General features: G+C 42.7%; 2 protein-coding genes and 1 long non-coding RNA gene across 3 annotated transcripts; all 3 read left to right on the forward strand.

The window, feature by feature from the left end:
- The first annotated feature begins 12,935 nt into the window (after nucleotides 1-12,935).
- LOC112229299 lies at nucleotides 12,936-15,804 on the forward strand. The gene is made up of 3 exons (XR_002950164.2): nucleotides 12,936-14,414; nucleotides 14,762-14,882; nucleotides 15,042-15,804. It is a non-coding gene; the product is annotated as an uncharacterized LOC112229299 (long non-coding RNA).
- A 2,507-nt stretch (nucleotides 15,805-18,311) lies between these two features.
- LOC112230013 (zinc finger protein 436) lies at nucleotides 18,312-27,192 on the forward strand. Its single transcript, XM_024396230.2, has 5 exons — nucleotides 18,312-18,931; nucleotides 19,490-19,653; nucleotides 22,249-22,364; nucleotides 23,051-23,194; nucleotides 25,876-27,192. The coding sequence occupies exons 2-5, from the start codon at nucleotides 19,539-19,541 to the stop codon at nucleotides 26,563-26,565; spliced, it is 1,065 nt and encodes a 354-aa protein (XP_024251998.1). The 5' UTR covers nucleotides 18,312-18,931; nucleotides 19,490-19,538; the 3' UTR covers nucleotides 26,566-27,192.
- Nucleotides 27,193-28,962: 1,770 nt separating this feature from the next.
- On the forward strand, nucleotides 28,963-114,927 carry LOC112230014 (histone-lysine N-methyltransferase 2B). The gene is made up of 37 exons (XM_024396231.2): nucleotides 28,963-29,355; nucleotides 39,838-39,904; nucleotides 40,099-41,658; nucleotides 42,616-42,845; nucleotides 47,901-47,975; nucleotides 51,917-52,073; nucleotides 52,220-52,454; nucleotides 52,633-52,694; nucleotides 53,369-53,623; nucleotides 53,995-54,086; nucleotides 54,843-54,950; nucleotides 55,136-55,249; nucleotides 55,497-55,643; nucleotides 55,725-55,817; nucleotides 56,101-56,218; nucleotides 71,380-71,493; nucleotides 71,962-72,146; nucleotides 72,362-72,466; nucleotides 72,766-72,876; nucleotides 74,920-74,996; nucleotides 77,406-77,590; nucleotides 77,827-77,924; nucleotides 81,612-81,746; nucleotides 82,119-82,277; nucleotides 82,418-82,535; nucleotides 96,413-96,491; nucleotides 96,748-96,905; nucleotides 97,155-97,313; nucleotides 97,558-100,000; nucleotides 100,156-100,263; nucleotides 109,427-109,584; nucleotides 109,757-109,888; nucleotides 111,099-111,351; nucleotides 111,576-111,689; nucleotides 111,786-111,869; nucleotides 112,000-112,129; nucleotides 112,489-114,927. The coding sequence occupies exons 1-37, from the start codon at nucleotides 29,056-29,058 to the stop codon at nucleotides 112,762-112,764; spliced, it is 8,994 nt and encodes a 2,997-aa protein (XP_024251999.1). The 5' UTR covers nucleotides 28,963-29,055; the 3' UTR covers nucleotides 112,765-114,927.
- Nucleotides 114,928-144,179: the final 29,252 nt, after the last annotated feature.

The following is a 144,179-nucleotide window of genomic DNA, read 5'->3' on the forward strand; positions in this document are numbered from 1 at the left end:
CTAAAGCTGGAGACCCATATCTCCCTCACTAGCTTTAAGCACCACCTGTCAGAGCAGCTCACAGATCACTGCACCTCTCCATATCCCATCTGTAAACAGCCCATCCAACTACCTCATCCCCATACTGTATTTATTTATTTATCTTGCTCCTTTGCACCCCAGTATCGCTACTTGCACATTCATCTTCTGCACATCTAACCATTCCAGTGTTTAATTGTAATTACTTCGCCACCATGGCCTATTTATTGCCATAACTCCCTTATCTTACCACATTTGCACTCACTGTATACAGAGATTTTGTTTTCTTTTTTCTTATTATTGACTATGTTTTGTTTATTCCATGTGTAACTCTGTGTTCTTGTATGTGTCGAATTGCTATGCTTTATCTTGGCCAGGTCGCAGTTGCAAATGAGAACTTGTTCTCAACTAGCCTACCTGGTTAAATAAAGGTGAAATTTATATATATTTTTAAACATCAGTCACTAGCTTCATCAATAAGTGCATCGATGACGTTGTCCCCACAGTGACTATACGTACATACCAACCAGAAGTCATGGATTACAGGCAACATGCTGAGCTAAAGGGTAGAGCTGCCGCTTTCAAGGAGCGAGCCTCTAACCTGGAAGCTTATAAGAAATCCCGCTATGCCCTCCGACGAACCATCAAACAGGCAAAGCATCAATACAGGACTAAGATCCAATCATACTACACTGGCTCCGAGACTTGTCGCATATGGCAGGGCTTGCAAACTATTACAGACTACAAAAGGGAAGCACAGCTGAGAGTAGCCCAGTGACAGGCGCCTACCAGACAAGCTAAATTATTTATATGCTTGCTTCGAGGCAAGTAACACTGAAACATGCATGAGAGCACCAGCTGTTCCAGACGACTGTGTGATCGCGTTCTCCGCAGCCGATGTGAGTAAGACTGTTAAGGGAATTTTTATCAATAATGACTATGTATACATTTCAATCAGGACTGACTAATCAGAATACTATTATGTTACTGTATATGTACTAATCAGAATACTATTATGTTACTGTATATGTATGAATTTTCTTTTAATCCTAGTACTGAATATAATGTGTGTAAATATAATCAAGAATTAGAACAATGACTGTCTGTTCCTTGGTAGAAATGAATGAACTCTATTACCCGACTGGCTAGAATGCTTATCTACACAGGCTGGCCTTGCCTCTAGACTGATGTGGGAAGGCTTGAGAACTATACAGCCTTTCTACCAGTGTCAAGAAGAGATGGAACATTTAGAACACGCAGTTTATAATCTGTGGTAAAATGTATCATGAGCAGTACTCTTGTGAATAAACGCTGCTGATTGACTTTAAGACTGGGCTCTGTCCAATTGATACAAATAGGAGTCATACAAATTCTTATGAATTGACAGAGTGTTTAATTTTAATTGGGTATTAAAACAGAGGAATTTAATTCCTGCAACAAAGACCTTTAAACAGGTCAACATTCACAAGGCCACAGGGCCAGACGGATTACCAGGATGTGTACCCGAGCACGCGCTGACCAACTGGCAAGCGTCTTCACTGACAGGGACAACCTCTCCCTGTCTGAGTCTGCAATACCAACTAGTTTCAAGCATTGCACCATAGTCCTTTTGCCAAAGTAAACTAAGGTAACCTGCCTAAATGACTACCGACCCGTAGCACTCATGTCTGTGTTTTTGAAAGGCTGGTCATGGCTTACATCATCACCATTATCCTAAACTCTAAACCCACTCCAATTTGCATACCACCACAACAGATCCACAGATGATGCAATCTCTATTGCACTCCACACTGCCCTCTCACACCTGGACAAAAGGAACACCTATGTGAGAATACTATTCATTGACTACAGCTCAGCGTTTCAACACCATAGTTCCCTCAAAGCTCATCACTATCAATCAATCAATCAAATGTATGTTTTAAAGCCCTTCTTACATCAGCTGATGTCACAAAGTGCTGTACAGAAACCCAGCCTAAAACCCCAAACAGCAAGCAATGCAGGTGTAGAAGCACGGTGGCCAGGAAAAACTCCCTAGAAAGGCCAAAACCTAGGAAGAAACCTAGAGAGGAACCAGGCTATGAGGGGTGGCCAGTCCTCTCCTGGCTGTGCTGGGTAGAGATTTTAACAGAACATGGGCAAGATGTTCAAATGTTCATAGATGACCAGCAGGGTCAGATAATAGTAATAATCACAGGGGTTGTATAGGGTGCAACAGGTCAGCACCTCAGGAGTAAATGTCAGTTGGCTTTTCATAGCCGATTATTCAGAGTATCTCTACCACACCTTCTGTCTCTAGAGAGTTGAAAACAGCAGGTCTGGGACAAGGTACTATGTCCGGTGAACAGGTCAGGGTTCCATAACCGCAGGCAGAAACTGGAGCAGCAGCACAACCAGGTGGACTGAGGACAGCAAGGAGTCATCAGGCCAGGTAGTCCTGAGGCATGGTCCTAGGGCTCAGGTCCTGAGAGAGAGAGAGAGAGAGAGAGCTTAAATTCACACAGGACACCGGAAAGAAAAAAACTCCAGATATAACAGACTGACCATAGCCCCCCGACACAAACTATTGCAGCAGAAATACTGGAGGCTGAGACAGGAGGGGTCGAGACTGTGGCCCCATCCGACGATACCCCTGGACAGGGCCCAACAGGCAGGATATAACCCCACCCACTTTACCAAAGCACAGCCCCCACACCACTAGAGGGATATCTTCAACCACCAACTTACTATCCTGAGACAAGGCCGAGTATAGCCCACAAAGATCTCCGCCACGGCACGAACCCGGACAGGAAGATCCCGTCAGTGACTCAACCCACTCAAGTGACGCACCCCTCCTAGGGACGGCATGGAAGAGCACCAGTAAGCCAGTGACTCATCCCCCGTAATAGGGTTTGAGGCAGAGAATCCCAGATGAGAGAGGGGAACCAGCCAGGCAGAGACAGCAAGGGCGGTTCTTTGCTACAGTGCCTTTCCGTTCACCTTCACACTCCTGGGCCAAATTACACTCAATCATAGGACCTACTGAAGAGATGAGTCTTCAATAAATACTTAAAGGTCGAGACCGAGTCTGCTTCTCTCACGTAGATAGGCAGACCATTTCATAAAAATGGAGCTCTATAGGAAAAAGCCCTGCCTCCAGCTGTTTGCTTAGAAGTTCTAGGGACAGTAAGGAGGCCTGCATCTTGTGACCGTAGCGTACGTGTAGGTACAGTTGAAGTCGGAGGTTTACATAAACTGAGTATAAATGTATTTGGCTAAGGTGTTTCACAATTCCTGACATTTAATCCAAGTAAAAATTCCCTGTCTTTTAGGTCAGTTAGGATCAGTAGAGAGAATTATTTTTTTCAGATTTTATTTATTTCATCACATTCCCATTGGGTTACAAAATACACTCAATTAGTATTTGGTAGCATTGCCTTTAAATTGTTTAACCTGGGTCAAATGTTTTGGGTAGCCTTCCACAACAAATTGGGTGAATTCCTCCTGACAGAGCTGGTGTAACTGAGTCAGGTTTGTAGGCCTCCTTGCTTGCACACACATTTTCAGTTCTGCCCACAAGTTTTCTATAGGATTGAGGTCAGGGCTTTATGAAGGCCACTCCAATACATTGACTTTGTTGTCCTTAAACCATTTTGCCACAACTTTGGAAGTATGCTTGGGGTCATTGTAGTCTGGCTTTTTTTAATGGCGGTTTTGGAGCAGTGGCTTCTTCCTTGCTGAGTGGTTTTCAGGTTATTTCAATATAGAACTTGTTTTACTGTGGATATAGATACTTTTGTACCTGTTTCCTCCAGCATCTTCACAAGGTCCTTTGCTGATGTTCTGGGATTGATTTGCACTTTTCGCACCAAAGTACGTTCATCTCTAGGAGACAGAACGCGTCTCCTTCCTGAGCGGTATGATGGCTGTGTGGTCCCGTGGTGTCTATACTTGCGCACTATTGTTTGCACAGATGGACATTGTACCTTCAGGCGTTTGGAAATTGATCCCAAGGATGAACCGGACTTGTTAAGGTCTACAATTTCTTTTCTGAGGTCATGGCTGATTTGTTTTGATTTTCCCATGATTTCAATCAAAGAGTTACTGAGTTTGAAGGTAGGCCTTGAAATACATCAAAATCAAATCACCGGGGGCAAACTACCGGCACTCCAGGACACCTACACCACCCGATGTCACAGGAAGGCCATATTTTTATTTTTTATTTATTTAACCAGGCAAGTCAGTTAAGAACAAATTCTTATTTTCAATGACGGCCTAGGAACAGTGGGTTAACTGCCTGTTCAGAGGCAGAACGACAGATTTGTACCCTGTCAGCTCGGGGGTTTGAACTTGCAACCTTCTGGTTACTAGTCCAACACTCTAACCACTAGGCTACCCTGCCACCCCCATAAAGATCATTAAGGACAACAACCACCCGACCCACTGCCTGTTCACCCCGCTATCATCCAGAAGGCGAGGTCAGTACAGGTGCATCGAAGCAGGGACCGAGAGACTGAAAAACAGCTTCTATCTCAAGGCCATCAGACTGTTAAACAGCCACCACTAAAATTGAGTGGCTGCTGCCAACATACTGACTCAACTCCAGCCACTTTAATAAGGGAATTGATGGAAATTTATGTAAAAATGTATCACTAGCCACTTTAAACAATGCCACTTAATATAATGTTTACATACCCTACATTATTTATCTCATATGTATATGTATATACTGTACTCATTTAAACTGCTGCATCTTGCTGCATCTTGCCATCTTTTTATGTAATACATGTATCACTAGCCACTTTAAACTATGCCACTTTATGTTTATATACCCTACATTACTCATCTCATATGTATATACTGTACTCTATACCATCTACTGCATCTTGCCTATGCCGTTCTGTACCATCACTCATTCATATATCTTTTCATATTCTTTATCCCTTTACACTTGTGTGTATAAGGTAGTACTTGTGGAATTGTTAGGTTAGATCACTCGTTGGTTATTACTGCATTGTCGGAACTAGAAGCACAAGCATTTCGCTACACTCGCATTAACATCTGCTAATGTGTATGTGACAAATAAAATTTGATTTGATGTAAACCTTCAATTGACTCAAATGATGTAAATTAGCCTATCAGAAGCTTCTAAAGCCATTACATCATTTTCTGTAATATTCCAAGCTGTTTAAAGGCACAGTCAACTTACTGTATATAAACTGACCCACTGGAATTGTGATACAGTGAGTTAAGTGAAATAATCTGTATGCATACAATTGTTGGAAAAAATACTTGTTTTACTTAGATGTCATAACTGACTTGCCAAAACAATAGCTTGGTAACAAGAAATTTGTGGAGTGGTAGAAAAACAAGTTTTAATGACTCCAACTTAAGTGTATGTAAAGTTCCGACTTCAACTGTATGTACGGCAGGGCCAAATCGGAAAGATAGTTAGGAGCAAGCCCATGTAATGCTTTGTAGGTTAGCAGTAAAACCTTGAAATCAGCCCTAGCCTTAACAGGAAGCCAGTGTAGAGAGCCTAGCACTGGAGAAATATGATCAAATTGTGGGGTTCTTGTCAAGATTTTAGCAGCCGTGTTCAGCACTAACTGAAGCTAAGGACCCAAGGACTTAAACACCTCCCTCTGCAAATGGATCCTGGACATCCTGACGGGCCATCCCCAGGTGGAAAGGGTAGGTAACAACATATCCGCCATGCTGATCCTTAACACACGGGCCCCTCAGGGGTGCGTGCTCAGTCCCCTCCTGTACTCCCTTGTTCACTCATGACTGCACAGCCAGGCTGTGTTTGCCGATGAGACAGCAATTGTCACTCCCTGATCTGTTTCACCTGTCCTTGTGATTGTCTCCACCCCCCTCCAGGTGTCGCCCATCTTCCCCTGTGTATTTATACCTGTGTTTTCTGTTTGCCTGTTGACAGTGCGTCTTGTTTGTTAGAGTCAACTAGGGTTTTGCGTCTCAGCTCCTGCTTTTTCCCAGTCTCTCTCTTCTTGTCCTCCCTGTTTTGACCCTTGCTTGTCCTGACTGAGCCCGCCCGCCTGTCTGACCACTCTGCCTGTCCCTGACCCCGAGCCTTCCTGCCAATCTCTGGATTATCAACCCCTGCCTACCTTGACCTGTCTTTGCCTGCCCCTGTTGCTACAATTGTCACGATCGTCGTTGTAAGCATACTCAACATCTTTTTTTTCGACATCTTTTTTATTTAAGTGAACCGAACAAAAAAACAATAAAGTACACGACACGTGAAGCTCATGCAGTGCTCACAGGCAGCTATACAAAAACAAGATCCCACAAAGCACCGTGGGGAAATGGCTGCCTAAATATGATCCCCAATCAGAGACAATAATAAACAGCTGCTTCTGATTGGGAACCATACCAGGCCAACATAGGAATAAACACCCTAGATAAGAACACCCCCCCGAGTCACACCCGACCTAACCAAAATAGAGAATAAACAAGGCTCTCTCTATGGTCAGGGCATGACAGTACCCCCCAAAGGTGCGGACTCCGGCCGCAAAACCTGAAACCAACTAGGGAGGGTAGGGGGTTGACTAGTGTCAGTGGCGGGTCCGGTGCGGGTCTGGACTGGACATCGTACAGAGGAAGGTTCCTGCCCTGGAGCTGGAGTTTCTGGAACGTGGACTGTCGCAGGAGGTTCCGGAACGTGGACCGTCTCAAGAAGCTCCGGACTGTGGATCGTCGCTGGAAGCTCCGGACTGTGGATCGTCGCTGGAAGCTCCGGACTGTGAACCGTCGCCGGAAGCTCCGTACTGGGGACCTTTGCCGGAAGCCTGGTGCGTGGAGCCGGCACAGGTGGTACCGGACTGGTCTAGGAGCAGGACTGAACACTGTGCCTGGACTGGACATCGGTGCAGAGGAAGGCTCCTGCCCTGGAGCTGGAGGTTCCGGACCGTGGACCGTCGCAGGAGGTTCCGGACCGTGGACCGTCGCAGGAGGTTCTGGACCGTCGCAGGAGGTTCCGGACCGTGGACCGTCGCAGGAGGTTCCGGACCGTGGATCGTCGCCGGAAGCTCTGGACTGGGGACCTTTGCCGGAAGCCTGGTGCGAGGGGGGGCACTGGTGGTACCGGACTGGTGACACACACTTCAGGGCAAGTGCAATGAGCAGGCACAGGAAATACCGGACTGAGCAGACGTACTGGAGACCTGGTGCGTGAAACCGGAACAACTGGTACCGAACAGATGACAACCTTCGCACGGTGAGTGTGGGGAGCTAGCACAGGACGTACTGGGCTGTGATGGCGTACTGGAGACGTGGTGCGTGGAGCTGGCACAGATGTTGCCTGGCTGAGAAGACACTCTTCAGCTCGCCTGCGCTGCAGCATACTCCTTGCCAAAACCTCTCTCCGGTATCTCTCATTACCTTCCTCTATCGACTCCCACACAGGCTCTGGCCCTCTCCGCTGCTCGACCGCTAGCTCCGGCGCCCACCCCGTGTGCTTACCCCCCGGGCTGTCTTTTGGGCTGTCTTTTGGGTCTTCTCTGTGGCCGCGAGCCCCGGTGTCGTCGCTGTCCTCCCTTCTCTCCCTGCGTCTGCTTCCAAGGAAGGCTTGCGTGTCCTGAGATGATTTCCTCCCAAGCCCAGGATACCTTCTCCACCTGGGCACGCTGCTTGGTCCTGTTGTGGTGGGATCTTGTGTCACGATCGTCGTTGTAAGCATACTCAGACCAAAGCGCAGCGTGATATCGGTTCGACATCTTTTTATTTAAGTGAACCGAACAAAAAAACAATAAAGAATACATGACACGTGAAGCTCATGCAGTGCTCACAGGCAGCTACACAAAAACAAGATCCCACAAAGCACCGTGGGGAAATGGCTGCCTAAATATGATCCCCAATCAGAGACAACGATAAACAGCTGCCTCTGATTGGGAACCATACCAGGCCAACATAGAAATGAACACCCTAGATAAGAACACCCCCCAAGTCACACCCCGACCTAACCAAAATAGAGAATAAACAAGGCTCTCTATGGTCAGGGCGTGACAACAATAAACATTATTACTTAGACAGTCTGCATCTGGGTCTTACCTTGGTTCTGATAACAGTGATCACCAACAACGACGAGACAGCATATAGGGAGGAGGTCAGAGACCTGGCCGTGTGAAGCCAGGACAACAACCTCTTCCTCAACTTGATCAAGACAAAAGAGATGATTGTGGACTACAGGAAAAAAAGGACAGAGCACGCCCCCATTCTCATCGACGGGGCTGAAGTGGAGCAGGTTGAGAGCTTCAAGTTCCTTGGTGTCCACATCACCAACAAACTAACATGGTAAAAGCACACCAAGAATGTTGTGAAGGTCCTACAGCTGCACCATCAAGAGCATCCTGACTGGTTGCATCACTGCCTGGTATGGCAACTGCTCGGCCTCCAGCCGCACTTCAGAGGGTAGTGCGTACGACCCAGTACATCACTGGGGCCAAGCTTCCTGCCATCCAGGACCTCTATACCAGGCGGTGTCAGAGGAAGTCCCTAAAAATTGTCAAAGACTCCAGCCACCCTAGTCACAGACTGTTCTCTCTGCTACCGCTCGGCAAGCGGTACCGGAGTGACAAGTCTAGGTCCAAGAGGCTTCTGAACAGCTTCTACCCCCAAGCCTTCTGAACATCAAATCAAATGGCTACCAAGACTACTTGCATTGCCCCCCCCCCCCTTTTTTACCCTGCTGCTGCTCTCTGTTAAAACCTCTCTGGGATATGTGGGACGGTAGCGTCCCACCCCGCCAACAGCCAGTGAAAGTGCAGGGCTCCAAATTCAAAACAACAAAAATCTCATAATTAAAATTCCTCAAGCATACAATTATTTTACACCATTTTAAAGATAAAATTCTTGTTAATCCAGCCACAGTGTCTGATTTCAAAACGGCTTTACAGCGAAAGCACCACAAACGATTATGTTAGGTAAGCACCTAGTCACAGAAAAAAACTGCCATTTTTCCAGCCAAAGAGAGGAGTCACAAAAAGCAGAAATATAGATATAATTAATCACTAACCTTTGATCTTCATCAGATGACACTCATAGGACTTCATGTTACACAATACATGTATGTTTTCTGAGTTAAATCTGAGTTTACATTGGCGTGTTATGTTCAGTAGTTCCAAAACATTCGGTGATTTTGCAGAGAGCCATATCAATTTACAGAAATACTTCAGTACACAATCCAAATTCATGACGCGCGAGCAGACAAAGTCAAAAAGTTACGTTACAGTTTGTAGAAACATGTCAAACAAAGTATAGAATCAATCTTTAGGGTGTTTTTAACATAAATCTTCAATAATGTTCCAACCGGAGAATTCCTTTGTCTGTAGAAATGCAATGGAGAACAGGCTAACTTTCACATGACCATGCATGGTCAGCTCATGGAACTCTGCCAGAGTCCTGACTCATTCCCCTCTCATTCGCCCTCACTTCATAGTAGAAGCATCAAACAAGGTTCTAAAGACTGTTGACATCTAGTGGAAGCCTTAGGAATTGCAATATGACCCCATAGACACTGTATTCTCGATAAGGAATGAGTTGAAAAACTACAAACCTCAGACTTCCCATTTCCTGGTTAGATTTTTACTCAGGTTTTTGCCTGCCAAATGAGTTATACTCACAGACATCATTCAATCAGTTTTAGAAACTTCAGAGTGTTTTCTATCCAAATCTACTAATAATACTTATTTTACACCATAATTTGCAAATAAATTCATTAAAAATCCTACAATGTGATTTTCTGGATTTATTTTTCTCATTTTGTCTGTCATAGTTGAAGTGTACCGATGATGAAAATTACAGGCCTCTCATCTTTTTAAGTGGGAGAACTTGCACAATTGGTGGCTGACTAAATACTGTTTTGCCCCACTGTGTGTGTGTATATATATATATAAATAATATATATAAATATATAAAATAAAAATATATATATAAATAATAAATAAATAAATATAAATATAAATGGTATGGTGTAGAATGCAAACCCATACATCTCAACACAGCCACCATGCTTCCTCCAATCAGTTTACATTAGAGGGAGCACGGTCTACCAGCTGCTGCTCCACCCCACCACCACATGAAATAGCCTATTTGAGGCCAGAGTGAAATTGAGGCCACAACAATGGCTAAAGTGAAATGGAACATCTTGCGTGGAGCCCCAGAACAAGGGAGAGTATCAGTGGTCTTGTATGTCTTCCATTTCCTAATAATTGCTCCCACAGTTGATTTCTTCAAACCAAGCTGCTTACCTATTGCAGATTCAGTCTTCCCAGCCTGGTGCAGGTCTCCAATTTTGTTTCTGGTGTCCTTTGACAGCTCTTTGGTCTTGGCCATAGTGGAGTTTGGAGTGTGACTGTTTGAGGTTGTGGACAGGTGTCTTTTGTACTGATAACAAGTTCAAACAGGTGCCATTAATACAGGTAACGAGTGGAGGACAGAGGAGCCTCTTAAAGAAGAAGTTACAGGTCTGTGAGAGCCAGAAATCTTGCTTGTTTGTAGGTGACCAAATACTGCAATGTGATTTTCTGGATTTTTTTTCTTCTAATTTTGTCTGTCAGAGTTGAAGTGTACCTATGATGAAAATTACAGGCCTCTCTCATCTTTTTAAGTGGGAGATCTTGCACAATTGATGGCTGACTAAATACTTTTTTGCCCCACTGTATATGATACATGGAAGATTATGGCTGTGATGGTTGTCTGGTGGAACCCATCTTAATCAGCCTCTGGCGCTGTATCTTTCTGCCTGTCAGTCTTGTTATTCTTCAGAGCCTTGTGCAGCCATTCTGTAATGTTGGCTGATGGAAGGGTGAGAGTGTAAACTGGTCTATCTGCACAACACAACCTTGTTCATCTTTAATAACTATAATAATAGCTCTGGGTGACCCATCATCTCCAGACTGGAACACATAATCACAGACAGATAAAGTATATAAATGAGAGAACCATGTACAGTATATGCTGTACTGTGGACGTTCACACATATAGCAATGCACGGACGCACGCACACACACAACAATGCCCGAATCTTAATTTTACACACAAATAAACTCACAAACAGTCATGAGCACAGACTATTCATACCCATACTATCAGAGGGTCCCTGGTTAGAGCTCAAGTTGGGGCAGGGAAAGGGGCGAATGCAACACTTTTACAGTACATGCAGAAACGCACACCCATTCACGGAAAATCAAAGAGAATGTTTATCAATTTATCAGTGGTTCCCATATAAACAAACAATACATTTCTGAGACAGAATTTAGACCCCTTCACTTTTTCCACATTTTGTTACATTACCAATTTATTTAAAAAAACATGCAATTATTTTTCCCCTCATCAATCTACACACAATATCCCATAATGACAAAGCAAAAACACTTTTTTTGTAAATGTATTAAAAATAAAAAACTGAAATACCTTGTTTACATAAGTATTCAGACCCTTTGCTATGAGACTCGAAATTGAGAGCAGGTGCATCTTTGTTTCCATTGATCGTCCTTGAGATGTTTCATCTGTGGTAAATTCAATTGATTGAACATGATTTGGAAAGGCACACACCTGTCTGTATAAGGTCCCACAGTGTACAGTACATGTCAGAGCAAAGACCATGCCATGAGGTCGCAGGAATTGTCCATAGTGCTCCGAGACAGGATTGTGTCAAGGCACAGATCTGGGGAAGGGTACCAAAAAATGTCTGCAGCATTGACGGTCCCCAAGAACACAGTGGACACCATCATTCTAAAATGGAAGAAGTTTGGAACCACCAAGACTAGGGGGGAGTACTGTCACGCCTGCTCCGCTCTCCCTCTTTGGCGCTCGAGGGCGCACACCAGTCACCATCATTACGCGCATCAGCGCTCATTGGACTCACCTGGATTCCTTCACGTTTTGATTGCCTACCCTATATCTGTCTGTTTCCTCTGTTTCATCCCCGTGTCAGCATTATTGTTGTTTTTGTTTCCCCTGTCCAGATGTTGTCCGTATTCTGTTCGTATCAGTGGTTATTAAATGTCCACTCCCTGTACCTGCTTCTCGTCTCCAGTGTCGATTCTTACAGGCTTCCTTCTTTTCACTCTGTCATTTATGTTAGTATTGTGGAATAACTACAATGTTGTTGATCCATCCTCACCTATCTCCTATCACTGCCATTAAACTCTGTAACTGTTTTAAAATCACCATTGGCCTCATGGTGAAATCCTTGAGTGGTTTCCTTCTTCTCCGGCAACTGAGTTACGAAGGGTGCCTCTATACTTGTAGTAACAGGATGTATTGATACACCAGCCAAAGTGTAAATAACAATTGCACCATGCTCAAAGGGATTCAATGTCTGTTTATTTTTTATATATTATATGGTCCCCAGTCCAAGGTCGGCGGCGAGAATCGCCGCTCTAAAGAGGCCACGTGGGCGGGCTAAGAGCCGGGGTGGGCAGTCTATGTTGGTTTTTGAGTTCGGCCTAGCATGGTTCTCAATGAGAGGCAGCTGTCAATTGTTGTCCCTGATTGAGAATCATACTTAGGTAGCCTTTTTACACCTGTGTTTTGTGGGTGTTTATTTTCTGTCTTTGTGTTACGTGTGTATGTCACCAGACAGGACTGTTTCGTTTTGTTAATTTTGTTATTTTTGTATTGATTCAGTGGTCAGTGCTTCATTTAATAAAAATTATGAACACTTACCACGCTGCGCTTTGGAAATTTTGTGAGTAATAATTAAATCATTTTTTTCGATTGAATGGTTTTTCCATTGTGAATCCCATTGTGAATTTGTGTAACATACACAGGCTATATAATATAATGTACTTTCACTGGGGACGGGGGCTTATCATGCCAAATAGTGTCCCCCTCAACGTCACAATGGGATTCGATGAGTTCTAGCTTCTGTTGCTAGGGCTGTTGCGAGAACTTGCTACATTCTGACCGGATACGTAATGAACCAAAGCGTCCGTTGCTATGCTGGTTCCTTGGCTCTATTTTACCTCGTATTGGTCGCAAAGGAAGGAGGATGCAGGCAGTTCTAGTTCTATTTCACAACAAAATCGCTCGCTCAGTCCGCGCAAAATTATTACCTCAGAATTTCTCTCCAAGGACGGTGTTTTTAACGATGACAACCTGCTGACTACCTGCTGCTTCAGAGGACCGAAAAGACTGGAAAGAGAACACTTTCTTTACCGTATATTTGTCATTATACAAGTACAAATAGGAATAAATCATTTAAGATGTTTTTAGATTGACGTTACTGTATTTATATACCTCAGCCTGCCTAGTCAGCTAGCCAGCTACAGTAACCAGCTGGCTAGCCTGACAGTTTTATTTAGCTAACGTTAGCTAGCTAGCAAGCAAGCTACTGTAACTGTTAATTGCAGCTTTCTGTTTGTATGTAACGTTAGCTTGCACTTTAATGGCATCCCTCGAGGAGATTTTCTTTTATCTTTCTAACCAGGAGAAGTACTATGATGACACCACTGATCTCGACAAGAGGCGCAACATTCAGAGAAATTCACAATTCAGAGTAACTTTAAACAGTTAACTTCTATTAGATAACTGGACGGATTTAGCTATGTACAACCATTTTTCAACAACCATTTTCAATCTAACGTTCGCTAATTACTAACTATACATTTAGTTCAGTGGAGCAGAGGCTGCTGAGGAGAGGATGGCTCATAATATGGATTAAATGGAATGGTATCAAACGCGTGGTCTCCATGTGGTTGATGCCATACAATTGACTCCATTCCAGACATTATTATGAGCTGCCCTCCACTCAGCAGCCTCCACTGATATAGTTATATGTCTGTCATATTGCGGTATCTAGCTATAAATTAAACCTGATCAATCAAATGGATGGGTGTAAGCAATTATGGTAATTACAACTGTCCTTAACTAGGTGTCTTTGCTAGACAGACACAGGGAGGATGAAAGTGAGAGACAGACAGACAGACACAGAGCAAACAACAGCAGTGCAAATGTACTTAGACTTGAGTATTTCAACAACTCTTCTTCCAACAAAAATCACATCTACCTACGGGGAAAGGATGGCCAGTCACACAAGAGGGTGATTTTTACTAAGGAGGAGAAGGAGGCCATGCTGACTGAGATGCATGCTGGCCATTTCAGAGGGAAGCGCATGATTGCCAAAATCAACCTATGCTTCTTCTGACGAGGAATTGTCAAGGATGAGTACAGCTGGGAAAGTGAAATAACCTTCTGTTTATTAATCACATTCTATTATATATGAAATATTATGATTTCAATGAATGTCATATTAGAGAGCACACAATGTTTCAATTGGTCACTTTTTGCATAAAGTTCAGTACCCTGTCTAGCCTGCCAGAAGTTTGAGAGGGTGAAGACTGTGGCGCCGGAGTTGAAGCTAATCAAAGTTGTTTCACCATGGCACATGATCTGTAAGTGTCCAAATTAAAATTTTGCCCTAATAAGTTGTTTTGTAATGATTGCTTTATTTGATCACAGCAAGTAAAAATTATATTGTGTGTGTGTGTCCTTACAAATATGAAAATCTTCATATGGTATGACACAGATATGGGTAAGAATAAAGTAATCCAGGAATGGCAACAGCTGGTGTCTGACAGCGACCAATCACTTTACCAAGTGGGTGGAGGCAATACCCATTAAGCACGTACTCTTCAGTAAAAGAAGAGTACGTGCTTAACTATTATTTCTCTTCTGTAACCAATTAAAAAAGGTGCTTAGAACCAAAACCAGATTTTTGTTATGTATGATACCCATCAAGGATGAGACTAACAAGGCCGCCTTCAAGACGATGGTGGACATCTTCAACACCTGCCCCCCAGGAGGTATCCCATCCACCAGAACCAGTGAGTTCAGGTCAGTCGGTGGGGGACCAGCTTGAGGTAGGCTATACCTTCCAAAAGTGATGAAAAGTACATATCTCCCATTTATAACTGCACTAATCCATGCAATTTTCTCACAGTAAAGTGTAACCTGTGTGTTTGCTTGTTTACGTCTTTGTCTCCTACCCTGTTCCCTTTAAATCTGCTCCTGTTCTCCAGGAACTAGGGGTTCTGCCCAACACCCAGACGTGGATCCAACTGATGTCATCCATTACCAACCACCCTCCAACTTTTCATTACTTAATCTACATCTACTGTTGTTGTCATTATCTGCTAAGAAAGTTTTCTTGCTCTCATACCAGGCACATAATATGTGAGATTACTAAAAACACTGCACTGCAAACACTCAAAACAAAGAGAGCAGCAGTGCCTGGACTTTGCAGTCTCTCTCTTTAAGCCCCCCTTCTGAGACTGGCTATCAAAGTTCATGTATTACAATCTTAAATATTGCCAGGTTGGTTTTCACAGCTGTTTCACAAGGTGTTCATTATTGTAAGTTATCTTTTGTTTGTATTTATTTGCTCCACATTATTCATTGTTGTATCCAAGGACCTACAATAGATACATATATATTCAACCACAAGTGTGTACTGATGAGCTATGCGAGATAGGAAAAAAAAATTCATAAAAGGACTACTGAAATTAGATTACAATAGATACATATATAAGACAAGGTGACCGGAAACATGACCGAATACAAACAGTGCTATATAGCTATTCCCTCCGCAAGGCAATTAAACAAGCTAAGCGTCAGCATAGAGACAAAGTAGAGTCGCAATTCAACGGCTTAGACACGAGAGGTATGCGGCATGGTCTATAGTCAATCATGGACTACAAAAAGAAAACCAACCCCGTCGCGGACCACGATGTCTTGCTCCCAGACAAACGAAACAACTTCTTTCCTCGCTTTGAGGACAATACAGTGCCACCTACATGGCCCGCTACCAAAACCTGCGGGCTCTCCTTCACTGCAGCCAACATGAGTAAAACATTTAAACGTGTTAACCCTCGCAAGGCTGCCATCCCATACGACATCACTAGCTGCGTCCTCAGAGCATGCTCAGACCAGCTGGCTGGTGTGTTTACGGACATATTCAGTCAATCCTTATCCCAGTCTGCTGTTCCCACATGCTTCAAGAGGGCCACCATTGTTCCTGTTCCCAAGAAAGCTAAGGTAACTGAGCTAAATGAGTATCGCCCCGTAGTACTCACTTATGTCATCATGAAGTGCTTTGAGAGACTAGTCAAGGACCATATCACCTAGACCCTACCTGACACCGCGGAAACCCACTCCAATTTGCTTACCGCCCCAATAGGTCCACAGACGAAGCAATAGCAGTCACACTGCACACTGCCCTAACCCATCCGGACAAGAGGAATACCTATGTAAGAATGCTGTTCATCGACTACAGCTCAGCATTTAACACCATAGTACCCTCCAAACTCGTCATCAAGCTCGAGACCCTGGGTCTCGACCCCGCCCTGTGCAACTGGGTCCTGGACTTCCTGACGGGCTGCCCCCAGGTGGTAAGGGTAGGAAACAACATCTCCACCCCGCTGATCCTCAACAGTGGGGCCCCACAAGGGTGCGTTCTCAGCCCTCTCCTGTACTCCCTGTTCACCCATGACTGCATGGCCATGCACGCCTCCAACTTAATCATCAAGTTTGCCGACAACACTACAATGGTAGGCTTGATTACCAACAACGACGAGGCGGCCTACAGGGAGGAGGTGAGGGCCCTCGGAGTGTGGTGTCAGGAAAATAACTTCACACTCAATGTCAACAAAACAAAGGAGATGATCGTGGACTTCAGGAAACAGCAGAGGGAGCAGCCCCCTATCCACATCGACGGGACAGTAGTGGAGAAGGTGGAAAGTTTTAACTTCCTCGGCGTACACATCGCGGACAAACTGAATTGGTTCACCCACACAGACAGCGTGATGAATAAGGAACAGCAGCGCCTCTTCAACCTCAGGAGGCTGATGAAATTTGAGTGTTTTTGGCTTGTCACCAAAACCACTCATCAAATACAACAACCACCCGAGCCACTGCCTGTTCACCCCGCTATCATCCAGAAGACGAGGTCAGTACAGGTGCATCAAAGCTGGGACCGAGAGACTGAAAAACAGCTTCTGTCTCAAGGCCATTAGACTGTTAAACAACCATCACTAACATTGAGTGGCTGACTGTTGCCAACATACTGACTCAAATCTCTAGCCACTTTAATAATAAAAAATGGGATATAATAAATGTATCACTAGCCACTTTAAACAATGCTACTTTATATAATGTTTACATACCCTACATTACTCATCTCATATGTACATACTTTACTCTACCATCTACTGCATCTTGCCTATGCCGTTCGGCCATCGCTCATCCATATATTTTTATGTACATATTCTTATTCATTCCTTTACACTTGTGTGTATAAGGTAATTGTTGTGAAATTGTTAGACTACTTGTTACATATTACTGTGTGGTTGGAACTAGAAGCACATGCATTTCACTACACTCGCATTAACATCTGCTAACCATGTGTATGTGACAAATAAAATTTGATTTGAGATTATTTCAGTGTAGATAAGGGAAGGGCAGGTTAAACTAAAAACATGACAGCCAGACAAGCCAGTGTATGAATCAAATGGATTTGCATATGAATGAGTTAGAAATTAGCTGACTTCTTGATCTGTAAAGTAAGTAACTTTAATGTGTCGAGCAGATTACACGTTTTCAGTGCCATTTCCCGAAACGTTTAAGACATGGATTTCATGTAATGTTAACAAGGTACCCAAAAGTAGTTCCAATGTTTTCATTTTACTAGCTAAACAAAACTTGTTTAAACAGCGGAAATCAGCCTTGTTTGCATAGCGATGATAAAATAACATAATTTAGGCTGTCATGATTTTCAAAATTCTAATCATTAGGGCGTCACAGCGTTGATATAGCAACGGACGCTAATAGTTTATCGAATCTCATTGTGACGTAGAGGAAAACACTATTTCTCCGGGGGACATTATTTGGCATGACACCCCACATTCTGAAATTGGGTTTTTGTCCCTCCCTTTTTTATCATAGGTTGTGATACAAAACCAGGTAACTGTATGCTTTAGGACCATGCGGACGCCTCCGAGCGGTCAGGTAGGCTGTTTGGAGAGTTTATTAGACTGGATACATTTTTTTGTTATGTCCCCCAATTTCTAAAACCAAGGTTGCACCGGACCTAACCACATCAGTGCATTTGTTACGATAATAATCTATATAAATGTACAGGGGCCTCATTTATCAATATTGTATAGAAAGTATTCTAAAATACTACTTAAACTTAATTTAGAATGCTCCACAATGCATAAAAAAAGTGTGATTTATCAAACAATATAAGCACACCTGTAGGAGATAACCATTGATAAATACCAATTGTTCTCAGCCTCAATACTCGGTGCAAGACCTTGGCTATTTACGTTTCGAAATTCCCCTAATGAACCATATATGGTCAAAATCATTCCTTTAAAGCGCGTGGGGAATTCAAGGTCGCAACTCAAAACTGCTAAGTGGAAAAAAAAGACTGAAATAGAAGTGCCAGTGTCAAGAGATTGAGTACAAACAAAAGCATGTATTTGGCTCAAGCTATAAAAACAACGCCTCAAAGAGAGGACATTAGGTAGTTGCTTTAAGACAAATGAGTAGGCAACAGACACCGATAAACCATCTATCCTCAACAGCTCCCTAATGTAGGCATATATGCCAACATTGCTGTTCTGCAGAATGAACAAATCCTGCGTGTACCACCTGGCTACCACGATACATCTCATTATTTTAATCTTGTTTTGAATATTCGTTGACTTCAACTGCCTGTATTCAATGGAGACGCTATGCTTACTAGCCTCATGTCATGAATATGCATAGACAAATCGAGGCAATTTGGATATTAAGTGTGTTTTCTCCCACCAAGTCTCTCAACTAGCAGTGATTGCCAAATCCGTATAATCCAGTGTCACGTGATGTGGGTCAAGAGTTCACACAAAGACTTCATTTCATTGGACACTGGGTAAGGAACGGTTGAAGCTAACTAGCTAGCTACGTATAAATGTTTACATTGATTTTGCCTTGGATTTGAATGTGCAATCCCAAATTATATAAATAAATCTGCATGAAAACCTAGTGCAACAATATAGCTAATGCTATTTTATCATTTTTTGCGGAAAATCTGCTTTTAGTTCCAGTTTGAAATCCCCCTCCCTGTTGTCTGCATTGCCTGGCTATATAACGTTATTTGCTTTCTTATATTTGTTGTTTTTCTGTGTGGTTATCAATACCTTTTTCTGTTCTGTAAAACATATAGTGGCAAAGGCTAAGCCCGCCAGGCTTCCTTCGTAGCTAGTTAGCATGCTAAATAATCATTCACCAAGTTCCTCAATCATTTTTATCCACGGCGCATTTTGTTGGTTGTTGCTCGCTACGTTACCTAATTAACGTTAGTTATCGAAACATACACACAGGTTCACATTGGCTTGCTATTAGTTGCCAATTAACGTGAGAAAAATAAGACAATGCTGCAAATAGGAATTCATAACCACATCCGATGATGCCTGTATTTGTGTTACAGCCCGATGATGTAAACTTGTGTTTGCATTGCTGGGTGGATTCAGACGTCGATGGAGTTGGGTAATGTTATGTTGGACATAGAGCAGGTCGTTTTGGGGGAAGAGGTGATGACCAGTGCCACAGCGTCCACCATCAAGCCACAGACTGTTCCTGCTATCCAACCCTGTAAGCACACATTTGTGTATATCTTTTATATATTTTTCCCCCTTCGCCTTTATTTAACCAGGTAGGCCAGTTGAGAACAAGTTCTCATTTGCAACTGCGACCTGGCCAAGATAAAGCAAAGCAGTGCGACAAAAAACAACACAGAGAGACTTGGTGGGAGAACACATGGGATAAACAAAAGTACAGTCAATAACACAATAGAAAAATCTATATACAGTGTGTGCAAATGGAGTAAGGCAATAAATAGGCCAATAGTATCAAAGTAATTACAATTTAGAAAATTAACACTGGAGTGATAGATGTGCAGATGATGATGTCCAAGTAGAAATACTGGTGTGCAAAAAAAGTAAATAAATACAATATGGGGATGAGGTAGGTAGTTGGATGGGCTATTTACAGATGGGCTGGTTACAGCTGCAGCGATCGGTAAGCTGCTCGGATAGCTGATGCTTAAAGTAAGTTGGGAGATATGTCTCCACCTTAAGCGATTTTTTTTTCAAATCGTTCCAGGCATTGGCAGCAGAGAACTGGAAGGAAAGGCGGTCAAAGGAGGAATTGGTTTTGGGGGTGACAGTGAAATATACCTGCTGGAGTGCGTGCTACGGGTGGGTGTTGTTATGGTGACCAGTGAGCTGAGATGAGGAGGAGCTTTACCTAGCAAAGACTTATAGATGACCTGGAGCCAGTGGGTCTGGCGACAAATATGTAGCGAGGGCCAGCCGACGAGAGCATACAGGTCGCAGTGGTGGCTAGTATATGGGGCTTTGGTGACAAAACAGATGGCACTGTGATAGACTGCATTCAGTTTGCTGAGTAGAGTGTTGGAGGCTATTTTGTAAATGACAACGCCGAAGTCGAGGATCGGTAGGATAGTCAGTTTTACGAGGGTATATTTGGCAGCATGAGTGAAGGAGGCTTTGTTGTGAAATAGGAAGCCGATTCTAGATTCATTTTTGGATTGGATATGCTTAATATGAGTCTGGAAGGAGAGTTTACAGTCTAGCCAGACACCTAGAATATGTGGACAACTACAAATACCTAAGTCAGAACTGTCCAGAGTAGTGATTCTAATCGGGCGGTCGGGTGCAGGCAGCAATCGGTTGAAGAGCATGCATTTAGTTTTACTAGCGTTTAAGAGCAGTTGGAGGCCACGGAAGGAGTGTTGAATGGCTTTGAAGCTCGTTTGGAGGTTTGTTAACACTGTGTCCAACGAAGGGGCAGATGTGTACAGAATGGTGTCGTCTGCGTAGAAGTGGATCAAGGAATCACCCGCAGCAAGAGCGACATCATTGATGTATACAGAGAAGAGAGTCGGCCCGAGAATTTAACCTTGTGGTACCCCGATAGACTGTCAGAGGTCCGGACAACAGGCCCTCCGATTTGACACACTGAGCTCTATCTGAGAAGTAGTTGGTGAATCAGGCGAGGCAGTCATTTTAGAAACCAAGGCTGTTGAGTCTGTTGATAAGAATACGGTGATTGTCGAAAGCCTTGGCCAGATCGATGAAGATGGCTGCACAGTACTGTCTTTTATCAATGGCGGTTGTGATATCGTTTAGTATCTTGAGCGTCGTTGAGGTGCACCCGTGACCAGCTCGGAAACCGGATTGCACAGCGGAGAAGGTACGGTGGGATTCGAAATGGTCAGTGATCTGTTTGTTAACTTGGCTTTCGAAGACTTTAGAAAGGCAGGGCAGGATGGATATAGGTCTGTAACAGTTTGGGTCTAGAGTGTCACCCCTTTTGAAGATGGGGATGACCGCGGCAGCTTTCCAATCTTTAGGAATCTCGGACAATACGAAAGAGAGGTTGAACAGGCTAGTAATAGGGGTTGCAACAATGGCGGCGGATCATTTTAGAAAGCGAGGGTCCAGATTGTCTAGCCAAGATGATTTGTACGGGTCCAGGTTTTGCAGCTCTTTCAGAACATCTGCTATCTGGATTTGGGTGAAGGAGAAGCTGGGGAAGCTTGGGCAAGTCGCTGCGGGGGGTGCGGAGCTGTTGGCCGGGGTTGGGGTAGCCAGGAGGAAAGCAAGGCCAGCCGTAGAGAGATGCTTCTTGAAATTCTCGATTATTGTGGATTTATCGGTGGTGACAGTGTTTCCTAGCCTCAGCGCAGTGGGCAGCTGGGAGGAGGTGCTCTTGTTCTCCATGGACAATAGAGCTACAGGATGCACATTTCTGTTTTAAAAAGCTAGCCTTTGCTTTCCTAACTGACTGTGTGTATTAGTTCTTGACATGAAAAGTTGCATATCGTGGGGACTATTCAATGCTAGAGCAGTCCGCCACAGGATGTTTTTGTGCTGCTCAAGGGCAGTCAGGTTTGGAGTGAACCAAGGTCTATATCTGTTCTTAGTTCTACATTTTTGAAAGGGGCAGGCTTATTTAAGATGGTGAGGAAATTACTTTTTAAAGAACAACCAGGCTTCCTCTACTGACAGGATGAGGTCAATATCCTTCCAGGATACCCGGGCCAGGTTGATTTAAAGGCCTGCTCACAGAAGTGTTTTAGGGAGCGTTTGATAGTGATTTCAGATAGTTGTTTGTTTATGTGTTTGAATTTCAAGTGCAGTATCTCCTCTCCTTTTATTGCAGATCAGCATGACAGCCTACAGTGTTTTCAATGCTTCATTACGTTTTGTAATGCCAAGGCCAAGGAGAGGCACATGAGGAAGAGCCATCGTGAGGAATACAAGCAGTCGCTCCAACAGGTACGGAATGGATAAAAGAAATGCAAGATGCATTGCAGGAGTAGGGTGAAATTGCCCCTAGATGCTGATCTTGGGTCCCTAGATCTTAATTTAAGATTTTCTTTAGTGATGGTTAAGTTTAGAATTCAATCAAATGTATTTATAAAGCCCTTCTTACAGGTTTTGTCACAAAGTGCTGTACCGAAACCCAGCCTAAAACCCCAAAGAGCAAGCAATGCAGGTGTAGAAACACAGTGGCTAGGATAAGCTCCATAGAAAGGCCAGAACCTAGGAAGAAACCTAGAGAGGACCATGCTGTACAGAAACCCAGCCTAAAACCCCAAACAGCAAACAATGCAGGTGTAGAAACACAGTGGCTAGGATAAGCTCCATAGAAAGGCCAGAACCTAGGAAGAAACCTAGAGCGGAACCAGGCTATGAGGGGTGGCCAGTCCTCTTCTGGCTGTGCCGGGTGGAGATTAACAGAACATGGCCAAGATGGTGGAACATGGTTCATAGATGACCAGCAGGGTCAAATAACAGTTGGGGAGGGCAGGGGGGCTGATTGTACCTATGGGAAACTTCACCCCGGAGCTGCAAAGCGCACAGCTTAGCAGCAGGATGCTGTAGCCCTGTATGCACAGAATATATAATGATGTACATTACTTCTAACACTTAATTATTTGCTGTTTTGTGTTATTTGGCAGACCGATACGCTGTTCACCTGTTATGTGTGCGATCGTACCTACTCCTCCTCTGAGGAGCTGACACAGCACCAGACCTCACACAGCCTGGAAGACAAGCCCTTCCGCTGCCCCCACTGCCAGGGAAGCTTCCGGACCTTCTCTGAGGTGAGACAACGGTCTTTCAATGAAAGTTGTAAGGTCTTTTGTCTCTAATGACTTTTAGTGGTGTGAAAGGACCCCAGTAATCTCGGTTAAACCCAGAACTAAAATCGTTCCAAATTTGGTCAGACGCTCGATTAGGTTTTGGGGGTAAATGTGTAAGAAGTTGAGATTTCCAGTTTGTGACATCACCACCCTCGCAAAAGGACACTCTTAGCCAAAGCCCTACCTTCTGATATTTTCACCTGTGTTTATCATCCGTTGAAGCAAAGTCGTTTAAACCCTTTTTACCCGTACTCAGGTTGAAAATGGCAGATTTGGGCACTGATAAGCTATAAATGACATCAGAGCTCAGGCTCTGCGCTTCATTCACAGTGCTGTATGGCTTTTGACTGACAGCCGTTCTGAACATCAGCACTGCATGCGGCAAGAAGTTGCCCCCGTTCTTCTTGGTAATTGGGTAACTTTTGCAGATTTTTGTTGTTGTTTGAGGGAATTCTGTAAATATGAAGAAGACTCAATGTATTTTGAAAGATGAGACATTGAAGATTAAAATAAATACCACTTTGATGTCATACAAGCAGGCCAAACACCTTTGAGTCCAAAGGTGCATATCACATTTCCATATCACAATACTCATGTCATATACAGTGTCAATGTTTATAATCACTGTTTTATGTACAGTTACAAGATGACATGGTGTCAACTTGAGTTGTTCTGAACAGAATGAGCCTATGTTTGTCTATTGTGAAGAAAATTCACTGCAGAACACGCATCTGAAGGCACTCATGACTCCTTTCTATGCGCACCAAAATTCTGATCTGTTTCGCTGAATTGCCAGACACATATTTTATAACTTAGGGGGCAGGTAGCCTAGTGGTTAGAGCTTTGGGCCAGTAAGCGAAATGTTGCTGGATCGAATCCCCTAGCTGACAAGGTAAAAATCTGTCGTTCTGCCCCTGAATAAGGCAGTTAACCCACTGTTCCCCGTTAGGCCGTCATTGTAAATAAGAATTTGTTCTTAACTGACTTGCTTTTATTTAAATAAAGGTTACATAAAAAATACATGTTGGAAATAAAACAAGCTTTCAAATGATTTCAAATGGGCCATGTTTGGATTGTGTAAACAACAGTAATTGTGCGATGGTGGGGATTCAGGGCTGTTCCCAAACAACTACAAGTGTGCTCAGCTCAATAAAGCACCTTATATTTGAAGACTCTTCTTTAGCCTTGTGCACACTGCAGGCCAAATATGCTCAAATAAGTTTTGTTTTTCAAATTCCGTTTTGGAATACTGACTAGTTCCTCAGCTCAAAAAAGCACCTTATATTTGAAGACTCTTCTTTAGCCTTGTTCACACACAATGCTCCAATAAGTTTGGTTTTTCAAATTCCGTTTTGGAATACTGACTGTCCAAACAGCAAGTTACAAGTGACCAAATCAGACATATGTGTTCAGGCATCAGTCATTTGCTGTCATGGCTTATGCTTGTCATAGTAACAACCGGTGTATGTACAGTGGTGTAGGCTGATTGGTGGTGGTGCTCGTGCTTCCTATCACTCAGAAGTTATGTAGCAATAATGCCTGCCATGGAACTTTTCCCGGTTGCTTTGAATGTTCAAAATCATAGTGTAAGAACACTTTTTAAAGCCTCAAATTATAAGATGATCCAACTTTCAAAAGGAGTAATTTTTGGCTAGTCACAGCAGTCAGCTATAGCTGACATTCACTCATTTTGTTTGTAAATAATTAACAAGCTAGTTAGCTACAACCTCCATGTTCTTGTCAAACTCAACAGAGAGGGCAAATAACAGTTTTAAAAACCACCTGAGGGCAAAAAAATCAGATTTGACCGTTCAGTCACAAGTCGCATGGCCAGGTATCGGATTTGTATCTGACTTCAATGTGGCCTTTGGCTGTTCACACTGCAGGAAAAATAACAGATTTGAATCGGATATGCAAACAAATAGGATTTGAGTCTTCAAACTGCTTGAAATTACTTAGGAACTGTGCACGTGACCACTGCAGTTATTACTCTGTCAAACCATTGTAAAAAAAACACAAAAAAAACATTCATATGTTGCACCTACCCCACGTTTTTCAGGAATATTCTTATGTTACTGAATATATCCGGAGTATTTTCAGATTTTGTTAACAAATGAAGTGAAAAGTTACAGTAAATGTAAACTGCACATAAAATCAAGTGTACTGTTTGGATTCAGTCTTGAACTGTTATCAGCTTTGGTCTAATAATTTCCCCATAACTTTTTATTTCTTCTGTAAGAAACATTTCAATTTAGCCCTGTCCATATAGGCCAATTCCCATGAGTGTCAAAAGTTAAGCACTACCTTTGCCCAATCCTGATGCGTCCAAATTACCAGTGACGAAAGCACAAGACCCAGAATGTATTAATGCTTCTTATTATCTTACGCATACCATAGAATGCAGACAGATCTACGGTACCAGTTATGTTTACATAGTCTGTCCATGAGATATTAGGACCCCAGCAATATTAGCTGTGGTCATGGCATCAGCTAATGGGAATCCCAATAAAGATAAAGAACCGGAGGCTAGGCAGGTGCTCTGTAGTGCATCTGCCTTCTGTTGTCCATTGGTGCCTTGGTCCCCATGTTTGTTTCCTCAAGATGCCCTAAACCTCTTATAATTTTGTTTCTGTCTCTCATAGTTGACAGTCCACCGGCGACAGCTGTGCAAGGAGCGGCAGTGTGTGTGCAAGGAATGTGGCATGGTATTCCGGGGCCCAAACCAGTTACGCACCCACCGCCTCACCCAGCACCCCCAGCCACTGGAAGAGGAAGATGATGACACCAAGACTCACCGTTGTGGCAAGTGTGGCCGCGGGTTTGAGGCGGAGGTGGATCTTGTGCTGCATCAGGAGAACTTTGCGGGGGATCAGCATTGCGATGCAAAGGTCCTGGCCAAAAAACGTGGCCGACCTCCCAAGAAAGTGTCCGAGGCAGCAAACGGAGAGAAGAGTGGTGAAGCTGAGGAGGGGGGAGAGGAGTCTGTGGCAAAAAGAGGGAAAGGACCGGGGCGACCCCCTAAGGAGGAGCTCCAAATTCCCTGTCCTGAAGCTGAGTGTGACCTCACCTTCTCCTCTGTTGCCCTTCTCCGGGCCCACAAGAAGGAGAAGCACGGGCGGCCGCCTCAACCTCGCAAGGCTCACCCCTGCTCTGAGTGTGAAGAGAGCTATGCCCGGCTGGAGCAGCTCAAAGCCCACATGGCCAGGGCTCACAGCTCTGGCCGACACAACTGCCCCACCTGTGGCAAGAGCTTTAGTCGGGAGAGCAACCTAAAGGCACACCAGAAGACACACACTGAGGGAGAAGAGGCAACAGACAAAGAAAAGAGATAATCTCGGGAAAGGGAATATCATCATGAAAAATGTATGTAATGGTTTAGGGTTTTGAAAATATAATTTTGAGTAAAACAGGCCTTGATGTGGGTGGGGTTTTTTATGTTCAAGATGGGGGTTTGGAATATGTGACATACCATACACAAAAGCACTTGGATCATTAGATTGTTCCTGATTGGTCCCACCGTAGTTATTTTAAAGTGCTTTTAGAAAAACAACTAAATGTACTGTGTATAAAACCCTTTATACAGATGTGTACATAATTGTGAATTACAACTGCCCCCCAGAGTGGGAATCTATTTGTTTCCATATTGCCAACACCTTTAAAAAATTATAATTTTGTATTGATATTACGGATGTAGAGCTAGTCTAACGATTTGCCTCAAATGTGAGAAGTTTTTGTAACTTATAGTATTGATTTTAGTAGGTAATCAATGGGTTTTATGGTGTACCATTCCACTCATAATTTAGTTTGTTCCTGTCAAGGCATCTTCTGATCATGTACATTTGTATTGGTCTGGAGAATCCATTGTTCCGTGAAGGATGTCATTGTTGTATTCAGGTGATCTTGTACTTTTTTTCATCCACAATGAAATAGTAATGCATTAAACTAAGGAGTGATTTAAATTGCAGTCTGTAATCAATGTGAATTTAAGGTTATGGGAAATGTCACCCTGAAATGAATGGAAACTATAAGCACTGAATAAGATTGTATTGTGCTTATCTTTTCCATTAATTTGGGGTTGTTGTGGCAGAAGGAGCTAGTGAGGATAGATAGGAAGAATGAGGAGGAAATCCAAAGATTTGTGGCAGAAAAGGGAAAAGATGAGGAGAGGTCAAGGTGGAAGAAAGACAAAGGGATAGAGAATAACAGCCTCAAAGGCAAAAGCTTGTAGTGGAGAAGGGAGTAAGGATGAGAATAACACCTTGAATGAGCTAAAGCGTGAGCTGGAGATGATCCTGGCTAATTGGAGAGGAGATTGGTTAAGGAGGGATGGGTCAAGGCCAGCCTGGAGATGGAGAGGAGCAGTGGAGAAATAGGGATGATGCTGCTGAAGGAGATGGATGCTTTGGAGAAGTCACCATCCAAAAATACTTCCTGAATATTGGCAGGTGGTGTGTCAAATGAAAATGAGCATCATGGAGAAGGAGTGCAGAGAGAGATGGAAAGACATTTTTTGGGGGAGGGTATTTTATATCATTGCTGTGCTCACTGCTTATGGTTGTCATTTCAAATAAGAATCTGTGTGGTTACCTGCACAATTTTATACTGAACAAAAATATAAATGCAACATGCACCAATTTCAAAGATTTTACTGAGTTACAGTTCATATGAGGAAATCAGTCAATTTAAATATATTCATTTGGCCCTAATCTATGGATTTTACATTCCTGGGAATACAGATATGCATCTGTTGGTCACATTTATATATATATATATATATAAAAAATGGGCCTCAGGTTCTTGTCATTGTATTTTTGTGCATTCAAATTGCCATCGATAAAATGCAATTGTGCTTGTTGTTCGTAGCTGATGCCTTGCCATACCATAACCCCACCGCCACCATGGGGCACTGTTCACGATGTTGACATCAGCAAACCGCTTACACAACGCCATACACTTCTGCGGTTGTGAGGCCGGTTGGACGTACTGCCAAATTTTCTAAAACAATGTTTGAGGTGGCTTATGTTAGAGAAATTAACATTACATTCTCTGGCAACAGCTCTGGTGGACATTCCTGCAGTTAGCATGCCAATTGCACGGTCCCCCAAAACTTGAGACATCTGTGTCACTGTGTTGTCTGACAAAACTGCACATTTTATAGTGACCTTTTATTGTCCCCAGCACAAGGTGCACCTGTGTAATGATAATGCTGTTTAATCATCTTGATATTTCATACCCGTCAGGTGGATGGATTATCTTGGCAAAGGAGAAATGGTCACCAACAGGGATGTAAACAAATGTGTGCAAAACATTTGAGAGAAATAAGCATTTTATGCATATGGAACATTTCTGGGATCTTTTATTTTAGCTCATGAAACGAACACCTTACATGTTGCGTTTATATATTTTTTCAGTGTATATACATACATATTATGGTCAAAAGGAGAGGAACAAGTGGGCAGAAGGGGAAGAAGGCTAAAAGTTACAAACATTTACTGTAAGTGGACTGAATAATAACATTTTTAGATATGATTTTACTATAATTTATGTTTATTTGATTTCATTTGAATTATTTTGTATTACTTGAAATATAAAACACGAATAAAACAAGCTGTCTATGTATGTACTCATTCACATTCACTAACACTCGAAAGGACGCTCAGAATGATGAAATACAACAAACTCGTTTTCCCATGATGCAACGGTATTTCCTTCCTATCTCGCGCCTTTCCATCTTGTTTTACCACAAATCAACAGCGTACCACCGTCGTCGTCGTCGTTGTTGTTGTAGTAGTAGCAGCAGCAGCAGCAGCAGCAAGTGAATAATGGCGGAATCGGGGGGGGGATTAACATATCCTGTTAATGTAACTGGCTTTAACACTCCGGTCGTGGCCCGGTCTCGTTTCCCGGGCCGGCCATGGACATCTCGTATTCGGCTACGGTCTGAGAAACGTCCGCAGCGGGGACGATTGGACTCGGAAGGTGGAGAGGTAATCACTGGAGGCCCGAGGCCAATCAATTTTGGACTAACGTTGTGCGAGGACCCGTCACTGCTACGCTTACTCGGGATTGCCGAGAAACATAGGCGCCAGAGCGAGGCGGGTTTCTACTCAAGCAGGAGTGAGGTGAGTTTCCAAGCCATGCACTGTGTACCAGCCCCACACCACAGACCCAATTAAGCATGTTTCACAGCCCTTTCTGTAATATAGGTGATATTGAGAATCAAGTGTTCGCGATAACGTTCATACCTGGGCTAGTAAACGTTAGCTAGCTATGTAGCTTTATATCTAAATGATACAATTGTTAACTTCAACGCTTGCTAACGTTAGCTACCAATCCACTACTCAGTGGCAAGTTGACAAACTAGTAGGTAACATAGTGACAACATATCCAAGGTTGACCATCTCCTAGACCGACTAACTTTACCTTTACCAGAATATTTGACAATCGTTTACGATTGGCGGTGAAATTTGCGGTAGCCAACGTCACCTTAGCTGGATACAAGCTTGTTGTCTGCTTGCCTGGAAACCCGGCGTTGAATTGTGCCTGGCAGAAATGAGAGTTTTAATCTGTAAAGTTTCTTCCCATGACACCTACAAGCCAGAATGTTGAATGCATTTACATTTTAGAGTACTAGTTGTCCGTGCGATTGGTCCTTTTGGTGGTAGGATTGTGAGACTATCCACAGGAAAACCTAATTAAATAAAATTGTTAAAGCGCTGGTAGTGTGTTCAGATTGACAGTGCATTCGTAGTCAGACCCCTTGACTTTTCCACGTTTTGTTACGTTACAGCCTTATTTTAAAATTGATTAAATGTTTTTTGTTACCATCAATCAACACACAATACCACATATTGACAAAGCATTCAGTGTTGAGAGAGACACAGCTGCATGTGAGCGCTCACAGTTTTCAACATGTTTTTTAGAAAAGGATAGATTTGGAGTTAGATCAACTTAATTAACCGGTGAGATTGGTGCTACCAAGGTTTCCTTTTTCCAAGCATTTACAGAGGGTAAACAAACGGCTCTAGTAAACAAACGGCAGAGACCTGAGGACACCATCCAACCTGGAACTGAGTGAGTAGTGTTTGGTCTGATGCTATTTTGAAAGCCAAGAATAAAAATAAAGTACATTACAATTATATATTTTACTTTATGGGGACTGAATGCTGAGTTAAGGCTGCCAGGCTTGCTAGGACAGACCAGATGCAACTTTAATTAGCACTGAAGTGTGAAGTGAAAGGTGTTGAGGCCTTTGGGCCCAACAAGTGGCAGGAGTCTTTCAAGACTCCTTTGAAGCCCCCTCCTGCTCTTAAAAGACCACTGGCATTTAATACAAGAAATCTGCCATCAGAAATAAGAGCTTCTCCCAAGTTGGTGTGACACTTGCTCCCGTTGCCTGCTGCATTGCTGCTTGGATTCCACCTGGTGATCTGTTCACTGTCTGCCCTTGCCTGTCTCCCCCTGTCTGGTACAGGTACCACCACCATACTCCCTCTCCCGAGCTTTCGCTCGCCTCCAGCACACACACACTTTTGTGTGTGTATGTATATATATATATATATAAATATAAATAAAAATCTTGTTCATTTTGACCTCTGCATGCTTGGACTACAAACTTTATTTACCCAACTGTGGGACAGGCTTTTTGTTCCCTCACTCGGGACTCTGACTCTTGGTTACAGACTTTTGGCCTCCCATCCTATTCGAACTACCTCTTGCTGGCTTTGTATTCATGTTACCTGATGAAATTACTGTACAATATGATCTTGTTGCCTTCTGATGCACATTTATATATCATAAATCAGCACTGCAGAGCTCTTCATTTCCTATGCCTTGATTGCATTACTGTTGATGATACATGGAAATATGCATGTTCACCCTGGCCCATCAACTGTTGCTATCTCCAAATCAGAGCAGAAGTCAGAAATCTGCTTCACTGATTTCTGCTCTCATAAAAGCCTGAGTTTTCTGCATTTTAACACCAAGATTATTACCTGAAATGGATCAGTTGAAAGTGTGGTTTCACAGCTCCAATCCAGATGTGTTGGTCATTACCGAGATGTGGTTAAGGAAGAGTGTTTTGAATACTGATGTGAACCTTTCTGATTATAACCTTTTTCGGCAAGACCGATCTTCCAAAGGTGGGGGGAGTGGCAATCTTTTACCAAGGATCACCTGTAGTGCTCGGTTGTCTCCACCAAGTCTGTCCCAAAACAATTTGATTGGCTGGTTTTAAGCATTAAGCTTTCAAATTGCTCTTTGTTGGCTGTGTGCTATCGTCCTCCATCAGGACTGGCCTGTACCTTACCTGCCCTAAGCTCTTTCCTGGCCCCTTACACACAGTCTGAATTTGTCCTGCTAGGTGACCTAAACTGGGACATGCTTAACCACCCGACGAAGTTGTAAAGAAATGGGACTCCCTAAATCTTTCTCAGATATTTACCAATCCCACAAGGTATGACTCCAAACACCCAGAAAAGGCTGCTCTCCTCGATGTTATCCTCACAAATAATCCTGATGGGTATCAGTCTGGTGTTTTCTGTAATGACCTTAGTGATCACTGTTTTACAGCATGTGTTTGTAATGGCTGCTCAGTGAAACAACCTGTCCTGATTTGTCATTGATGCTTGCTGAACATTAATGAGCAAGCCTTCCTTCATGAACAGGAATCGGCTCAATCCCCTCTTTCGAAGACACTTGGACCTTCTTTTTTGATATTTTCAGTGGTATTGTTAACAAACCCACCCCCATAAAGAAAATTAGAATTAAAAACCGGTTCAGTTCTTGGTTTGACTGTGATCTTGCAGAGTTGCTCCACTTCAAGAATTGCATTGGCGAAAGGCTCAGCACATGCATACTCAGGCTGACTGGCTATCGTTCAGGCAAATGAGAAATAAGTGCGCTCAGGCTTTCCGGAAGGCCAAAGTTAGTTACTTTAAGGAGCCGTTCTCTCTCTGTGGGTCTAACCCCAAGAAGTTCTGCGAAACAGTTAAAGACCTGGAGAATAAACCCTCCTCACAGCTGCCCATGTTCCTTAATGTTGATGATGTGGTTGTTACTGACAAGAAGCTCATGGCTGAGCTCTTTAATCTCAATGAAGTGGTATCAGGATTCCTATTTGACTCAGCCATGCCTCATTGCCCGTCCAACATTTCCTCATCTCCCAACCCTTCTAATGCGACTATCCCTGATGCTTCTCTTTTTCCCCTGCCCCGCTACAAAATTTCTCCCTGCAGGCAGTCACTGAGTCCAAGGTGCTAAAGGAGCTCCTGAAACTCCCAAAAAACATCTGGGACAGATGGTTTAGACCCTTTCATCTTTAAGGTTGCTGCCTCTATCATCGCCAAGCCTATCTCTGACCTTTTTAACCTCTCTCTCCTTGCCTGGGAGGTTCCCATTGCTTGGAAGGCAGCCACGGTTTGTCATTTTATTTCAATGGGGACATCAAGTTGATCATAACTGTTATAGGCCTATTTCTATTTTGCCCTGTTTATTAAAAGTGTTGTAAAACTTGTCAATAACCAACTGACTGGCTTTCTTGATGTCTATAGTATTCTCTCTGGTACGAAATCTGCTTTACACTCAGGTTGTGGATGTGTCACTGCTACCTTAACTTCTTGACGCACCCATCCCATTAGCGGGATCATTTTTGTCAATATCCGCTGAATTGCAGAGTGCTAAATTCAAATTAAATGACAAAAAATATTTAATTTTCATGAAATCACTAGTGCAGTATAGCAAAACACAGCTTAGCTTGTTGTTAATCAACCTGGCGTGTCAGATTTCAAAAAAGCTTTTCGGCGAAAGCATACCATGCGTTTCTGTAAGGACATTTCTCTTGGCAGACAACATTACAAACAGCTAGCAGCAACGTAAATTCGTCACGCAAGTCAGAAAAGCAATCAAATGAATCGCTTACCTTTGGTCTTCGGATATTTGCACTCACGAGACTCCCAGTTACACAATAAATGTTCCTTTTGTTCCATAAAGATTATTTTCATATCCAAAATACCTCCATTTGATTGGCGCGTTATATTCAGAAATCCACAGGAAAGAGCGGTCACGACGGGGCAGACAAATTCCAAATAGTATCCGTAAAGTTTGTAGAAACATGTCAAATGTTTTTTTATAATCAAGCCTCAGGTTGTTTTTACAATATAATCAGACTGTAGCTTCTTCAATAGGAGAGAGAGGGAAAATGTCTACTCCACTCTGTTGGCGCATGCAAAACGCTGCTGGCACCCAGCCATACACTGAGGCGATGTGATCTTTCTCGCGCATTTTTCAGAATAAAAGCCTGAAACTATGTCTAAAGACTTCCCATATTTTTATTGACTTGGCCAAAGCTTTTGATATGGTAGACCATTCCATTCTTGTGGGCTGGCTAAGGACCATTGGTGTCTCTGAGGGGTCATTGACCTGGTTTGCTAACTACCTCAGAGTGCAGTGTATAAAGTCAGAAAATCTGCTTTCTCAGCCACTGCCTGTCAACCAGGAAGTACTCCAAGGCTCTATCCTTGGCCCCACGCTCTTCTCAATTTACATCAACAACATAGCTCAGGAAGCTCTCTCGTCCATTTATAAGCAGATGATAGTGTTATACTCAGCTGGCACCTCCCTGGATTTTCTGTTAAAACCTCTTGGAACTACCCATCCCGGATCCGGAAGAATTGTCATGAATTGTCATTGTCATTCATGAAATCACAAGTGAAATATAGTGAAACACAGCTTAGCCTTTTGTTAAAAAGTTGATGTAATTACACTTTCCTGTGGATATATTGTCTCACATTCCTACCGCCAATAGGACCAACTGCATGGACAACCGGTAAATTATATAATTTTATTCAACGTAGAGGTAATGATAGAATCAAGAAAGTTTCCCAACTCTCATTTCTGCCCGACATTGTATTCAATGCAATTCAACATCCGGTTTCCAGGCAAGTTATATGCCAAGTAGCTATAGTAAAACACTTTGTGGAAAGTGATGATACTGTATCTACATTTGCAACACAGTCACATTCACACAAATCCACCATTACACTAGATAGTATCAATGTGGATCTCGCTCAGTCAGATTATTCCCCATATACTGTAGCATCTCTCACCCAGTCCACTCCAGACAGCCCTTAATTCGAGCCAAACGACTGAGCCCGTGAAACAGAAATATTCATGAGACGTTCCTCTGCATTTTTTGAGTGGGCTAAACCAAAAGCTTGGCCTGTGTCATTTTAAACTAAGCAGTTTGTCCTACCTAGTATTTGACTGACTTCTCACACCCTGATACTACTAGTATCAGCTATCTCTTGTATGTGAGCTTGTCATCGCATCATCAATCAAATTGGTGCCCAAGCTCACAACAACTAGGCTAATTGCGGCTTGACATGAGATCTGTGCATGGATATTTGCCCCATTCCGCAAGCAATTTAGAACTAGTCTACTGATAGACCAGCGTTTCCTGAAATCTGTCCTCGGGACCCCAAGGTGATTCAAAATTATCAAAGCTTGATTGGTTGATTTATTTGATTCAGCTGTGTAGTACTAGGGGGACAAAAACAAAACGTGCACCCCTTGGGGTCTTGAGGACCAAGTTTGGGAAACCCTTTTGATAGACCAATGCATCCTAGATGGCTAGTTAATCACCATCCTTTTTTCCCCTCCATTTTTTTTTAACAGTACTATCAGTCTTTCTTTCACCAGGCTTTGTAGTTGACTTATTGAATAGCAATGGGCATAGGCCTGTGTAAGAATATGAGATGTTGTGATAACAAGCTGTTAGAATCATGCTAGATCTCTTGGATCATGGGGTTTTACAGTGTGACATCACGTAGTTCCGAATAAACTGATGCAATCCTTTGGAGGAGACTTTACAGTCACATTGTAAGTTGTCTGCTGCCTGTGGGTACTCCAGACAGCTCTATGCACTCACCAGCTGTGGAGTACAGCAGTAGCATGGTCTTGCTGACAGGGTCCCTCTGATTCTGACTGAGATTTACCATTACCATAGTGTGAAGATGGATCTGAGCATAGTACTACCTTGTGCAAGGTTCACTTCTATCTGTGCTGATTGGTAGATGGTTCACATTTAAGAGAATGGCAAAATGTTCCATTTTTAGTCATGCTTCATATAGCAGAGATTCTGTGTTAGATCTTTACTTTTAAATGGCCTACCAGGATTAATTGGCAAATTGTTATACTGTAACTGTAGAGCAATTCACATGTTCAATTGATTGGTGAGTGCTGACTATATTTAGGTTTGGAATCGTATGCAGGCTATTCATTGATTCAATGCTATAGTTCGAACTCACCTTTTCATTTAATAATGTTATCTTAGGGAAGAGCAAACATATTCATTTGTCGAGTGAATATTAGACTGAACTGTCTTATAGAACCCTTTTAAAATGTGTATTGAAGCAAACTACTACTGATTAACTTGTCAAGGTGTAATAAGGGAGGGTGAATACTTTTTTTTTTTAAACTTTTTTTAATTTTTAGTAATGAACTAGATAAATGCATTTCCATCAAAGGGCCCATGAACACCAACAAGAAGTTCATAGGCGCATATGAAATTGGGTGTCATACAAGATAAGTATCTTTTTGGGAAGGAAAAACAAATGTAACAGATGGAGAAGGGGATCTTAGAAAACATCTACCAGAAAGTCTTAAAAGGTATCAGAAATACATCAAAACACACTGTTGAAGTACTGCCAACTAATATCTACACGTATATTTCATTTTGGAGAAATTATTTAGCTTCCTGTCAATTCCATAGTAAGGTCATCCTGAGTATTAAACTAAATAGCTAATTTCCTAATTAAACTACTTTCATATTTACCTGGAATGTGTGTATTTTGAAGTATAGACTACAGTTTTCCTTTATTTTTTCCAAATGTAATGTTACTGTTGCTATAAGGTAGGATATGAAGTCTCAAAATAAGGCTTTTCAGTCAACCAGATTTCATAGCTTTTGGCAATGTCTCACAGAACTTGTTTTGGTACTCCCCCCGTGTTTCTGACCAATTCAGATGGTTAATGAAACAAATTTTAGTCCATTGAGTGCTAGTATAGGATTGTACAATCTAGAGGTTAACCGATTTTATGATTTTTTTGTTTGATACCGATTATTGGAGGACCAAAAAAAGCTGATACCGATTAATTGGCCAATTTTTTTTTTTTTCTAAGCGGGCCGTGTCGGTGGCACTGTATTGTCCTCAAAGCGAGCAAAGAAGCTGTTTAGTTTGTCTGGGAGCAAGACATCGTGGTCTTGCTCCTACTCCTACCATGTCACAACACAACTAATTGGCTCAAATGCATGAAGAAGGAAAGAAATTCCACAAATGAACTTTTAACAAGGCACACTTGTTAATTGAAATGCATTCCAGGTGACTACCTCATGAAGCTGGTTGATAGAATTGTTTTGCAACACGATTCATGGTTGACCCTATACAGTCAATGGGTGAATCGGCTGCTGTCTTTAACTGAAAAGAAAATCCATAAAATAAAATAAAAACTAAGTATAATGTAAAACAACATTCTATTGGTTGAATGATTAGTGTTTCCATCTGACTCCATTCCTCACTTAAACCTCATGTAAAGTGATATGCTCTACAATACATGTCTTCTTGTTTGTCTCTACAAGCAGACTCTTTCTCTCTACTCTCAGCCCATCTGTCTCCACCTTCCCCCACCGTTCGCCAAATAAATCTGAATGCTGGAACCCTGAGCCTGAGCAGGTGTGGCTGGACAATAAAATGATTCGTTCTTAAAGGGGAAAACTGTTCAAGGGTGTAGACTTTCACTAGGCACTGCATACCCATTGATTCTTGAAGGAAATAAGTTGTAAATGTTTGTTGAGCTTAGTTGAACTTTTTTCCCCCATTAGAACCAAACATAGGCCTGTTCACTGTATAGCATCAGCACATGGTTAAAACGTATAATTTGTATATAATGTTGGGCCAGTCCCTGCAGCCAAAGCTCCTATAGGTTTATGGTCATTGCTATCTGGGAACCTTGATGTCCCTACCCTAAACCATAACCCTTATCCTAAACTTACACACAACCAAATCTCTTACCTATCCTTAACCGTTTTAAATGTCAACTTCTTTGGGTTAGGGACGTCTAAAGGATCCTCAAGGGCATGGACTGTATGTTTATCATCTGAGAGCTGTATCCATGAATCCTGGCAGGGGACACACGATAAGAGACTGGTGTGAGACAGTGTGGCCTGATCTTAAAATTAGGAATTATAATTTTCTTTTGACAGCATGACAAAAGATTGCAGAAAATAGTTAACTCTAGGGAGAGTCTTGGTGTTTCCAAACTTCCATTTAAGAATGACGGAGGCCACTTTGTTCTTGAAGATCTTCAATGCTGCAGAAATGTTTTTGTACCCTTCCCCAGATCTGTGCCTTGACACAATCCTGTCTCTGAGCTCTAGAGACAATTCCTTTGACCTCATGTTTTGGTTTTAGCTCCGACATGTACTGTCAACAGTGGGACCTTATATACAGGTGTGTTCATCTCCAAATCATGTCCAATCAATTGAATTGACCACAGGTGGACTCAATTGTAGAAACATCTCAAGGATGATCAATTTAAACAGGATGCACCTGAGCTCAATTTTGATTCTCATAGCAAATGATCTGAATACTTATTTATACAAGGTATTTTCTCTTTTTATAAATTTATGGGGTATTGTGTTTAGATTGATGGGAAAGCATTTTTAATTTTAGAAGGCTGTAACGTAACAAAGTCAAGAGGTCTGAGTGCACTGTACACATGTATAGTACCAGTCAAAAGTTTGGACACACCTACTCATTCAAGGGTTTTCTTTATTTTTACTGTTTTCATTGTAGAATAATAGTGAAGACATCGAAACTATGAAATAACACACATGGACTCATGTAGTAACCAAAGTGTTAAACAAATCAAAATCTATTTTAGATTCTTCAAAGTAGCCACCCTTTGCCTTGCTGACAGCTTTGCACACTCTTGGCATTCTCTCAACCAGCTTCACCTGGAATGCTTTTCCAATAGTCTTGAAGGAGTTCCCACATGCTGATCACTGCTTTATTTTTTAATTTATATGAGAAACACTTGAATGGACACCTACTCAATCTTATGACTGGTACCGTACATGTAAGGGATAAACACTGACGTACATTAGTTCCAGATAATATATGGAACGGAGACGTTTATTCTGCTTATTCCACGATTGCCAAAGAAAACAAGCGCACATTTACTGTAAATCTCAATTAAAATGTGATTGTTAACATTTTTGATAAGTTAATTCGTAATTATATTTAATCCACCTGAACTTTGTTGTTAGGTTGCTAGAGAAGTTAGGTTGTTGAGAAGTGGACTTGTTATTCATTGTATTTGTTTGTTTGATTGCTATGCAGTCGCATCAACTCTGCAGATGGATGCAACTTCTTCAATGTTATTCTGTGTTTTTTTTAAGCTGCTTTCTAGTGAAATGTATTTGGATGCATCCGTGCTACATCCATACATGGTGCCTGTTGATGGATGACACCCACACAAAGTACATTTCATCGATTTTAAATATGAACTTTTTTTTATGTTGGCCTTTCGTAGTTCAGTTCATAGCTTCTATTACTACAGCACCTACATTAAATTAATATTACTACCTACATTTAATATTTTTTTAGTAGTTGTGGGGGAGGGGGTAGAATTGTGTGAATTTGGGCCATTGCTGGGCTGATTCTAACTTGTGCTACCTTGTTTACAGAGGGAGGGACCTGATCCTAGATCAGCACTCCTCCTCTGAGATGCTTTCTGAATAGTAAAGTAAAAAATAAATGTTTTGTCTTACCTGTGTGTATGGTCTGATATACCACGGCTCTCGTCCAATCAGCATTCAGGGCTTGAACCACCCAGTTTGTAAGTAGCTTTATACACTCTCAGTAAAGCTTCTTGTATATCACCCAGATCTTTGAGATCTGTCTATTTTCCTCTTCTAAATCTTGTCAGTTTTAACTCCCAGCAAAAAAATGTAGTCTGGCCCCGATATCGTTTCTGCAGTTTTTTTGTCACACAGCTTGCCCTCTCGGTTAGTGAGCTGATTGCAGTTTACTGTGTAGAGATTTTGTTTTTGCCTTGCAATTTTTTATAGTTGTCTTTTTCTTACACATCCTCAACTTCTGGTAATGCTGTAGAATAGGATTCAGATCTCTATTTATGAACAGTGTACATTTCATGATTGCCTGTATTTTCTGCTGAAGTGGAGTTTGATCAATGATCACACTTTGCATTTGTACTAGCCTAGACATAATTGAAATTACACATGTCCGTTTGCAGTTATCCCCCACTACATTTTGAATCCTGATCTCTCAAACCAGTTCAGTGTGATGGTTTGTAAACAGATATCACCGGGGCTGCTGTCCATGGATTAATCTGATCCCAACCCTGTGATTTAAGATCGATTCGGGCTAAACATTTTAATTATTAATTGAAAAGACATATACATTGGCTGATTATTAGGTGTTGTGTGGTATACCTGCTAAGTATTCGTGTAGCATATTGTGGTTGTTAGGGTCAGTATTACATTTTTTTGTTCAACACATTCCTACCCTGTTTTCCTGTGTTAGGATGAGGATTTCTCTGGGTTTGGGACGGAATACCGGCCTACACTCTCAGCACGCAATATCTCTAAAAGTAAGTAGGCTAATGAGGAACAGTAATGTGAGATCACCTGTGCTCAGGAATTATCACATTTCCTAGCAGAAATATGCAGTAGCCTTCCTATTTGCTATGTATTGCTTTGGTAGCAAACCTGATAATATGCATGATCAAGTTATTGTCTGACATTAGTCTATTCGTATTAAGACATGTTTCCCTCTTGTTTCTAGGCAGTCCTTTCCAATCATCATTATTAAAGCCAAAAAAGCCTCCCCTAGCTCCAGAACTTACAGCAAAGCTTAAGAAAAGTGGAGGCAAGGTCTCTGAAGAAGAGGTTGGAGAGGGTCAGGAAGAAAATGCTGTGAAACCCAAAATAATTGCCAAACTGGCAGGCCAAAAGAAATCCATCAGTTCGGGGGTTAAGTCTACAGGAAAGCATGCTACTGGGACAAAGGCCTCAAAAAGCAAGGGCAGTGAGAAATCCGATGGCTCTGACTGGAAAAGGGGAAGGAAAGCGGTGGAATCATCTTCAACAGCCAGAAAGAGGAACAGGCAAGAACAAACAACTAAGGTAGGCGGTGGAGGCTCAGGATCCAGCATAGTCCGACCCCAAACCAGCAGAAACAAGCAGGGTAAACTGGTGTGGACCCTGACAGTGGTCAAGGGCAAAGGGAAGACTTCCAAGGTCAAAGAGGCTGGGGAGGTAACAGCAGACGATAGTGAAACAGACATAGTTAAGCCACAGAGGTCTGGGAAGAGAAGAAAAGGATCTCAGCAAGGGGACAAGGGTGAAGCTCAGTCTAGAAATGGACAGAAGACCACGAATCACCACACCGCCTCTCAAGGAGTAGCACTGTCTCCTAAACCTGTGAATAAGCAGCAGAGGGATAGGGTGTCTAGGGGAACTGGGGATTCCCCTGAGGTTGGTGCTGAGCTTTGTCAGGAGCCAGCAATACCCCTGGAAAGAAAGAAACCAGCACCATATAAGCGTAAGTCCATATTTGGCTTCAGGAGGAAGCCCAGTAATGTGCAGAAACTTTGTCCGCCAGATTCTGTCGTGAAACGCTTTCGTCGTAAGGTTGTCTTCGACACCTACGTGCCAGAGTCGCTTCCAACCCCAGTGAAGCAGGCGGGACAGGAGGCGCAGTGGGAGAGAACCGGGACAGAGGGCAAGCCTCTCCTGTCCCCTGGAGAGATCCAACAAGGAGGCAGCAGTAACATCTCCTTGCCTGTGGTGAGCGCCAGGTCTTCACGTGTCATTAAGGCACCCAAGAGGTTCCTCCATGACGAGATCATATCCTTGCCTAGGGGATCCCTGAAAAAAAAGTGCCAATACAAGGTGGAGGAGGATGCCATGAGCCTATCCTTTTATGATTCAGACAATGATGACATTGACAACTTGTCTCAAATTCCAGGTCAAAATGAGTTCAAACCTGAAGTTGACGGCTCAACCTGTAAAAAAACACTTAAGACCAGCCTTTCCTCAAGCCCAGGCTCATCCCACCTCGAGGTCTACGAGAGACTCAAGAAGCTGACACTCAGCCTGGCCCAGAAGAAGAAGAAAGGCCTTAGTGCTGCTGATGGTGAAACCACAGAAGAAGTCCAGGAGTACCTATGTTTGACCTCGCCGGTTAGGAAGAGGGGGAGGTTCAAGCTGAAGATGGAGGACCTCAACTCTCCTGGGGTTGTGAGGAAACTGGCGGTGCTAGTCAGTAACGATGCTGCTGCATCTCAAGCTGCTTCATCTGGGACTCTGGAGGAGGCAGCAAATGACAGAGAAAATGTCCAAGGTAAGGCCTTTTCTGTGCTCTGCTTAATGGATCTATAGGAACTAATAGATTTATCAAACATCTATTTTCTTATTCCAGAAAATTATTTGGACTGATTTTAAAGTAGAATTCTTAGATGTTGTCATGCAAATACAGTGCGTTCGGAAAGTAATTCAGACCCTTTTCCACATTTTGTTACGTTACAGCATTATTCTAAAATGGATTAAATTAAAAAAAAAATCCTCATCAATCTATACGGAATGCCCCACAATGACAAAGTGAAAACAGGTTTTTAGACATTTTAGCAAATTTCTAAAATATAAAAAACAGATACCTTATTTACATAAGTATTCAGACCCTTTATATTCAGACAACGCAGGACTGTCTTCGGGACAAGTCTCAATGTCCTTGAGTGGGCCAGCCAGAGCCCGGACTTGATCCCCATCTAACAAATCTGGAGCGACCTGAAAATAGCTGTGCAGTGACGATCCACATCCAACGTGGCAGAGCTTGAGAGGATCTGCAAAGAAGAATGGGAGAAACTCCCCAAATACAGATGTTCCAAGCTTGTAGCATCATACCCAAAAAGTCTATCTAGGCTGCAATCGCTGCCAAAGGTGCTTCAACAAAGTACAAAGTAAAGGGTCTGATTACTTATGTAAATGGTATATTTCAGTTTTGCAAACATTTAAACTTTATTTGCTTTGTCATTATGAGGAATTGTGTGTAGATTGATGAGGGCGGAAAACATTTTTAATCCATTGTAGAATATAAGGCTCTAATGTAACAGTGGAAAAAGTCAAGGGGTCTGAATTCCACATATTCCCATAGGATGCAGCAGTATAGCTTGCAGTGTTGCTTGCCAGAGGGCTCTGGTAAAAAGTAGTGCACGATATAGGGAATAAGTTGCCATTTGCAGGTTTGATGTCAGCCTTTGCAAATTAGTCAGAGGGACACTTGCCTGATTCTTCTCCCCAGGGTCGGAGGCTGCTGCTGACAAGGATTACGAAGGAGAAAGCCAGGCTGATGATGGGGTGGTGGTGGAACAGGGGGGCACCAGCCATCGGAGCAACCTCACCAGCATCAACAAGAGGATGTTCCATCTGCTGAAGAGGGCCAAGGTCCAACTCATTAAGATCGGCCAGCTGAAGAGAGCCAGACTGCAGCTTGTAAAGATCGACCAAGAAAAAACAATGAAGTCATCACAGGTGAGAATCGGTGACCTTGATTTACCATGTCTGCGTCCCAAATGGCACCCTATTCTCTAAATTGTGGCCTATGGGCTCTGGTCAAAAGTAGTGCACAACTTGGGGAATAGGGTGTCGTTCCAGATGCAGCCATTGATTCACCCTGAATAAGCAGGGCTGTTGCCATAGGAACTACAATCGGGGCCCTAACCAATTACATAGTCAATAGGCATTCAATGGAAAACCACTCATATCAAAATAAATCCCACTTCCTGTATGGATTTTCCTCTGATTTTTGCCCTCCATATCAGTTATGTTATACTCACATATACATTATTTTAACAGTTTTAGAAACTGCAGAGTGTTTTCTAACCAATTCTACCAAGTAATGCATATACTAGCTTATGGCCCTGAGTAACAGGCAGTTTACTTTGGGCACGTCATTCATCCGAATTTCCTAATACTGCCCCCCGGTCACTAAAAAGTTAAGCATCTCCAATCCAAAATTAAATCTAGAATCGGCTTCCTATTTCGCAACAAAGCATCTTTCACTCATGCTGCCAAACACCCTTGTAAAACTGACCATCAGACCAATCCTCGATTTCGGTGATGTTATTTACAAAATAGCCTCTAACACAGTGCCATCCGTTTTGTCACCAGCGCCCCATATACTACCCACCACTGCGACCTGTACGCTCTCATTTGCTGGCCCTCGCTTCATACTCGTCGCCAAACCCGCTGGCTCCAGGTCATCTACAAATCTTTGCTAGGTAAAGCCCTGCCTTATCTCAGCTCACTGGTTACCATAGCAGCACCCACCCGTAGCACGCGCTCCAGCAGGTATATCTCGCTGGTCACCCCCAAAGCCAATTATTCCTTTGGCCGCCTTTCCTTCCGTTTCTCTGCTGCCAATTAGTAGTTGTGGGGGAGGGATGGCCTTGTATTAAAAAAAATATCTTAAAGTAACAGTCAGTATCTGGTGTGGCCACCAGCTGCATTAAGTACTGCAGTGAATCTCTTCCTCATGGACTGCACCAGATTTGCCAGTTCTTGCTGTGAGATGTTACCCCACGCTTCCACCATGGTCCAGGAACTATAGAGTCATGCTATAGTGTACATTTCTTGGGGGAATGGCCCTAGCTCTCACTGTCCGATCCAACAGATCTCGGACATGCTCAATGGGATTGAAATCCTGGCTCTTCACTGGCCATGGCAGAACACTGACATTCCTGTCTTGCAGGAAATCACTCACAGAGCTAGCAGTATGGCTGGTGGCATTGTCATGCTATAGGGTCATGTCAGGATGAGCCTGCAGGAAGGGTACCACATGAGGGAGGAGGATGTCTTCCCTGTAACGCACAGCATTGAGATTGCCTGCAATGACAACAAGCTCAGTTCGATGATGCTGTAACACACAGCCCCAGACCATGACGGACCCTCCACCTCCAAATCGATCCCGCTCCAGAGTACAGGCCTCGGTGTAACGCTCATTCCTTCGACGATAATCGCGATTTTTTTTTTATATATATATTTTTTTACCTTTATTTTACTAGGCAAGTCAGTTAAGAACAAATTCTTATTTTTAATGACTGCCTAGAAACAGTGGGTTAACTGCCTGTTCAAGGGCAGAACGACAGATTTTGTACCTTGTCAGCTTGGGGATTTGAACTTGCAACCTTTCGGTTACTAGTCCAATGCTCTAACCACTAGGCTACAATCCGACCATCATACCTGGTGAGACAAAACCGCGACAGTGAAGAGTGGAGGCAGTGCCCATAGGTGACTTTGTTGTCGGTGGTGTCTGCCTTTACAACAGGCCTTACAAGCCCTCAGTCCAGCCTCTCTCAGCCTATTGCGGACAGTCTGAACACTGATGGAGGGATTGTGCGTTCCTGGTGTAACTTGGGCAGTTGTTGTTGCCGTCCTGTACCTGTCCTGCAGGTGTGATGTTTGGATGTACCGATCCTATGCAGGTGTTGTTACTAGAGGTCGACCGATTATGATTTTTCAACACCGATACCGAATTATTGGAGGACCAAAAAGGCCGATTTAAAAAAATAATATATATATATATATATATATAATTATTTATTTATTATTATTTTTTATTTATTTGTAATAATGACAATTACAACAATACTGAATGAACACTTAACTTAATATAATACATCAATAAAATCAATTTAGCCTCAAGTAAATAATGAAACATGTTCAATTTGGTTTAAATAATGCAAAAACAAAGTGTTGGAGAAGAAAGTAAAAGTGCTATGTAAGACAGCTAACGTTTCAGTTCCTTGCTCAGAACATGAGAACATTTGAAAGCTGGTGGTTCCTTTTAACATGAGTCTTCAATATTCCCAGGCAAGAAGTTTTAGATTGTAGTTATTATAGAACTATTTCCCTCTATACCATTTGTATTTCATTAACCTTTGACTATTAGATGTTCTTATAGACACTTTAGTATTGCCCGTGTAACAGTATAGCTTCCGTCCCTCTCCTCGCTCCTCCCTGGGCTCGAACAGCAACACAATGACAACGGCCACCATCGAAGCAGCGTTACCCATGCAGAGCAAGGGGAACGTCTACTAGAAGGCTCAGAGCGAGTGAAATTTGAAACGCTATTAGCGAGAGCTAACTAGCTAGCCATTTCACTTCGGTTACACCAGCCTCATCTCGGGAGTTGATAGGCTTGAAGTCATAAACAGCGCAACGCTTGAAGCACAACGAAGAGCTGCTGGCAAAACGCACGAAAGTGCTGATTGAATGAATGCTTACGAGCCTGCTTCTGCCTACCACCGCTCAGTCAGATACTTAGATACTTGTATGCTCAGTCAGATTATATGCAACGCAGGACACGCAAGATAATATCTTGTAATATCAACCATGTGTAGTTAACTAGTGATTATGATTGTTTTTTTATAAGATAGGTTTAATGGTAGCTAGCAACTTACCTTGGCTTACTGCATTTGCGTAACAGGCAGTCTCCTTGTGGAGTGCAACGAGAGAGAGGCAGGTCGTTATTGCGTTGGTCTAGTTCACTGTAATGTTGCAAGATTGGATCCCCTGAGCTGACACGGTGAAATTCTGTCGTTCTGCCCCTGAACGAGGCAGTTACACCACCGTTCCTAGGCCGTAATTGAAAATAAGAATGTGTTCTTAACTGACTTGCCTAATTAAATAAAGGTATACCCCCCCCCACCAAAAAACTGTAAATCGTCGCCCAAAAATACCGATTTCCGATTGTTATGAAAACATGAAATCGGCCCTAATTAATCGGCCATTCCGATTGATCGGTCGACCTCTGGTTGTTACACGTGGTCTGACACTGCGAGGACGATCAGCTGTCCGTCTCCCTGTAGCGCTGTCTTAGGATGTTGCAATTTATTGCCCTGGCCACATCTGCAGTTCTCATGCCTCCTTGCAACATGCCTAAGGCACGTTCACGCAGATGAGCAGGGACGCTGGGCATCTTTCTTTTGGTGTTTTTCAGAGTCAGTAGAAATTGCCTACCGTCTGTAAGCTGTTAGTGTCTTAACGACCGTTCCACAGGTGCATGTTCAATAATTGTTTATGGTTCATTGAACAATCATGGGAAACCAGTGTTTAAACACTTTACAATGAAGATCTGTGAAGTTATTTGGATTTTTACGAACTATCTTTTAAAGACCGGGTCCTGAAAATGCCAATAGTGTGCAACGCTGTCATCAAGGCAAAGGTTGGCTACTTTGAAGAATCTCAAATATAAAATATATATTGATTTAACACTTTTTTGGGGGGTGGGGGGTTGCTACATGATTCCATGTGTTATTTCATAGTTTTGATGTCTTCACTAAAGAAAAACCCTTGAATGAGTAGGTGTGTCCAAACCTAAAAAAATAATCTTTCTTATGGCTCTCAGATATGACACTTTGGAACAAAATTCCTTTTGATATTTTGGGGGACTGTCTGTTGTTCCATGTTGTGAACCCCCCCCTCATGTTGTAGTCTTAAAATTCTAAATCAAAATGCTCCCTGGTATGATGTTCTTAAAACAATTCCATATAGCTTAGCAGTACCCCCTCCTCCCCCGGAGTGAGTACATGCAACTTATTACGTGACTTGTTAAGCACATTTTTACTGTTGAACTTATTTAGGTTTGCCAAAACAAAGGGGTTGAATACCTATTGATTCAAGACATGATTCAAGCTTTGATTCAAGCTTTTCCCCCAAAACATTTTTGTAAAGATTGTAAAAAATAACTCCACTTTGACATTATAGGGTTGTGTGTAGGCCAGTGACAAATTTAATTTTAATCAATAAAAAATTCAGCCTGTAACTACAAAGTGGAAAAAGTCTAGGTGTGTGAACTTTCTGAAGGCACTGTAGAATCATGAGAAGCGCTGCGGCTACTCTCTGTTTATCATATATGCCAAGTCACTTTAACTATACATTTGTGTACATACTACCTCAATTGGGCCGACCAACCAGTGCTCCCGCACTTTGGCTAACCCGGGCTATCTGCCTTGTGTCTCACCCACCACCCGCCAACCCCTCTTTTACGCTACTGCTACTCTCTGTTCATCATATATGCATAGTCACTTTAACCATATCTTTTATTTATTTATTTAACTTAAGAACAAATTCTTATTTTCAATGACGGCCTAGGCCTAGGAACAGTGGGTTTACTGCCTGTTCAGGGGCAGAACGACAGATTTGTACCTTGTCAGCTCGGGGATTTGAACTTGCAACCTTTCGGTTACTAGTCCAACAGTAACCACTAGGCTACCCTGCCGCCCCACATTATGTACATCTAAATGTACATACCACCTTAATCAGCCTGACTAACCGGTGTCTGTATGTAGCCTCGCGACTGTATATAGCCTGTCATTTTACTGTTTTATTTCTTTACCTACTTATTGTTTACCTAATACCTTTTTTTGCACTATTGGTTAGAGCCTGTATGTAAGCATTAAACTGGCGCATGTGACAAATAAACTTTAACTTGATTTGACATATCGTATCAGCACCTGCTATGGCACTGAAAAGGTAACTTACTGAAAGGTAAGTTTTTAATTGTTACACCCTTGTCTCTTTCAGCCCCTGTCTGGATCGGTAAAGCTTGGTCCCAGAGATTTAGGAGGGAGGAGGAAGAGGAGGCTCTGCTCTGCTCAGGTGAGCCTATGTTTCCTGACCCTGGCTGTGTTTTTGTGGGGGGTTTTCTAGCCGCCTGTGTCTGTCTCTGTTTGATGCTTATGTATTGTTGATGTTCATAGTACAGTGTTTTATTTTTAATTGAATCCACATTTTATCAGGTAAGTTGACTGAACACATTCTCATTTACAGCAACGACCTGGGTAATAGTTACAGGGGAGATGAATGAGCCAATTTGACGCACACGACTTAAGTATAATGGCGCCGGTGTGGATGGCCGCAGTTTTATTGGTTCTTAACCAACTGCTATTTTGTTAGTTTTTTTCGCTTTGTTTAACTTCTTGGATATAGGGGGCGCTCTTTTAATTTATGGATAAAAAAACGTTCCCGTTTTAAAGAAGATATTTTGTCACGAAAAGATGCTCGACTATGCATATCATTGACAGCTTGGGAAAGAAAACACTGACGTTTCCAAATCTGCAAAGATATTGTCTGTGAGTGCCACAGAACTAATGTTACAGGTGAAACCAAGATGAAATTTCATACAGGAAGTGCCCCAGATTTTGAATGCGCTGTCTTCCAATGTCTCCTTATATGGCTGTCTGTGTATGGATGAAAGTATAGGTCGATGCACAATCGGGCTTCTCCTTTTGAGTTGGACCACAACAAGATCCATTGAACGCAATCCTTGAAATGTAGTTATCTGACAGGTAGAGTTGAAGGATTAGACTTTCTGTCGTTTCCCCAAGGTGTCGACAGCATTGTGACGTATTTGTAGGCAAATCATTGGAAGATTGACCATAAGAGACTACATCTACCAGGTGGCCGCTTGGTGTCCTCCGTTGCAATTATTGCGTAATCTCCAGCTGCGTGTATTTTTCGTTTGCTTCGAGGAGAAACACAGCTGCCACGAATGATTTATTGAATAGATATGTGAAACACCTTGAGGATTGATTCTAAACAACGTTTGCTATGTTTCTGTCGATATTATGGAGTTAATTTGGTAAAAAGTTCGGCGTTGTAGAGACTGCATTTTCTGATTTTTTTTTCTTAGCCAAACGTGATGAACAAAACGGAGCGATTTCTCCTACACAAATAATATTTTTGGAAAAAATGAACATTTGCTATCCGAGTCTCCTCATTGAAAACATCCGAAGTTCTTCAAAGGTAAATTATTTTATTTGAAGGCTTTTCTTGTTTTTGTGAAAATGTTGCCTGCTGAATGCTAGGCTTAATGCTATGCTAGCTATCAATACTCTTACACAAATGCTTGTGTAGCTATGGTTGAAAAGCATATTTTGAAAATCTGAGATGACTGTGTTGTTAACAAAAGGCTAAGCTTGTGAGTGAATATATTTCTTTCATTTCATTTGCGATTTTCATGAATAGTTAACGTTGCGTTATGGTAATGAGCTTGAGGCTATAATTACGCTCCCGAATAAGGGATTGCGTGACGCTAGAGGTTAACTTATTTTGTACATAATGTTGCTGCTACCGTCTCTTATGACCGAAATGAGCTTTTTGGACATCAGGACAACGATTAGTCACCTCGAATCGAACGAATAATTTTTCCTTAATGAGTCGGATGGGAAGGATATACTCCAAACACCCGTACAGCCCCTCATCCCTGTCATTCGCTGGAGAAAGAAAGCGAGATCTCGCAGAAAGAGATCTGGGTGCCAGGTGAGGACCAGGCGACGAGTGGCTTATCTGCCTTTGCCATCCGTACTGTTAGTTATCGTTCAATCGCTGGAAAATAAATGGGACGAACTGAAAGCACGTGTATCCTACCAACGGGACATTAAAAACTGTAATATCTTATGTTTCACCGAGTCGTGTGCTGAAGGACGACATTAATAACTTGCAGCTGGCGGGTTATACACTGCTGTTCTATCGGCAGGATAGAACAGCAGCCTCTGGTAAGACATGGGGCGGGGGCCTGTGCATATTTGTAAACAGCAGCTGTTGCACTATATCTAAGGAAGTCTCAAGGTTTTGCTCACCTGAGGTAGTATCTCATGATAAGCTGTAGACCACACCATCTACCTAGAGTATATCTGTGTTTTTTTGTAGCGGTCTACATACTACCACAGACCGACGCTGGCACTAAGACTGCACTCAATATTCCGCCATAAGCAAACAGGAAAATGCACATCCAGAGGTGGCGCTCCTAGTGGCCGGAGACTTTAATGCAGGGAAACTTAATTCCGTTTTACCTAATTTCTATCAGCATGTTTAATGTGCAACCAGAGGGGGGAAAACTCGAGACCACCTTTACTCCACACACAGATGTGTACAAAGCTCTCCCTCGCCCTCCATTTGGCAAATCTGACCATAATTCTATCCTCCTGATTCCAAGCAAAAATGAAAGCATTACGCACCAGTGACTCGGGTCTATAAAAAAGTGGTCAGATGAAGCAGATGCTAAACTACAGGACTGTTTTGCTAGCACAGACAAGAATATGTCCTGAGATTCTTCCGATGGCATTGAGTACACCACCTCAGTCACTGGCTTCATCAATAAGTGCGATGACGTCGTCCCCACTGACTGTACATACATACCCCAACCAGAAGCCATTGATCTACAGGCAACATTCGCACTGAGCTAAAGGGTAAAGCTGCTGCTTTCAAGGAGCGGGACTCTAACCCGGAAGCTTATAAGAAATCCTGCTATGCCCTCTGTTGAACCATCAAACAGGCAAAGTGTCAATACAGGACTAAGTTCGAATTGTACTACACCGGCTCCGATGCACGTCGGATGTGGCAGGGCTTGCAAACTATTAGACTACAAAGGGAAGCACAGCTGAGAGCTGCCCTGTGACACGAGCCTACCAGACGAGCTAAATAACTTCTATGCTGGCTTCGAGGCAAGTAACAATGAAACATGCATGAGAGCATCAGCTTTTCCGGGAAACAGTGTGATCACTATCTCCACAGTCGATGTGAGTAAGACCTTTAAACACGTCAACATTCACACTATTTGTGCCCTCAAAGCTCATCACTAAGCTAAGGACCCTGGGACTAAACACATCCTGGACTTCCAGATGGGCCGCCCCCAGGTGGTATGGGTAGGTAACAACACATCCGCCACACTGATCCTCAACACTAGGGCCCCTTGGGTGCATGCTCAGTCCCTTCCTGTACTCCCTGTTCACTCATGACTGTAGGGCCAGGCACGACTCCAACACCATCATTAAGTTTGCTGATGACACAGCAGTGGTAGGCCTGATCATCGACAATGATGAGACAGCCTAAAGGGAGGAGGTCAGAGACCTGGCCATGTGGTGCAAGGACAACAACCTCTCCCTCAACGTGATCAAGACGACGGAGATGATTGTGGACTTCAGGAAAAGGAGGACCGAGCACGTCCCCATTCTCATCGACGGGGCTGTAGTGGAGCAGGTTGAGAGCTTCAAGTTCCTTGGTGTCCACATCACCAACAAACTAACATGGCCCAAGCACACCATGACAGTTGTGAAGAGGGCACGACAACATTTGGCATGAGTCCTCAGATCTTCAAATGGTTTTTAGAGCTGCACCATCAAGAGCATCCTGACGGGTTATGTCACTGCCTGGTATGGCAACTGCTCGGCCTCCGACCGCAAGGCACTACAGAGGGTATTGCGCACAGCCCAGTACATCGCCGGTGCCAAGCTTCCTGCCATCCACGACCTCTATACCAGGTGGTGTCAGAGGAAGGTCCTAGTCCAGCCACCCTAGTCAGACTGTTCTCTCTGCTGCCGCACGGCAAGTGGTACCGGAGCGCCAAGGCTTCTAAACAGCTTCTACTCTCAAGCCATAAGGCTCCTAAACACCTAATCAAATGGGTACCCAGACTATTTGCATTGCACCCCTCCCGCTCTTGAATTAGGCTTAGGCCATTTGTGCTGTGGCTGTGTTTAGGGTGGCATTTCATTACAATAGTTTAATTCTAATTTATGAAAATGTTCCTGTTCCCATAGGACCAACTCCCTGGCGGCCCACGCATCAAGCACGTCTGTCGGGCAGCAGCAGTGGCGTTGGGGCAACCCCGTGCCATGGTGCCTGACGATATCCCCAGGCTTAGCGCTCTGCCCCTCCATGAGCGAGAGGGCGTCATCACTTCACCAGCTGTAGAAGGTAACCTTTGTTTATGAAGCAAGCTGATAAGAACGGTCTTTGTTTTCTTGATTTTAGCTTTGTCGATTCAGGTAGGTCACTGCGCTAACGTCACATATGTTTGCAAAGTCATTTAAGATCATTTTTGGATCTCACTCTGATTTTAGACATTGCGGATGACCCCTCTGACTGCACGGTCAAGCACAAGATGACAAGACCGAAGCAAAAGTACAGCAAGCAGCGGAAGTTCAAGAGGAACTATAGCGAGGTTGGTCCTGGGGGCCGCGCCACCCGCTGTGGGACCTGCCAGGGCTGCCTGCATGAGCGTGACTGCAGCACCTGCTTCAACTGCCTGGACAAGCCCAAGTTTGGAGGGCCCAACACCAGACGCCAGTGCTGTGTGTAAGTGACTGTGCCTAGAATTGTGGCCGTTGCTTTCACTTTTCATCCACTCATGAACACACACTCAGGCCCGCACACAGTTTTTAATTTCTATAATCGGCTCTAGTTGTCTTGTGTACAAATTGAACTTGGCACCTATTTTTAGATGGTGATGATAAATATGTCCCTGTGCCACCAGGTTAAAACGATGTGTTCGGATTGAGGCAAGGAAAGTAAAGCGCGGCATCAAGCCATTCACAGGTTTGTTGTGTTCTAATGTTTAATACGTCTATTTATAATATTTTGCATTTGTAATTTAGCAGACTCTCTTATGCAATTATTGCATTCTTCTTAAGATGGCTAGGTGAGACCACAACACAATCGTATCAAGTACGTTCCCCCTCAAAGTATTTATCAGCAATGTCAGTGCTGGTAGGAAAATACAAGTGCCTTTTTCTTGGGAGGGGGGCATGGGGGTGCAGTGAGTTATTTAAGATACTCTTCAAGAGGTAGGGTTTCAGATGTTTTCGGAAGATGGGCAGGGACTCCGCTGTCCTGACTTTAGGGGGAAGCTTGTTCCACCATTGGGGTGCCTGGACAGAGAAGAGCTTTGACTGGGCTGAGCGGGAGCTGCCTTCCCATAGGGGTGGGAGGGCCAAGAGACCAGAGATGGCGGAATGGAGTGCTCGGTTTGAGAGAGCCTAAAGTTGAGGGGCAGTTCCCCTTGCTGCTCTGTAGGCAAGCACCAAGGTCTTGAAGAGGGTGGAATAATTTACTAATGATTAACGCCACTTGTTTGTTTTTGCTGTTACTACCAAAAACATTGACACAGTTAAACGAAAGCCACACTAGACACTGGCCTGCCTCATGGCCCAAATATTCAGGCATTTTTATTTATTTTTAGCTTTACCGCTGTGCTTCTTTTTGTCGTGCAGTCCTCTCGAGGCGGCGGCGCCAGACGTCAGCTAATGGCCTTCAGTCCAACAATGATGAGGCGTTGGCGTCCTGGGGAGATGCAGAGGAGATTTCGGCCCCTGCAACCCTTGGAGACTGCCTGAGGCCTTCCACCAGGAAGCAGCCGAGGCGGAACGTGACGCCACGCTCCTACAGCAGCCTGTTGAAGTCTGACTCGGACGAGGACACAGGCGGAGAAGGCGTGGTAAAGAATCCTGATGCTCCCAGCAGCCAAGGTAACTCCGTACACCGGGATAGGAGCCATAGTGTATGGATGAAAGTATAGGTCGATGCACAATCGGGCTTCTCCTTTTGAGTTGGACCACAACAAGATCCATTGAACGCAATCCTTGAAATGTAGTTATCTGACAGGTAGAGTTGAAGGATGTAAAGCCATTAGCCAAGCAGATAAGAAGATTAGTGGTGGATGTTGAAGTCCATAGTTATTGAGATTAAGGATGACCGTGATTGACAATAGAAGTGCAGGTCAGAAATTCCAAAATACATTTTTTTTTAGTCGTTTCAGGATTTTGGTTTGAGTGGAGACTTTTTTATGCTTTAAAACCCCTTTGTTCTCTGACATATGCTGCACCCTCTGGCCTCCTAGCTCCTGAGGATGGCCCAGTGCCCAGTGAATTTGTAAGGCACCGCAGACCTGGGACACCCAAAGGACTGCTGGGCCGATGCAGAGCCGACAAGGTAATGACTCGTATAACTCTGTTCTTATGTTGGAAAAGCTTACCCCTTTCACATTCATCCCTGATGCATGCATTTGACCTTAAACTGCTCCTCTGGAATCTTCCTTCATGTTTTTCTGGAATTTATTCGAATATTTTATAGTCCATAGATGCCGTGACTCTTTCCATGTTTCTCTTGACTGGCATGACCTATGATTTCTTTCTCGCTCTCTCTAACAACGTTGACTACTGTTGATTGGACCTCCTTCTTTTCCTCTGAGACTTGGCATGCCTTAACTGATCAGGCTTTTCTAACCCTCTCTTAACTCTTCTCCTTCACTTCTCTTAACACTTTATTCTCAAAGCCAAAGGTGGTTTTGGTGGGTCTTCTTCTCCATCTTTCCTCTGCCTTGGCCCGCTGCTTAGCATGTGACCGTGGTCGTGCTGTAACGCTGGTCCCCCACTCAATGGCTTAAGCAGCCCCCCCCCCCTTCACATGCACAGGGGGACGACTCAGAGGAGCTCCGCCCAGGGCTGTTGGTTACAGAGGGCCACCTAACAAGGAGCCCCAGCCAGCCCTGCCCTCCCAGGATCCCACTGCTGCGGTTACGGCGGCGCCTGCAGGTGCAGTGACTGCCCCAGTGTGTGGTGCAGTCGGTCATGCAGAGGGACGATGAGTCGGATGACGAGTCTTCGCAGGAAGAGGAGATGACTGTTGTTAGAGGGAGAGCAACAATACAATCTCAGAATTGATCCCCACTATGTCCTTCATTCCCAGAATGCCGTGGAAAACACGTCAACAAACATCCTCACTGCGCTAACCAACAGACTCCCCCAAAAGGGCCACTTGAAGACCGGGACGCACAGGATCCGCGTGGACTTTAAGGTGTGTATCTCTCTTTCACTCCATCTCCCTCCCATATAAACTTTCTTAAAAATGTGAAATTGTTTATTTTCTTAACTCATTGCCAACTGTCTTTCTCCTTTTCTTAGTCTCTCATATACTCTTAATGAATGACTGCAAAATCAAAGTTTATTAACTCACACTAACTTGTTGTATTTCTCTCCCAGGAGGACTGTGCCATCCAGAACGTGTGGTTGATGGGCGGTCTGAGTATTCTCACCTCTGTCCCCGTCACCCCTCAGCCTGTCTGTCTGCTCTGTGCCAGCAAAGGACACCATGAGGTAATCATGGAAAGGCATCCACAGATTATTCAGTGCCTATGTTTGCAGTATTATTATTCAAATGATCACATTTCATTGTAGATAAGTATTAGTCTGACCGTTTTGAGGAAAACAAATGAACTAGGAAGCACACAGGAGACTTACTTAATAGCTACACTGGGTTGTATGTAAAACAGTAGGTTTAGTGCAATATGTGTTCCCCTGATTTTGAGAGTTGACTGCCTTCTGCTTTTCCACCTTACCTCAGATGATCTACTGCCAGGTGTGCTGCGAACCCTTCCACAGCTTCTGCCTCTGGCCCGAAGAGCGCCCCCAGGAGAAGAACAAGGAGAACTGGTGCTGCCGCCGCTGCAAGTTCTGCCACGTGTGTGGCCGTAAGAGCAAGAACAACAAGGTGTGTATGGTCAGCAGGATCTGAGGTGTGTTTTTTCCCACCCCCACTTTCACATTTTAAGCGTACTATTACTTTCTTTAGCCTGTGTTGCAGTGCAGGAGGTGTCAGAACTGCTACCACCCCTCCTGTCTGGGACCCACCTACCCAAAGCCCATCAACTGTAAGATGCCTTGGGTAAGTACCTGGAATTTAACATCTATTACTGTTTAGCTTCTCTTCTCCCCATTCTGATTTACGACAGTTTTTTACTGTACTGTGGGTCAATACCATACAATGCAAGTGTATTGCCTTGCTCAAGGGCACAACAATAGTGGATTCCAGTAATGATCTGAAACCAGCAACCCTCAGTTCTCAGCCAATTCATTTCCCACCTTTCTTCGCCTGGCCTGGGAGCAACCAGCGTCCTTAAAGTTCTGGTCCATCTCTCTAACTTCTGGGCTACCTGCCCCTGTCCCAGGTGTGTATGACGTGTATCCGGTGTAAGAGCTGTGGCGTGACCCCAGGGAAGACCTGGGACATGGCCTGGAACCACGAGCAGGACCTCTGTCCCGACTGCAGCACCCTCCACAGCAAAGGTAGGACCTCAGTGAGTCACACAGAGACACATCACAAGTCAACCAAGGCAAGGTATACACAAACTCCAGGAACAGGCCAAGAAGAGAGGGATGGGAGTAGTTGCTTAGATGGACTGATACTTTGTCAGGATCTTACCATCATTTAGGACTGACCCCAATCAGTCCACTTGTTGATTGTTAGGTCGATAGGCTGTTGGTTGACCAAGATTTCTTTTCTTTTTCGAGCAGCAGCAAATACATTTATTTTATTTCTATGGCACATCAGACACCAATCTGATTCGCGCCCATCTCAGTGAACTAATCCATTGTGGAGGCCGAGACTAATCCATTGCGGATTGCACAGACCAAGAAGGGGAGCGTGACTAAGATGCACAATCCACATCTCTCCTGAATGCGATCTTTCCCGACAATTTGTGCACATTCATTGTTTCATAACTTAATCGTTTGATTGTTAGTCTATCAATTCCCCATTACATATATCACCAGTAGTAGTACATTTACTGTTAATTCCTATAATTTCTAATCTACAATGTTTATGGTCGTTTCTGTTAATGCATTCAATATATTATTATTCTAGTCTTTTACCGTTCTGATTGTCGTGAACACATTGTTTGCTGACGCACAACCTATGCTTATGAGAAACACGTTTTGGTTTATTTCATACCATTTACGGGTTTTGGGAATTCATTCATCGTCTTTTGTTTGGAGAGCTCCTGTCAATTTTGAGTAAAAACTCAACGTACCAAGTTGCGAACCATTTTATTTCGGCCCTTCACTATATCGTCATCGAACACGTCTCCCTCCTGAGGAGAAAGGGGGTGACCTTGACAATTTTAAATCGAGAGGCTGCCTGGATCTTTAATTTAAAGACCCTTGTCCCCTTCAGTCTCAATGTTGACTTTGATCTGAAGCCATTCTTGTGACTATTGGGTTTTTGCTATCTATTGTAAATAACATTTGTAGGCCTATTTAGCCAAATTGTGTCTGATCATATCTTATCCATTTATACTTTTTATATGTTTTATTTAGATTTCATTAAATTAAGCCACTGCCGGTCATGATTACAGACACCTGTGTGTCCTTTCAACTAGTGACCCGCAGTGTTTGTCATTATACACTGATGAAGACAGTGTGGCTGTTGAAACATTGGTTAATAAATTATTGCATCGGAGCTCCTAGTGTGCGGCGCTCCTTTTCTTTTTAAGAGTAAGGACCCACAACTGATTACACACAGACCCACACACATACTATTCGTAATGTATTTACACACTGCCCTGTATGTGGATTCTTGTGTTCCCGTCAGTGTGTCACTGCCTGTTGAACGCGGAATGTGGGAGAGCATGGTTTGTTTTGAAAGTGTATTAGAACGTTTCTTAGTAGCTAGCTAACTTTTGAGTTTGGCTCACACGAAACAGGATCACTCTGTCTAGTGATCCTGCTGACCAAGGCCGGGTCTGAGGAACTATTTTACGTAGCAGCCAGCTAGCTGCCTATCAAGCGATCAAGGTTTTCTTGACGGCTTGAATGCAACCCGTGATGCCGTTACCCATTGTGCCTGGGACTGCGGATTGTCCCGGGTTTGTGGCTGTCAAGATCCCCGCAGTTTGAAAACAAAGCAATCTTCCCTGTGACCTCCCTTGTCGGGAGCTGCGAGGATAAACAGAGTAACCTAAGTGTTTTTAATACTGGTGGATTCAACTAATAAAATAATGGACGACTTGACCAGAGAGGTCCAGGACCAGAAAAACAGTTTGCAGTTCTCCCATCGTCAGCTCGATAGAAACAGGAGAATGGCAAGATGACAACAATCTAAGTCATTGAGAGAGGACATTAGTTCTGTGTGTGAATCCATAATTACGATGACAATCAAGGCTGAACAACATGGTTGAGGACGGAATAGCAGAATATCCACGAGACCTGGATGGAGTCTGAGAACAAAGTGAGTGAAATGATCTCTGAGAAATTAAAGTAGCAAATAAAATGGTATTTGTCACATACACGTGTTTAGCAGATGTTATTGCGGGTGTAGCGAAAAGCTTGTGTTTCTAGCGCCAACAGTGCAGAAATATCTAACAATTTCACAACAATAAACACAAATCTAAGGAAAGGAATGGAATGAAAAAAATATGGATGAGCAATGTCAGAGCGGCAAAGAACACAGTATATACATAAACTCAGCAAAAAAAGTAACGTCCCTTTTTCAGGACCCTATCTTTCAAGGATAATTTGTAAAAATCCAAATAACTTCACCGTTCTTCATTGCAAAGGGTTTAAACACTGTTTCCCATGCATAATTAATGAACATGCACTTGTGGAACGGGCGTTAAGACACTAACATGAGGCATGAGGACTGCAGATGTGGCCAGGGCAATAAATTGCAATGTCCGTACTGTGAGATGCCTAAGACTGCGCTACAGGGAAACAGGACAGGCAGCGGATCGTCCTCGCAGTGGCAGACCACGTGTAACAATACCTGCGGGACAGGTACAGGATGGCAACAACTGCCCGAGTTACACCAGGAACGCACAATCTTTCCATCAGTGTTCAGACTGTCTGCAATAGGCTGAGAGAGGCTGGACTGAGGGCTTGTAGGCATGTAGTAAAGGCAGGTCCTCACCAGACATGACGGGCAACCACGTCGCCTATGGGCACAAACCCACCGTAGTTAGACCAGACAGGACTGGCAAAAAGTGCTCTTCACTGACAAGTCGCGGTTTTGTCTCAACAGGGATGATGTTCAGATTCATGTTTATGGTCAAAGGAATGAGCGTTACACCGCCTGTACTCTGGAGCGGGATCGATTTGGAGGTGAAGGGTCCGTCATGGTCTGAAGCAGTGTCATCGGAGCATCATCGCACTGAGCTTGTTGTCATTGCAGGTAGTCAACACTGTGCGTTACAGGGAAGACATCCTCCTCCCTCATGTGGTAACCTTCCCTCAGGGCTCATCCTGACATGACCCTATACAATGCCACCAGTGCCATACAATGCCATACAATGCCACCAGCTCCTTCTGTGCGTGATTTCCTTCAAGACAGGAATGTCAGTATTCTGCCATGGCCAGCGAAGAGCCCGGATCTCAATGCCATTGAGCACGTCTGGAGCTGTTGGATTGGAGGGTGGGGGCTAGGGCCATTCCCCCCCAGAAATGTCCAGGAACTTGCAGGTGCCTTGGTGGAAGAGTGGGGTAACATCTCACAGCAAGAACTGGCAAATCTGGTGCAGTCCATGAGGAAGAGATGCACTGCCATACTTAATGCAGCTGGTGGCCACACCAGATACTGACTGTTACTTTTGATTTTGACCCCCCTTTGTTCAGGGACACATTATTCCATTTCTGTTAGTCCCATGTCTGTGGAACTTTTTCAGTTTGTCTCAGTTGTTATTTTCATAACTATTTACACATGTTAAGTTTGCTGAAAATAAACGCAGTTTATGCTGAGTTTATATTTACAATATTCAATTGTTATCATATAATAATAGCCTTAAGATATTTAATCTGCCTTAAAGTGTTTTTAAAAAAATAAAATAAGTTTCACTAATACATTTGAATTAACTTAATCATTGACACACCCCTCACTCTTGTCATTGGTTGAACTAATTGCACTGTTTGTCTATATAACCTGGTTCAAGTATTCATGACATTACCCCTAAGAAGGTACAGTGGTGCCAAAATGTTGTTAAATACCCAATAAATTACTAGGAGTTTATATATGGAGTGTGCGACTCTTTGTTTTTATAGTTTATTCGCTATTAGAAGCACCACCACACAAAATACTTTTTCTGGGAGTCCGCAAGTTTTTTTAAATTCTCCAATCATGGAAGCTCCCGAAGCGCGTGGGAACAGTGCTTACATCCGCTGTGACAGTGTCAATGTCCACCCTCACTCCCAGAAGCCTGGAAGGGATGAGAGAGCCAAGCCTATGGGTTTGTAGCATCAACCTCGAAGCCCGCACACCAATTGATTAAAACCTCTTAAGGATCCACCCCCTTTTTTTCTATTTTCACCTAAAATGACATACCCAAATCTAAATGCCTGTAGCTCAAGGCCTGAAGCAAGGATGTGCATATTCTTGATACCATTTGAAAGGAAACATTTTTAAGTGTTTGGAAATGTTAAATGAATGTAGGAGAATATATATAACACATTTGATCTGGAGAAAGATAATAAACAAACATGTTTTTCTTTGTACAAATCTTTGAAATGCAAGAGAAAGACAATGTATTATTCCTGCCCAGGCGCAATTTGGATTTTGGCCGCTAGATGGCTGCAATGTTTTAGACTGATCCAATGAACCATTGTATTTCTGTTCAAAATATTGAATCAAGACTGTCCAAATGTCCCTAATTTGGTTTATTAATACATGTTCAGGTACACAACTGTGCACTCTCCTCAAACAATAGCATGGTATTTTCACTGTAATAGCTACTGTAAATTGGACAGTGCAGTTAGCTTAAATTCTTATTAATCTTTCAGCCAATATCGGATATGTCTGTCCTTGGACATTTTCTTGTTACTTACAACTTCATGCTAATCACATTAGCCTACGTTAGCTCAACCGTCCCGCGGGGGACCCACCAATCCCTTAGAGGTTTTAATGGACTGCTGAATTTATTAATTTTATGAATTTTTTTCCTCTTGCTTGTTTGCTCTTTTCCATACTAAGTCTATCTCTGATAAGCTACCCAGGAAAGGGCTGAAAATAGCCCATATTAATATATGAAGCCTTGGAAATAAGATTCATATAATCAATAACTTGCTAACATCATAACGTTCATAAATTAGCCATTTCTGAGACGCACTTAGATAATTCATTTGATGATACAGCAGTAGCAATACAAGGATATAACATCTATAGAAGAGACAGAAATGCTTATGGGGCAGGTGCTTAAAACCTCTTGCGTCGACCTGAGACGCAGACGTCCCATCTAGGCATCTGGAAATGCAAATGCGCTACGCCAAATGCTAATAGCACTCGTTAAAACTCAAACGTTCATCAAAACACACATGTAGGGCACTGAATTAAAGCTACACTCGTTGTGAATCTAGCCAACAAGTCAGATTATTAAAATGCTTTTCGGCGAAAGCATGAGAAGCTATTATCTGATAGCATGCAACACCCCGAAATACCTGAAGGCGACGTAAACAAAAGAATTAGCGTAGCCGGCGCTACACAAATAGCAGAAATAAAATAAAAAACTTTCATTACCTTGGATGAGCTTCTTTGTTGGCACTCCGATGTCCCATAAACATCACTATTGGGTCTTTTTTTCGATTAAATCGGTCCATATATACCCAAAATATCCATCTATGGAAACTGTGTGATTCAGAAAAAAACACCATTTCAAAACGCTACGTCATTTTTTAAAATTAAAAAAGTCGACGATAAACTTTCACAAAACATTTCGAAATACTTTTGTAATCCAACTTTAGGTATTAGTAAACGTTAATAATCTATCAAATTGATCACGAGGCGATGTGTATTCAATAGCTCTACGCTTTCAAATCATCTTCCAAAATCTCTCTTCCAAAACTTCCTGTCGGAGACCGGATGGAAAGTGGTCTCTCTTCCTCGTTTGACCAAGAAACACCGAGAAGGCAATTGACAAGAGTGGTGACATCGTGTGGAAGCTGTAGGACTTGCAATCTCGGCCCCATTTAATTTCGTGCCCCTTGAACAATACATGCAAGTGGCGCATGGATATTTTTTTCAGTTTTCAGTGATCAGTTTTTCTTGCGCTTTTCGATGAAACAGACGCTCTGTTATAGTCACAGCGGTGATTTAACCAGTTTTAGAAACGTGAGGTTTTTTTTATCCACACATACTAATCATATGCATATACTATATTCCTGGCATGAGTAGCAGGACGCCGAAATGTTGCACGATTTTTAACAGAATGTTCGAAAAAGTAGAGGGTCGACTCTTGTGTTATTGAGGTGTTGTGGTTGCAGGTTCACTTTTAGCACTTGGTGGCCTATAGCAACACTCTAACAGTATCTAAATAATATGTGGGAAATGCTTGATAGTGTATGTGATGTAAACAGAGGTCTACTTTCTTGGGGACCTGCATATTGACTGGTTTTCTTCAAGGTGTCCGCTCAAGAGGAAGCTTTTGTATTATGTCATGTTTTGTTTGGACCCCAGGAAGAGTAGCTGCTACTTTTGCAACAGCTAATAGGGATCCTAATAAAATACCAATACTGAAGTAGGCCTATGGCTACATGACTTGCCTGCAAATGTAGGCATATAAATGTGCCCATTTGTGGATCTGATAGTATTTCTGATTGGCTTGACAGACCACCACTAATGAGCTGTGGTGCTTCTCAAAGTAATGTTTTCTTCACCTCAAACAGTAAAGCAAGCCGTCTGTTTTTACATCCATTGATTGACAATAGTTTCTCAATGTATTGAAAAAAATCTTTCCTATCTGATGACCTCGTTGATGACCTTGTGTAAATAGCCTACATCTGTGTCTGTCCCAAGAAACTGAAGGCCCAGAATCTTTTTTACAATGTTGCAAGTTTGCGTGGACCCAAGTTGTTAGTTGATACAATGTTTTAAGTTCGTTGCGGACATGTGATTTATAGGATATTCATTTTTAGCAGGATATTTCTACCTGCAGGCTGCAATGTTTTGATTTGTTGGCTTTATGAAGACTATTTTTACATACTGTAATTGGCAATGGTAATAAGTTCGTTTTTAGGTTTATCATTTAGATTTGGATATCATTTTTATTAACTACATGACAATGATTTTGAGATGGGTTAATGTTATAAATTAAATGAAACAGTTCCATGAAAATGTGTTAATGAAAACCATAATTGGGGCCTGCCAAGTGGCACAGCAGTCTAAGGCACTGCAACAGACCCAGGTTCGATCCCAGGCTGTGTCACAACTGGCAGTGACCGGGAGTACCATAGGGCGGCTCACAATTGGCCCAGCGTTCTCTGGTTTAGGGGGCTCATATTTGCAACAATGAGACTAGATCTCAATTGGATTCCATGAAATTGGGGGAAGTAAAAAAAACTTCAGGAGAGTAATTGCAGAATCTGCAAAAGCCAGCAGGAGCGGAAGGAGGATGGTCAGGTTAAGGTTTCTTTCTTCTTATTATTTTGATCTCTGGCTCCCTCGAGTCATTTGTCTTACTTAGAGTGCTTAAAGCATCAGACAAGCGTAATACATACAGTGCATTCAAAGTTTTCAGACCCCTTCCACATTTTGTTACGTTACAACCTTATACGAAAATGTATTTAAATACATGATTTACTCAATCTACACACTACCCCATAATGACAAAGCAAAAACAGTGAAGAGTCAAGAGTTTTTCTTTAATTTGACTATTTTCTAGATTGTAGAGGTATAGTAAAGACTTCATAACAATAACATGACACAAATGGAATCGTGTAGTAACCAAAAAGTTTTTTACATTTTAGATTCTTCAAAGTAGCCACCCTTGATGACATCATTGCACACTCTTGGCATTCTCTCAACCAGCTTCACCTGGAATGCTTTTCCTTCACTCTGCGGTCTAACTCATCCCAAACCATCTCAATTGGGTTGAGGTTAGGTGATTGTGGAGGCCAGGTCATCTGATGCAGCACTCCATCACTCTCCTTGGTAAAATAGCCCTTACACAGTCTGGAGATGTGTTGGTTCATTGACCTTTTGAAAAACAAATGATAGTCCCACTAAGCGCAAATCAGATGGGATGGCGTAATGCTGCAGAATGCTGTGGTAGCCATGCTGGTTAAGTGTGCCTTGAATTCTAAATAAATCACTGACACTGTTGCCAGCAAAGCACCGTCACACTTCCATGCTTCACGGTCGGAACCACACATGCGAAGATCATCCGTTCACATACTCTGCGTCTCACAAAGACATGTCAGTTGGAAGCAAAAATCTCAAATTTGGACTCAGCAGAACAAAGGACAGATTTCCACCGATCTAATGTCCATTGCTCATGTTTCTAGGCCCAAGAAAGTCTCTTCTTATTGGTGTCCTTTAGTGGTTTCTTTGCAGAAATTTGACCATGAAGCCCTGATTTCAGTCTCCTCTGAACAGTTAATATTGAGCTGTGTCTGTTACTTGAACTTTACGAAGCGTTTATTTTGGCTGCAATGTCTGAGGCTGTTAACTCTAATGAACTTATCCTCTGCAGCAGAGAACTCTGGGTCTTCATTTCCTGTGGCGGTCCACATGAGAGCCATAGCACTTGGTTTTTGTTACTGCACTTGAAGGAACCTTAACTTGATGCACCCATCCCGTTAGCGGGATCATTTTCGTCAACCACCGCTGAATTGCAGAGTGCCAAATTCAAATCATGAAATCACAAGTGCAAATATAGCAAAACACAGCTTAGCTTGTTGCTAATCCACCTGGCGTGTCAGATTTCAATAAAGCTTTTCGCCGAAAGCATACCAAGCGCTTATGTAAGGACATCTCAGTAGGAAAAATATTACAAACAGCTAGCATCCAAGTAGATTGGTCAGAAAAGCAATATATTAAATTGCTTACCTTTGATCTTTGGATGTTTGCACGCACGAGACTCCCAGTTACACAAATGTTCCTTTTGTTCCATAAAGATTACGTTTATATTCAAAATACCTCCATTTGTTGGTGCGTTGTGTAGAGTAATCCACAGGCTCGAGCGGTCACGACATCGCAGACAAATTCCAAATAGTATCCATAATGTTCGTAGAAACATTTCAAATGTTTTTTTTATAATCAATCCTCAGGTTGTTTTTACAATATTTAATTGATAATATATCAACTGGGAATGTAGCCTCTTCAATAGGAGAGAGAGAGAAAATGGCTGCTCCAAGCTGTTGAGCCATCCACTGACGTGATGTGACCATTCACGCTCATTTTTTCAGAATAAAAGCCTGAAACTATGTCTAAAGACTGTTCACACCATGTGGAAGCCATAGGAAAAGGAATCTGGTTGATATCCCTTAAAATGGAGAGAAGGCAGGCTATGGAACATGGAGCTTTCAAAATAGAGGCCACTTCCTGGTTGGATTTTCCTCAGGTTTTCGCCTGCAATATCAGTTCTGTTCCACTCACAGACAATATTTTGGAAACTTTAATGTTTTCTATCCTAATCTGACAATTTATATGCATATTCTAGATTCTGAGCCCGAGAAATAGGCAGTTTAATTTGGGTATGTTTTTCATCAAAATACTGGCCCCTACACTCAAGAGGTTAAAGTTCTTGGAATTTTCCGGATTGATTGACCATGTCTTGAAGTAAGGATGCACTGTTTCTCTTTGCTTATTTGAGTGGTTCTTGCCATAAAATGTACTTGGTCTTTTTCCAAATAGGGTTATCTTCTGTATACCACCCCTACCTTGTCCCAACACAACTGATTGGCTAACAAGGCACACCTGTTAATTGAAATGCATTCCAGTTGACTACTTCATGATGCTGGCTGAGAGAATGCCAAGAGTGCAAAGCTGTCATCAAGGCAAAGGGTGGCTACTATGAAGAATCTCATATAAAATATATATTGATTTAACACTTTTTTGGGGTACTACATGATTCAATGTGTTATTTCATAGTTTGATGTCTTCACTATTATTCTTGAGTGCATCCTGTTTCCATTGATCATCCTTGATGTTTCTACAACTTGATTGGAGTCCACCTGTGGTAAATTCAATAGATTTGACATGATTTGGAAAGCAGATGGTATTGAGGGAAAAACCAGATGACAGATAATTCCACAGCATTCAGTAAATCAAAAGCAGATGCAATATCAGAAAACAAATGTTTAATAAAAAATAAAAAAATGTTTTAAAGTAGGTGGAACTTAAGGTCCCATAGTTGACAGTGCATGTCAGAGCAAAAACCAAGCCATGAGGTCGAAATAATTGTCCGTAGAACTCAGAGACTGAAGCCACTCCCCAGTAAAAGGCATATGACAGCCATCTAGGGGCCTTTTTCGCAAACTCCAAAAGGACTCTGACCATGAGAAACCAGATTCTCTGGTCTGATGAAACCCAGATTGAACTCGGTGTGAATTCCAAGCGTCACTTCTGGAGGAAACCTGGCACCACCCCTACGTTAAAGCATGCAGGTGGCAGCATCATGCTGTGGGGATGTTTTTCAGCGGCAGGGACTGGGAGACTAGTCAGGATCGAGGGTAAGATGAGCGGAGCAATGTACAGAGATCCTTGATGAAAATCTGCTCCAGAGCACTTGGGACCTCAGACTGGGGTGAACCTTGTTCCAACAGGACAACGACCCTAAGCACACAGCCAACAACAACGCAGGATTGACTTCGGGACAAGTTTCAATGTCCTTGAGTGGCCCGGCCAGAGCCCGGACTTGAACCCGATCTAACATCCCTGGAGAGACCTGAAAATAGCTGTGCAGAGACGCTCTCCATCGAACTTGAGAGGATCTGAAGAGAAGAATGGGGAAAAACTCTCCAAATACAGTTGTGCCAAGCTTGGAGCGTCATACCCAAGAAGACTTGCAGCTGTAATCGCTGCCAAATGTTCTTAAACAAAGTACAGAGTGAAGGGTCTGAATATGGTTAGGTTCCAAATTAAGAGTAATAAACTCACGGACGCTTAGTAAAGCTTAAACCAAGTTGATTCACCCATTTGTGTCCTACAGTTGCATAAGACAGACATGTTTCCACCAGTGGTAGTATACAGTGGGGCGAAAAATGATTTAGTCAGCCACCAATTGTGCAAGTTCTCCCAATTAAAAAGATGAGAGGTCTGTAATTTTCATCATAGGTACACTTCAACTATGACAGACAAGATGAGAAAAAAAATCCAGAAAATCAAATTGTAGGATTTTTAATGAATTTATTTGCAAATTATGGCGGAAAATAAGTATTTGGTCACCTACAAACAAGCAAGATTTCTGGCTCTCACAGACCTGTAACTTCTTCTTTAAGAGGCTCCTCTGTCCTCCACTCGTTACCTGTATTAATGGCACCTGTGTGAACTTGTTATCAGTATAAAAGACACCTGTCCACAACCTCAAACAGTTACACTCCAAACTCCTAGCTAATACCTACTCACATGGATTCCTAAATCATTGCTAAGAATAATGACAATGACTGCAGGTTCTACTGGTCATTGTTTTCAGGCTGGTTGTATTGGTGCTAGCTAGGTACCAAGCTAAAGCTAGCTACCCCAGAAGTTGTGGTCTAACAAATTATGCTTTATTACCAACACGGTATTGTAAACACATCGTTAGTGGCCGGTGTTTGCTTGTTTGCAGAATTTTTTGTACAGCTTTGACAGTGCTACTGTATCTTTTTTGACACGCAAAGACCCAAACGGCGTTCCATAGTATGTACAGTGGGGCAAAAAAGTATTTAGTCAGCCACCAATTGTGCAAGTTCTCCGACTTAAAAAGATGAGAGAGGCCTGTAATTTTCATCATAGGTACACTTCAACTATGACAGACAAAATGAGAAAGAAAATCACATTGTAGGAATTTTAATGAATTTATTTGCAAATGATGGTGGAAAATAAGTATTTGGTCACCTACAAACAAGCAAGATATCTGGCTCTCACAGACCTGTAACTTCTTCTTTAAGAGGCTCCTCTGTCCTCCACTCGTTACCTGTATTAATGGCACCTGTTTGAACTTGTTATCAGTATAAAAGACACCTGTCCACAACCTCAAACAGTCACACTCCAAACTCCACTATGGCCAAGACCAAAGAGCTGTCAAAGGACACCAGAAACAAAATTGTAGACCTGCACCAGGCTGGGAAGACAAAATCTGCAATAGGTAAGCAGCTTGGTTTGAAGAAATCAACTGTGGGAGCAATTATTAGGAAATGGAAGACATACAAGACCACTGATAATCTCCCTCTCTGGGGCTCCACGCAAGATCTCACCCCACGGTGAGCAAAAATCCCAGAACCACACGGGGGGACCTAGTGAATGACCTGCAGAGAGCTGGGACCAAAGTAACAAAGCCTACCATCAGTAACACACTACGCCGCCAGGGACTCAAATCCTGCAGTGCCAGACGTGTCCTCCTGCTTAAGCCAGTACATGTGCAGGCCCGTCTGAAGTTTGCTAGAGAGCATTTGGGTGATCCAGAAGAAGATTGGGAGAATGTCATATGGTCAGATGAAACCAAAATATAACTTTTTGGTAAAAACTCAGCTCGTCGTGTTTGGAGGACAAAGAATGCTGAGTTGCATCCAAAGAACACCATACCTACTGTGAAGCATGGGGGTGGAAACATCATGCTTTGGGGCTGTTTTTCTGCAAAGGGACCAGGACGACTTATCCGTGTAAAGGAAAGAATGAATGGGGCCATGTATCGTGAGATTTTGAGTGAAAACCTCCTTCCATCAGCAAGTGCATTGAAGATGAAACGTGGCTGGGTCTTTCAGCATGACAATGATCCCAAACACACCGCCATGGCAACGAAGGAGTGGCTTCGTAAGAAGCATTTCAAGGTCCTGGAGTGGCCTAGCCAGTCTCCAGATCTCAACCCCATAGAAAATCTTTGGAGGGAGTTGAAAGTATGTGTTGCCTAGCAACAGCCCCAAAACATCACTGCTCTAGAGGAGATCTGCATGGAGGAATTGGCCAAAATACCAGCAACAGTGTGTGAAAACCTTGTGAAGACTTACAGAAAACGTTTGACCTCTGTCATTGCCAACAAAGGGTATATAACAAAGTATTGAGAAACTTTTGTTATTGACCAAATACTTATTTTCCACCATAATTTGCAAATAAATTCATTAAAAATCTTACAATGTGATTTTCTGGATTTTTTTTCTCATTTTGTCTGTCATAGTTGAAGTGTACATATGATGAAAATTACAGGCCTCTCATCTTTTTAAGTGGGAGAACTTGCACAATTTGGTGGCTGACTAAATACTTTTTTGCCCCACTGTATATACCTGAATTTGGGTGGGGCATCATCCTTCCCTCTGAACATGACATGTTTATTGCTAGGCAGGAAGTTAAGTGATGCGGGCAATAAACTCTACCTTCTCCCTTAATGTGACCTGATCTCCATTCCTCACTAACCCACATCTCTCCACCCTTATCAGTGCCTGCAACCATGTGATTGCCTACCATTTACTCAATACATTCCAAGCTTAATTGCCTCCACCATATACAAATAAATTTAAACTCTGTTTTTCACAATTCCTGACATTTAATCCTAGTAAAAATTCCTTGTCTTAGGTCAGTTAGGATCACCACTTTTTTTTTTAAAGAATGTTAAATGTCAGAATAATAGTAGAGGGATTTATTTCAGCTTTTATTTCTTTCATCACATTCCCAGTTGGTCAGAAGTTTCCATACACTCCATTAGTATTTGGTAGCATTGCCTTTAAATTGTTTAACTTGTTTCGGGTAGTCTTCCACAAGCTTCCCACAATAAGTTGGGTGAAATTTGGCCTATTCCTCCTGACAGAGCTGGTGTAACTGAGTCTGGCTTGTAGATCTCCTTGCTCTCACACACTTTCAGTTCTGCCCACACATTTTCTATAGGATTGAGGTCAGGGCTTTGTGATGGCCACTCCAATACCTTGACTTTGTTGTCCTTAAGCCATTTTGCCACAACTTTGGATGTATTCTTGAGGTCATTGTCCATTTGGAAGACCCATTTGCGACCATGCTTTAAATTCCTGACTGATGTTGCCTCAATATATCCGCATAATGTTCCTTCCTTATGATGCCGTCTATTTTGTGAAGTGCACCAGTCCCTCCTGCAGCAAAGCATCCCCACAACATGTTGCCACACCCATGCTTCACGATTGGGATGGTGTTCTTCGGCTTGCTGGCCTCTCCCTTTTTCCTCAACACAACAATGGTCATTATGGTCAAACAGTTCTATTCTTGTTTCATCAGACCAGAGGACTCCAAAAATTACAATCTTTGTCCCCATGTGCAGTTGCAAACTGTAGTCTGTTTTTTTTATGGCGGTTTTGGAGCAGTGGCTTCTTCCTTGCTTCCATCTCTTGGAGACAGAACGTGTCTCCATCCTGAGCGGTATGACGGCTGCGTGGTCCCATGGTGTTTACCCTTGCGTACTATTGTTTGTACAGATGAATGTGCTACCTTCAAGCGTTGGGAAATTGCTCCCAAGGATGAACCAGACTTGTGGAGGTCTACATATTTTTTTATGAGTTCTTGGCTGACTTTTGATTTTCCCATGATGTCAAGCAAGGAGGCAATGAGTTTGAAGGTAGGCCTTGAAATACATCCACAGGTACACCTACAATTGACTCAAATGATGTCAATTAGCCAATCAGAAGCTTCTAAAGCCATGACATGTTCTGGAATTTTCCAAGCTGTTAAATGGCACTGTCAACTAAGTGTATGTAAACTTCTGATCCACTAGAATTGTGATAAAGTGAATTAGAAGTGAAATCTGCCTGTAAACAATTGTTGGAAAGATCACTTGTGTCATGCACAAAGTAGACGTCCTATCCGACTTGCCAAAACTATAGTTTCTTAACAAGAAATTTGGAGTGGTTGAAAAATGACTTTTAATGACTCCAACCTCAGTGCTTCTAATCTTCCGACTTCAACTGTATATTCCTCCTACAGATAATCATTAACTTCTGGTGTAGAAACCATACCATGGCACTCAATAGGGCTCCCAAATGGCACAAGGCACCGCATCTCAGTGCAAGAGCTGTCATTACAGACCCTGGTTTGATTCCAGGCTGTCACACATCCGGCCTTGATTGGCAGTTCCATAGGGCGGCACACAATTGGCCCAGCGTCATCCGGATTTGGTCAGAGTAGGCCATCATTGGAAATAAGAATTTGTTCTTGCATAGTTAAATAAAGGTTACAATTTCAATAGATTACCTGATAATTAAGACTCGGACATATCAATACTTATGTAAATGTTTTTCATTTTTTTTGTTTCTTTTTATACGTTTGCAAACAACATTTCTAAACTTTTTTTTGCTTTGTCTTTTAAAAAATATGTTTTTTTAAAGGAATTTTAGAAGAATAAGGCTGTAATGTAACAATGTGGATAAAGTCAAGTTGTCTTAATACTATCCGAATGCACTGTATAGGTTGATTTTATTTAAACAGGGTGCCTGTTTTTTTTCTTCTTTTTTTTCTCTTTTTTTCGATTGGTCAAAAGAACCATTTAATCATTGATTACTTTAGTACACCTGATTTAGTTTCTTATTTGTTTTACAAGGGAACTTCTGCACCATATGCTCCAAGTGTTACGAGGAGAACGACCACAACAGCCAGATGATGGAGTGCTCCATGTGTAGCCACTGGGTGCATTCTAAATGTGAAGGACTCTCTGGTGAGTGACACTAATGTTTCAGCTTTAAAACTGTCTTTATCAAGGGGATGTACAACAGGGGTGGTCAACACTCAGTGTTGCTGGGTATGCAGGCTTTTGCTCTAGCCCTATACAAACACACCTAATCCAGATAATCAAGATTCCAAGGAGCATCTCATTGGTAGAATCAGGTGTGTTGGATATAAGGGCTGGAACCAAATCCTGCAAGAGGGTAGTTCTCCAGGCGAAGGGGTGACCACCCCTATTAACAGTATGTGTAGGGGAAGATGCCACCAACTATTTAATTTTATTTAACCTATTCAATTAGGCAAGTCAATTAAAAACAAATTATTATTTACAATGACGGCATATACTGGCCTAACCTGGACGACGCTGGGCCAATTGTTCAGGTAGGCCCTAACTTAAGAGCCTATCCCACTATAAACCCACTCCATTATATTGAAATTCTGCTTCTCTTCTGTCTCCCAGATGACCTGTATGAGATCATGTCTAGCCTGCCAGAGAGCGTAGTATATTCCTGTACACGCTGCAGCCAATCACAGCCCATATTCTGGAAGGAGGCGCTGAAGGAAAGGCTGAGGGCGGGGCTAGCGAATGTGCTGACCAACCTCCTCTCTGACTCCTCCGCCCAGCACCTGATAACCTGCAGAGAGGTAATGTCTGCCGCCATCACAGTAAAGACGTCAAGTAGTCACAAGTCAGATACTCGTAACATGCTCTCTCACTTTCATAACATGGCTCTTCTCTATATCCAAAATCAAGTATAAAAACTATTTAACTTTTACACGTTTAGACTGTCTTATGGATTGTATATCCCTGACATCGGTCTCCATTTTACTGTACCATGCTGTTCTTTTGTTTTCTGCAGTGTGAGGAATCCACGGAACTAAATGCTTTCAGGGACCAACAGCAGCCCATCTGCGACCTACATGCCGTGGGTCAAAAATGTACAGGCGGCCAGTACACTTCACTGGTGAGAGACCCCAGTCCTTTATAAACATTTGAATTATGTCACATGAAAACTATTAAGACCTAGCTAGCGGTTGTTGATTTTGCTATCATGACATCAATGTTCCACTGTGAATCATGTAGCTCTTTTCAGACCACAATCTGATCACTTTAAATACATTTTGGTCATTTAGCAGATGCTCTTATAGATGTTCTAATGGGAGGGAAGACTCCACACAGTAAATTTAATCTCACATATTGTACAACAATATATCCGTTTCCTAAACTTGACACCTGTTTTTCCTGCTCTTGTCTACCAATCAGAAATCATTCCATGAGGATGTTGTCATGGTGATGAGGAAGGGGCTAAAGGAGGAGGAGTCTCTCCCTGAGGACCTGAGGCCCACCTGTTTGGCCCGGTCTCACTACCTGAAGGTTAGTAGAAAGACCTTTCCTCCATTTGTTATGGGCCATACTGTGCCATATCATTATATTGTTTATTTGCATATTTACTCTATTTTAGTATAGTCCGCATAAAAAAAAATATTATATTTGATTAATTGCCTCAATTAATAAAACAGAATAAAATAACTCTAAAATAATATTTTTGTGTATGAACCACTTATTGCGGCAGGGTAGCCGCAATAAGTGGTTCATACAGGGGCGGCAGGGTAGCCTAGTGGTTAGAGCGTTGGACTAGTAACCGAAAGGTTGCAAGTTCAAATCCCTGAGCTGACAAGGTACAAATCTGTCGTTCTGCCCCTGAACAGGCAGTTAACCCACTGTTCCTAGGCCGTCATTGAAAATAAGAATTTGTTCTTAACTGACTTGCCTAGTAAAACAAAGGTAAAATAAAAATAATAAATGTATAAAGATCACACACTGAGTGCATCCAGAAAGTATTCAGACCCCTTCCCCTTTTCAAAATGTTACTTTACAGCCTTATTCTAAAATGTATTATATACATTTACAATACCCCATAATGACAAAGCGAAAACAGATTTTTAGATTTTTTAAAATCTAAGTAAACAGACCCTTTGCTATGAGACTCAAAATTGAGCTCAGCTGCATCCTGTTTCCATTGATTATCCTTGATGTTTCTACAACTTGATTGGTGTCCACCTGTGGTAAATTAAATCGATTGGACATGATTTGGAAAGGCACACCTGTCTATGTAAGGTCCCACAGTTGACAGTGCATGTCAGAGCAAAAAAACAAGCCATGAGGTCGGACAAATTGTCCGTAAAGCTCAGAGACAGGATCGTGTCGCGGTACATATCTGGGGAAGGGTACCAAAAATGTCTGCAGCATTGAAGGTCCCCAAGAATACAGTGGCCTCAATCATTCTTAAATGAAATAAGTTTGGCACCACCAACGCTCTTCCTTGAGCTGGCTACCTGGCCAAACTGAGCAATTGGGGGAGAAGGGCCTACAAGATCAAGATCCCGAGGGTCACACTGACAGAGCTCCAGAGTTCCTCTGTGGAAATGGGAGAACCTTCCAGATGAACAACCATCTCTGCAGCGCTCCACCAATCAGGCCTTTATGGTGGTGTGGGCAGACGGAAGCCACTCCTCAGTAAAAGGCACATGACAGCCCGCATGGAGTTTGCCAAAAGGCACCTAAAGGACTGACCGTGAGAAACAAGATTCTCTGGTCTGATGAAACCAATATTCCACTCTTTGGCCTGAATGCAAAGGGTCACGTCTGGAGGGAACCTGGCGCCATCCCTTCGGTGAAGCATGGTGGTGGCAGCATCATGCTGTGGGGATGTTTATCAGCGGCAGGGACTAGGAGACCAGTTAAGTACAGAGCAATCCTTGATGAAAACCTGCTCCAGAGCGCTCAGGACCTCAGACTGGGGCGAAGGTTCACCCTCCAACAGGATAGCAACCTGAAGTACACAGCCAATACAATGCAGGAGTGGCTTCGGGACAAGTCTCTGAATGTCCTTGAGTGGCGTAGCCAGAGCCCGAACTTGAACCCGATTGAACATCTCTGGAGAGACCTGAAAATGGCTGTGCAGCGATGTTCCCCAGCCAACCTGACATGGCTTGAGAGGATCTGGGATAAATTCCTCAAATACAGGTGTGCCAAGCTTATAGTGTCATACCCCAGAAAGGGGGATACCTAGTCAGTTGTTCAACTGAGTGCATTCAACTGAAATGTTTCTTCCGCATTTAACTCAACCCCTCTCTATCAAAGAAGACTCAAGGCTGTAATCTCCACCAAAGGTGCTTCAACAAAGTACTGAGTAAAGGGTCTGAATACTTATGTAAATGTGATATTTAAGTTTTTTAAATTTTATATATTTGTATTTTTTAAACTGTTTTTGCTTTGTCATTATGGGGTAATTTGTATAGATTGAGGGACAAAATATTTTAATCAATTTTAGAATAATGTTGTAACGTAACAAAATGTGGAAACAGTCAAGGTGTCTGAATACTCTCCGAATGCACTGTATCTATGTCCCTTCAGTTGCTGGAGGAGACTTTCAGTTGGTTTCATAGCCAGGATCAGAAAATGTGGGACCCAATCTCCAAAGATTTCCCAAGGTAAATGGATACACTACATTTACGCCAAGAAGACAAAAGGGAAAATCCCTGAACAAACCAATTATGACAAATAGTTTTGCCTTCAGAAAGATAAAGCAGGCATAGAATACTTATTTTTGAAAAGCTAGCAAATAATACTAAAAAAAAAGTATCTCCTTGGCCTGAATGGAAAGCAAAGGCTAGCTTTTTCAAACAGAAATTTGCATCCTGTAGCACAAGCTCCAAAAAGTTCTGGTCCATTGAGAATAAGAGCACCTCCTCCCACTGCACTGAGGCTAGGAAACACTGTCACGACCGATAAATCTACGATTATCGAGAATTTCAAGAAGCATTTTTCTACTGCTGGCCTTGCTTTCCACCTGGCTACCCCTACCCCTGTCAATAGCTCTGGTCTCCCCACAGCAACTTGCCCAAGCCTCCCCATTTCTCCTTCACCCAAATGCAGATAGCTGATGTTCTGAAAGAGCTGCAAAATCTGCACCCCTACAAATCAGCTGGGCTAGACAATCTGGACCCTCTCCTTCTAAAATGATCCGCCACAATTTTTGCAACCCCTATTACTAGCCTGTTCAACCTCTTTCCTATCGTCTGAGATCCCCAAATATTGGAAAGCTGCCGCGGTAATCCCCATCTTCAAAGGGGAAGACACTCTAGACCCAAACTGTTACAGACCTATATCTATTCTACCCTGCCCTTTCTAAGGTCTTCAAAAGCCAAGTTAACAAACAGATCACCGACCATTTCGAATCCCACCGTACCTTCTCCACTATGCAATCTGGTTTCCGAGCTGGTCATGGGTGCACGTCAGCCACGCTCAAGGTCCTAAACGATATACGAATTGCCATCGACAAAAGACAATACTGTGCAGCCGTATCCATCGAACTGGCCAAGGCTTTCGACCCTGTCGCGATCACTGCGTTCTTATCGGCAGACTAAACAGCCTTGGTTTCTCAAATGACTACCTCGCCTGGTTCACCAACTACTTCTCTGATAGAGTTCAGTGTGTCAAATCGGAGGGCCTGTTGTCCGGACCTCTAGCAGTCTATGGGGGTGCCACAGGGTTCAATTCTCGGGCCGACTCTTTTCTCTGTATACATCAATGATGTCGCACTTGCAGCTGGTGATTCTCTGATCCACCTCTATGCAGACGACATAATTCTGTATACTTCTGGCCCTTCTTTGGACACTGTGTTAACTAACCTGCAGACAAGCGTCAATGCCATACAACTCTCCTTCCGTGGCCTCCAACTGCTCTTGAATGCAAGTAAAACTAAATGCATGCTCTTCAACCGATCGCTGCCCGCCCGCCTTGCAAAAATCACTGAACGGTTCTGACTTAGAATATGTGGACAACTACAAATACCTAGGTGTCTGGTTAGACTGTAAACTCTCCTTCCAGACTCATATTAAGCATCTCCAATACATAATTAAATCTAGCTTCCTATTTCGCAACAAAGCATCCTTCACTCATGCTGCCAAACATACCCTCGTAAAACTGACTCCTACCGATCCTTGACTTCGATGTCATTTACAAAACAGCCTCCAACACTCTACTCAGCAAATGGGATGCAGTCTATCACAGTGCCATCCGTTTCATCACCAAGCCCCATATACGACCCACCACTGCGACCTGTATGCTCTCGTTGGCTGGCTCTCGCTTCATAGTCGTCGCCAAACCAACTGGCTCCAGGTCATCTATAAGTCCTTGCTAGGTAAAGCCCCGCCTTATCTCAGCTCACTGGTCACCACAGCAGCACCCACCCGTAGCATGCGCTCCAGCAGGTATATTTCGCTGGTCACCCCCAAACCAATTCCCCCTTTGGCCGCCTTTCCTTACAGTTCTCTGCTGCCAATGCCTGGAACGAACTGCAAAAATCACTGAAGCTGGAGACTCATATCTCCCTCACTAACTTTAAGCATCAGCTATCAGAGCAGCTTACAGATCATTGCACCTGTACATAGCCCATCTGTAAATAGCCCATCCAACTACCTCATCCCCATATTGTTATTTATTTTATATTTGTTTCTTTTTTTTTGCTCCTTTGCACCCCAGTATCTCTACTTGCACATCTATCACTCCTGTGTTTATTTGCGAAATTGTAATTATTTTGCCACTACGGCCTATTTATTGCCCTACCTCTAATCTTACTTCATTTGCACACACGGTATGTAGAATTTTCTATTGTGTTATTGACTATATGTTTGTTTATTCCATGTGTAACTCTTGTTGTTTGTCACACTGCTTTGCTTTATCTTGGCCAGGTTGCATTTGTAAATGAGAACTTGTTCTCAACTGGCTTACCTGGTTAAATAAAGGTGAAATAAATAAATAAAATATACAAATAAATATATTTTAGTAAGGCTCTGTTGCTGAACAAGTCTCCCCCCTCCCCTTTTCTTCGGTCTCAGTGGTATGCTCCCTGAGGCAGTTCTTCCACCCTCTAAGGAGCACAGCTATGCACAGTGGCTGGAGAGGACATACCAAGTTACCAGGGTCTCAGGGTGCCTCCAGCAGGGGAACAGCATCCCTTCCCTGTACTCAGTCACCACCCATCAGTCCCGGGCTCTGGAGAGCCTCACACTCAAATCCCACGGTATGGAGTCAATAGTAGTGCATTATATAGTGCAGTAATGCATTATATTATGTATCTATCACTCCCTCTGTAAGCCTTTCTCAAAGCAGGCATGTAACCCCATTCACCGGCACAAGATGTTTGTTGTGCGTAAAGTAATTGACTATAAGGACTGATGGTGATCTAGCTTTTTACTTCATCCTAACAATGTGAATCAATTCAATGATTAATGAATGTGTTTGGTCTATCTTGAGTAGGTACACATTGTGCTCTAACCGGGGCTCTGGAACTCGACTGGACCAAAGATGAGAGGCAGTGTGCACTCTGCCAACAATGTGGAGACGCCACACCCAACGTGAGTTTCCCTCCCCCCTCTGTACTGATCCCACACAGTAATTGTATTGATGAGGAGACGGGACACCATTGTGTTAGCTTCAGAAACATCTTTACTAAAATAAAACCATAAATAGAGCATTATTGGTACTGTAGTACAGTGATTCTCAACTTTGGTCCTTGAGTATCTCAAACAGAATGTAACTTGATGACTATAACTACTGTTCCATGAAGAAGGGAACGAGGTACAATACACTATGGGGGAGTCGCACTCTCGTTACTTCGGGTTGAAGGATCTACAATCGCCTGAAATACACACCTTGCTGGAAGCCCCGCCTTCCCCAGGTGATAAGCGTGAGGCTCAGATTAATTCCTTCACTGAGCTCAGAAACGGGCAGTGTGGGGCGAAACAGGAGTTGTATCTCGTTTCCCTCCTTCAGGGAACAGTAGTTATAGTCATAACGTTACGTTCCCTTTCATTCAGTCAACTTCAGTACAACATACTATGGGGATATATAATCACGCCCCAAGCTGAGCCCAACGGATACTAAATTAAACTGCCCGTGGCAGACCATCCAGACCCGACCCCGCCAGATGCGGCAGTCTGGGTATCGTGCACACAGCGCGCTGCCTAGTGAATTTCCCCGTCCCAGCCGTAAGCACACTGGGCTTAACTGGGAGCAGTGACATCCAAGCAATGAAACATCACAAAAGTATGTGGCGATGCCCAACTCACTGCAGCACAAATGTATCCTACACTCAACCATTTAAACCATGCCCAAGATGCTGCCGGACCGCTGGTGGAGTGGGCGCGTACACCACTATTTAACCCTTGCCTGCTGTAATATGCCCGGAGAGATTCCACAATCCAGTGGGAGACATGCTGCTTATGGACTGCCCTGCCACGAGCTGGATTAGCAGAATGGGCATAAAGCTCACACAGGACATTTAAACTCCTGTTCCTGTTCAGAAGGAAAAGGAGGCAAAAATGGAAACCTTTCGGGTGGAAGGTTGCATTTGGACTCAACGTCACCTTAGTTGCCCGGGTGAACTGAGTACAGAAAGTTTGTACTGATAACACCCAACATGTTTAGCCATGACCGAAGTCATGAGCAGGGAGATTTTGAAGTTGAGGATCAGGGCCAAGTCCCATGTGGGAGCAATTGGTTTGGAGACCAGTCTGAGACAACCGCACAACCAGGATCTGACATAGACTTCTCCGGTTACCTGGGTCTGGAGAAGGGAGGTTATTCCCTCCCTCAAAACGGGCTCTGAGGCCTCGTCATCAGGTCGACTGTTTCCGTCGCCGAAGTGTGGGGGATGCGCAAAAGTTGTAGCCTGTACCCCCCCCCCGACGTCACTGTTCGCATGATCCATAGCAACACTGCGCATGCACACCGTTGTTAGGAGCCGACAGCGAGCCTCCCGTCAAGTGCCATCTGAAGGGGCGGGGCGCCACCATATGGACTGGGAGAGATTGGTTCATTGTTCTTTTTCATAGTTACCAGTGCCACAGAATCTTTCAACCAAGCTGGAGAAGGGACAGACCGCACTGAAAAATTGACACCTGTGGTAACAGACGGGGCAATTGGTAATTGAATGTAATTTCCTAGAATGAAACCCATAACCTGTATCACTAAGCACCTCATGTGGACTAGTGAGCTACAGGCAGGAATCTGCAATGAATCCCAGTGATGAGCCTTCTTGTGGACTGAGAGCGAGTCGCCCAACTTATTACTCTCACCTTGGGGAGATTGATATACCACTTGAACCCTGTGAACACAAAGGAACTTGGGGTAACAGAGGAGGCTTTAAACATGGACAAGCTTCCAAGCTAAGTTGTGCTTCTATAGCCTGGATGAAGCCCTGCCCCTTATGGACATGGGGCTCCAGTAAATTCTGACGTAGCACCCTGTTTTGTTATTAACCAAACGTGGGGGCACTGACGTCACAGTAATATTTTTGTTGTGGGGCTCACCGGTCGATCAGACCCGTGCTAAGGCCCCTTGCTCTGGGGGTTACCCGAGCCAAGTGCTCGGCGGCTGCTTCCTCATCTGAGGTGCCTGCATGCCCCGCTTCCTCCACTCCCTCCAACTCCAAGAATTTGAAATAGGAATAGGATTGCCGTATCACTGGCGGAAAGCTAATAAGCTTTATTTGCCAGAAGTTTTGCATGCTAACTGAATTTAGCCATGCTAAGGCTTCTAGTTTAAGCTAGGCTAGCTCGCCTCTGACTGCAACAGTCAGTTTAACCAAGAATAACCAAGCAACTTAATGCTGGCTACATACACTAAACAAGAGGGTTACCCAAGCAATTCCATCATTAGGACGCTGGAATGGCTAAAATCAAATCTAAACTTATTTGTCGCAGACATGGTTAGCAGATGTTAATGCGAGGTAGCGAAATGCTTGTGCTTCTAGTTCCGACAGTGCAGTAGTATCTAACAAGTAATCTAACAATTCCCCAACAACTACCTAATACACACAAATCTAAGGGGGTGAATGATAATATGTACATGTAAGTATATGGATGAGTGATGGCTGAACGGCATAGGCAAGGTGCAATAGATAGTATAAAATACAGTATACACGTGATATGGGTAATGTAAGATATGTGAACATTATTGAAGTGTCATTATTTATAGTGCATTGTATAAAGTGACTAGGGATCCATTTATTAAAGTGGTCAGTCAATGGGTCTCAATGTAGGGAGCAGCCTCTCTGAGTTAGTGATTGCTATTTATGTAGGACCGGATCATTGATGTGGAACCCGGACTCTTTTGAGAAGAGGCAAGTGGTGCTTAACCAAGGCACACAGACAGAACCTGGTCATCCTCTCTCTTCGAGTAGTCTCCTATAACTGGCAAGAGCACACAGGAGCCGGGAGAGGAAGTCATCTAAAACACCAAGCCCCAGCCATCCCCTAGTCTCGTACACAAACTGATTAGAGCGAGGGCGGCCTGACCATGTGCCGAGACATAAGACAACAAACATGGATAGCTATTAATTCATTGGGGGCGTGGTGGTAAACCTGAACCCACCTTGTCGTTTTGGTCTCGTTACCTGTATTATCTATTGCTGAAGCCAGGCCAAGCAATTAGAAGAATAATTCATTGTTTGTACTGTTCTCACAAGTTTCCTAATCATAAACTACAGCACACGTCGTCCAGAGGGTGAGCACGCTCTACAACCTAAGGGACAGTTAAGTTGGCGCGACATAAGACAGTCTCGTGTTCTGATTATTTGTTTAAGTACTGTGAAATGTACCTGTTCACACCAACGTGAAGAGTGGAATAATTGAAAGAATGAATCCGAGTCTCACCCTTATCACATGTGGAAGGAGGGTCTTCCAGCGAGCCCTGTATTTCATTGGCCTTGTCGGGCGTGATTGTAGATCCTTCAACCGAAGTCGTGAGTGTGTGACTCCTCCATAGTGTGTTGTACCGAAGATGACTGACTGAAAGAGAATGCATTTTTGTTGTGGCCATACACCCGATTCAATTAGTGAACTATTCAACAAGTACATGACTAGTTGAGTTTGTTCTTCTATGCGGCTAAAACAAATAATTTATTCTGTTTGGGGTACTCAGGGATCGGAGTTGTGAAACACTTCTGTAGTACATTATACCCACAGTAATGGTGTTAGCAGCTATCCCAGAATGTTGTCTCAGGTCCACTCTAAATCTGAATGTCCTCATTTTTATTGAAGGACGCAGGCAGGCTGCTGTACCTGGGGCAGAACGAGTGGGCCCACGTCAACTGCTGCCTGTGGTCCGCTGAGGTGTACGAAGACAACGGAGCTCTACTCCAAGTACACAGTGCTGTCTCCAGGGGGCGCCACATGGTAAGAATGCATTGAACATAACCATAGGTGCGCCTCAAATGGCACCCTGTTTCCTATAAAGTGCACTACTTTTGACCAGGGCCCATAGTGGGCTATGTAGGGAATAGGGTGACATTTGGGACACATATCAAAGCTGGAGTACATCCTTACCCAATAGACTTTGTATTCAGACATAGGTGTGCAGTTTCCTGTTTTTAACATTGCCATAAAATAATAGGAGCTTTATTGTTCCAAAGAGAGAATTGTTTTGTCAAGTCTGCTATGCCCATTTTTAGTTATAATGAGAATATTTACTCTTCAGGGAGTTTTCTGCTAGTCGTTCTCATTCTGTTTTCTTTTCTCTTCTACTCATTGTACCGTTCTTCCCTACAGCGCTGTGAGCGTTGTGCCCAGGCGGGGGCGACTGTTGGCTGCTGTCTCTCATCCTGTCAAAGTAACTACCACTTCATGTGCGCCCGCACCCGCAACTGTGTCTTCCAGGAGGACAGGAAGGTCTTCTGCTCCAGGCACCGCGACCTCGTCAGTGAGAAGGTGAACTTTTAGAATTGGGCTGAGGCGCACACAAAGAAACAGTCATCTTTCCAACAGTGTGCACCACCACTTTCACTGTGACTTGTCAGCGGCATCCAAAATTATGTCTCAGGATTTGCACTCTCGTTTCCACTCTCCAGATGGTGTCTGGGAATGGGTTTGAAGTTCTCCGGCGGGTCTACGTGGACTTCGAAGGGATCAGCCTCCGTAGGAAGTTTCTGACTGGCCTGGAGCCAGAGTCTATAAATATGACCATTGGTGAGTATGTGCACATCCCCAATGGCACCCTATTCCCTATGTAGTGCACTGCTTTTAACCCTTTACACTCGTGGGAATGAGCCTATATGGAGAGGGCTACATTGACATTTTTTTTTACAGAAGAAATATGGAAAGCATATGCATACCCTTGGAAGCAATTACAAGGGAACCGTTAGGAGATTGTGGGGAAATTATGAGGACACGGCAGTTCACCTGACACAAGACTGAGTCTAAACATTACACTGGTTTTATGAACATTTTACATTTACTGTACTTTCCAATGTATTTGTTGAAATGAAATCTGAAAATACTCTGGATACATTCAGTAACATAAGAATAATATTGGAAAATTTAGGGTAGGTGCATCAATTATTTTTTTAAATGCCAAAGGTTTGAGAGAGGTCCAACTGGTATATACAAGTGGCCACACAGCTCTCCAAAGTATGCACAGTAAGTCCATTCAATGCACTTGTATGACTCAAAGAAGAGTCTCCCAACTGTAGGGTGCTTTTTTGAGCTCTCCTAGCTGTGCCATTGATGAACTAGAGCAAGCACACTTATAGTTGTTTTGTTTGGAACAAAGCCCTTGCAACTCAATATTAGGTAAATGTTCTTAATATGTTGTACACTCAGTGCATGTCACTCTACAATCCAAAATAGTAGAAAACTTGACCTATTGTATTGAGCAACTTGTTGACAAAGACACAGCCTATTCCAAGCAAACTCTGGGACAGTTGTGAGACAATAGATCCCAAATTGATTTGATTTTAAATTCATACAACCAGTAGACTTAGGTTACATAAAAAATAAATATTCAAAAGCAAGGAGTTTGATGCATCAGATCAGACAGTTTAGCCTAAAATGTGGATCAACTATTTAAAATCTAATTCTGTCACATGTGCCCAGAATACAACAGGTGTAGACCTTAGAGAAATGCTTACTTACAATCTCTCAACCAATAATGCTTTAAGAAGTAAAATAAATAAATAAACGTGTTTACTTCTTATGGCTGCAGGGGCAGTATTGAGTAGCTTGGATGAATAAGGTGCCCAGAGTAAACGGCCTGCTCCTCAGTCCCAGTTGCTAATATATGCATATTATTAGTAGTAGTATTGGATAGAAGACACTGAAGTTTCTAAAAACTGTTTGAATGATGTCTGTGAGTATAACAGAACTCATGTGGGAGGCAAAAACCTGAGAGAAAAAAATCCAAACAGGAAGTGGGAGATCTGAGGTTTGTAGTTTTTGAACTCAACCCTATCGAATACACAGTGGGATATGGTTCAAGTTGCACTTCCTACGGCTTCCACTAGATGTCAACCGTCTTTAGAAACTTGAACGAGTCTTCTACTGTGATGTGGGGCCGGATGAGAGCTCTTTGAGTCAGTGGTCTGGCAGAGAGCCAGGTCCTGGTCACGCGCATTTCACATGATAGCAACCTGCGTTCCATGGCTTTTCTACAGACAGTGGAATTCTCCGGTTGGAACGTAATTGAAGATTTATGATAAAAACATCCTAGAGATTGATTCTATACTTGGTTTGAAATGTTTCTACGACCTGAAATAAAACTTTTTGAACTTTTCGTCCGACGTTCGGCTGGACCTGCACGAGCGTTTTTGATTTGCGCCCTAACAAAAGTAGCTACTTGGACATAAATAATGGACATTATCAAACAAATCAAACATTTAATGTGGAACTGGGATTCCTGGGAGTGCATTCTGGTGAAGATCATCAAAGGTAAGGGAATATTTGTTATTTCTGATTTCTGTTGACTCCAACATGGTGGATATTTTTTTTTTTTCTGAGTGCTGTTCTCAGATTATTGCATGGTTTGCATTTTCCAAAATCTGACACAGCGATTGCATTAAGGAGAGGTATATCTATATTTCCCCATGTCTAACAATTGTTTTTTCACCGACATTTATAATGAGTATTTCTGTAAAATGATGTGTTTCTGCAATTATCACCGGATGTTTTTGGAACTAGTGAACGTAACGCGCCAATGTATACAGATTTTTTTAATATAAATATGAACTTTATCAAACAAAACATACATGTATTGTGTAACATGAAGTCCTATAAGTGTCATCTGATGAAGATCATCAAAGGTTAGTGATTAATTTTTATCTCTATTTGTGCTTTTTGTGACTCCTCTCTTTGGCTGGAAAAATGGCTGTGTTTTTCTGTGAGTTGGTGATGACCTAACATAATCGTTTGTGGTGCTTTCGCTGTAAAGCCTATTTGAAATCGGACACTGTGGTGGGATTAACAACAAGATTACCTTTAAAACAGTATAAGATACTGCTATGAGAATTTTGTTCTCAATGTTCATAAACTGAACTTCAATTAAAATCCTCTGTCTGTTACTAAGAATTTAAGGTTCTTATTAAAATGAAAGTCAGAGGCCAGTCTACCGTAGTCGGCAAGGTTTATTTACGAGAGCGCTGCTGTACATATACAAAGACATTCCTTTTATAACTTTCTCTTACCCTACACTCATACATACACATCAACAGGAATTTTCTCATGAGTCTCACCACAGTTTATTACCACTCAGCTGACGGTTCCAGTCTCCCCCAAATACGAGAGCTCTGGAGGGGCTCTCCCTGTTTTATCTAATCTCCCCAGAGTTACAGCCAGGTCGGTTCAAACATAGGTTAATGCACCTCTTCGTTCTCTTTTGACACACACATACATTCCTTTCTTCCTAGGTCTATGCTACATAACCCCTTCCTAATGAACAAACATTATTTATCATTATAGAAATACAGGGTAGAATTATGTTATAATTCTACATTAAATGTAAACATGTATGTTTGAGAAATTTATTGAGATTTCTGTTTCGAATTTGGCGCCCGGCACTTTCACTGACTGTCATATCTATCCCATTAACGGGATTGCAGCCCTAAGTAAAAAAAAAAAAAAAAAAAAAAAAAGAAAGTGTCATGTTTTAATAATAAACAGCAGCAGGAAAATAACAAGAGGCTATATGCAGGTGGTACCGGTACAGACTCTATGTGCGGGGGCACCGGTTAGTTGAGGTAATATGTACATGTAGGTAGAGTTAAAGTGACTATGCATAGATTATAAACAGAGTAGCAGCAGCGTAAAAGAGAGGTCTTGGGTAGCCCTTTGATTAGCTGTTCAGGAGTCCTATGGCTTGGGGGTAGAAGCTGTTAAGAAACCTTTTGGACCTAGACTTGGCGCTCCGGTACTACTTGCCGTGCGGTAGCAGAGAGAAGTCTATGACTAGGGTGGCTGGAGTCTTTGACAATTTTTAGGGCCTTCTTCTGACACAGCCTGGTATAGAGGTTCTGGATGGCTTGACCCCAGTAATGTACTTGGCCGTACGTCCTTTCCTCTGTAATGCCTTACGGTCGGAGGCCGAGCAGTTGCCATACCAGGCAGTGATGCAACCAGTCAGGATGCTCTTGATGGTGCAGCTGTAGAATGTTTTGCGTATCTGGGGACCCATGCCAAATCTTTTCAGTCTCCCGAGGAGGAATAGTCTTTGTCGTGCCCTCTTCACGACTGTCTTAGTGTGTTTGGACCATGATAGTTTGAACTTGAAGCTCTCAACCTATTCCACTACATCCCGTTGATGAGAATGGGGGTGTGGGCCTCCCGAGTGGCGTAGTGGTCGAAGGCCAAACCCTCCCTAACCCGGACGACACTGTGCCACCAGAGACTCTGGGTTCGAGCTCAGGCTCTGTCGCAGCCGGCCGCGACCGGGAGGTCCATGGTGTGACGCACAATTGGCCCAGCGTCGTCCGGGTTAGGGAGGGTTTGGCCGGCAGGGATATCGTTGTCTCATCGCGCACTAGTGACTCCTGTGGAGGGCCGGGTGCAGTGCAAGCTGACCAAGTCACCAGGTGTACAGTGTTTCCTCCGACACATTGGTGCGGCTGGCTTCCGGGTTGAATGTGCATTGTCAAGAAGCAGTGCGGTTGGGTTGTGTTTCGGAGGACGCATGGCTCTCGACCTTCGCCTCCGTGCGGGAGGCCGTGCGGGAGCTGCAGCGATGAGACAAGACTAACTACTACCAATTGGATACCATGAAATTGGGTACAAAAAAGGGGGTACAAAAAAGTGGGGGCGTGCTCGGTCCTCCTTTTCCTGTAGTCCACAATCTTCTCTTTTGTCTTGATCACGTTGAGGGAGAGGTTGTTGTCCTGACACCATCGACCATGCAGTCATGAGTGAACAAGGAGAACGGGAGGGGACGGAGTACAGGATGGGACTGAGCATGCACCCCTTAAGGTGCCCCTGTGTTGAGGATCAGCTTGGCGGATTCTTTTATTTTTTTCATTTTTTTATTTGACCTTTTATTTAACCAGGTAGGCAAGTTGAGAACAAGTTCTCATTTACAATTGCGACCTGGCCAAGATGAAGCAAAGCAGTTTGACAGATACAACGACACAGAGTTACACATGGAGTAAAACAAAGATACAGTCAATAATACAGTATAAACAAGTCTATATACAATGTGAGCAAATGAGGTGAGAAGGGAGGTAAAGGCAAAAAAGGCCATGGTGGCAAAGTAAATACAATATAGCAAGTAAAACACTGGAATGGTAGTTTTGCAATGGAAGAATGTGCAAAGTAGAAATAAAAATAAATGGGGTGCAAAGGAGCAAAATAAATAAATAAATAAAAATTAAATACAGTTGGGAAAGAGGTAGTTGTTTGGGCTAAATTATAGGTGGGCTATGTACAGGTGCAGTAATCTGTGAGCTGCTCTGACAGTTGGTGCTTAAAGCTAGTGAGGGAGATAAGTGTTTCCAGTTTCAGAGATTTTTGTAGTTCGTTCCAGTCGTTGGCAGCAGAGAACTGGAAGGAGAGGCGGCCAAAGAAAGAATTGGTTTTCGGGGTGACTAGAGAGATATACCTGCTGGAGCGTGTGCTACAGGTGGGAGATGCTATGGTGACCAGCGAGCTGAGATAAGGGGGGACTTTACCTAGCAGTGTCTTGTAGATGACATGGAGCCAGTGGGTTTGGCGACGAGTATGAAGCGAGGGCCAGCCAACGAGAGCGTACAGGTCGCAATGGTGGGTAGTATATGGGGCTTTGGTGACAAAACGGATTGCACTGTGATAGACTGCATCCAATTTGTTGAGTAGGGTATTGGAGGCTATTTGTAAATGACATCGCCAAAGTCGAGGATTGGTAGGATGGTCAGTTTTACAAGGGTATGTTTGGCAGCATGAGTGAAGGATGCTTTGTTGCGAAATAGGAAGCCAATTCTAGATTTAACTTTGGATTGGAGATGTTTGATATGGGTCTGGAAGGAGAGTTTACAGTCTAACCAGACACCCAGGTATTTGTAGTTGTCCACGTATTCTAAATCAGAGCCGTCCAGCCGTCCAGAGTAGTGATGTTGGACAGGCGGGTAGGTGCAGGTAGCGATCGGTTGAAGAGAATGCATTTAGTTTTACTTGTATTTAAGAGCAATTGGAGGCCACGGAAGGAGAGTTGTATGGCATTGAAGCTTGCCTGGAGGGTTGTTAACACAGCGTCCAAAGAAGGGCCGGAAGTATACAGAATGGTGTCGTCTGCGTAGAGGTGGATCAGAGACTCACCAGCAGCAAGAGCGACCTCATTGATGTATACAGAGAAGAGAGTCGGTCCAAGAATTGAACCCTGTGGCACCCCCATAGAGACTGCCAAAGGTCCGGACAGCAGACCCTCCGATTTGACACACTGAACTCTATCAGAGAAGTAGTTGGTGAACCAGGCGAGGCAATCATTTGAGAAACCAAGGCTGTCGAGTCTGCCGATGAGGATGTGGTGATTGACAGAGACGAAAGCCTTGGCCAGATCAATGAATACGGCTGCACAGTAATGTTTCTTATCGATGGCGATTAAGATATCGTTTAGGACCTTGAGCGTGGCTGAGGTGCACCCATGACCAGCTCTGAAACCAGATTGCATAGCAGAGAAGGTATGGTGAGATTCGAAATGGTCGGTAATCTGTTGACTTGGCTTTCGAAGACCTTAGAAAGGCACGGTAGGATAGATATAGGTCTGTAGCAGTTTGGGTCAAGAGTGTCACCCCCTTTGAAGAGGGGGATGACCGCAGCTGCTTTCCAATCTTTGGGAATCTCAGATGACACGAAAGAGGTTGAACAGGCTAGTAATAGGGGTGGCAACAATTTCGGCAGATAATTTTAGAAAGAAAGGGTCCAGATTGTCTAGCCCGGCTGATTTGTAGGGGTCCAGATTTTGCAGCTCTTTCAGAACATCAGCTGAATGGATTTGGGAGAAGGAGAAATGGGGAAGGCTTGGGCGAGTTGCTGTTGGGGGTGCAGTGCTGTTGACCGGGGTAGGAGTAGCCAGGTGGAAAGCATGGCTAGCCGTAGAAAAATGCTTATTGAAATTCTCAATTATGGTGGATTTATCAGTGGTGACAGTGTTTCCTATCTGACTGTGATATCTGATATCTGATATCTGATAAGTGACTTATCATCGAATAGATATGTGAAAAACGCCTTGAGGATTGATTCTAAACAACGTTTGCCATGTTTCTGTCGATATAATGGAGTTAATTTGGAAAAAAGTTTGCGTTGTAATGACTGAATTTTCGGGGGTTTTTTCTCAGCCAAACATGATGAACAAAACGGAGCGATTTCTCCTACACAAATAATCTTTTTGGAAAAACTGAACATTTGCTATCTAACTGAGAGTCTCCTCATTGAAAACATCCAAAGTTCTTCAAAGGTAAATGATTTTATTTGAATGCTTTTCTTGTTTTTGTGAAAATGTTGCCTGCTGAATGCTAGGCTTAATGCTATGCTAGCTATCAATACTCTTACACAAATGCTTGTGTAGCTATGGTTGAAAAGCATTTTTTGAAAATCTGAGATGACAGTGTAAGGCTCTCCTGCATTTTTTCAATATTTTGTTAAAAATCGCGCAAAATTTCAACATCCTGCTACTCATGCCAGGAATATAGTATATGCATATGATTAGTATGTGTGGATAGAAAACACTCTGAAGTTTCTAAAACGGGTTAAATCATGTCTGTGACTATAACAGAACGTGAATAGCAGGCAAAATCCCAAGAAAAACCTGTTCACAAAAAATAAATAAAAGTATCCATCCGCCAGTCTCTGTATTGTCTATGGCAAGGGAAAATACATAGCGGCCAGTTTACAGTTCCTACAGCTTCCACACGATGTCGCCAGTACTGGCAATTGGGTTGAAGTTAATCCTTGGTAAAATGACAAATAGGCACTTCCTGTCATCCAGTACACACAGGAAGTCTCTGGAAGAGAGAATTTGGACCATGATTTCAAGAGTAGCTGCTATTGAATACAGATCGCCCCGTGATCAATTTGATCGATTATTAACGTTTACAAATACCTAAAGTTGGGTTACAAAAGTAGTTTGAAGTGTTTTGTCAAAGTTTATCGGCAACTTTTTTAATAAAAAAAAATGACGTTGCGTTTTGAAAAGCTGTTTTTTTCCTGGATCAGACGGGCTATATAAATGGACATTTTGGGTATACATGGACGGATTTAATCGAAAAAAAGACCCAATTGTGATGTTTATGGGACATATTGGAGTGCCAACAAAGAAGCTCGTCAAAGGTAATGAATGTTTTATATTTTATTTCTGCGTTTTGTGTAGCGCCGGCTACGCTAATTCTTTTGTTTACGTCTTTTTCCGGTATTGCGGGGGGGGTGCATGCCATCAGATAATAGCTTCTCATGCTTTCGCTGAAAAGCATTTTAAAAATCTGACATGTTGGCTAGATTCACAACGAGTGTAGCTTTAATTGAGTACCCTGCATGTGTGTTTTAATGAAAGTTTGAGTTTTATCGAGTACGATTAGCATTTGGCATTGCGCATGTCCATTTCCTGTTGGCTAGGTGAGACGCAGACGTCTCACCTTGCCCTAAGAGGTTATGGAGAGGCATGCTTAGTCGAGTGATCAAAAGGGTCCAGTGAGTGGAGAGGTTGGTTGGGGGTCACGGCGATTTAGACAGCTCGCCAGGCCATTGGTAGCAAGCTAGCATAGGATGGAGGTCTGTTGTTAGCCACCTCTTGCGTTCCGTCAGTAGATTAGTGGGGTTCCGTGTGGTAGAGGGGATTAATCCAAATCACACAACAACAACAAAAATAAAAACAATAGATATAGTTATAGAGGCCCAAGAAGAAAACATAATAATAAAAATAAATAAATTGTCCGATTTGTCTAGCAGCCGGTAAGACAGCTAACGGTTAGCAGGCCGCAGATGGGCGTTCAGGTAACGTCGCGACGGAGGAGCCAGCCGGATCTCCTTCGGGTAGATAACGTCGGCAGTCCAGTTGTGAAGGCCCGGTGGGGCTCCGCGTAGGCAGTAAAACAGGTCCGAATAGGTGACTGCAGCCCAGGAGTGATTGATGGAACTCAGGAGTGATTGACGGAGCTGGCTAGCTCCGGGAATAATTGATGTTTGCTCCGGAATCGACGAAGGCCGATAGTCACACGGAAAGCAGCTAGCTAGCTGTGAGATCCGGGTATGAATGTCTAGAGAGCAGTCGAAATCCAGGGACATGGAGAGAAAAATTGGTCCGGTATGTTCCGTTCCGAGCCGCGCTGCGCCGTACAGAACTGGCGATAGATTTTCGAGCTAAAGGATAGCTGATGACCACAAACCGTGGTTAGCTGAACACTAACGATTTGCCAGTAAAGAAACTAACTAGCTTCTGAACTAGCTTCTGGATTAGCTTTTGGCTAGTTTCAGGCTAGCTTCTTGGAGTTTCTGGCTAGCTTCTTGGAGGATTACAGATTTGAGGTAAATAATACTTTTTTATAAATATAAATTGGTGAGGCGGGTTGCAGGAGAGTGTTTTGTAGATGAGTTGATGGAAAATAAAAATAAAATGTATATAAAAAAGTTGTGTGTGTGTATATATATGTATGTGTATATATATGTATGTGTGTATATATATGTATGTGTATATATATGTATATGTATATATATGTATATGTATATGTATATATGTGTGTATATATGTGTGTATATATGTGTGTATATATGTGTGTATATATGTGTGTATATATGTGTATATGTGTATATGTGTATATGTATATACGTATATGTATATACGTATATGTATATGTATATGTATATACGTATATGTATATGTATATGTATATACGTATATACCTATATGTATATATATATGTATATGTATATACAGGACACGACAAGACGAGGACAAAAGACGTCTGAACTGCAGGACAGAACAGAATTGACACAATAATGTTTCAAGTTCTTTGGCTAGGCATGACCTGTCTGCAATGTGGTTTATTGGATATTTTCTACCTGCAGGCTGCAATGTTTTTATTTGTTGGCTTTATGTAGGCTATTTTTTACATGGTTAGCAATCGAAGTTACTTTTAGATTTGCATCATCTTCATTTAGATTTAGAACCACATGACAATGATGATTTTGAAATACAAAGACTATTATAAATGAAGCTGTTCCACAAACATGTGCATATGAAAATCATAGCTGGCACTCAGGTTGTTAGAAATGGTAAGATAAATTGGGACTCCAATTGGAAAAGGTTGCCTACCCTTGGTGTAGCCTATTACCGGCAACTTCAAGAACGAAATGGCAGAATCTGCGAAGGCCAGCAGCGGGAGGAGCAAGGTCTGAAAGTTTTTTTCCCTTCTGATTAGGCTATCTTGATCTCTGGCTCCGTCGAGTCATTTTTGTGTCTTAATTATTTAATAAGAGATCATAATAGATTTTATTTAAACACATAGGTGTCTTTTTTTTAAATAGGCGTTTTAAAAACTTCTCCCAATTGATTGGTCGACTACTTTTGGTCGACCAATATATTTAAAAAAATGTTGGACAGGCCTAATATGTTTTCAAAAGGCATACTGCCTCCAGCTCATTGCAAATGACTGGCAGGTAGCCTAGCGGTTAGTGCGTTGGGCCAGTAACCAAAAGGTTGCTCGAACAAATCCCCGAGCTATCAAGGTAAAAATCTGTTGTTCTGCCCCTGAACAAGGCAGTTAACCCACTGTTCCTAGGCCGTCATTGTAAATAAGAATTTGTTTTTTAACTTGCCTAGTTAAATAAAGGTGTGTGACGCATTGATGAAGCCTACCTTCCTATGCATTTGCTGTTTGAGAAATTTATCACACTTTCTGACAGATGTTCCACTCAAAGGCTCTGTATCTGTATGCTCGAAGCATGTGATAAATATATACAGTGCCTTGCGAAAGTATTCGGCCCCCTTGAACTTTGCGACCTTTTGCCACATTTTCAGGCTTCAAACATAAAGATATAAAACTGTATTTTTTTGTGAAGAATCAACAACAAGTGGGACACAATCATGAAGTGGAACGACATTTATTGGATATTTCAAACTTTTTTAACAAATCAAAAACTGAAAAATTGGGCGTGCAAAATTATTCAGCCCCCTTAAGTTAATACTTTGTAGCGCCACCTTTTGCTGCGATTACAGCTGTAAGTCGCTTGGGGTATGTCTCTATCAGTTTTGCACATCGAGAGACTGACATTTTTTCCCATTCCTCCTTGCAAAACAGCTGGAGCTCAGTGAGGTTGAATGGAGAGCATTTGTGAACAGCAGTTTTCAGTTCTTTCCACAGATTCTCGATTGGATTCAGGTCTGGACTTTGACTTGGCCATTCTAACACCTGGATATGTTTATTTTTGAACCATTCCATTGTAGATTTTGCTTTATGTTTTGGATCATTGTCTTGTTGGAAGACAAATCTCCGTCCCAGTCTCAGGTCTTTTGCAGACTCCATCAGGTTTTCTTCCAGAATGGTCCTGTATTTGGCTCCATCCATCTTCCCATCAATTGTAACCATCTTCCCTGTCCCTGCTGAAGAAAAGCAGGCCCAAACCATGATGCTGCCACCACCATGTTTGACAGTGGGGATGGTGTGTTTAGGGTGATGAGCTGTGTTGCTTTTACGCCAAACATAACGTTTTGCATTGTTGCCAAAAAGTTAAATTTTCTTCTCCTTGTATGAGCTGAAAGTTTAGAGGGACGGCCAGGTCTTGGTAGATTTGCAGTGGTTTGATACTCCTTCCATTTCAATATTATCGCTTGCACAGTGCTCCTTGGGATGTTTAAAGCTTGGGAAATCTTTTTGTATCCAAATCCGGCTTTAAACTTCTTCACAACAGTATCTCGGACCTGCCTGGTGTGTTCCTAGTTCTTCATGATGCTCTCTGCGCTTTTAACGGACCTCTGAGACTATCACAGTGCAGGTGCATTTATACGGAGACTTGATTACACACAGGTGGATTGTATTTATCATCATTATTCATTTAGGTCAACATTGGATCATTCAGAGATCCTCACTGAACTTCTGGAGAGAGTTTGCTGCACTGAAAGTAAAGGGGCTGAATAATTTTGCACGCCCAATTTTTCAGTTTTTGATTTGTTAAAAAAGTTTGAAATATCCAATAAATGTCGTTCCACTTCATGATTGTGTCCCACTTGTTGATTCTTCACAAAAAAATACAGTTTTATATCTTTATGTTTGAAGCCTGAAATGTGGCAAAAGGTCGCAAAGTTCAAGGGGGCCGAATACTTTCGCAAGGCACTGTAAATAAGATACATACTGTACTCATGCCAATTTAATTAGACTAAATCGTGCAAATTAACTAGGGATACACGATATCTGTGAACATATCTGAATCGGCCAATATTAGCTAAAAATGCCATCATCGGTATCGGACCGATGTCTAGTTTAACGCTGATGGTAAAAAACGATGTCAAACCGTGCATACCTATATGACGTAGTTACATGATGTAATGATGCTACAAATTTTGCGCTCCACGTGCAACACAGCATTCCTAACCTAGCCCGCAATGTCTGCTGTGTGGATCGAGCAGTCATTAGAAAGAGTAAGAACATTTCAGTGAGACAACTTAAAGGCTTAATCCATTAATCCATTAAAGGCAAGATAATGGAATTCATTACCCTTGACAATCAACCGTTCTCTGTCGTGGGTGATGTTGGCTTTCGCCGACTGGTCGAGCACCGGTACACACTACCAAGTGCGCTATTTTTCAGATGTTACCCTACCGGAGTTACACAGTAATAGCGTCACTGCTAATAGCTTCACGACATACATACTATGGAATGCCGTTTGGGTCTTTGCATGTTACAGTAGCACTGTCAAAGCTGTACAAAAAAAAGTCTGCAAACACCGGCCACGAACGATGTGTTTGCAATACCGCGTTGGTAATAAAGCATAATTTGTTCGACCACAACTTCTGGGGTAGCTAGCTTTAGCTTGGTACCTAGCTAGCACCTAATATAACCAGCCGGAAAACAATGAGCAGTAGAACCTGCAGTCATTTTCATTATTCTTAGCAATGATTTAAAAATCCTTGTAAGTACTAGCTAGGCAGCAACTTGTTGTTGGCCTAATGAACTGAAGTTCAATTTCAAGAAAATAAATAGCTTGCCAGTTATTTAACCCTGTTGCCCAAAGCTAATGTTTTTAGCAGCCAGCTAGCTTTATCTGGCTAGTGTGCCTCGACCGGACCGGGTTCAGTGTTTTGAAGTTAGCCACAATAAGGATTAGGCACAATAGTGGAATTTGCGGTTTGCCCTCAAAATAAAAGTATGTCATTGACAGTGACTCAAATTAATACAAATAGTAGAATTGTGCCATACTGTTATTTTGAAGGCTAACAGCAAAGTCCACTGTTGGGACTAATCCTTATTGTGGCTAGCTTCACATAGTTGGGTCGGGCCAGCATTAATCAAATAAGAACTGTCTTAAAAATAGGGTTATTTTAGATGACACCTAGATTGTCGTTTTGCTATGTTTTTGGGAAGAACATTTGCATCCATGAGCTAGCTATAATTTTTTTATGACCAGCACTGTAGGTGCGCGAGACAACTTTACCAGCATCATAGCATACGTATCGATGAATCGTTGTGACATGATAGTGTAATCAATGTGTAATAACTATGTAAAAAATGTATGAACTCATTAAATTATTATGTGACATGTAGTCATATTCAGGTCCTGATTGGTCAACAAGCTCATTTGACATGTCAAATAGTGTTATCCATTTTGACTCGCGAAGACCCAAACAGCGTTCCATAGAAATCCTGGTTGAGGATGAAACAAGTGAACAAATGAACCACAAAACAGCACAGCCAGTATGTTGAAAGAAATAGGTTTTGAATATGTTTTACTGGTAATGGGGACATATGCAAATGCCAGCAAAATAACCTTTTGGTTAGTGTGTGTGGGACCTTTATTTAACTAGGCAAGTCAGTTAAGAACAAATTCTTATTTTCAATGCCTAGGAACAGTGGGTTAACTGCCTTGTTCAGGGGTAGAACGACAGATTTATTTTGAAAGAGGATTATAGTTAATCCTAGTTAAATAAAGGTAAATAAATAACATCGAGCCCTCTTAATTTACAGCATCTCCCTCACTCAAACAACAACAAATGCGCAAACCGTCTTGTCGCATTCGGTGCTCAAGTTCAGAACAGCTATCAGTCAAAACAAATACAGAGCTGTGAAGAGGAGACCCTGAGCTCTCATGTCATGTATATCATGTTACTTACTATACAGTCACTGCATTCCAAATTAGGCACTTATCAGTGTCCAAATCTGCAATTTTCAACCCATATACGGGTACGCGTTTAATACTTAACAAAAACCCCAGGTACTGGTCAAAAAGTGCATAACACAGGCTTTGTCCCAAATGGCACCCTATTCCCTGTGTCGAGGGGCTTTTGATTTGGAAGGTGTGACCCATATACTCTAAAAGTTTGGCCAGTAAGGGATTTACAGTATTTTACCACCATCAAGCATTTCCCTTTTTACTCGTGAAACCATCCATCTGTTTCCTTCTATATCCAGGTTCACTTCAGATCAACAGGCTGGGTGTGCTGACAGAACAATCAGCAAATGGTGCAAGGTTGTATCCTGTGGGCTACCAGTAAGTGACCAATAATCCTCTTGTGACCCAGACATCGACAGCATCCATTTAGATTCTTCTTGTTTTGAATAATCAATTTGTGAATAATGTAGTCAGGGTTGTCATTGTATTGTCATTATAAGATTGGCAGTATAAAACTGCAGGTATTTTGTTGGAGAACTTCCCTGGAGTTCGTTTTGAAATTATATTGGGTTGTTTATCTTTTACGTTACTCACCTTTTGTCATTCTCCTCCCTCCCTGTTTTTCTCCGTCCAGGTGCTCTCGGCTGTACTGGAGCACAGTGGACCCTCGGCGGCGCTGTAAGTACACCTGTAATGTGACAGAGGTGTACTCTCCACTCCCAGAGAAGCCAGGGGAACCACATTGGTGGGAGCAGGAGGAGAACCGAACCATAGCCCACAGCTTCTACAAAGGTCAGCAAACCCACCTAACCTGCCCCTATCTGGTAGTAGGGTGGGCACTTCAATGGATAACCTTGATGTCCCATACGTTATATTTGTTTGTTTCTTTTCATTTGAAATAATTAAGAGGGATATGTATAACAACATAATTAAGTACATTGGAATTGTACAATATTTGCTATTCAAAAGGGACAATTTACTAGAATCTACTAATTCTCAGTCTTCAAAATAAATAATGTTCCTTTTTTATTCCTTGACCAGAAATGGAAATTCCAGAGGCTGTGATGAGTCCTCTGCCCATTCAAGTATCTCTCAGCATCACCTCATCCCCCCTGAAACAGGAGCCTGGGGCCAAAACCCCTAGTTACTCACAAACCAGAAGACCAGCAGGAGGAACATCTCGACCTCTTCCCTCTCCAGGTAACATTGACATTGAGTTAGATATCAATACCAGTTTAATATCTAGTGTCAGTTAACAGAGAGATATCTCTGCTTATTTGAGGAACATTTTTAGTTACAATGAGTGATATGTGGTCTTGCCTAGTTCCCTTAAATTTAAAGCACTGACTAAGTCGCTTTGGATAAGAGCGTCTGCTAAACGACATCAAATGTTAATATCACTCTGTTCCATCATGACACTAACTGGTCATCCTCTAATCTCTAGGGAGTGCGATGACCAAATCCCACCACATCCTGACTCTCAGGGATCTGGGCGATACCTGTCAGCTGCGTCGTCTGTCTCGGGGCCGCCACTCCGGGGACTCCTCTTCCCCAACCGATGGCCCCGCTGGACCAATGATGCTCCGTTCAGGGGGCACCCTCCACCCCAGGTCCCGACCCTTCAGCTCCCCTCCCAGAACCAGCGAAAACCTCCTGAATTCCCCTCGGAGAGTACAACCTCGCGCTGGCTCCTCCAGCTGGCGCTCCCCTCTCTTCTCCCCTTCCAGTGTTACCTCCCCTCTCTCTCTGCGGCCTGTCGCCATCGGCAGCCCACCCTCCAACCTCCCTCTGGCCCTCGGCCACTCCTCCAGGATCAGGCAGTCATTCAAAATCACAACTCCAGTGTCCACTGAGGTGCCACAAGACTTCTTAGCATCATCCGAGCCAGGAGTGGTGGTGCCCTCAAACGGAATCACATTGACAGTAAATAATATGGAGGAAGACACCGACGTCGGACCCCTGATGTCGGATCAGGATTTGCCCTTCGCGCCCTTCGACGTGGCGGACGCAGACGTGGCGGTGGCCTCTGTGCTAAACGCCAAGCTTGAGTTTGACGAGGCCTTGCTGAATGAGACTGTGGCGATTCATTGTGGAGTTTCCCAGACAGTTGCAGGCGATGTGGAGGAGGCATTAGAGGCGGAGCCGTTAGAGGAGACCCAGAGCCAGACTCGTGGTGGGGACAACATGGATGCCAACATGGCTCCAGTATTCACCAAAGCAATGGCCACTAAAGAGGTCCTGGAGAACGGTTCCTCAGACGAAGACATGGATCACTACTTAAAGTTATCTCGTATGTTGGTGGTGTGCAAAGTCTCAAAGGACTCAGGGCAGGCAAGTCTCCCTCTCCCCTCACCAGCTCCTACGTCTCAGTCCATCTCCCAGCTTGACGGAGCGGATAACTGCTCTGAGAGTGATTCAAGCGATTCTACCTGCGATGAGGAAGAAACTCAGGAAGAGGGGAAGAGTGGGGAAGATCAGGGGGCTGACAGTCAAGCCTTGTTTGAAACCTGTGACCCAAATAATGACTTGTCTATTGAAGAGGAGGTTCTGATGGAGTCTGAGCAAATGGAATCCCAGAAAGAGGTTCTTCTGGACCCCAGCAGTGGCCATTTTGTTTCGGATGATGACAGCATCAGAGAGTACCTGGCTAATAATAAAAACGTAGTGCTTGAGGATAGTGACAGCTCTGGCTCCTCTACAGATTCTCTCGTTGGAGTGGACGACGAGATGGGAGACCCAGACTTTGAGCCAGAACCCAACCCCAAATCAACTCCTGTGAAAACCATCATGGAACGCCCTCGTCCTGTGAGCATGAAAACTATTCCACGAAAACCCACACCAGCGCAGAGAAAAATCATCAGGGTGTCTATACCCTCTGGACCTGCTCTGCCTCTGAATGTAGCCTTCTCTTCGCCACCCATCGCTGTTCGAACCATTCCCAGGACAGTCACCTCCACCGCCTCCCTGACCCCATTTGTAATGAATGGCATGAACTCTATACCCTTACAGACAAGGGCCACTACGGGGAGAGCTATCGCTATCCGCCTGGCCACACCAAGACAAGCAGCTCAGCAGCAGCTGACTGCCACTATTCAGTCTGCCTCCAACTCAGCCCTGTCTCCACAGGTTCTGCTAGTCAACCGTCAAGGTCAGATTCTGATGAAAGATCCAAACACTAACACCTTCCAGACGGTCAGCACCAGCTCCCCATCCTACAGCCGCATCAGCCAGATAGCCAAGATTATCCACAGCAGTGGTGCACTGCCCCGCGCGATTCCCCAGATGGTGGTCGTACCCGCTACATCTACACCCTCGCCACGGACATCCGTCTTCCATAGTTCAAATCTCATCACCAGTAGCAGAAACAACAACACCACCACACCAACCACCATCTCTAACAGAAACAACACCACACCAGCAACCACCACCAATCTCCTGATCAGGACCCCACAGAGTTTGCATGATGGGCGAGTGCTGGTCCGAGCCATGCCCATGACGCGTGGAGCGAAACAAGTGAGGGTCAAGTGCGTCTCTGTGCCCAGCTCTCCAATGATGACAGGCAACCAGGCCCAAGCTATCTTAGACAGAGCCATGGCTTCTCATCGTGAGCCCTCTCGGATACGGCCTAATATCCTCAGGGTGAGCCCGTCCCAGCTGAGCCCATCCCACTTCCAAGTCCACCCGTTCCTCAACAAGCTTCAGTCCCCTCTAGCCATCTCAGACACACCTGGTCAAATGCTCCGCCACGAGCCGCCCACCGTACCCGAGTCTCAGGTCCGTGTCAAAAGAGTGTCCTTCGTCGCAGAGCGTCCCGGCAAGAAGAAATGTAAAACTGATTTCCTTCCGCAGTCACCCTCTAGTGAACTTGATGACCTAGATGGCAGCAGGTACGGCAGAGTACAACATGAGATGATGGAATTATTACATTTTTAATTTTACTTTTAATGTTGTAACTTTGACTGCACTGCACATTTTCCAATTGGGATAATAAAGAGATTGATTGATTGATTTGAACGACTAAGTAACTCTTTTTCTCATACAGAAATTGTGGCGTTAGAACTAAAGCCCCAACAATGAAAGATGTGCTGGATCTGGACCAGGAGAAAGTTGAGCCCAAAGTCATCCTACCAACAGAACCTGAGAAGATCAGGTTAGTTTCTTCTCAAACATGACCATAGCAAGATGGATGCCAGAATACGCACTGCAAGGTACATTTTTTGTTGTTGTTGATATTTTAGAATGCATAAGTACGGAGCCCTTTAGGGGTCATGGTGGTGAAAAATTGGAACAAAGGCTAATCCATTCCCTTTTCTTTTTTTCAAACATTCCCTCAAATATTTAAAGTAAATTCCCTCGTGGAAAAAATTGTACCCTGACTAGAAAAAGTAGTTCCCTCAATTGTATTATTTCCCTCGGATCTCCCCTGCAGATCTCTTGGCTTACAAGAATGGCATTCTCCTTTTGTAGGCCTACCCTGTCCCATTCCCACTTGGCCGATAACATATTGCAGCCTTATCGTAAGTCTATTTAGTTAATGAAATCTAATTTTATTTGTCACATACATATGGTTAGCAGACGTTAATGCGAGTGTAGTGAAATGCTTGTGCTTCTCGTTCCTACAATGCAGTAATAACCAAAGAGTAGTCTAACCTAACAATTCCAAAACTACTACCTTATATACACACAAGTGTAAAGGGATAAAGAATATATACATAAAGATATACGAATGAGTGATGGTACAGAACGCCATAGGCAAGATGCAGTAGATGGTATCGAGTACAGTATATACATATGAGATGAATAATGTAGGGTCTGTAAACAAAGTGGCATAGTTTAAAGTGGCTAGTGATACATGTATTACATAAAGATGCAGTAGATGATATAGAGTACAGTATATACATATACATATGAGATGAGTAATGTAGGGTATGTTAACATTATATTAAGAGGCATTGTTTAAAGTGGCTAGTGATACATTTTTTACATCAATTTCCAATTATTAAAGTGGCTGGAGTTGAGTCAGTATGTTGGCAGCAGCCACTCAATGTTAGTGATGGCTGTTTAACAGTCTGATGGCCTTGAGATAGAAGCTGTTTTTCAGTCTCTCGGTCCCTGCTTTGATGCACCTGTACTGACCTCGCCTTCTGGATGATAGCGGGATGAACAGGCAGTGGCTCGGGTGGTTGTTGTCCTTGATGATCTTTATGGCCTTCCTGTGGCATCAAATCAAATCAAATTTATTTATATAGCCCTTCGTACATCAGCTGATATCTCAAAGTGCTGTACAGAAACCCAGCCTAAAACCCCAAACAGCAAGCAATGCAGGTGTAGAAGCACGGTGGCTAGGAAAAACTCCCTAGAAAGGCTATGTGGGGTGGCCAGTCCTCTTCTGGCTGTGCCAGGTGGAGATTATAACAGAACATGGCCAAGATGTTCAAATGTTCATAAATGACCAGCATGGTCGAATAATAATAAGGCAGAACAGTTGAAACTGGAGCAGCAGCACAGTCAGGTGGAAGTTGAAACTGGAGCAGCAGCATGGCCAGGTGGACTGGGGACAGCAAGGAGTCATCATGTCAGGTAGTCCTGGAGCTCAGGTCCTAGGGCTCAGGTCCTCCGAGAGAGAGAAAGAAAGAGAGAAGGAGAGAATTAGAGAACGCACACTTAGATTCACACAGGACACCGAATAGGACAGGAGAAGTACTCCAGATATAACAAACTGACCCCAGCCCCCCGACACATAAACTACTGCAGCATAAATACTGGAGGCTGAGACAGGAGGGGTCAGGAGACACTGTGGCCCCATCCGAGGTCACCCCTGGACAGGGCCAAACAGGAAGGATATAACCCCACCCACTTTGCCAAAGCACAGCCCCCACACCACTAGAGGGATATCTTCAACCACCAACCTACCATCCTGAGACAAGGCTGAGTATAGCCCACAAAGATCTCCGCCACGGCACAACCCAAGGGGGGGGTGCCAACCCAGACAGGATGACCACAACAGTGAATCAACCCACTCAGGTGACGCACCCCCTCCAGGGACGGCATGAGAGAGCCCCAGTAAGCCAGTGACCCAGCCCCTGTAATAGGGTTAGAGGCAGAGAATCCCAGTGGAAAGAGGGGAACCGGCCAGGCAGAGACAGCAAGGGTGGTTCGTTGCTCCAGAGCCTTTCCGTTCACCTTCCCACTCCTGGGCCAGACTACACTCAATCATATGACCCACTGAAGAGATGAGTCTTCAGTAAAGACTTAAAGGTTGAGACCGAGTTTGCGTCTCTGACATGGGTAGGCAGACCGTTCCATAAAAATGGAGCTCTATAGGAGAAAGCCCTGCCTCCAGCTGTTTGCTTAGAAATTCTAGGGACAATTAGGAGGCCTGCGTCTTGTGACCGTAGCGTACGTGTAGGTATGTACGGCAGGACCAAATCAGAGAGAGAGGTAGGAGCAAGCCCATGTAATGCTTTGTAGGTTAGCAGTAAAACCTTGAAATCAGCCCTTGCTTTGACAGGAAGCCAGTGTAGAGAGGCTAGCACTGGAGTAATATGATCAAATTTTTTGGTTCTAGTCAGGATTCTAGCAGCCGTATTTAGCACTAACTGAAGTTTATTTAGTGCTTTATCCGGGTAGCCGGAAAATAGAGCATTGCAGTAGTCTAACCTAGAAGTGACAAAAGCATGGATTAATTTTTCTGCATCATTTTTGGACAGAAAGTTTCTGAAGTTTCGATTGTGCATCTGTAGAAGTTTGTGAGTGCTTTTGGTGACAAGCCACATTTCTTCAGCCTCCTTCAGCGCCTTCTTCACAACGCTGTCTGTGTGGGTGGACCAATTCAGTTTGTCTGCATCGGGTGGTGTAGGTGTCCTGGAGGGCAGGTAGTTTGCCCCCGGTGATGCGTTGTGCAGACCTCACTACCCTCTGGAGAGGCTTACGGTTGTGGGCGGAGCAGTTACCATACCAGGTGGTGATACAGCCCGACAGGATGCTCTCGATTGTGCATCTGTAGAAGTTTGTGAGTGCTTTTGGTGACAAGCCACATTTCTTCAGCCTCCTTCAGCGCCTTCTTCACAACGCTGTCTGTGTGGGTGGACCAATTCAGTTTGTCTGTGATGTGTACGCTGTGGAACTTAACTTACTACCCTCTCCACTACTGTCCCATCGATGCGGATAGGGGGCTGCTCCCTCTGCTGTTTCCTGAAGTCCACAATCATCTCCTTTGTTTTGTTGACGTTGGGTGTGAGGTTATTTTCCTGACACCACACTCCCTGTAGGCCGTCTCGTCGTTGTTGGTAATCAAGCCTACCACTAGTGTCGTCCGCAAACTTGATGATTGAGTTGGAGGCTGTTACAGGAATTATATTCCTCTGTTTTAATACCCAATTAAAATTAAACACTGTCAATTCATAAGAATTAGTATGACTCTTATTTGTATAAAATGGACAGAGACCAGTCTTAAAAGTCAACTAGCAGCATTTATTCTCGAGAGTACTGCCCATTATACATTTTACCACAGGTTATAAACTGAAAATGGCGTCATTAGTTGTAGTACTAGCCCGTCTCATCTCCTCTCCAGTACAATGGCTGTATGGTTCTCAAGCTTTCTCACCAGCGTCTCTCCCTATTAAGATAATTTATGAACAGAGCCAAGGTCTGCCTGTGTAGATAAGCATTCTAGCCAGTCTGGCTATAAGTTCATTCATTTCTACCAAGGAACAGACAGTCATTGTTCTAATTCTTGATTATATTTACACACATTATATTCATACATATACAGTAATATAATAGTATTCTGATTAGTCAGTCCTGATTTGAAATGTATACATAATTAGTCATTATTGATAAAAATTCCCTTTAACAGAGGCGTGCATGGCCACGCAGTCGTGGGTGAACAGGAAGTACAGGAGAGGGCTGAGCACGCACCCTTGTGGGGCCCCAGTGTTGAGGATCAGCAGGGTGGAGATGTTGTTACCTACCCTCACCACCTGGGGGGGCGGCCCGTCAGGAAGTCCAGGACCCAGTTGCACAGGGCGGGGTCGAGACCCAGGGTCTCGAGCTTGATGACGAGCTTGGAGGGTACTATGGTGTTAAATGCTGAGCTGTAGTCGATGAACAGCATTCTCACATAGGTATTCCTCTTGTCCAGATGGGTTAGGGCAGAATGCAGTGTGGTTGCGATTGGTGTGGTAAGCAAATTGGAGTGGGTCTTGGGTGTCAGGTAGGGTGGAGGTGATATGGTCCTTGACTAGTCTTTCAAAGCACTTCATGATGACGGAAGTGAGTGCTACCGGGCGGTAGTCGTTTAGCTCAGTTACCTTAGCTTTTTTGGGAACAGGAACAATGGTGGCCCTCTTGAAGCATGTGGGAACAGCATATTGGGATAAGGATAGATTGAATATGGCCGTAAACACACCAGCCAGCTGGTCTGTGCATGCAGCCTTGCGAGGGTTAACACGTTTAAATGTTTTACTCACGTCGGCTGCAGTTAAGGAAAGTCCGCAGGTTTTGGTAGCGGGCCGTGTCAGTGGCACTGTTACACTGTATTGTCCTCTGCATGCTTCAAATGGTGGTGATCAGTGACCATTCAATAGCTTAGTTTGTGTTTTCATATGCCTATAAGGGCAAATATAGAAATTAAAAGCCCTTAATTGGGCTAAGTAATTTCAACAGCCTAAAAAGCCAGGAGTCATAATTGAATGATGCATGTTTATAATGCAAACCAAATACACTTTGTGCAAACTCCTATTCATACACTTGGACAACATGAACAGTTGTCCATTTTGAGCGCCTCTCATTCCTGCGACCCTGTTTTACCGGCTTCCTGCAGTTTGGTCTATACATCCACTAAAACATGGCACCAGCCAAGCGCCTGGATGTGTTTTTGACTTAACAATTGTGCATGTGACTCATCGGAGGCAGAAAGGCATGCAAATGTAGTGTGCATAGGTTCCAAGAGGCTTCAGTGTTAACAGGTGCAATGAAGCGCTCTCATCCCAGAGCTAGGAAGAAATTATTTCTGGCTCAGCTCTTTGATCTATAGCCTTTCTATACTCCCGGGGAGTTCGTTACCATCCTAGCATGGTAATTAGCTAATATGCAGGTGACCGTACTGTCATCGCAACAAAGCGAATAGCGGTCAGTTTTTGTTATGAACATAGAGCCAGAGAAAAAACTGAAGGAACTGATTAGCCTGGCAGTTTTTCTCTCCATCATAACCTATAAGGGGCTCCATACATACAGTGCATTCCGCAAAGTATTCAGACCCCTTTTTTCCCACATTTTGTTACAGCCTTATACTAAAATGGATTAAATAAAAAAAATGTCATCAATCTACACACACTACCCCATAATGACAAAGCAAAAAGTTTTTTTGTTGTAACAAATGTATTAAACATTTTAAAAACTGATACCTTATTTACATAAGTATTCAGACACTTTGTTATGACATTGGAAATTGAGCTCAGGTGCATCCTTTTTCCATTGATCATCCTTAACTTCTACAGGTGTTAAGGATTGTAGCTTTATACCCAAGAAGACTCGACGGTGTAATCGCTGCCAAAGGTGCTTCAACAAAGTACTGAATAAATGGTCTGAATTCTTATGTAAATGTGATATTTATTTGTAAGAAATTTGCGAAAATATCTATAAGCCTGTTTTTGCTTTGTCGTTAGAGGGTATTGTGTGTCGATTGCTGAGATTTGTATTTATTTTATCAATTTTAGAATAAGGCTGTAAAGTAACAAAATGTGTCAAATGTTAAGGGGTCTGAATACTTTCCGAATGCACTGTGGGGGTTTTATTTTTTTTAAATGAATTCCTTTTGACTTCAGTCAGTCCTCCTTTACATTTTCTTTTTTGGAATGACTTAACCCAGATGAACACCCCTTTCCTACTTAAGGGACGCATGTGGCAGCTTCCTTTTGATTGATGAGGATTTTCATAGGGAAAATGGACAGGCCCATTTTGTGGGACTAAAGGTCGAAAATGGTAATACAGTGCTAATTTGTCCGCTTCACGTCAAAGTACATAAACCTACGGTGTAAGGAAAAATACAACCAGACATTTATCTATCATTGTTTATCATACAACGTCCATTTCATGATCCTAAAACGTGTTTAAATTATTTTTTAAATTTAGTTCTAGATCCAGTTGAGGTGTGTTAAGGTGAGTATCGGAGCTCTATGTGATTTCTGTGACTTTCTGTACTCACACACACACACACACACAGCCAAGATGGAGTGGCACAGTGTGGCGCTTAGACACGCAGAGCCTGTAATAGTTACTGGCGTTCCAACCATCTTAGAACCATCAGACCTAAAGCTCTGCAACTTTATAAACCTGTTCTAGAGCTTAAGTCGGTAGTGCATGGTGAGTTGTGGCTCTAGAAGGTTCTCAGGCCGAGAAACAGCCTTGTCCATTTGCAATATCTTCAATTAATTTAACATTGCGAAAATGACAACATTTCAAAAGTCCCAGAATCACAAGATTAGGTACATCGAAACCGCCTCGGCCCATAGAGACAGACCCTACAGGTTTCTGTCTGATAGCTCTTTCAGGGACACCGTAGCAATGCCAGAAAAAAAGTGCATTTTCAGCACTAATTAAGGTCACTGTTCAGACTCCGAATGACCTATCAAGACAACTCGGGATTCGGGGTCGCCTCAGCTAGGCCTACACATCATGTCAGAACTGGACCCGCAGCTAGAACGTAACTACGTGTTTTACGTTTTTTTAATGGTTTTAACAGAAGGCGCTGTGAATTTTGGCACGGATCTGAAATATGCGATAGTTGGATTCTAAACGAGTTGGACAACGTGGGTTTGGTGTCAGTATGATATCTTATTGACTGATGGATGGCTGACTTTTGTCCATTTCCAATAAGTTTAAACAGTTATGAACCATCACCAAATGGACAGGCTGGAATCAACACTACCAACAAGTGTTGGTAAATTGAATCACCTTAGTCTCTAGGCCGTGCCGAGTTCGAGGTGCCCCACTTGACCATAGGTCGCTCGGTCTGACCGCAGCGACCGTGCAAATAGTAGGCCCGAAATTAAGCCTGACTAGCAGTTATATTGACATGCTTTTGACATTACGGCCTCTGGATCACACACATGCTGTTTTCGACTGGGGTCATCGGGTGGATAAGCCAGAGTTATTATAGCTGCGCTCGCCGGTTCATGTAGTTTGACACATCCAAGTTTCTCCCTAAGGATAACATGGGTTTACAGGTTATTCTCTAACTCTGCATCTGTGCAGGCAATTTTCTAAATTTCTATGCCATGTGTGCAGGGTCACCTGTACCTCTACAGATATCAACATGAAAAGATTGAATAGTCCCCTTCATATCCTAAAGGGGAAGTAGGGGAAGCATTTTATTAACAAATGAGCAGGCTGAAACCATCACAGAAAGGGAAACATATGGCATCACCATCGTTGAACCGTGTCGAGTTCAACAAGGTGCTCCACTTGACCGTAGCTCACTCGGTCTGACCTCAGTGACCGTGCAAAAAAAGTATGCCCAAAATTAAGCCTGACCTAAATTGTAGGTGCTTTTGGGTTACAGCGGCAGAACCGTTGAGGCTGGAAGTGCAATTCAACCACAGGAATGTTCCTATGGTCCTCCCAATCTGTGCAAGCCTAACCTTGACCATGTGGAATTAACCCTTAACAGTGAAAACATGGAGTATTTCTTCCAACAGTTGATCTGATATCTCTTCCCATATCAATACATTGCTTGCTGACCTAACTTCAACCTGATGCCCATGTGGATTGTGGTTGCCATAGCGAACTGTCTTCAATGACAACCCATCAGGCCACTCTAAGGATTACCTGTATTGATTTTGATTTCACTCCCTGCAGTTAGTGAAAAACACTGCATTCAACCCTCTGTAAATCAGTCAGTTCTTAATGTAAAGACTTGACACTCAGGATTCTGTATACGGGTGTCACAATGAGGATATGTTTACTCTCAGCTTCCTGTGACAACCGGAAGTGCCTTACGTTTGGGTCATATGGGCAGTGTCTATTTCCAATAAGTTTAAACAGTGATTTACCATCACCAAATGGACAGGCTGAAATCAACACCAACGAGCGATGGAGAGGAACCACTATCATTGCTAGGCCACCCGAGTTCAATGAGCCAGTCATTTGGGCATTTCAGCAATATATTAGAGCATATCTAATTTGTGATGGTAAATGCCCATTGTAATGTATTGCTAATGGACAGTGTACATTTCCAATACATTTAATTAGGGATTTACCATCACCAAATGGACAGGAAGACATCAACACCAACGAGCGATGGAGAGGAACCACTATCACTGCTAGGCCATCCCGAGTTCAGCGAACCAGACAATTGGGCATTTCAGCAATATATTAGAGCATGTTCAATTCATGATGGTAAATTCCCATTTTAATGTATTGCTAATGGACAGCATCCAATGCATATAATACATTGCCAGTCTTAACATGTTATACTGCAGTGTAACAGTGTCCATTGCCAATATATTGCTATTGGATAGTGTCCATTACACATGCTATATTGTCAGTGTGAACATGCTCTTCTGCAAGTTGACAGTGTCCATTGTCAATGTATATCCATAAGGATGTTGAATCAACACCAATGAGAAATTCTGACTTCCTATGATGAAACATGACAAATATACCTTCTAGGTTGATTCAAGGCTTAACATAGTGATATATAATTTGGTCAGTATATAGGCCATCTCGACATTATATATGCCATTTGTACACGGTTCACTGACTTTTGGGTTCGGAAGCCAACTTCCTATGATCATATATGGCAAATGGACATAACATCCTGATTTATTACTTTCAATACCTATATATGCCATTTGGACATGGTTCTGTGACTTTTGGGATCAGAACCCGACTTCCTATGATCATATATGGCAAATGGACAAAACATAGGCCTTATGACAACTTGCATAAAATAGGAAAAATCTATGTCCATATGGTTCCTATATATGTATAATTGACCAAAATTGAAACACTTTTTACAAGGTTTTAAAATTTTGAAGATTTCATTCTTGAGACCTGACTTTCAGGTAGCACTAAACCACCTTTTGGCTTTTTGGTTTATAACACTCGGCATTTGACATGTTCCACTTGCAATATATTTTTGACCAACAGCTGCCCAATTGAGTGGTATTTGCAATTGTGTATATGGTTGGCCCAATGCCAATAAGATCCCATTCATTTTTGTCCTTTTCATGGGGGTCTTCCCACCTTCAGTAGAATAGGGATATCTAAACTCTTAATATAACACCATGTCTGTGTGTCCTGTCTTATAGACCACCTCCCATACCTCAGATGGCATGTCAGCCCAACCGCACTCTACGTCCACCCAGCAGCAGCAACACCACTCAGAGTAGCAGTAACATCCATGGGAAAACCCACGTCTGGGTCAGTGCCCGCCATGGAGATCTCTCTGACTGGGGCCCCTACTCAGGTGGGCAACATTGTATACATTCAGCATTGAGCGGTTTTACTCTTAAAACAAACAAAAAACACCCAAAACCAATATTTGACATTTATTCTGAATGTTAATAAATATTTCTCATTTATGATTTTTTTTTAAATAAATGTAACCTTCCTGTCTTAACACACTTCAAACCTCTCAGGTTTCAGCTCTGACGAGGACACGTCGCCACCTAAACAGGACAAGACCAGGTTTGTCCACAGGAACCAGCCCCACCTGCGCTTTGAGATCACCAGTGACGACGGCTTCCATGTACAGGCAGACAGCATAGAGGGTAAGAATCTCAGCCCAACTACAGAAACAGTAGCTGTTTAGTTTAAGCTATACAGTGCCTTGCAAAAGTAACTATTTTGCATTACAACCTGTCATTTAAATCGATTTTTATTTGGATTAAATGTAATGGACATACACAAAATAGTCCAAATTGGTGAAATGAAAAGAAAAAATTTGAAGAAAAAATTAACGGAAAAGTGGTGCGTGTATATGTATTCACTCCCTTTGCTATGAAGCCCTTAAATAAGATCTGGTGCAACCAATTACCTTCAGAAGTCACCTAATTAGTTAATTGCACACAGGTGGACCGGGCAGGAAGGGCATTAATCAGAGAGGCATTAATCAGAGAGGCAACAAGAGACCAAAGTTGACCCTGAAGGAGCTGCAAAGCTCCACAGCGGAGATTGGAGTATCTGTCCATTGGACCACTTTAAGCCATACACTCCACAGAGCTGGGCTTTACGGAAGAGTGGCCAGAAAAAGGCCATTACTTAAATTTAAAAATAAGCAAACACGTTTGGTGTTCTGCAAAAGGCATGTGGAAGACTCCCCAAACATATGGGAGAAGGTACTCTGGTCAGATGAGACTCAAATTGAGATTTTTGACCAAGGAAAATGCTATGTCTGGCGCAAACACAACACCTCTCATAACCCTGATGAAGCATGGTGGTGGCGGCATCATGCTGTGGGGATGTTTTTCATTGGCAGGGACTGGGAAACTGGTCAGATTTGAAGAAATGATGGGGATGGCGCAAAATACAAGGAAATTCTTGAGGGAAACCTATTTGTCTTCCAGAGATTTGAGACTTGCAGCTGTAATTGCTACAAAAGGTGGCTCTACGTAATATTGGGGGGGTGAATAGTTATGCACATAAGTTCAGTTTGTCTTATTTCACCCCCCCAAAAATGTTGCATCTTCAAAGTGGTAGGCATGTTGTGTAAATCAAATGATGCAAACCCCCCAAAAACACATTTTAATTCCAGGTTGTAAGGCAACAAAATAGGAAAAATGCCAATGGGGTTAAATACTTTCGCAAGCCACTGTAGCTATTCCTATTTGTATGCAAAAGCATTTTCTATGCAGAATCTGTTGAACTGGCTTTTAAGTACAGGACTAGGCTTAATGTGTGTCCAGTAAACTGACCCTATGTAGTATAGCATTTTATTTTGTTATTCATATCCACCTTTTTTCTCTACTCTCGCTCCCTCAGTGGCGTGGCGAGCGGTGATCGACGGCGTCCTGGAGGCCCGAGCAGGGTTCCATCTGAAGGCGTTACCCCTGGGCGGGGTGATCGGGGCGCGGGTTCTGGGCCTGCTCCACGACGCTGTCATCTTCCTACTGGAGCAGCTGCAGGGTGCCGCCAGCTGTAAACAACACCGCTTCCGCTTCCACCACTCTGACACCCCTGACGACGAGCTGCCCATCAACCCCAGCGGTTGCGCCCGCGCTGAGGTCTACACGCGGTAAGAACCAAGCACTGATGTCTGTGGTTAAAATAGGCATTTTGATGTCTGTTCCATCTTCCATAACTTTCTCTTATTGGAATGTAGAGGTGATTCTCATTTTTAAGCTTATGTAATTCAATCTGAATTTCTATTTTGTAACCTGAATTCTACATCCCCTACATTTAGAACATTACATTACTGTAGTTATGACTAACTCCCTCTCTGCCTCTGTCCGCTCACAGGAAGTCAACCTTCGACATGTTCAACTTCTTGGCGTCTCAACACAGACAGCTGCCTGACATCATGTCGACGCCATGTGAGGAGGAGGACGATGACGTCCTACTGAAATCCACCAGGTTAGACAACTCCACAATTACCATTGAGATCATGCTGTCATTTAATTGTATTTGTAAGTTCTAACCTACAGTATTCTCCATGTTCCCATCTCATAGACGAGCCACCAGCACAGAGCTTCCCATGGCCATGCGCTTCAGACACCTGGAGAAGACCTCCAAGGAAGCAGTGGGGGTTTACAGGTCACTATAAGAAACTATATTTTTAAATGTTCTAATATTATTATGATTACTTTGTCTTGTTGGGGGTAAAATACTTCATACTTTTTTTTCTCTTTCACTGTTTAAAATATATATATTCTCCTTATCCTAGGTCTGAAATTCACGGACGTGGTCTGTTCTGCAAGAGGAACATTGAGGCAGGGGAGATGGTGATCGAGTACGCAGGCAATGTCATCCGTGCGGTTCTCACAGACAAGAGAGAGAAATACTATGACAGCAAGGTTGGTCAACAAAATCACCGGAGTTAATAAAAATGTCTTAAAGCAGTTTACAGAAACTGGTTGTGCTGCGGATGTTTAGGTTGAATACAAAGGAAAATACAGCAATGCATTTAATTTCAGAAAATACAGCTATGCAAAAAAATACAGCTGTGCATCTCATTTCATTCAATAACTAAATATATTTTAACATTTGCGATGATACATTTTAATCTGAGCACTTGCATTCATGATGTGTGGATTTTAGTGTCTCGGTTGTGTATTTGTTGATTTTATAGCTAGCACAAAAAATGTCCCCTTTGGCGGATTAATAAAGTACTATCTCATCTTTGTCTTCTAAAACCCTCTCATCTCCTTGTCAGGGCATCGGCTGTTACATGTTCCGCATTGATGACTTTGATGTGGTTGACGCCACCATGCACGGCAACGCCGCCCGTTTCATCAACCACTCATGCGAGCCCAACTGCTACTCGCGTGTCATCCTCGTCGACAGCCACAAGCACATAGTCATCTTCGCCCTGCGTAAGATCTACCGCGGCGAGGAGCTCACCTACGACTACAAGTTCCCCATCGAGGACGACAGCAGCAAGCTGCACTGCAACTGTGCCGCCAGGCGCTGCCGCCGCTTCCTCAACTAGAAGACCAACCTAGCAAACAGACACCATGTTGGAGTACTTGAATTCTGGGAGACTGGGAGACGCAATGATGTGGTCATAAGGATGGCGTTACCGATAAGTACTGACGAATCGGACCCTCCGATTCAGAACCCTCCGTAGATAGTTTAATTTAAAGACGGACTGATATGACGCTTTTTAATTTAACGTCAGACTGGTGGACATATCCCGGAGTAGGTTTTCCTAAATTCTATGGTGTACCGCTACAGGCATCTATTCTAGGCCTGCAAAGAAACCCAGTTGATTCAGACCTCAGTACTTTAGGCCACTGGTGACATTACACCATCTCATGGGCCACTCGCTTGGTTTGTCTACGTTCTTGAATCAGTTGCCAATGGCCTCTGCTGAAAATTAAGGTAAATATTCCACAGTTGTGGTGCTTATCACCTAGACCAGAGATGAGGTTGATTATGTACTTCATTTCAGTTTGTCATCATTCAGATTACTCTGTTTTAAGAGGAATTCCATGTTATTGTACTGTAGCTATGACAGTACAAGGCTACACTCGAGTTGAGGAGAATACGATTTTAGCACCTTATTTCAATGGCCATAAGCATGAGCATTGCTGTACTTAAAATTTAAAAAGCCTTGTGTTTTTTTTTTTTACTTTGACCCTAGCCACCTCCAGTATACATTTTAGAGCAGCTATATTTTAATTGCCCATGTCAATATTATGGAGACCATTATAACAGAATGTGTCCCAAATGACACCCTGTTCCATACATAGTGCACTACTTTAGAACAGGGCCAATAGGGAATGGGGTGACATTTAGGGCATGGCCAGAGACTCTTATGAGCAGGTTCAGGTTGTTGTTCCTTTTGTTGTACCTTTTGTTGTACTTATATGAAGGTGCTGTTCAACTACCCTAAAGGATACTTTCACTTATGGTTTTAATAAAGGTAGACTCAGCGAAGTGACATTGCTACGATCACCACTGCAGATATTGGGATGCAAGACTTCGATTTCACACAGTCACACACACAGTATGTGCGTACGGGTTAGATTCACGCTGTTACAGCGTGGTAGCCAGGGCACAAAAACAGCGGAGACGTTGAGCCTCACGCTTCAACGCTCTTAGTTGGAAATTGACCTACTATGCTGTTTACTTTCTGCAACTCCGTCATATCGCTGAGTCTACCTTTTAAACTGGTTCTCCACTCATTTCTCCCCTGTACTTGAAATTAGAATTTAATTTCTGTGAAAACATATCTTGTTGCACCCCTCTAGAAAGAAATAATGAAAGATGTTTTTAGTCTGCCAGGTATACTTTTTTTCCACTTGTTTTTGTGACGTTTTGTTCTTGATTATCCAGACTTTAATTACTGGGGAATGTAATCTGGTTTGAGGTGATAACTGCTTTGATAAGTCAACTATAATTTTACAACCCAATTTGTATATGTATTCATGTATATTCATATACATGTATAATCAAAATCTAATGAGAAAAAATGTGGTGATGTCAAATATTAACCTGGTTTATATTCGGTAGTGAACACCCACTAATTTTAAACGGGCATGAAGCTTACAGTACACTACCTGGTCGTAGCCTATGCTCAAATTGTCGTCCTTTACCTTTCTGTGTGTTCCTCTTCTACTTACCTAACAGTGACCAATCCTCTCCCCTGTCTCTCACAGGTATATTACCTCAGTGGCTCACCATTACAATAACTACTTCAGCCAGTGCTTGAGGTGTTGGAACTCTTTTTCTGTTTGTTCTGGCCCCAGTCAAGCACTGACTGTAGTAAACCACGTAGAATGCATGGCCAATAGAGCTTTTCATTCTAAGTGGTATGCTAGTATGGATATTGTAACTTGCTCTTGGTTTGCAACTCATGCTGTGCAACCCCATTTTAGGGCACTGAGCTGGCAGTGCATGCAACAAAGGACACAATCGACATGTTTTGGGTTTGGAAGGGTCTCTGCCCCAGAGTACTGAATAAATGCAGTGTGTTGCCGTAGGACTGTTTATTTCACTGCGTATTGAATGAACATTGTTCTGTTACCTTGACACAAAGCGAACTTTGTCTGTACATAGTTGTATAAAAAAATTCTAAACCTGTTTATTTTTTTCTAAGCACTTTTTTTTATTTATGATATACTTGGCTTAATAAAAATGTTGAAATGTTGGTTTTTGATTGATTCAATATCTATTATATATGTGTATATCTATATATATACGTATCCATATACACACACACTTGTCTGTATATATATTATATATACACACACACACGTCTGTATATACATACACACACACACACGTGTCTGTGTGTATATATATGTGTATGTATGTGTATATATGTGTATATGTATGTACACGTGTGTGTATATGTGTATATGTATGTACACGTGTGTGTATATATGTATATGTATGTACACGTGTGTGTGTGTGTGTATATATGTATATGTATGTACACGTGTGTGTGTGTGTGTGTGTGTGTGTGTATATACGTATGTATGTACACGTGTGTGTGTGTGTGTGTGTATGTGTGTGTGTATGTACACGTGTGTGTGTGTGTGTGTATGTACACGTGTGTGTGTGTGTGTGTATGTACACGTGTGTGTGTGTGTATATATACTTATGTACACGTGTGTGTGTGTGTGTATATATACTTATGTACACGTGTGTGTGTGTATATATACTTATGTACACGTGTGTGTGTGTGTATATATACTTATGTACACGTGTGTGTGTGTGTATATATACTTATGTACACGTGTGTGTGTGTATATATATATGTACACGTGTGTGTGTGTATATATACTTATGTACACACACACGTGTGTATATATACTTATGTACACGTGTGTGTGTGTATATATACTTATGTACACGTGTGTGTGTGTATATATACTTATGTACACGTGTGTGTGTGTGTGTGTATATATATATTTATATATACACACACACACGTGTGTATGTATGTATATATATATATATATATTTATTTATATATACACACACACACGTGTGTATGTATATATATACACACACACACGTGTATGTATGTATAAATATATATATATATATATATATATATACATACACACGTGTGTGTGTATATATAAATATATATATATATATATACACGTGTATGTGTGTATATATATATACACACACACATGTGTATGTGTATATATATATACACACACACATGTGTATGTGTATATATATATATATATATATATATATATATACACACATATACAATGGAATAGACAACAGGTGGAAATTATAGGCAATTAGCAAGACACCCCCAATAAAGGAGTGGTTCTGCAGGTGGTGACCACTTCTCAGTTCCTATGCTTCCTGGCTGATGTTTTGGCCACTTTTGAATGCTGACAGTGCTTTCACTCTAGTGGTAGCATGAGACGGAGTCTACAGCCCACACAAGTTGCTCAGGTAGTGCAGCTCATCCAGGATGGCACATCAATGCGAGCTGTGGCAAGAAGGTTTGCTGTGTCTGTCAGCGTATTGTCCAGAGCATGGAGGCGCTACCAGGAGACAGGCCAGTGCATCAGGAGACGTGGAGGAGGGCAACAACCCAGCAGCAGGACTGCTACCTCCGCCTTTGTGCAAGGAGGAGCACTGCCAGAGCCCTGCAAAATGACCTCCAGCAGGCCACAAATGTGCATGTGTCTGCTCAAACGGTCAGAAACACTCAGTTTGCCAAAAGGCACCTAGACTCTCAGACACTGCCAAGACGACGCAGGTGGTCAAATCTAGTCTTATTGGTCACATACACATTTAACCTAACAGATGTTATTGCGAGTGTAGCGAAATACTTGTGCTTCTAGTTCCGACGGTGCAGCAATAGAGTAATGGATGAGCAACGACAGAGCGGCATAGGCTAAGATGCATTAGATAGAATACAGTGGCAAGAAAGTATGTGAACCCTTTGGAAATACCTGGATTTCTGCATAAATTGGTCATAAAATTGGATCTGATCTTCATCTAGGGTCACAACAATAGACAAACAGTCTGCTTAAACTAATAAAACAAACAATTACAGTGGGGCAAAAAAGTATTTAGTCAGCCACCAATTGTGCAAGTTCTCCCACTTAAAAAGATGAGAGAGGCCTGTAATTTTTATCATAGGTACACTTCAACTATGACAGACAAGATGAGGGAAAAAATCCAGAAAATCACATGTAGGATTTTTTATGAATTTATTTGCAAATTATGGTGGAAAATAAGTATTTGGTCAATAACAAAAGTTTATCTCAATACTTTGTTTTATACCATTTGTTGGCAATGACAGAGGTCAAATGTTTTCTGTAAGTCTTCACAAGGTTTTCACACACTGTTGCTGGTATTTTGGCCCATTCCTCCATGCAGATCTCTTCTAGAGCAGTGATATTTTGGGGCTGTTGCTGGGCAACACGGACTTTCAACTTCCTCCAAAGATTTTCTATGAGGTTGAGATCTGAAGACTGGCTAGGCCACTCCAGGACCTTGAAATGCTTCTTACGAAGCCACTCCTTCTTTGCCCGGGCGGTGTGTTTGGGATCATTGCCATGCTGAAAGACCCAGCCACGTTTCATCTTCAATGCCCTTGCTGATGGAAGGAGGTTTTCACTCAAAATCTCACGATACGTGGCCCCATTCATTCTTTCCTTTACACGGATCAGTCGTCCTGGTCCCTTTGCAGAAAAACAGCCCCAAAGCATGATGTTTCCACCCCCATGCTTCACAGTAGGTATGGTGTTCTTTGGATGCAACTCAGCATTCTTTGTCCTCCAAACACGAGTTGAGTTTTTACCAAAAAGTGATTTTTTTGGTTTCATCTGACCATATGACCTTCTCCCAATCTTCTTCTGGATCATCCAAATGCTCTCTAGCAAACTTCAGACGGGCCTGGACAGGTACTGGCTTAAGCAGGGGGACACGTCTGGCACTGCAGGATTTGAGTCCCTGGCGGTGTAGTGTGTTACTGATTGTAGGCTTTGTTACTTTGGTCCCAGCTCTCTGCAGGTCATTCACTAGGTCCCCCCGTGTGGTTCTGGGATTTTTGCTCACCGTTCTTGTGATCATTTTGACCCCACGGGGTGAGATCTTGCGTGGAGCCCCAGATTGAGGGAGATTATCAGTGGTCTTGTATGTCTTCCATTTCCTAATAATTGCTCCCACAGTTGATTTCTTCAAACCAAGCTGCTTACCTATTGCAGATTCAGTCTTCCCAGCCTTGTGCAGGTCTACAATTTTGTTTCTGGTGTCCTTTGACAGCTCTTTGGTCTTGGCCATAGTGGAGTTTGGAGTGTAACTGTTTGAGGTTGTGGACAGGTGTCTTTTATACTGATAACAAGTTCAAACAGGTGTCATTAATACAGGTAACGAGTGGAGGACAGAGGAGCCTCTTAAAGAAGAAATTACAGGTCTGTGAGAGACAGAAATCTTGCTTGTTTGTAGGTGACCAAATACTTGTTTTCCACCATAATTTGCAAATAAATTCATTAAAAATCCTACAATGTGATTTTCTGGATTGTTTTCTTCTCATTTTGCAGTCATAGTTGAAGTGTACCTATGATGAAAATTACAGGCCTCTCTCATCTTTTTAAATGGGAGAACTTGCACAATTTGTGGCTGACTAAATACTTTGTTAGCCCACTGTATATGGCAAGCATTTCACACTGGTTACGGATCACCAGCCGTTGCTTTCCATTTTCAGTCCAAGGAAAGGCATTCTGGCAATGACAGCGGCCAGGTTACAGCAATACACCTTGTTCCTTGCCGGTCATATGTATTACATTGAGTTTAAGCTGTCGTCCCTCCACACAAACGCAGATTAATTATCCAGACTGCCCTGTAGAGTGTGGATGCAGTAGACATTTTCCATACCTCTCAGCTCGAGGCTCTACTTGTCACAAGCACAGTTATTAACCCACTTGAGTGGGTTGAGTCACTGACGTGACTGTACGGGTTTGCGCCACCCCTTGGGTTCGTGCCGTGGGGAAGATCTTCGTGGGCTATACTCGGCCTTGTCTCAGGATAGTAAATTGGTGGTTGAAGATATCCCTCTGGTAGTGTGGGGGCTGTGCTTTGGCAAAGTGGGTGGGGTTATATCCTACCTGTTTGGCCCTGTCCAGGGGCATCGTCGGACGGGGCCGCAGTTTCTCCCGACACCTCTTGTCTCCGCTTCCAGTATTTATGCTGCAATAGTTAGTGTCGGGTGGCTAGGGTCAGTCTGTTATATCTGGAGTATTTCTCCAGTTTTATCCAGTGTCCTGTGTGAATTTAAGTATGCTCTCTCTTTTTTCTCTCTGAGGACCTGAGCCCTAGGACCATGCCTCAGGACTACCTGGCCTGATGACTCCTTGCTGTCCCCAGTCCACCTGGTCGTGCTGCTGTTCCAGTTTCAACAGTTCTGCATGCGGCTATGGAACCCTGACCTGTTCACCGGACGTGCTACCTTGTTCCAGACCTGCTGTTTTCAACTCTCTAGAGACAGCAGGAGCGGTAGAGATACACTGAATGATCGGCTATGAAAAGCCAATGGACATTTACTCCTGAGGTGTTGACCTGTTGCACCCTCAACAACCACTGTGATTATTATTATTTGACCCTGCTGGTCATCTATGAACATTTTAACATCTTGGCCATGTTCTGTTATAATCTCCACCCGGCACAGCCAGAAGAGGACTGGCACCCCTCATAGCCTTGTTCGCCTCCAGGTTTCTTCCTAGGTTCTGGTCTTTCTAAGGAGTTTTTCCTAGCCACTGTGCTCCTACACCTGCATCGCTTTCTGTTTGGGTTTTTAGGCTGGGTTTCTGTAAAGCACTTTGTGACATCAGCTGATGTAAGAAGGGCTTTATAAATACATTTGATTGATTGATTGAAAAAGGAGCTGTCACTGTATCTCCAGCGGAGAGACAAAATTAGAACGTACCAAGGATGTTTGATGTGGGTAATGAGAGTCATGATACTCCAGAAATGCCAACATCAGGTTTTGCAGCAACTACATGAAGAGCATGTTGGAATTGTCTAAATGAAGCTGCTCATGAGAAGCCACTTCTGGTGGCCCGGTCCAGATCAACAGATAGAAAACGTGGGGAAAAACTGTAGTGCATATTTGGAAACCCTTCACATGCCTGCTCCTGTCCCAGTCCACCCATGGGAATGGCCCACAGACCCATGGCAGAGAATTAATATGGACTACACCGGCCCCTTTGAAAAGCACATATTTCTGGTTATAGTTGATGCATATACCAAATGGCCAGAGGTGTTTTGCATCGACACCTCACCTCAACTCAGACTATAGAGTGTCACAGAACAATGTTTGCACGCTTTGGATTGTCTCTGCAGCTGGTAAGCGACAATGCGCAAGCTTTCGGAAGTGAAGAGTTTACAAGATTCATGTCAGGAAACGGAATAAAACACTCAACCTCAGCTCTGCACGACCCTGCCACAAATGGGCTGGCAGAACTCTTTGTGCACACCCTAAAGCAAGGACTCCATGCAGCAAATGAAATGAGGGGAACTTGCGAACAAAACTAGCCAAGTCCCTGGCCTCCTACCGAAACTCCCCACGACAAATGAAAGCCCGGCAGCACCGATGTTCGGGCAGCCTCTCCACACTCAGCTGGACAACAAGAAGCTAAACAGGCGTAATGAAGTGCTGAAAAAACAAGCCAAGATGCTCTCCGGCAGCCGGGAACGCCATCTCCGAACAGGAGAGGAAGTGATAGTGCGTGACTACAAAAGGGGAGGGAAATGGAGAAGAGGGACCGGACAAGCACAAACGGGATCCAGAACTTACCAGGTTCAAGTTAGCCCAGACATAACGTGACGGCGTCACATTAACCAAATGCATTCCACGGAAAACAGCACAACAATCGAGAGAGAACAGAGCTCTGTCACTCTCAGAGCACCTGAGAGTGACACACAGGGAACTGTAGAGAACAGTGGAGCAGTACAGAGACCCCAGGCTGAAAGAAAGAATGTGTTGATGATGGTGCTGTTATAGCAGAAGCTATAATGAAGCAAGCACACAATGAGGATGTGCAGCAGCCTCCAGACAATCCAAGGCGCTACCCGGAATGAAGGCAAGATCCACCAGACAGATTTATAAACAAACAAACACAACCAGAAACTAAGGGTGTGTTGCACCAACATGGATTAACTCTTAAACTGGATTAAATCAAGGTTTATCTATTAATATTGTTGCACCAAACTAATTTTCAAATGAACCCTAGTTAAATTAAATCCTTCCTCTAATCTAAGTTTAGTTGTCACTTTAAACCTAGATTAATTTTAAGCCTTTTGCTGAATATAGTTTTGTTTAAATATACATTTATATTGGAGATTAATTCTAAACTGCCACTTGAGGTCGATTAATTGATAAAATGGCCACATATATACTGTGGAGAGACCAAAATGAGATTCTCAGAGAATAAGACAGGTTGAATCCCATTGAGTTTTATGATAATTGGTTGTTAAGGCTATTTACATGCCCATTTTGTACAACAATTGAATTGGGGCTTATGATATGCCCAGCCTTGGTACTAATGATGATGTTATGCAACATGCTGTAACGGTCCTGATAACGGTAACATTGTAGTGAAGTAGCATTAACGTTAGTTTTAAAGTGCATTATAGGCATTGATAGTTACCAGTTTATTTATGCTCACTAAATATTGGTGGGTCAAGTTGTCCTTTGTCATCATAGGGGTTATGGAGATGAACAAACTGCTGGGGAATCATCTCACATATCTTCTGGGTGTAACGATCTTCGTATGAAGGAGTGGACCAAAACGCAGCGTGGTAAGTGTTCATGATCAATTTAATACTCAAAACACTCAAACAAAATAACAAAGAGGGGAAAACCGAAACAGTCCTGTCAGGTGCAGACACCAAACAGAAAACAACTACCCACAAAACCCAACCGAAAAAGGACAAGTTATATGATCAGTACAGCTTAACTCCACACCTGTTTGTTTCAGTTGCTACCCCGGTGGAGGAGAGCGATGAGTTGGTTATCGTAGGGTATGAGTGCCCGGCCCACTCCATGCCCTTCTAAGTGTCTCTGAACACTGGCTACCACTTCTGCGGTGTCTCCCTGATCTCCAGCCAGTGGGTGGTGTCTGCTGCCCACTGCCACAAGTCGTAAGTGCTGACAGGGCTTTATTAAACTGATGTAGGCTTAGAATTTGGCAGTGCTTCCAACCGGCCTCACAACTGCAGACAACATGTATGGCGTCGTATGGGGGATCGATGTGTATGACAGCGTGTTCCAGTTCCCGCAACTTCTCATAGCCATGGAAGAGGAATGAGACATCATTTTACAGGCCACAATCAACAGCTTGATCGACTCTATGCGAAGGAGATGTGTCGCGTTGCATGAGGCAAATGGTGGTCGCACCATACTTTTTGGGGGGTATCTGTGACCAACTGATGAATATATGTATTCTTAGTTATGTGAAATCCATAGATTAGGGCCTACTGAATTTAGTTCAATTTCCTCATATAAATCTTTGAAATTGTTGCATGTTTTGCGTTTATATTTTTGTTCAGTATAATTACATTACACAGTACCTCGGTGGTAGTTGAACTATTGACTGCTGCTAGGTAGGTGTAATAAAATGTTTACTTGAACTCAATAGCCATGTCCAGACTGTGTAGAACTGCCTGGTGTCCATCCCCAACGGAAGTAAGTGAGAGGCTGGGAGCTAAAGGTAGAATTTGGACCTAAGCATAAACCTAGGCTGCAACTAGCCAACCCTTAAACTTAAAACTATTAGGCAGGGGCCACCCAGGTGGCGCAGGTGTCTAAGGCACTGCATCGCAGTGCTAGCTGTGTCACCAGAGACTCTGGGTTTGAGCCCAGGCTCTGTCGCAGCCGGCCGCGACCGGGAGGTCCATGGGGCGACGCACAATTGGCCTAGCGTCGTCCGGGTTAGGGAGGGTTTGGCCGGTAGGGATATCCTTGTCTAATCATGCACTAGCGACTCCTGTGGCGGGGCGGGTGCACAGTGCCTCCTCCAACACATTGGTGCGGCTGGCTTCCGGGTTGGATGCGCGCTGTGTTAAGAAGCAGTGCGATTTGGTTGGGTTGTGTTTCAGAGGACGCATGGCTGTCGACCTTCGTCTCTCCCGAGCCCATCGGGAGTTGTAGCGATGAGACAAGACAGTAACTACTAACAATTGGATACCACGAAATTGGGGAGAAAAAGGGGGTAAAAAAAAACGATTATGCAAATACTAAATAATCTGATTCTCTATTAGTGGTTAGGGGCACTTTTTACAGTACCCATACCTCTATTCCATGGTTTTTCAAGCAGAAATGTATTCCTGCAACACAAACTCAAAAAAGTTCTGGGACATTGTAAAGTCCATGGAGAATAAGAGCACCTCCTCCCAACTGCCCACTGCACTGAAGATAGGAACTCTGTCACCACTGATAAATCCACTATAATTAAGAATTTTAATAAGCATTTTTCTATGGCAGGCCATGCTTTCCAGCTGGCTACCCCTACCCTGGTCAACAGCATTGCACCCCCCACAGCAACTCGCCCAAGCCTTCCCCATTTCTCCTTCTCCCAAATCCAGTCAGCTGATGTTCTGAAAGAGGTACAAAATCTGGACCCCTACAAATCAGCCGGGCTAGACAATCTGGACCCTTTCTTTCTAAAACTATCTGCCGAAATTGTTGCAGCCCCTATTACTAGCCTGTTCAACCTCTTTCGTGTCGTCTGAGTTTCCGAAAGATTGGAAAGCTGCCGCGGTCATCCCCCTCTTCAAAGGGGGTAACACTCTAGACCCAAACTGCTACAGACTTATATCTATTCTACCCTGTCTTTCTAAGGTCTTCGAAAGCCAACAGATTACCGACCATTTTGAATCCCACCATACCTTCTCCGCTATGCAATCTGGTTTCAGAGCTGATCATGGGTGCACCTCAGCCACGCTAAAGGTCCTTAACGACATCATAACCGCCATCGATAAGAGACATTACTGTGCAGCCGTATTTATCGACCTGGCCAAGGCTTTCGACTCTGTCAATCACCACATCCTCATCGGCAGACTCGATAGCCTTGGTTTCTCAAATGATTGCCTCTCCTGGTTCACCAACTACTTCTCTGATAGAGTTCAGTGTGTCAAATCGGAGGGCCTGTTGTCCGGGCCTCTGGCAGTCTCTATGGGGGTGCCACAGGGTTCAATTCTTGGGCCGACTCTCTTTTCTGTATACATCAATGATGTCGCTCTTGCTGCTGGTGAGTCTCTGATCCACCTCTACGCAGACGACACCATTCTGTATACTTCTGGCCCTTCTTTGGACACTGTGTTAACCCTCCAGACGAGCTTCAATGCCATACAGCTCACCTTCCATGGCCTCCAACTGCTCTTAAATACAAATAAAACTAAATGCATACTTTTCAACCGATCACTGCCTGCACCTGCCCGCCCGTCCAGCATCACTACTCTGGACGGTTCTGACTTAGAATATGTGGACAACTACAAATACCTAGGTGTCTGGTTAGACTGTAAACTCTCCTTCCAGACTCACATCAAACATCTCTAATCCAAAGTTAAATCTAGAATTGTCTTCCTATTTCACAACAAAGCATCCTTCACTCATGCTGCCAAACATACCCTCGTAAAACTGACCATCCTACCGATCCTCGACTTTGGCGATGTCATCTACAAAATAGCCTCCAATACCCTACTCAATAAATTGGATGCAGTCTATCACAGTACCATCCATTTTGTCACCAAAGCCCCATATACTACCCACCACTGCGACCTGTATGCTCTCGTTGGCTGGCCCTCGCTTCATACTCGCCGCCAAAACCACTGGCTCATCTACAAGACCATGCTAGGTAAAGTCCCCCCTTATCTCAACTCGTTGGTCACCATAGCAGCAACCACCTGTAGCACGCGCTCCAGCAGGTATATCTCTCTGGTCACCCCCAAAACCAATTCCTCCTTTGGCCGCCTCTCCTTCCAGTTCTCTGCTGCCTTTGACTGGAACGAACTACAACAATCTCTGAAACTGGAAACACTTATCTCCCTCACTAGCTTTAAGCACCAGCTGTCAGAGCAGCTCACAGATTACTGCACCTGTACATAGCCCATCTATAATTTAGCCCAAACAACTACCTCTTCCCCTACTGTATTTATTTATTTATTTTGCTCCTTTGCACCCCATTATTTCTACTTTGCACATTCTTCCACTGCAAATCTACCATTCCAGTGTTTTAGTTGCTATATTGTATTTACTTTGCCACCATGGCCTTTTTCTTTCCTTTACCTCCCTTATCTCACCTCATTTGCTCCCGTTGTATATAGACTTATTTTTCTATTGTATTATTGACTGTATGTTTGTTTTACTCCATGTGTAACTCTGTGTTGTATGTGTCGAACTGCTTTGCTTTATCTTGGCCAGGTCGCAATTGTAAATGAGAACTTGTTCTCAACTTGCCTACCTGGTTAAATAAAGGTGAAATTAAAAAGAGGGCACAAACTGCAGAGGAAATGAGAAGGGAGTGGGATTGATGTTGTATTGAGTTAATAAGTGCTTTTTTTATTAAAGCAAAGTAACTTGAAGAGTATGCTTTATTTGTTTACATGATGCATAACATTTCAAATGCAAATGGTCTAGGGCTGACTTGAAAGCACACAACACAGAATACTGTATGTTGAATGAGTGTCTGTGTGAGTGTGGCATAGCACATTCATTGATTTATTTCTGCTTTTGCCAGACAGCTTCCCTACTAAACTGCAGTGCCTGAGACAGCCCATCATCCCATCATCGATCACAGAATCTGCGAGAATGAGAATCTGTTCATAGAGAACATGGCCCGCATTCATGTATGGAGGAGTCAGCAGCTGTCTCGTTAGTCGACCTAAACCACTGAGAAAATGTGGGTTGAGAGTGATACCGAAATAAGACTGTTGGACTGCTTTCCTGCTTTCATTCTTCATCCCCTCTTTCCCACTTGTATTGATAATATTCTCTAACCATCTACACGTCTTCTCAACACTCTCCTTTAGATCTTACTAGCTACAGTATTCTGTATTCTGGGAATATTGACTTTAATTCTGATCTTTTTATCTTTCTGTGTGTGTGTCTATGTGTGAGTGTGCGTAAGGTGATTCTGGTGGCCCCCTGGTGTGTAATGGTCAGCTGTAGGGTGTGGTGTCCTGGGGTTACGAGTGTGCCCAGGAGGGACACCCTAGTCTCTACGCCCGCGTTTGCCAATACAACATCTGGATCAGCGATATCATGAGCAACAACTAAACACACACACACACATAAACCAGTGGAGGCCTGCTGAGGGGAGGACAGCTCAACATATTGGCTGTTTGATGTGTTTGATCCTGTTCCATTCACTCCATTCCAGGCATTATTATTAAGCCTGGTGACATACACCGTGTTGAACACACACACACACACACAAATGTACTGTAATGCTCACACACTCATTCAAGGTCACACTACATTTTTTTAGGTTAGGGTTCATTTTAGACATTAACTCTGATATCTTAAGGTTAGGTATTAAAACTCCAAATGTTTTTTAAATTTTAATATTTTTTATTGAACCTTTATTTAACTAGGCAAGTCAGTTAAAGAACAAATTCTTATTTACAATGACGGCCTAGGAACAATGGGTTAACTGCCTTGTTCAGGGGCAGAACGACAGATTTTTACCTTGTCAGCTCGGGGATTTGATCTAGCAACATTTTCGGTTACTGGCCCAAAGCTCTAACCACTTGGCTACCTGCCGCCCCAGGTTAAGGTAATGGTTTCTGGATAGGCTTTTAAAAAAAATCAAAAAAATAATTTCTCTCTCTAAACAGCCCTAAACCATTTCCCATCCAATGGTCAATGCGGTGTAATATAATTCTGTCCACTGGTTGGTTTTGTGGCGCTAATCTGATTTCCCATAGGGAACACTGTAACAGGTAGAGGTGCATATTTCCTGACCTGGCAGCAGACACTGAGCTAGCAAGCTAATGTTATCTAGTGAGTCACAGAAATGTACATTCAGCATGTTCATTATTTCAGTCCAGTTGGAGTTATCTTACTATAATAGCATGGCATAACATAATTTCTTTCGTTTTTGAACAAACACAGACTGGTGTGATGAGAGAACTTGATCCGGGGGAATACGTCCATACGAGCACTTATTTCAGAGAGCACTCCATAAGCCACGCCCCAGTGGGCAGAGGTAGGCATGTTGGATTGGGATGCCTTATAAAACAATTAAAAAGTATGGAGCTAGATAGCTGCCAAAAGGTTGAACGTACGTATCGTTAAGATCGTAAGAAAATAGGATCAAAAGAAAAGCAATGCGTGATACATGTAACATAACTGTTCAATTAGATCTGTGAACTTATAAACCCTATATTACAACTATGAATGAACATTTACACATTCAATTCTTACTTTACATCTCCCTTTACCCGGTCACAGTTCGCGGCATCTGCAAAGGACATGAACCGAACATAGCTATTTGAAGTTCTCAAGTCAATCAAGTAACTCTAGCCCAGAGTTGCTTTGCAGCTTCTGGTTTCATTTCCAAGATAAAAGTCTAGAGCTCGTTTTAGAATAACAATTAACTACATTACACCAGTAGATGGCGTAGTATAGGCTTGGGCCTTCAGCAAATGACTTGTGTGACAATGATACTATAAAGACACAGAAAAACCTTGTCTAGAATAACCGCCTGGGCTGTAAAATAGAAAGTAAATATGATTTAGGCTAGGCCTATTCCACTATCTAAATGTGCCATGCAGTTGGGTTATTTAATGGCCATTTAATTGCATAATTAATTTTTATAGCCGCGTGGGGCTACTGTGGTGATCGTGTAACCTAATGAATTACATTTTTTCAGGTATTTGGGAGCGCGGACTGTAGGCCTTATATTAGGCATTTTGACTGTTGTATTTGCGAATTCCACTCTGTATGTAGGCTTGTTATAGCCATTTGCATTGCACAACCCTATCACGCAGAGGCTATATCCATATCAATAAATGAGACTAAACAAAATATTGATTATATCGTGACTAACCTGTCCTGAGCTAAATAGCCAACGGGTGCCAAATTGATCAAGACTATTCTTATTGCCAGATTTGTTCTCCCTATCCGTCACTGCATGTGCTTCTTCAGCTATTTTGTTTTAAATGTATTTAGATGCCTGTGAGCTAGGGTCTCTTTTTAAGAGGATATAATAAATATAATAAAAACAATAAAAAAACACAAATAGAGTTCTAAAATTATTCCACAAGACACCAGTACCCAAAATGATAGCCTAAATTGCAATTCCGACAAGGTGAAGGCCTATTTTTTTTTTTACTTGGATAGGCTAAAAAACTTTGGAGAATCTAGATCATTTCAATAAACAAATGGATAAGACTGTTCTATTATCTTTGATGTAGTTCCTATTTCAACTCAGACAAATGACAGAATGGATGATACACTGACTGACTGAACTGAATGAAGGATGAATTAAATATTCAAATATGTTTGAATGATGAGTTGTACGCATCATGCATGCTCTACACTTTACTAGAGCATGCATACATTAGGCTTTCATTAGGGTATAATGACTCTATGGTTGCATGCCTCCAGAAGAGCATCTTCTGAGGCTGAGGGGTTCTTTTCCAAAGATTCATGGTGCTGTGGTGCTGCATGGAGATCACAGGCTCTTCAACTGGGCAGCAGTGTCGCGATGGAGGGAGTAGCCTATATGGAGACTACCTAAGACCACTGCAACAGAGTTATTAAAAAAAGTGTGAATAAGCTTATGCCAGACCTCTCCCTTGTTCATTTCAAAGCTTCTTAATGTAATTCAAGCCTACCAACAAAGTGCTATGGATGGTCTTGTGCTCTCCCTAGATGCTGAGAAAGCATTTGATCGTGTGGAGTGGTCTTACCTATTATTTGCTCTAAATAAATTTGGTCTAGGGGACAACTTTATAAAATGGGTGAAAGTTTTATATGATGATCCTCAGGCTGCTGTCCTTACTAATGGGCTAAGGTCAAATAGCTTCTCTATACACAGAGGTACCAGACAGGGCTGTCCTTCATCCCCTCTCCTCTTTGCACTCATTATGGAACCACTGGCCGAGGCCATCAGGGTAACACCTGCTATACCGGTGCTGCTCATTGGTGATGTTCACCATAAAATAAGCTTGTATGCTGATGATGTCCTGATTTTCATCTCTAGTCCTGAGACTTCAATTACATCTCTTATTAATATTATTGAATTATTCAGCGAATTCTCAGGCTACAAGATTAACCTAACTAAGTCAGAGGCTATGCCACTTGGTAGCCTACACTCTGTACCTAATACTTCTCCCCCCTTCCCTTTTAAATGGTCTCCCTCAGGTTTCATGTATCTGGGTATATTTGTAACTCCTAAATTCCTGCAAATGTACAAAGCCAATTTTGTTCCCTTGTTTGAAACAATAAGACAGGATCTGGAGTGCTGGAACTCTCTCCCGATTTCTTGGTTGGGTAGAATATCCCTCTTGAAAATGAACATTTTACCTAGACTACTTTACCCAATCCAAATGATCCCAGTATTACTCTCCAATAAGGTAATAAAGGATGTAAATGGATGGCTAAGTTCCTTTATATGGAGTTAACGCAAGCCAAGACTTAAGATGGCAATATTGCAGCTGTCAAGTTCTATGGGCGGCTTGGACCTGCCCAATATCAGGTTCTATCAATGGTGTGCCCACCTTTGTTATATTTCTGACTGGATCACAAATGATGACTCCTCTATTTGGTTAGACATTGAGACTTCTCTTTCAAAATACCCCTTACAGGATCTTTTATTTTTCAGAAGTTTCAAGTCTGTAGAAGATCACTGCAATAATCCCGTTACACTTAACACACTCAAAGTATGGAGGTCAGTTCAACGCTTCCTGGGAAGGTCCAAACTAACCTCTGCTCTTACCCCAATTCTTAACAACCCAGATTTCAGTCCAGGATTGCTGGATGCTGGCTTTAACTTTTGGCTTAATAAGGGCATACGCAGGCTAAATGACTTATTTTCTGATAAGATTTTATTGTCATTTGAGCAGATGGTCGAGAAATATCGACTCCCAAAGCAGGACTTTTTCCGCTTCCTACAAGTAAGACATTATATTCTGAAGAGCACCACCTTAATTGGTAACCCTGATGTGTCTGTCATTGAAAGAATGCTTTTTTTCCCACAAAGGAAAATGTCTGTAAGTCTGTTTTATAATACTTTAAGATCCTTTTCTGCTGTCAACACACAGAGGGTGAAACAAGTGTGGGAGAAAGAATTGTCTGTTACTATTGACGAAGAAATGTGGGAGGACATTTGGAGATATGCAAAAACAATATCTATATGTAATCGTACTAGAGCAATCCAATTAAGATTAATACACAGATTGCATATATCCCCTAATCGCAGACATGCTTTTAGCCCCACTTCCTCTTCCCCTCAGTGTCTTAAATGCAAAACTGATACAGGCACCATAACACATTGTTTATGGTCATGTACCAAAATACAAAGATACTGGTCTGGTGTTCTGCAAGAAATTGAAAAGATCCTAGGGGTTGATCTAGAATTGGACCCAGTTTCTTTACTGTTAGGTCTCCTTAGTAGGCATGTTACTTCTGTGGGTAAAAGAAGGCTTTACAACATCCTTACCTTCGCAGCGAGGAAAAACATCCTTTTACAGTGGATTAGTGATAAGGTTCCTTCTATTAAAGATTGGCATAAGATACTATTTGAATGGGTGCCTCTGGAATATCTGACATGTACATTGCATTCTAAAACAGACCAGTTCTACAAAATATGGGAACCTTATCTAAATGACCTAGAACCTGAGGTATCAGCTATTATGCTGCAAGGATTCTCTTAGAATGGCGGGGATCTATGTATTTCAGAACTACACTGTACATTCCATGTGTGGAACCTAACTTCTTGGTTTAACTTCTTGGATATAGGGGGCGCTATTTTAATTTTTGGATGAAAAACTTTCCCGTTTTAAACAAGATATTTTGTCACGAAAAGATGCTCGACTATGCATATAATTGACAGTTTTGGAAAGAAAACACTCTGACGTTTCCAAAACTGCAAAGATAGAGTGCCACAGAACTGATGTTACAGAAAAAAAACAGATAAAAATCCAATCAGGAAGTGCCGCATTTTTTGAAACTGCCTCATGCTAATGACTCCTTATATGGCTGTGAAGGAGCTAGGAGTCATCTTACGTTTTCCACGTTTTCCCCAAGGTGTCTGCAGCATTGTGACGTATTTGTAGGCATATCATTGGAAGATTGACCATAAGAGACTACATCTACCAGGTGGTCGCTTGGTGTCCTCCGTCACAATTATTGCGTAATATCCAGCAGCAGTATTTTTCCGTTTGCTTCTGATGAGAAGCCAACTGCCACCACTGATAGATTATCGAATAGATATGTGAAAAACATCTTGAGGATTGATTCTAAACAACGTTTGCCATGTTTCTGTCGATATTATGGAGCTAATTTGGAAAAAAGTTTGGCGTTGTAAGTGACTGCATTTTCCAGTCTTTTTCTTAGCCAAACGTGATGAACAAAACGGAGCTATTTCGTCTACACAAATAATCTTTTTGGAAAAAATGAACATTTGCTATCTAACTAAGAGTCTCGTCATTGAAAACATCCGAAGTTCTTCTAAGGTAAATGATTTTATTTGAATGCTTTTCTTGTTTTTGTGAAAATGTTGCCTGCTGAATGCTAGGCTTAATGCTATGCTAGGCTATCAATACTCTTACACAAATGCTTGTGTAGCTTTGGTTGAAAAGCATATTTTGAAAATCTTAGATGACAGTGTTGTTAACAAAAGGCTAAGCTTGTGTTTGAATATATTTATTTCATTTCATTTGCGATTTTCATGAATAAGAAACGTTGCGTTATGGTAATGAGCTTGAGGCTATGATTACGCTCCCGGATACGGGATTGCTCGACGCTAGAGGTTAAACTAAGCTTTTTTGTTTAATTTCTGTTTGTAAGTTTGTTTAAAATGTACGTATTGAGAGACGCAATGATGGGGATGGGGTGAGAGAAGCACCGAGCGGGAAGAGGAAAATGGTGTGCGTATGTGTGTGTATGTATGTGTGTACACGTATATATGTGTATATGCATGTGTATATGTATGTGTGTGTATGTATACATATATATATGCGTAGGTATGTGTAAGTGAGTGCTGTTTTTTTTTGTGTGCTTTGTCTCTGTTGTTGTATCTCTTAATATGGGTGAAAATTGTGAAATTCCAATAAAAATACTGTTACAAAAAAGCCAGACTACGCTTTCCAACTGCACATGGGGACAAAGATCGTACTTTTTGGAGAAATGTCCTCTGGTCTGATGAAACAAAAGTAGAACTGTTTGGCCATAATGACCATCGTTATATTTGGAGGAAAAAGAGGGAGGCTAGCAAGCCGAAGAATACCATCCCAACTGTGAAGCATGGGGGTGGTAGCATCATTTTGTAGGGGTGCTTTGCTGCAGGAGGGACTGGTGCACTTCACAAAATAGATGGCATCATGAGGTAGGAAAATTATGTGGATATATTGAAGCAACATCTCAAGACATCAGTTAAAGCTTGGTCGCAAATGGGTCTTCCAAATGGACAATGACCCCAAGCATACTTCCAAAGTTGTGGCAAAATTGCAAAAGGACAACAAAGTCAGGGTATTGGAGTGGCCATCACAAAGCCCTGATCTCAAACATATAGAAAATGTGTGGGCGGAACAGAAAAAGTGTGTGCGAGCAGGGAGGCCTACAAACCAGACTCAGTTACACCAGTTCTCTCAGGAGGAATGGACCAAAATTCACCCAACTTATTGTGGAAGGTTACCCGAAACGTTTGACCCAAGTTAAACAATTTAAAGGCAATGCTAGCAAATATTAATTGAGTGTATGTAAACTTCTGACCCACTGAGAATGTGATGAAAGAAATAAAAGCTGAAATAAATCATTCTCTCTACTATTATTCTGACATTTCAGATTCTTAAAATAAAGTGGTGATCCTAACTGACCTAAGACAGGGAATTTTTATTAGGATTAAATGTCAGGAATTGTGAAAATCTGAGTTTAAATGTATTTGGCTGTGTATGTAAACTTCCGACTTCAACTGTATATTTGAGGCAAGTGTATTGCAGTTAATTTTGTCTTTGACTTAACAAATAAAATATCTTTGAATAGTTAACAGGGGAACAACAACGAGTCCCAGACAGTTTGCAATAGAACATTCCAGAGGGGGCATCTTTTACAAGGCTACCTAAATCATTGGGATCATCTGGTTACCACAAGTCTTTGGAATTACATTGCTCATTGACAAAACAGACCATGTAATGCCTTTTCACATGAAGATCCACGGTGGGTCTATGTAAATTATGTGATTATATTGGAGACAGGTTTATAGCAGTGAATGTCATCAATTCATTTACTCTCATAGTATTTCTAAATAGTACCCATATGAGCAAGGGAAACTTTATCAAACTATCACTTTATGATAGAACATTCAGATTTGTCTGCCTGACTGTGGGGGGCTTTTTACTGGAATTATTAGGATTTTCTTGTGATCTCAACAAAACTACACATTTTGCTCAAATAGATATGTAATTAAATTGTGTTTTCTTTGAAAAGATGGCCCTGGCTGAGAAGAGAATATTCAGTTTTCTGCCTGATTGTTGTGCTGTTTACTGCAATTTTCTGGATCATTGTCACCAGAACAAAACTACTTATTTTACTCAACTAGAGATTGAAATAAATTGTGTTTCTTTAAAAAAAAAAATGGTCCTGACTGACATGGACTGTTTCCTCACCTTATTCTCCTTGTGGTTACCCATGGTTGTTTGTTATTTACCAGGTAACTAGAATATAAAAAATATTCAAGGAATGAAGCAATAGACTCCTTACTCAACTAGAGATTGAAATAAATGGTGTTTCTTTGAAAAGATGGGTCTGGCTGACATGAAAAATACATTAAGCGGAAAGGATCCAAAGACCCAAAGGCTGATTATCTTTCTGCACATCTCTTTATTTACAATGCTGGCTGCCATGGTTAACACAAATGCAGGACATTAAATGCTTACCTGAATTGAAAAGTAACATAAGTAGGCCCACATTATCACAGCGAGATCAAACAGATGTGTGTATATATGTGTTAGTCAGAATATCCAGTGTCCACAGAAACACTATTGGTTATTCAACAACACCACACACAACTGCAATGCAACTAATTCATCTCATTGGTACATGAGTGTTCAGTCTGTTGAATATTTAATCAATGAAAATATGGATTTCTTGGCTGAATGAAGGTTTTATTGAAACTTCAAAATGGGACACACACACAATAAAGGGTGTTTATCAAATAAAGTAATTTGTTTGCTTAACTGGGGGAATGGGATGGAGAAATGGTTTACAATAGGTAGGGTGGGGCTCATGGCTACATAGAGCCATGACTACATGGAACTCTATTCCACATCAAGCAACTTATGCAAGCAGTAAAATCACATATTGTTTATTTAACCTTCATTTATTTAACTTTTATTTAATATACCCCTTGTGCCTTATTGCTTAATTATACAATGGATGGGTCTAATCCTGTACGCTGATTTCACACGTTACCACCGGCTAAAGCTATGCCGTTGCAATTCTTATTTACCAGTGGCGTGTATTTGTGGGGAGGGAAGCCAAAAATAATTTACCATTAAGCATCCATTCAGTCAAGTGACATCAGGCGGCCTGCTTTTCTGTAGTTACGTCATAATGAGCCCAGCACCCACATCCTTCCAAGAGAGAGAGTGCCCATGATATCTAAGTGCCTGCTAGTCAAAAATTGTTGAGCTCTCTGTTCCCATGTATCTGACTTCCCTAACCTCAGGTACAAGCAAAACAGAGAAATATAACACATCTCACCCTGCTCCAACAATAGCAGTGTGTACCACAATGTGCTCACCTGACTCCAAGAACATACCTTTGACTTTGGAGATTCCGCTGAGTCTGCAGAGTGGAAAAATAGGGTTACTGTCAGACCCTATCCTTTTCAAACAGAGGCCAAGGCCTATCCACCCATCTGACTGTAAGGCTGTGACACTTCACCTAAAATAGCATCAAGCTGCAAATATAATTTATGAGTCTGAAAGCCCCTTCGCATCTCCATTGTGGTTGTGAAGAAGAAGAGTGGAGCAATTGGGCTGTGCATATACTACCAAAAGCTAAACAACCAAGCAATCAAGTATGCATATACCTTGCCAAATATAGACAGGCTCTAAATGGTTCTCTGTTGTGGATCTAAAGTCTGGATACTACCAAGTGGAAATGGAAGAAGACAAGCAAAAAAACACTTTTATGACACCTATGGGGTTCTATGAATTTAACAGAATTCCCAAGGGAGAAACAAACACACCCAGCACCTTCCAGAGAGTTATGGAGAAGTGTGTGAACCTCAGGGAAGTTCTAGTCTTCCTCGACGACCTGATTGTTTTCTCTAGCACCCTGGAGAAACATGAGTACTGTCTGCTACGGGTACTGAATAGGTTGAAGATTTTCCCTGGCTTTTGGCCAGGTGGGACGCAAGCGTCCCGCCTTTCCCAGAGAGGTTATTAAGAGGGCTGTCACTGACACATTTTTTGACTACCGTTTGTGGGGCAAAATTCACTATAGTGACCAACAACAACCCATTAACGTATGCACTGATGTCTGCCAAAGTAGATGCAGGGGGACATCGTTGGCTTGCTGCTCTTTCCAGTTTTGACTTCAGCACTCCGTGCAGACCTGGGAAGTTCAGCAGTTCATTGTTCGGTTTATACAGGAAAGAAAGGATACTTATTTTCCTGCAGAAGCTGTCAAAGCTGTTTGCCAGAGACACTTGCTCACCCAAGCTTCTGACACAGAGCCAGAAAACACTGACTTACCCATGTCAGTCAATTTCCTTGCCACCAACAGTGCCACCCCTGCAGAGTTTTGCCAAGCTGATATCCTCCCTGGATCCTGTACCCTGCCCCGTATGTCACAACAAGACTGGGCCCTAGAGCAAAGGAATGATCCTGTCATCAGTAGGGATATAACCATACTGAACACTGGAAAACCACTGTCCAGCTGATGCTCAGAGTAAGGGAACAACTCGTCTTGAACAATGAAGGTCTCTACAGGAAGAATGGCATCATGTGAGAACCCTCCTACCAGCTGGTTCTACCAAGCAGTTACAGAAGAGCAGCACTTGAAGGTCTCCACGTTGCTGTTGGACACATGGGTGTCGACCGAACCATGGACTTGGTTCACACACAGTTCTATTAGCCGCCTATGGCCATGGATGTAAATGAGAAGATCCAGACCTTTTGAGAGGTGTACTCAAAGGAGAGTTTGAGCAGAACGGAATGCTCCTCTGGTAAGCATCAAAACAAGCCTGTCTTTGGAACTAGTCTGTATAGACTACCTTTCATTGGAGCCTGATAGAAGAGGGACTAAAACCATCCTAGTCATCATGGTCCACTTTACCAAATATGCAGTAGCAATTCCCACCACAGACGAGAAGGCAAAGACGGTAGCAAAAGATTTTGTGGAACCACTTCATCCATTATGGATTTCCAGAATGTTTGCATAGCGACCAAGGTCATGACTGAGTCCACTCTAATCAAAGAAATGTGCTCACTGCTTGGTATCAAAAAGACAAGGACAACTCCATATCATCCATGCAGGAATCCCGTGGAGAGATTAAATCAGACCCTTCTTGAGATGTTGGGAACCCTTGAAGAGGAAGACAAGTTTAGGTGGAGGGATTTTGTGCAGCCCTTGGTTAAATGCATATAATTGCACAAGAAATGACACGAAATGACACGACTCTCCATATCAATTTATGTTTGGGGGACAACCATGCCTGCAATTGATCTCACTTTTGGGTTGAACCCTGAAGGATGCAGCAAAGTGTCTCACTCAGAGTATGTCAAGAAGCTCAGAGAAAGCATTCAAGAGAGCTATACCCTTGCTATTGAGCGTAGTGCAAATATTGATCAACATAACAAACAGAGATTTGACAAAAAGGTTAGAGAATCTGTTTTGCAGGCCGAAGATCGCGTTCTGGTATGGAACATCGGGATCCCGGGGAAGCATAAAATTGCAGACTGTTGGAGTGAGACTACTTACACTGTTGTGAAACAGATCAAGGACTCCCCTGTCTACGTTGCCGTATTAGAGCACTCAGAAGTGCCTGAACGGGTGTTTCATCTAGACCTACTCCTACCTTGTGGCTTCTTGTCATCAAGTGACGAGGAGCTACATCAGCGTAGGCCATCAAGGAAGCCAGACACCTCACAGCATACTCCAGCTGCTGAAGTGAATAATAATACTGACATACTGACCAGGCACAGATTCCTGAAGGTGATTATGAGGTTGAGTATTTATTTCCTCACTCTGGGTTCTTGGACAACACAGTAGTCATTGAAATTGAGAATGGTAGGACTTACAAAGCTGAATAACAGGAATCCAGATCAGAGGAAAAATCTTCAGGACTAGAGGAACAAGTGGAAGAGGAAGTTCAATCAAGAAGAGAGTGAGGAAACATAATCTAGTCAAGAAGTTTCTACACTTAACCCCATAGCCCAAACGTTCCATCCTCAAGAGGCACAAATGGATGGAAACTTGGAAGGGAACGAAGTACAATATTTACCTGTGGATCATAGTGTAGAAGTTGTAACAGAGAATATCCGAGATGAAACTATGGACACAAGCCAAAGTGCACAATCTGTGGAGGAAACCAAAAAGGATCCGGAACCTGAAGGAAAGGAAGAACAGGAGAATGAAGAGAGGCTTAGAGTTTCAGAAGGTGGTGAATCAGTCCAGGATTAGGAGATGGAATTGAGGAGATCCTAGTCTTAGTCATGCAGTCAATCTTAAGTGGTTTGGATCAAGTATTCTCCCAAGCCCTTGATTTTTACACTACTCCTTACATGAGTCAGCTCAGAGCTATGTCTTCAGAGAGCATTTAAGGTATAGTCTTATCATGTGCAAGGATGCATGCTGATTCAGGAGGGGAGGATGTAACCCTGTTAATTTGATCACTGTCAGAGAAGGGTTAATTGTTGCCTTGTATGTTTTACCTAGTTCCAGTAGAGGGAGTTAATGGGGTTTTGCAATAGAGAACTGCGTCAAAACTTTCTAGAGTGGAATGAAGGTGATTTTAGAAAAGCAGCTCAGAGAGAGAAAGTAAAGTTCGAAACAATCGAATTAACGAGCTAATGTTAGCTACATAGCGTTAAAAAAACAACAGAGTTCAGTTAATTATTGCTGTTTCTACAGTAGATGCCACAAATGATTACATTTTGGGTTGTTTATCCTGATTCTCTGGTTGTTTGAGAGTGCTCAGTGATCAGACCCACAGCGAGCCAATGAACGCTGCACTTGACGCATTTATGAAACTACTTATTCCAGTTACTAAAAAGCACGCACCCATTAAGAAAATGACTGTAAAAATTACTGTTAAATCCCCTTGGATTGATGAGTAACTTAGTAATTGTATGGTTCAGAGGGAGGAGACAAAAGGTATGGCAATTAAGTCTGGCAGCCCAACTGATTGGCAAACGTACTGCAAATTAAGAAATCATGTGACTAAATAAAAAATAAACTGCTCTATGAAACAAGGATAAATTATATAAAGAATGATAGTACCTTAAATGAAATTTTTGGGGAAAAAAGCCAACTCGGCTCCTTCATCTATTGAACCAGATGGCTCATTCATCACAAAGCCCACTGATATTGCAAACTACTTTAATGACTTTTTCATTGGCAAAATAAGCAACAAATGCTGACACTACACATCCAAGTATATCAGACCAAATTATGAAAGACAATAATTGTACTTTTTAATTCTGTAAAGTCAGTGTGGAAGAGGTGAAAAAATTATTGTTGTCTGGCAAACAATGACAAGCCACCAGGGTCTGACAATCTAGATGGAAAATTACTGAGGATAACAGCAGACGGTATTGCCACTCCTATTTGCCACATCTTCAATTTAAGCCTACTAGAGAGCGTGTGCCCTCAGGTCTGGAGGGAAGCTAAAGTCATTCTGCTACCCAAGAACAGTAAAGCCCCCTTTACTGGCTCAAATAAACGAACAATCAGCCTGTTACTAACCCTAAGTAAACTTCTGGAAAAAATTGTGTTTGACCAGATACAATGCTATTTTGAAGTAAACAAATTAACAACAGAATTTCAGCATGATTATATGGAATGACACTCAACAAGCACAACACTTACACAAATGACTGATGATTAGCTGAGAGAAATTGATGATAAAATGTTTGTGTGGGCTGTCTTGTTAGACTTAAGTGCAGCTATGACATTATTGCTCCTAGTCTGCTGCTGAAATAATGTATGTGTTATGGCTTTACACGCCCTGCTTTAAAGTGGATAAAGATTTACTTGTCTAACAGAACACAGAGGGTGTTCTTTAATGGAAGCCTATCAAATATAATCCAGTTAGAATCAGGAATTCCCCAGGGTAGCTGTTTAGACCCCTTGCTTTTTTCAATTTTTACTAACGACATGCCATTGACTTTGAGTAAAGCCAGAGTTTCTATGTATGCAGATGACGCAACACTATACACGTCAGCTACTACAGTGATTGAAATGACTGCAACACTCAACAGTTAGTTTCAGAGTAGGTGGCAAGGAATAAGTTAGCCCTAAATATTTCTAAAACTAAAAGTATTTGGAACAAAACATTCACTAAACCCTAAACCTTAACTAAATCTTGTAATAAGTCATGTGGAAATTGAGCAAGTTGAGATGACGAAACTGCTTGGAGTAACACTAGATTGTAAACTGTCATGGTCAAAACATATTGATGAGGTAGTAGCTAAGATGGGGAGAAGTCTGTCTATAATAAAGCGATGCTCTGCCTTGTTAACAACACTATCAACAAGGCAGGTCCTACAGGCCCTAGTTTTGTCACACCTAGACTACTGTTCAGTCGTGTGGTCAGGTGCCACAAAAAAGGACTTAGGGAAATTGCAATTGGCTCAGAACAGGGCAGCACGGCTGGCCCTTGGATGTACACAGAGAGCTAATAATAATAATATGCATGTCAATCTCTCCTGGCTCAAAGTGGAGGAGAGATTGACTTCCGTATGTGTTATTTCATAGTTGTGAGGTCTTCACTATTATTCTACAATGTAGAAAATAGTACAAATATAGAAACATCCTGGAATGAGTAGGTGTGTCCAAACGTTTGACTGGTACTTGCTTAATTAATTTCATTAATATTATGGTGTTTCTATTCCATGAAAACATTTTTTTTTTTAAACGTTGGATTTCTGTTAGGATGGAATGGAAGATATAGCGCTGTATACATGATGGTCGGCAGTACAGTATTGGGCTATTTAGCTAAAGAATACATATGTCCTGTGGACGGGAGACCTGGGTTCAATCCCCCAACGTGGAGGAAGGAGTAGGCTGTCCTTGTAAATAAGAATGAGTTCTTAACTGATTCCATATGTGTTATTTCATAGTTGTGATGTCTTCACTATTATTATCCAATGTAGAAAATAGTAAAAATATAGAAACATCCTGGAATTAGTAGGTGTGTCCAAACTTTTGGCTGGTACATGCTTAATTAATTAGATTAATATTATGGTGTTTCTATTCCATGAAAAACCTAAAACCGTCTGGGTAAATTCAGACCGTTTCGTTCTCGGAGCGCACACTGGACGTTCGGCCCGAGGCAGTAAAGCACCCAAGCAAACGTTGGCTAGCTTGCTAGCACCTCTAAGACACAAATAAGACCACTCTGACCATTTTATTCGCCCTAGCAGAGCTGGTTAGGCAGTTTTCGTGTTAACCAAAGCGTTGGTGACTGTAACTGTGCTGCGGGAAAGAATTTAATTACGCTTTTTTTGCCGACGTTTACTGACACCGGCCATATTCAACGGGTGTCGAGCGCCGGTAAATGCATTAATCTGCGCTCTGGGACAGACGAGAGTGCTCTGAAATCAGAGTAGATAGCCAGAGCGAATTTACGAAAGCACCCGAATGTCCATTGAGAACGCACACCGACTATACCATTTAGCAAAGTGTTAGAGTTGCGTAAATTCAAATCTGGTATCAGGATAAATATGACAATGAGTCACCGATTGTATACTATGTATTTTTTATTAGCTAATCAATAAGTGGTAAATGCAATTTTCGTATATACGGGCTCTCTGTCCCACCTCGCAGGGAAAAAACAGAGAACTGACAAGATGTATGTAAACAGTATTCTTTATACTGTGATAGACAGTAGAGACTGGGCGTGGTTTAAACTTGCTCAGCCTATTGCAGGCGCTCAGGCGGGTCCCCGCCTCTTGGCGCTTCTGTTGATAGATGTAAGTGTTGCTGTGAAGAACATCCAGGCTCTCATGCTCCATACCGTTATCTCGCACCTGGCTCCTGTTATCTAACAAAAGACCGCTTGTTCTGCAACCCCACGCTCTGAATGTGCCCTGTCTTCTGTATTTTTCCATCATGAGAAAGTTCCCTGGCCCTTTTAACAATGTTTTAACAATGTTTCAAGTCAGCTATGTTGCATAACACATACATACATCCACACAAGCCAACAGCAGATAATATTCAATCATATATATGGTAATGGTCTATAGTGCATACCACAGAAACCTCATAATAGCTAATAATGACAGGAATAATCAAGTCAATAAACGTTGGGTAGTTAGATAGCCTATAGTTAATATACTGTCAAGTTTGATGTGTAACTACTAACGTTGAGTAGATAGGTAACATACCGGTACATACTGCTGTAATGATATGCTATGTGCTTCGTAAGGACAGCGTAGCTAACAAATTGTTAGCCAATATAACGCTAAGGTCATTTATTTGAAAACGTCATTACTTTATTTCATTGACTAGCAAGCTACCGCGAGAACACGCTCTATCGACTCTGCGGCTAGAGCACGCTTTTGGTGCACTGTCGATAGCGCGCTGGACTTCGGGATAGAAGGTTGAGTGTTCGAGACCTGCTCCCTGCTGGTTTCATTTGAAGTCGTGCACAATTATCAGTTTCTTATTTGGTTTATATTGCCCATTCATTGTCAGTTAGAGACAGTAGTGCATAGGGACCCAAAAGCAAAATCAGTGCACTAAACTCCCCCTTGGCCGTTAAGGTAAATCTGGTCTGTGGTAGGACGTTTTTTTTCTCACACCTAGCTCGGCTATTAGACTATTCTTTAGTAAAGGTTGAATAGTCTATTGTTCAGCTATTAGCCCCCCTCCCCAACTTACAACAAATTGATGTCTTTTTGACGAGAGAAAAACTTTTTTATTGTTAAGTCAAAAATAATTTTTCTGAAAGCAACTTTTTTTTCAATCAAAAATAATTGTTCTGAAAGCAAATACGAGGCATTAAATTAAAACAAAAAATGTTTTGCAATCAAATATTTTGTAAGAGAGCGCAAAACTTTATGCATTTTATTCACAAAAAAATATTTCGAGAACAAAACATGTATTTGAAAACAGAACTGGCCATTTTTTGAGTGTCAGTTTGGCTACAACGAATACTGTTCAGCCTTTCTTTCCGACACAAAGGAAGTCATAGCGGACACCCACGAAGAAAGACTTGTTTGATGACGGTATCTCAGGTAAGCAGCACTGGGCGTTCTTTCGTCCAACTTTTACATAGCTAGTAGTTCGCTCCTACGATTCAGTGTCGGTTCATAACATTGTACTATATTACATAGATACATACATACCGTAGAGTGATAAATAATGCAATTATTATTCCTATTATTATCATGCTAACCAAAAGCATTTAGCTACGAACGACTGTTCTCGACATTTTCAGTTGAATTGATCTAACTTTCTTTCATGGCAACTCATAAGCAGGCCATGTCGTATTTGTTTCATAGTCGATATATAATCATATTTCATGACAGTGTAACGGTTAGCTTTGTTTACAGAAGGATGAAAGAACACTATGTCTATCAGGGAATGCTAATCTGATATGTGAGATGAAGAGTTAGAACAGAAAGTCAGCGCCATTAAGGCAAGGATGCCCCCATGCGGGCTTTAGAATGGTCAAAGGACGTCTCAGAGTAACGGGTCATCGTGTACAATGGAGAAGAGTTGGGGAGTCTTTGCAGGTGCAGATAGATGGTGCGGGTATCATTGCCAGAATGATCCAGCTGTTCCTGCTCCCTGTCTCTCGTCCACATGGATATACATTGATAAAGTACTAAGCTGTATAATGTCTCCATCAAATCTAAGAAGTTATTTGAACATTTTTAATTCTTATTCCTAGACACGTTTTCAATGATGTATGAAATTGTTGTTCTCCAGTTGTTCTTCATCAACTGGTAATACGTAAATAATGAAGCAGGTTAATAGGGTAAACATTTCACTTTTATTTCCAATGCTTTTTTTCAAGATACAACAGGTAAGTATATTATTTTGTATACAAACTGCATATTTCCCCATCACCTAATGAACAACCACAATACCAGTCTGGTGTTAAGCTTTCTGTGCTGTATTGGCGTATCCTGAAAATGACATCTGCTTTAGATTGAACGGCCATATCTCAGTTATTGTTTTCATATCTACAAAAAATAAGCTATTGGCTTTACTTTCAGAGTGCGGGCTGATCAAGGGGTCGAAAATGTAGATATTGCATTGTCCGAGGAACAGGCAGTGGAAGCTATATTGCTGGCAAAAGTGTCCATAACCAGAGGTAAACATTTTATTTCACCTTTATTTAACCAGGTACTAGTTGAGAACTTGTTCTCATTTACAACTGCAACCTGGCCAAGATAAAGCAAAGCAGTGCGACACAAAAAACAACACAGAGTTACACATGGAATAAACAAACATACAGTCAATAACAATAGAAAAAGTCTATATACAGTGTGTGCAAATGAGGTAAGGTAAGGGAGGTACACTGTTCTGTTCTTTTTCTCTCTTCCTCTGCCTGTCTTGTTGTACATGGAACCTGTCTCACATGCACAGTTTTGGAGGAAGAAGGATACCTTGACCTGTCGAATTCTATCCACTTCTTCTGTGTGGGATATGTGTTCCTATCTCGTCTGCGGGCAGATCTGCAGCATTTCACAGTGAGTTGGAATAATCACCCTTTAAGTACAGAGGCGAACCTGACACCTCACCAGCTGTGGCATATCGGAATGCTCCAAACACCTGTGCACATTTTAGTTTTTACCTTAGCACTACACAGCTGATTCAAATGATCAATTCATCATCAAGCTTCAAGTGGTATTCATGTCTTGAGCCTCTTAATGTGGACACCAGGTGAGACCACACACACTGCTATACCAGCAGAGGGCAGCCTTGTTCATTTTATGTCCACATGTTTCTTTCCCCGGCGACCATTCCTATACATGAAGTGTGGTGCAGTGGCCTCAGGGAGAAGATAG

The sequence above is a fragment of the Oncorhynchus tshawytscha genome, linkage group LG31 (assembly GCF_018296145.1).
Source record: "Oncorhynchus tshawytscha isolate Ot180627B linkage group LG31, Otsh_v2.0, whole genome shotgun sequence".
In the NCBI taxonomy this organism is placed as follows: domain Eukaryota; kingdom Metazoa; phylum Chordata; class Actinopteri; order Salmoniformes; family Salmonidae; genus Oncorhynchus; species Oncorhynchus tshawytscha.

Coding starts and splice junctions, on each gene's coding strand:
- LOC112230013 (XM_024396230.2), top strand. CDS start 19,539: ATGGAGTTGGGTAATGTTATGTTGGACATAGAGCAGGTCGTTTTGGGG. Junction 19,654..22,248: donor TGTTCCTGCTATCCAACCCT/GTAAGCACACAT, acceptor CTTTTATTGCAG/ATCAGCATGACAGCCTACAG. Junction 22,365..23,050: donor ACAAGCAGTCGCTCCAACAG/GTACGGAATGGA, acceptor GTTATTTGGCAG/ACCGATACGCTGTTCACCTG.
- LOC112230014 (XM_024396231.2), top strand. CDS start 29,056: ATGGCGGAATCGGGGGGGGGATTAACATATCCTGTTAATGTAACTGGC. Junction 29,356..39,837: donor TCTACTCAAGCAGGAGTGAG/GTGAGTTTCCAA, acceptor TTCCTGTGTTAG/GATGAGGATTTCTCTGGGTT. Junction 111,690..111,785: donor GTCCTACTGAAATCCACCAG/GTTAGACAACTC, acceptor CCCATCTCATAG/ACGAGCCACCAGCACAGAGC.